At 53.2% G+C, this 140,885-nt stretch overlaps 2 protein-coding genes across 10 annotated transcripts; both read left to right on the top strand.

Annotated features, from left to right (window-relative positions):
• The first annotated feature begins 22,256 nt into the window (after positions 1-22,256).
• PGLYRP2 (peptidoglycan recognition protein 2) lies at positions 22,257-60,613 on the top strand. 4 transcript variants are annotated; one of them, XM_050925910.1, is made up of 7 exons: positions 22,257-22,336; positions 48,215-48,342; positions 48,772-48,843; positions 51,739-52,653; positions 55,334-55,544; positions 59,540-59,834; positions 60,387-60,613. In XM_050925910.1, exons 2-7 carry the CDS (start codon positions 48,273-48,275, stop codon positions 60,387-60,389), a joined length of 1,566 nt encoding a protein of 521 aa, XP_050781867.1. In that variant the 5' UTR covers positions 22,257-22,336; positions 48,215-48,272; the 3' UTR covers positions 60,390-60,613. The 4 variants fall into 4 exon arrangements, with proteins under 4 accessions (XP_050781867.1, XP_050781868.1, XP_050781865.1 ...); XM_050925911.1 differs by lacking the exon at positions 22,257-22,336 and adding an exon at positions 22,557-22,583; XM_050925908.1 differs by lacking the exon at positions 22,257-22,336 and adding an exon at positions 34,144-34,385.
• A 3,703-nt stretch (positions 60,614-64,316) lies between these two features.
• On the top strand, positions 64,317-138,880 carry RASAL3 (RAS protein activator like 3). Of its 6 annotated transcripts, XR_007769893.1 has the most exons (20): positions 66,941-68,700; positions 90,770-90,888; positions 92,279-92,363; positions 99,105-99,202; positions 99,633-99,721; positions 106,706-106,838; positions 107,216-107,314; positions 108,064-108,609; positions 109,207-109,351; positions 110,276-110,420; positions 112,903-113,139; positions 116,163-116,364; positions 120,060-120,160; positions 121,071-121,395; positions 122,163-122,285; positions 122,757-122,956; positions 126,630-126,705; positions 127,603-127,893; positions 136,250-136,395; positions 138,107-138,880. XR_007769893.1 is itself a non-coding variant. In XM_050925779.1 (18 exons), exons 2-18 carry the CDS (start codon positions 68,274-68,276, stop codon positions 126,910-126,912), a joined length of 3,357 nt encoding a protein of 1,118 aa, XP_050781736.1. In that variant the 5' UTR covers positions 64,317-64,358; the 3' UTR covers positions 126,913-127,694. The 6 variants fall into 6 exon arrangements, 5 of the variants coding, with proteins under 5 accessions (XP_050781736.1, XP_050781735.1, XP_050781733.1 ...); XM_050925779.1 differs by lacking the exons at positions 136,250-136,395; positions 138,107-138,880 and adding an exon at positions 64,317-64,358 and having other exon boundaries at positions 68,274-68,700; positions 126,630-127,694; XM_050925778.1 differs by lacking the exons at positions 136,250-136,395; positions 138,107-138,880 and adding an exon at positions 64,325-64,398 and having other exon boundaries at positions 68,274-68,700; positions 126,630-127,694.
• The last annotated feature ends 2,005 nt before the right edge of the window (positions 138,881-140,885 follow it).

The raw sequence follows: 140,885 nt of genomic DNA, 5'->3' as shown, positions 1-140,885 counted from the left end.
GACTTAAAGAGCTCTTAAAATCGACTTCTGTACTCCTTCCCTACTAGTGGATTAACCCTAAAATCGACCTTGCTGGGTCGAATTTGGGGTAGTGTGGATGCAAATTGACGGTACTGGCCTCCAGGAGCTATCCTGGAGTGCTCCAATGTGACCACTCTGTTCAGCACTTTGAACTCCAATGCACAAGTCAGGTACACAGGAAAAACTCCAGGAACTTTTGAATTTAATTTCCTGTTTGGTCAGAGTGGTGAACTCAGCAGCACAGGTGACCATGCAGTCCCCCCAGAATCATAGAACATAGAATGTTTCTACGCTCCCCTATCATCTCTGTCCCTGAGGTTATCGCAGATTAGAAGGCGAAAAAAACACACTCGTGATGATGTTTTCCGAGCTCATGCAGTCCTCCTGCACTGATAGGACACAGCTTAATGCATGGAAGCATTCAGTGGCAGAGGCCAGGAAAGAATTAAGTGAGCGCAAAGAGCGGAGGCAGAACGTGATGCTGAGGAAAGCTAGCAAGAGCACAGCCCCCCGCTGCATCCACTGTATAACTGCCTTCCCCCATCCCCATGTTCCATAGCCTCCTCACCCAGATGCCCAAGAACGTGGAGGGAGGCTCCGGGCACCCAGCCTGTAGCAGGGTGGATCCCTGCTCCTGCCCTGAAGGGGTTAAAAACAGCCCTGGGAAGGGGCTGTGGCTGGAGAAAGCAGCCTTTATGCTGGGGTAAGATGCCTGGGCTGATTGGGGAAAGTAGGCTCAGCTGTGGCCATGCTCCAATCAGGCCCAGCTGGCCCCTACAAGAGGCTGTGAGCCAGAAGCCCAAGACAGTCTCTTTCTGGCTGTAGAGGGAGATGGGCCTGGCTGCAGGGAGCTAGATGCAAGACACCTGAGTGAGGCAGGGCTGGGGAAAGGCAGAGGAGCTGGGGAGTTCTAGTCTGGAAAGCCCCAGGCTGTGGCCTAGCATTGGGCTAATAGGTACTGGGGGTTGCAGAGGGCAGCCCATGGGTAGGCCAAGGCAGCAGGCCCAAACCCTCCTTGCCAGTGATGAGTGGGCTGATACTGCAGTCTGCCCCAGGGTGTGGAGCTAGACAATGACTGGCAGTAGCCATATACTGAGGCAAGGTGGGGATAGAGGGTGGGGTTTCCCCGGGGAGGGGAAACCCTGAGGGAAAAGGGTTACTGCCAGGGGGCAGCACCCCATGTAAAAGGGCACTTGGTCCAGGGAGGGACACGGGGGCCAGAGGACAGGTGGATCACCAGCCTGCAGAGGGCGCTCCAGAGCTGAATCGAGCTAATTCCCAGAAGTCACCAGCAGGAGGCGCAGCAGGGGTGAGTCTGCTCATCTACACAGCCACTCCACTCCAGAGGATGGCCCACGCAACAGAAGGCTGTCATTTAAACAGTTTGATTTTTAGTGTGGCTACAATAAGCAGTGTGGCTATGTTCTTCCCTCCTCCCCCACCTCACCTGGGCTACCTTGTCCTTTATCTGATTTTTTTTTTAATTAATAAAGAGAGACTGCATGGTTTCAAACCGATATTTACTTTATTTTGAAGTGGGGAGGGTGGTTGGCTTACAGGAAATTACAATCAACAAAGGGGGCGGGTTTGCATCAAGGAGAAACATACACAACTGTCACACTGTAGCCTGATCAGGCATGAAGCTGATTTTCAGCCCCTCTCTGATGTGCAGTGCACCTTGCTGTGCTCTTCTAATTGCCTTGGTGTCTAGCTGCTCCAAACTGGACACCAGGCAATTTGCCTCAACCTCCCACCCTACCATAAACCTCTCCCTCTTACTCTCACAGATATTATGGAGCACACAGCAAGCAGCAATAACAATGGAAATGTTAGTTGCACTGAGGTCTGACCTAGTCAGCAAACAGCACCAGCGAGCTTTTAAAGTGTGTGACGGTGAGCTAACTGGGCTCCATGCTTGCTGTGTTCTGGCGTCTGCATGGGTAACCCAGGAAAAAAGTTGCACCAACATAAAAGCTTCACCTGCCAACTTGCGAGGTGAATTTTTTATGCCAATGAGAGAGCTTTCTCCCATTGGCATAGAGTGTCTTCACCAGATGTGCTACAGTGATGCAGCTGTATCGGTGCAGCTGTGTTGCTCCAGTGCCTTACACAGGGGCGGCTCCAGGCCCCAGCACGCCAAGCGCGTGCTTGGGGAGGCAAGCCGGGGGTCGCTCTGCCAGCACCGCAAGGGAGGCAGGCAGGCTGCCTTCGGGGGTTTGCCTGCGGAGGGTCCACTGGTCCTGTGGCTTCAGTGGACCCTCCACAGGCAAACTGCCAGAGGCAGCCTGCCTGCCATGCTTGGGGTGGCAAAATCCCTAGAGCCGCCCATGGCCATACATATAGACATGGCTTTAGTCAACTGGAACCAAGCATGAGAAGTCCTCAGGTTAGCACAGAGAAATGAAGGTTAAAGTTTAGTCCATTCTGGTTAACTCAGACCCCAGCCAAGCTGTAATAAAACCTTTGGTTCAACCCGTCTGTCTCGCTCTGACCTCCTTGGTCAAACTCGAGGTGAGATCCCCGAATCCTTCCAGCAGCCAGAACTGGTCCCCCCACTTCAGATTTCTGCAGTCATTTGATCTCCAGCTGGGGATTGTTGTTCAGCTTCCCTAAGCTCAAGTTAGTGTTTGACCCTCATACGTCTCCCATGACTTCCTGAAGAGATGGATTTGACTCCAGTGGTGCTTGCTTGTGGGGATGCGCGTTAGGCCAGACACACAGGATCTGAAGGACCTTTGGTTCTCCTGTTCTGGTTCTCTGGAACCACATGAAACAATGACAGGAGACAACTGAATCTAGTGCTCAGGAATGTACAGAAACAGATGATCAGGAACACACCATCCAACATGGACTAATTTGACCAGCCAGCTTTAAACAGAAGGACCCACTCCTGCACACCTGTTTGTCCTGCCCATCCTTAGGCTCTCCACTCACTCTTGGTTTCTGTCAGTCCCGGTTTCTTTCCATCCCTTTGGCTGCCCCCTCCCCTTCACTGTTTCTGAATAATAGATCCCGATACAGGGTTGAGTTCCTTCAGTATATTTACATGAGCATTCTCATTTCAACAGCGCATAGTTCTTCCCTTTTCCTCATTGGCCAGCATTCCAACCCTTATGTCGTGGCTGGCCTGTGTGTTGTTTTATACACTTTCCTCTTTAGTTTATTGGACATATTCCCATCAACTCCCTCCACTTGCACCAAGCACTTTTCATGAGACTCCTAACATCCTCATTCACATTCCCGTCATGGCTCAACACTGAACCAAGGTACCTGAATTGTTGCAGACTTTAACTCTATAGCATCTAGTTTTACTAGCGTCTCATTGTCTCCCTCAATGAAACATATATTCTGTCTTTGGTCACCTAAATTGTGAACCATTTGCTCCTAACGCAGCCCTCCACCCCTGGAGATCCCTTTCCAGTGCATGTTTGTCTTCATAACACAGCATAATGTTACTGGTGAAAAGCATGTTCCTTGGACCCTCTCTCATAATCCCTTCGTGTCAATACAAGCTCAAGTCAGAAAGGGCTTGACTCACACTGATGTAGACCCCTACTCTCACAGAGAGTGATTCGTTGTAGCCACAGATGCTTCTCACTATCATTGTGCTGCCCTTGTACATGCCCATGATAGTATGAACGTATGTCTCTGGCAGATTGAATAACTGTTGCAGACACCCCTATATTGGTTCTTTAAGAACTCTGTTGTAAGCCTTTTCTAAGTCCACAAACACTACCTACAATTCCTTGTGTTTCTCCCTGTACTTCTGCAATATTCAGACACTCATTACTGACCTTCCTAGCATAAACCCAAATTGGTTGTTGGTGGCTTGGTGCTCCAGTTCCTCACAAAGTCTTCTCAGTAATTCTTTCCAACCATTTCACTGTGATACTCATTAATGTGATGGGTTGGTAGCTACCTTCTGGAACAGCCCCTTTAAGCTTGAAGATAGAAACCAGTGTGCTCTTCTTCCACTTGTTGAGGATTTTTCCAGTTTGGCGTATTATATGGAAAAAGTTACTCATCACCACTCCGTCATGGCCTAATGCTTGAAATGCCTTGATTGCTTCATCATCTGGTCCCACTGTCTTCAGTGGGAGATCTGTGTGCAGAGGGTTTGCAGAATCAGACCCAAAAGCTGTGGACAAAATCTTTGAAACGAGGCCTGAAACTAGGTTGCAAACAAAATACAGCCCAGGTTTGACATAAGGTTCCCCTAGGTTCACACACCTGTGATGTGTTTTGAGAAAACGTTGGCCAAATTCTTGATTTTTGTTTTGAGACTTTCAGTCCCCTGGGGTTGCCTTTACCAAACTACCCCCTCCCTACACCATAAACTATTACAGCAAACATTCACAACCAATAGTCTGTAAAGGAGGGAATTTGGTAAAGAGGTGTGCCGTAAGGAAGCCTGGTGTGAGGAGCAGATTACATTTGTAATGCATAGTAGTTGTGGAAATGGGAAGGTATATGGAGGAGAAAAAGGTATGTAGTGTTAGGTAGCTTAGCGTTTCAGTGCCTTGCTTTGTGCGTTTGTGTCAAGTACATTACGTACGTTTAGCAACACTAATTGCTTGCAGCAAAGTTTTTTGAATATTATTAATATTAGTGTCTATCCTGCAGTTGCTCTATGCATGGAGCTCCTGTTGTAATCAATGGAAGTAGGGAGTGTTGATTTGGTCAACTGTTTCAGTAAAACTGTAATTTTACTATAAGAGATAATACAGAAACCAGTGAGATTAACACCTCTAGTATTCATAGCCAAGGACTTTTTGCAACGTCAACGTGAGACACAGTGGGAAGAAATCCTAGATCATATACTGAGTGTACTGCCAGTTTCAGGGTCAAAGTATTTATTATCCAGCATTTAGTATCTGAAGACCAAGTCACAATAAAAATAGTTATTGGAGAGACCACTTTTGTAACCTGGGTATTACAAGGTGACTAGCATTTTTGTGATCTTTCCTCTTATCTGTCAGATTTTCAAAAGTGCTCAATATTGGTCAAATTCTTCTTCTATCTATGTCAATGAGAATTTTACCATCAACTTCAATGGGAACAAAGTTAAGCCAATACTCACTGCTTGTGAAAAACCTTTCAATATCACTCGACTAAGTATAACTGGCTTTGAAACCCTGACATGTCAGATGATTAAGAAACAGCCCACAGAAAAATAAAGCAAACATGTTACTTGGTTTGAGTGTTATTTTTGCATTTGTAGTTCAAACACATCTTTTTAATACTTTGTAATTAGGAGAAGAAAAAAGTCCTCCTGAATTTTGTGAAATCTGGAAAGCGTGTGTGTGTGTGTGTGTGTGTGTGTGTGTGTGTGTGTGTGTGTGTGTGTGTGTGTGTGTGTGTGTGTGAAATTTCTGGATGAATTCGAAATTCTTGAGAATGTAGTGCAAGAAACACTTAAGTATCAGTTGAAGGAACACTATATATGCATCTGTTGTTATGGGTAGGTTGGGGTATGATATTTACCTGTCAAAAGATAGACTTTCCTTCTTCCTGGAATTTCAAAAGCACATCAATTTTTGTCTGAATCTTTGGGAAATAACTCGGAAGGAGTCCTTCCATAGTATCAGTCACCCAAATGCTTACTGAGTCACATGTACCTTGGTAGCTGCTGTTTTCAGGCAACCAGGAAGTAAACAAATGCATTGCTTATTGATTTCTGTGCAAAATGAGTTTTACTTCCCTTCCTAATTTCTTCTGCTTCCTGTTAATAGGAAAAAAGGTGGCTTTCAGGGGGAAAGCTCAGAGACCTCCACAGCCATCTATAGAAATGTTGAGATTTCAAGAGGCATTTCTCCAATACTGTTTCTTCCAGTTTTATTTTATTATTAGTAGTATATTTCTCTACCTCTAGAACATTTAGCAGGAAAGCACTGGATTTTTCCTTTAATTTTTTTTCAAGTGCAATTAGATATATGAAGAACTGGTCTATTGTGATAGTTACCTCAAGCCTGTACTCATTAAGGCTGTGATTCAGCAAAGCACTCACATGCTTAACTTTAAGCCCATGAGTAGCCCCACTGAAGTCATATGCTTAAAGTTACACAGCTAAGTGGTTTTTCTGCATTTGGGCCCAAGATCCTGATTCAGCAAAGCAAATAAGCTTGTGGAAGCCAAGGAGACTTGAATCTTTTGTTGAATAGGAATGGGACTATTCACATGCTTAAATGCTTTGTGGAATTGGGCCTACTTTGTTCAAATAAGCTTTTTAAAGTGCCAAGTATTAAAGGGACCCTCATAAAAATAAGTCATTTAATCAAGGTATAACCATATAAGGCCTGGGTTCAAACTAAGATACACTATTCGCATAGCTGAAGTAGAAGTTTCTTAGTTCGACTTACCTGGCCATCCTCTCGGCAGTGAGTCAACTGCCACAGCTCCCCTGTCGACACCACTTACTCCTCCTGACGAGGTGGAGTACGTGGGTCGATTCACGATCGATTTATCGCATCCAGACAAGATGCGATAAATCAATTCCCAATCCGGCGAGTAGTATAGACGTACCCTCGAATACCAAATTCAGAACAAACTGCAGAGAAATAGGGCAGAAAAACTGGTTGTTATTCTTTCATAAAATATACCAAACCAGCAACAAAAGTAAACTTCTGTTTCACCACACTGGCTAACAATAAGTTAGAAAAGCAGGTTCCTTAGGTATTCCAGTTCTTGTATCAGCACCAAAAACACTAGACTTCAAGATGAGTGTTTCTTTAAAATTAATTTTATCAAATAAAAGGTTCTTCTGATCCCAAAGGGCCAGCCACATACCTAGATCAATATACAACTTAGATCTTACCCAATAATCGTGCTATTGCCAATCCTTTAGTATCTAAGGAAAGAAAGAAAGAAAGTTAGTTAGTTCATTCCCTCTTTTGTTTTGAAAAGTCAGGCAGATGAATGCTAACAATGTAATCAGCATTTATGCAGGTTGAGATTAATTGGAGAAGTTGCAGTTGCAGCAGTCAATAACAAACCAATGTCACAAGTTCAAGCAGCATGTTCAACTGAAGCCTGCCTGAAGTGTTATCATTATCGGTTCTGCCATGGCAGAGCCAGAAAGAACTTTGGCAAGCGGTGATTGAAGCCCAAAACGAAATAAAAACTGTATTGGACCTGTGGTTGTAGTAATGAAAAAGCAACTCCTAACTCGCTTCTAGAAGTAGTAACTTCCACCTCTTCCCCACACAGTATTTTGTGCTTAAAATATTACATTATGCAAAGCACTATTAGTCTGAACCAAATTCCTAGAGAACACACGTTTTGCAGCATTAAGTATACTTTATACTCTTCATGTAAATAAGGACAAATAAATTTAAAAGATACTTGTAATCATGCACAGACTCACCGGGCGGCACTTCCTGCTGGCATCCTGGGAATTAGCTCTTTTTGCAGCCTTGGAGCACCTTCTGCAGGCCAAAGTCTCGCCACTCGCTGCTTTGTTCCCCGTGTCCCTCCCAGACCCAGTGCCTCTTTCCTCAGGGTGCTGCCATCCCACGCTGTACCCCCACTCTCTGAGTCTCCTCATCAGGGGAACCCCCACCCACTATCCCCACCTCAACTCAGTTGTAGGCTGCTGCCAGTCACCAACTAGCGTGCCCCTCACTGTGGCGGACTGCAGTATAAGCCACTCATAACAGGCAAGGTTGGGTTTGGACCCACTGCCTCTGCCTAGCCTTGGGCTGTCCCCTGCAACCCCAGCACCGGTTTGGCCTTGTACTCGGCCGCAGCCTAGCAGGGTTTCCAGGCTGGAGCTCCCCAGTTCCTGTGGTCTTCCGCCAGCCCTGCTCCACTCCAGGTACCTTCTCTAGCTCCCCAGGAGCCAGGCCCATTTCCCTCTACAGCTAGAGGAGACTGTGTGTCTGCTTCTGGATTTTTTAGGGCCAGTTGGGTCTGTTTAGGGCATGGCTACAGTTGAGGCTGCCTCCCCAATCAGCCCAGCCTAAGGCTCCCAGCCCCAGCCCTCTCCAAGGGCGGGCTTTTAATGCTTTCAGGCCAGGAGCAGGTGACCATCCCACTACAAAAATAAAATAATCTAATTAAAAGTAATTCAGTTACACATGTAGTGCACCTTCCCTCAATCAAATAGATGTTTAGCAACAGATCCTCTGCTAATGTTTCACCAGTTAGGTGCCAGTGTGAATGTGGTTACCTCCATGTAAATCTGGTGTAATGGCGTGGCATATCAGGCCTTTATTGTTCACACAGAAACCATTTCAGCACTGGCTGTACAAACACTGTATTGTTCTCAGATCATCATGTGAAAGTTGGAATCCTTTTGGTTCAAAAAAATGTATAGTTTGGGTGCATAAGTGCGTTTGGGTCTTTGGAATATGCCATTTCCGGAGAATGGACAAGCTCATGATCTTCAACATGGAACAAATCATAGCCTGACAATAAAACACCGATCAGGTTTAACATCAGAATAGAAAATATTGATTTCAGCTTACAGGAGACGTTCCTAATTCCTAGTTCGCCATGTCTCCTGTGATATACCATAATTAGCATCCCATATGGATGCATGTGATTCATAGATTTTTAAGTCAAAAGTCTGACCTGTAGAACACAAGCCTTAGAATTTCATCCAGCAAATCCATAACTTCTGCATAAACTAAAACATCTCTTTCAGAAAGATTTCCAGTTTTGATTTAAAGATGTCAAGGGATGAAGAATCCATCACGTCTCTAGATAAATTGTTCTAATGATTAATTAACCTCAGTTCAAAATTTGCACCTTATTTCAAGACTGAATTTGTCTAAGTTAATCTTCCATTCTTTGGATGCTGTTGTACCTCTGTATGTTACAGAGTTTTCTGGGCCACCTGCTAGCCTCCTGCAGGTATTTCCTGGGGAAAAGTCAAATTTGTCTCTAAATCAAGCATAATCCTGGAAAACAGGTTTTCAGGAGGGATGTGTGTCAGAGGTGACAACCACAAAGAAAGTGCATAGTCTTACTAAATAAATGAAGATGGACATGGAAGGAAATAATACAAATGACTTCTCATTAAAAGGCTGTGGATTGACTATTCTTCAAAAGCCTGGCACATGCCATAATACAAACCTCTGACAATTCTTTTGACAAACAGAATACACTTTAACTGGAGCTCATAAGTGAATAGAGAAAAAGTGTGCTACAATGCCTTCATGGTTTTGGTTTTCACCCTTTATGGTTTAGAGCATAATTATTTTGGGCTTGATCCCAAACCCACTGAAGTAATGAAAAGATTCCAATAGTTCTCAATAGTCTTTGGATTTTTCTGAGATAATAAGCCTAAACTTCTTTTTCTTGCAAAGGTTTTTCATCCTGTCATGCTCCAATAATTGTTATAGTGCAAAGATAATTGAAAGCAGCCTGTTTGCTGGAACATGCTACTCTTTCTATACAGCAAAACTGCTTCACATTCCCAGTGGACTTTGCTCAATAGTGTTTTTAAAAATGAGTACCTATTGGGAATTTCTTAGCACTCAGTGCTAGTACAAATCAAACCATTTATTTGGAGACCTAGATGTGAACTCAATAGCCTAACCTGAGGCAATCTTTTTTTTAATCAAACTTGGCTTGTAACCATGTGTTACCTATTTCCAGGGTGGCATCAACAAGAGGGACATATGCAATGAAATTCACTGTATAAAAAGTTGCCACAAGAGCCTGAAGCTAATGCTTGTTGCTTCACTGCACTTTGGGGGAGAGCTGATCAGTGAAACAGAACTCCTGCCTTTCCACGGGATATGGGAGGTGTCACGGAGTCCCTGGGCGATGCTCTGGAACTGCTCCCCACAAGCCAGGCAGGACTTTGGGGAGCCTCCTCTCCCTTGGAGCAGACTTGTTCAGGGGAAGAAGCTCACACGGCTTCACCTCCTGGGTCTCTCCTTGGAGCATTCAGCATCCTCTGCCCCTCCGTGTGCTTTCCACAGCGAGCCTGCCCCAGCGGCGTTCTGGGGGGGCCACAGGGTCCTGCACCCCCACTTCACAGTCAGACATGACTCTCAGCCAGCCAGTAAAACAGAGGTTTATTCGATGACAGGAACAGGGTCTAAAACAGAGCTTGTAGATACAGCGAACCGGACCCCTCGGCCAGGTCCATTCTGGGGGCAGTGAGCCAGACCCCCCCACCTCTGCACTTCACTCCTAGTCCCCAGCCAGCTCCAGACTAACAACCCCTCCCAGCCCCTCCTCTCTCCTCAGCTCCTTTCCCGGGCCAGGAGGTCACCTGATCCCTTTGTCTCCAACACTTCCAGCTGGCACCTTTGCAGAGGAGGGGCCCAGGCCATCAGTTGCTAGGAGACAGAGTGCCAGGCATTTAGGTGCACTGTCCCTTTGCTCTTCAGCAATCACATGCCCTTATCTCACTACCTAGATACTTAAGAACTGCATAGGGGACACTGAGGCACCAACACAGTATTCAGAGGAAACATCAAGAACATTCCCAGTTCGTCACAGGAGGGCTCAAGACTTGTCCTGTAGAGCAGGGGTATCAGGGTCCAGTGGGCCCTGGGCCCGCAGTTGAGAACTGTATAAAACCCTAGGATAGATGCAACCTGGGATCAATTCCTGGCTTAACTCCAGAATTCCAGTGTGTGACCTTGAATAAATCATTTAATCTACCCTGTGCCTCAGTTCCCATTCTGTGAAATAGGAATAATGTTTCTCTACCCCATGGGGCCCTGTGAGGACAAAGTCCATTTCTGACTGTAAGATGCTCAGATATTATGGGTATGAGGGCCAGATACTGTACATCAATAGGAGGCGTAGCCTGACTTGATATGAGACGATAGGCAGCATGAAATTCATGTTGTTTATTTTTCTCAAAAGGAAACCTTAGCACTTCAAAATGTCTTTTGGAAATACTCTTTAAGGAAGCACCACCAAGGAAACCAGGCAGCTTTTAGAAGCAAATGTAATCATGGTATTAGCATTGCCATTGTCTAGTGTCACAAAATTTAGTGGTGTGATATCACTCCAGACATTTACAGTCATCTCTACTGCTTGGTCCACTTCCTCATGCCTCAGTTTGTTGGTATAATTCACCATCCTACATGCAAGGAAAGTGCAGGACATAAATGTTAATATGCAGTGTTATCATAGCCGAGTTGGTCCCAGGAGATTAGAAAGATAAGGTGCGTAAGGTAATATTTTTTTATTTGACTAACTTTCAAGTTGCTTCCAACTTTCCACTTCCAAGTTGGTCCAATAAAAACGATGATCTCACCCACCTTGTCTCTTTAATAAATGTTAATAGACAGCTACTCAGAGTTGTGGCTTGTGAGCTCAGAGGGCTGTATTCTCTGGCCCACCAAGTTCATTCTGCACCATGTAATAGCACTCAGTGAACTTAAAACAGCTGCAGCTTGATGTTAGAGAATTCCTCCTGTCTAAGGGAATCACTGCAGGTATATGGCTGGTGATGGCACTATAGCTGCCTCCCATGCCAATGTAGATCCTGGAGCACTGTTGTAATCTACATTGTTTTATATGTAAATTGCAGCTAGTTACACCCACATTCAAACAAACTGTCTCTCTCTTTGGATTAATCGCTCTCTCTCGTTATTTTAGTGCTGTACTGTAAATCAGCCGTTCTCAACTGCGGGCCCACGGCCCACTGGACCCCGATCCCCCTGCTCTGCGGGGCAAGTCTTGAGCGCCGCACATCCCGTGGAGCTCCTGAGCCCCCCACTCCCAGCCCCATAGGGCAGAATCCTGTCCACTGCTGAAGCGCAGAGCCCACCCCTCCACCCGATCTGAATCCTAGAGGGCCCTCCCTCGCTGGGTCATGGAGTTTCTATAGCATGTACGGGGGGGGGGGGGGGCTTCAAAAGAAAAAGATTGAGAACCCTCATTGTAAACAACACTCTAAAACGTCCATCTGGGCACCACAAAATAGTTATTAGCCCTTCTGTGATGTGCAGCAGCCAATCTCAATCTGTAACATCAATCAACATCTTGCCCAAGTGAGGTTAGATTTGGGATTTAATTTAATAGCGTCTCTGATGAAATATGGCATTTCATGATCGCGTCAGTAGACATTGTCCAGTGTATGCCACCCCTGACACAAGACCAGTCCTCAGAGATTTATTACTACTGTGACTTACTCTCCTTTTTCCTCACAAAGCCACGTACTGCAGCTCTCTCTGGGCTCAGGCTGTTTCTGACACAACAAAATGCCAACCGGAGCCAGAACAAGCTTTGAGGATACTGTTGTACAGACAAAACTACACAGGATCTTTTCAGGGGGCAAGACAAAGATGCCACATTTATTATGATGATTTGATTTATGACCAATAACTAATATTTTAATCCTTATACACACATATTATACCTAATACCTATACCTACACACACACACATTTACACACACACATCCATCAGATGTTCTGCAGCTGCTGCATAGTCACCAGTCCTAAAGATAGCTTGAGTTCGTGGCTTGATTTTGCAGCTTGGGTTTGTAGCTTGTGGCGGCTAACTGTCTTTAGTTTGAATCCAGAGTCTATAGGTCTTGCTGTGTCATGCTGCCTCTGGGTTTGGTGATTGATCACCCATCAATTGCAGGCCTGACTTTCAGCCTCAGACCTTGCTTTGATCTTCCTTCTATTGTACCTTTTCTTTTTAGAGTGGACTCTTCTTACTTTGTTAGGGCTCTTGTCTGCATCTTCAGCGGGTGGGGTTTGAACTCTATTTCATTAGGACAGGCTGGGGGTGGAGGTTGAATCCATCACACTAAACTAAGGGCTTGTCTACATCAGAAAGTTGCAGCGCTGGTGAGGGAGTTACAGCCCTGCAACTTAGGAGGTGTACACATCTGCAGGGCACCACCAGCGCTGCAACTCCCTGTTTGCAGCGCTGGCCGTACTCCCGTTTTGTCTCGGGTGTAGAGGATCCAGCGCTGGTGATCCAGCGCTGGTAATCAAGTATAGACACTTACCAGCGCTTTTCTTGACCTCCGTGGAATAAGCAGGTATCCCAGCATACCTGAGGAAGCCTCTGGTAATCAAGCTGGTCTCCTTCCCCGGCTTGCTCTCGCGTTCCCCGAACCCCGAGCAAGCAGGTCTCCTTCCCTGAGGTTTGCTGGGTGGTTCCGGGAACGCGAGAGCAAACCGCGGCGAAGCTGGTCTCCTTTCCCGGTTTGCTCTCTCGTTCCCCGAACCCCCGAGCAAGCAGGTCTCCTTCCCTGCGGTTTGCAGGGTGGTTCGGGGAACGCGAGAGCAAACCGTGGCGAAGCTGGTCTCCTTTCCCGGTTTGCTCTCTCGTTCCCCGAACCCCCGAGCAAGCAGGTCTCCTTCCCTGCGGTTTGCAGGGTGGTTCGGGGAACGCGAGAGCAAACCGTGGCGAAGCTGGTCTCCTTTCCCGGTTTGCTCTCTCGTTCCCCGAACCCCCGAGCAAGCAGGTCTCCTTCCCTGCGGTTTGCAGGGTGGTTCGGGGAACGCGAGAGCAAACCGTGGCGAAGCTGGTCTCCTTTCCCGGTTTGCTCTCGCGTTCCCCGAACCCCCCTTGAAGCCGCCCAACAGCGCTGCAGTGTGGCCACATCTAACACCACTTGCAGCGCTGGTTGCTGTAAGTGTGGCCACTCTGCAGCGCTGGCCCTATACAGCTGTACTAATACAGCTGTAACAATCAGTGCTGCAAAATTTTAGATGTAGACATGGCCTAATAAGATTACAGCAGGGTTTGCAAAAATGAAGGTTGGAGGCAGCTTTTGCAAAATGGAGTGAGTGTTTTAAAATGGAGTTTGAATTACACTATGACAAACAATGAACAGAAGTTACAATATAGACAAGTGCAGTGGATGGCAAACAGTGAACAGAAGTTACAATGTAGGCAAGTGTAGTGAACGGTGACCAGAAGTTACATTAATAAAGTGAATAATTAAAAACAATTTCATTCATCAGTTCTACAACACCAAGAGGTGCATGGGATGCAGGACAGACCCTTCAATCCTCATTCAGGTAAATTCCTTCTGACCTGTTTTGCTTAACTAAGGGCTGCAGACATTAGTTCATAGGACTGGGTCCCTCTGCCCTAACTCACACTGAACAATAATTTACTCCATGAGTAGTCCCATTAACATGACTGGGACGAAAGTTTGTGCAGCTCGGTGAGAGTAATGGTATCAGAATATGACCCATAGTACAGGGCTAAAGTCACCTCAGCAGCTGACTGTGCTGAATGTGCTGAAAGATGTGTGTTATGGTGAAGACAAAGGAGAGAAACTGAGGCAAAGTGTCTGCAGGAGCATGTTTCACCACAAGGGGGAATGTTCAGAGCCTGCACCCTGCAACACTGGACGTTAAGAGCCTGATTCCAGAAAGTCCTGAGGAGGGGTGCCTTGAATGCATGCTCGACTGCTACAGAACTATGGCCAAAGTGAGATCAGAATCTAGTCAAATTTCAACCCATTTCATGAATGTGTTGTGCGCGTGTGCTCACACCACACATGGAAATTGCTCTCTAATTCCACTGACAATAATAGGATTGGGGAGCTTTTGTGATTTCTTCACCGCTTTGTGCAATGCTTTTACTTCTTCCACTTTCTCAGCAGTCTTAGCTTGTTTACATTTTTCCTGTAATATTCTTCTTTCACTGACTTGACCAGCTTCCCCTATTTGCTTACAATTTCCAGTTACTTCCTCCACTGCATTTTGTACTGCTTCCTGGAATATTTCCCATCCGTTCTGTAGTGAGATGTTTTCATTGCAGAGTAATGGCCTGAAACGCCCCCAAATGTTACTTTGTATGCCTCGCTCACAAATTTCAGAGTAGCAGCCGTGTTAGTCTGTATCCGCAAAAAGAACAGGAGTACTTGTGGCACCATAGAGACTAACAAATTTATTTGAGCATAAGCTTTCGTGGGCTACAGCCCACTTCTTTGGATGCGTAGAATGGAACATATATTGAGGAGATATATATACACATACAGAGAACATGAAAAGGTGGGAGCTCTTACCAACTCCGAGAAGCCAATTAAGTAAGAGAAAAAACTTTTGCCTGCGATGCTTGGGGCTGCAAAAAAGCTAGAGCCTCCCCTGCTCTCCTCTGGAAGGCGGCTCCTCCCTGCTGAGCCAGGGCACCGCTTTTTGGCGCCCCCAGGGCCGTCCTTAGGATTTATGGGGCTCTATACAGTATTATTAAACTGGTGCCCCTATGCCTGACGGCAGCTTGAGCTTGCAGCCCGGCGGGGGGCGGGGGGACAAGGCAGAAAGAATAACAAGGTGCCAGGCCCGCCTCACAGTGGCAGAGAGTCACAGTTCCCCGCAGAGACCCCTGTACCCTCTCCCTCAAACAGAATGGACATGCAGGAGGTACCTAATTAAAAGCACTAAACTTGAAAATAAAAAATGCCAGTCACAGGTTTTTTGATATGCCCTGAAGTTTGTCAGACATTTATTTGCAAAAACTTTGTAGGAAGGGCGAGTCAGCTGTCCTGCTGAATAGAACATTAAAAATTATGGAACACATGATGCAGCTTTTCTCCGTTTTACATTGTCTTAAGTATTTCTAAGCTTATTTTATATTTTAAATGTACTCTTAAACCTTCATAAAGTAATCACTCCAGATTACTACATATTTAACTCACGGAAACAAAGACATTATTTTAAATTAATCAGTCACAGTGGTTTAGTGTGTTCATAACAATTTTCAATGCTTTTAGAAAAAGGGAGCACTAATTTACTGTGTGTGATCTCCATAACAATACACGTTTATGAAATTCCACCAACTTTAAAAAATATGTTTCCAAAGATTTTAGGCCTAACAAATGATTTTATATCTTACTAAGGTACTGATTTTGCTTGAGGGTTCTCTTAAAACTAGTTCATCAGATAGTCAGAAGTAAAGAAAGGGAAACTCTTTGTCCAGCTATCTGGAAGCAAAAGGCTGTTGTCCCTTTAAGGGCTCTCTTCAATGGGGTAGGGGTAAGGGCAGGACCAGTGCCAGGGTTTCTGGCGCCCTAGGCGCGGGCCATTTCGCCTCCCCATACGCAGGTCTCGCGGCTCCAATGGAGCTGCCGCAGCCGTGCCTGCAGAGAGTCCGCTGGTCCTGCGGCTCCGGTAGAGCTGCCGCAGCCTTGCCTGTGGCAGGTCTACCAGAGCCATGGGACCAGCGAACCCTCCACAGGCACGGCTGCAGCAGCTCCACAGGAGCCGCGGGACCAGCGGACCCTCCGCAGGCACGGCTGCGGCAGCTCCACCAGAGCCTCCTGCCGTCCCCCGGCAAAATGCCGCCCCCTTCATAATCCTGGTGCCCTAGGCGACTGCCTAAGTCGCCTAAATGCAAATGCCAGCCCTGGGTAGGGGTGAAGGGAGAAATGGATGGACAGAAAGGACGGGAAGACTTTGGAAGTAAGTTTTTTTACTATAGTAACTAAAATGTGTATTTTAGCTAAGGGTGGTCTTTTGAAGAATTTATTTTAAAAAACCATATGTCTGAAGATCCCAGCATTTAAGGCTAAAGATGATTGTGCATCTAAAAATCTATGCAAGGATTTTTTAGAGATGTGATTTTTATAATCTTCACCAACTCACTAATGAAATATTTTTAAAGCAAATTTTAAACTAAAGGTCCTGTAGAGTAACATGTTCTGAGTAAATATTACAGTCATGCACAACTGTTTTTGTCAGTACATTCAGAAACTGACAGTAGATACCTGGGGGTTGGCAAATGCCTGTTAAATGTCTTCATTACCCCTTAAATGGCTCTTTAACAGTTTCAATGTTGTGCTAATAGGTCTGGCAGGATGGAGGCTTTTTCTCTATTAACTACTAGATCCCCTTCCCAGGAAGACTTGGAGCCTGCAAGAAAGGTCAGAACAGGACTAGGAAAAGCAGAAAGGTGGACACTAAGACCCGGTGGTGCCCCAAATTTTCAGGTGTCCTACCCAGCTGCCTATGCCTAAGGACGGCCCTGGGCGCCCCCAACCACTTGGCTCCCTAGGCGACCGCCTAGTGGTTGCACTGGCCCTGTTTGGTAGTTCCAACTAAGTACTGGATAAAGCTCTTGAGTTTAGCCCTCAATCATCCTAGTGGCCATGCTGGGGTGAACAGGACCAAAGACTGTTTGGAGGTAATGGGCAAAGATGTGTCTACCTATGTCTTGTGAGGTGTGCAAAAGAGTGGGAAAACCCCAAGACAGGTCAAAGCCCCACTCCAACCATGCCCCATAATTGAGGTTCCATTTCAGCAAGTAGCTGTGAATATTCTGGATCCTTTCCCAAAAAAGACACCCAGAGGAAAGCAGTGCATACTGACTTTCATGGATTTTGCCACCAGATGGCCAGAAACAGTAGATCTAAGCAGTGATGAGCTGCCAAAATATTAACAACAGTTTCCCTCCTCCTCACCCCATGAGGGTGTCGTGGCCGCCCCCTCCTGGGACTCCTGCCCCATCAACTCCTCATGTTCCTTGAAGCCCCTCCCAGGACCCCTGCCCCATCCACCCCCTTCCCTATCCTCTGACTGCCCCCTACCACCCCATCCAACCCCTCCTCTCATTCCTGATGCCCCCCCGGACCCCTGTCCCATCCAACCACCCCATCTCTCTGTCCCTGACTACCCCTGGAACCCCTTCCCCTGACTGCCCCCCACTGCGCCATCCAACCCCTGCTCCTTCCTGACTGCCCGTCGGAGACCCTTGCCCCCATTCAATCCGCCTGTTCCCTGCCCTCTGACCGCCCCACCCCTATCCACCTCCCACCCCCCAAACTCCCCTGACCTCTTCCAACACCCCCTCTCTGCTCCCTGCCCCATTACCACGCTGCCTGGAGATGCTCGGCAGGGACCGGGTTTGGACCCAGGCCGAGGGTGCTCGGCAGGGACCATGGGTGCTCGTCCAGGGCCGGGGTCAGGGGTGGGGGCATTGGGCTGGGCCCTGGCCGGGGGCATTCATCTGGGGGCGGGGGCACTAGGCCAGGGCCGCTCGACCAGGGGTGGGGCCAGGGCTGGGCCAGAGCCGCTCAACCCGGGGCAGGGCCAGCACTGCACTGGCGCCGCGGGGTCTGAGGCGGGCCAGGCCAGAGCCACGGGGCTGGGCCTGGCACCAGCACTGGCGCCGTGGGGCCGGAGCTGGGGGCCATCGGCTAGGGCCGGGACCGGGCTGGGGCTAGGGGCACTTGGCCAGGACCAGGAGCCAGGCTGGAGGGAGCCGCGGGGCCAGAGCCAGGGGACATCAGCTGGGACTGGGACTGGGCTGGGGCTGGGGTGCTCGGCCAGGGGTGCCAGGCCGGAGGGACCTGCTCGGCTGGGACCCTCCCTCCGCGCCCCAGCTTCCCTGCGTGCCTCCTGCTTGTTTCAGGCTTCCCACGAACATCTGATTCGCGAGAAGCAGGGGAGGGGGAGGAGAAGGGGGCGGAGCATTCAGGGGAGGAGGGGGCTGGGGCAGAGTGGACAGCTGCCAGAGCTTTTGTTAAATAAAGCCCTTATAGAACCGGTTGTCCCAGAACAACCAGTTCTAAAAGGGCTTCTAAATTTAACAACTGGTTCCTGTGAACCGGTGCGAACTGGCTCCAGCTCACCACTGGATCTAAGCAACACCAGGACTAAAAGTGTGTGCCAGACGGTAACAGACAATTTTGCCAGGGTAGGTTGGCCCTCTGACATCCTTACAGATTCGGGAGCTAATTTCCTGGCAGGGACCATGAAAAGCCTATGGGAAGCTCATGGGTTGAACCACTTGGTTGCCACCTCTTACCACCATCAAACAAATGGCCTGGTGGAGAAATTTAATGGAACATTGGGGGCTATGGTATGTAAATGAGTACTCCAGTGATTGGGACCTAGTGTTGCAGCAGTTACTTTTTGCCTACAGGGCTGTACCACATCCCAGCTTAGGGTTTTCACCATTTGAACTTGTGTATGGCCACGAGGCTAAGGGGCCATTACAGTTGGTGAAGCAGCAATGGGAGGGGTTTACGACTTCTCCAGGAACTAACATTCTGAACTTTGTAAACAACCTACAAATCACCCTCCAAGCCTCTTTAGCTCTTGCTAGAGAAAACCTAAAAGATGCTCAGGAGAAGCAAAAGACCTGGTATAATAAACATGCCAGACAGCATTCCTTCAAATCAGGGGACCAGGCCCATAAGACGGAAGCATTGTGGGAAGAGCCATTCACGTTCCAAGAGCACCTGGGAGCTGTTAACTATCTCATAGCATTCCCCACCTCAAACCTAAAGCCTAAAGTGTACCATGTTAATTATCTAATGCCCTTTTATTCCAGAGAGTCAAAGGTCTGTCAGTTTACAGCCCAGGGAGGAGATGATGCTGAGTAGCCTGAAGGTGTCTATACAAAGGAAAAAGTAACGGTGGCATGGAAGAGGTGAACCTCTCCATAACCCTTGGACGTTTGCAGAGACAGCAGATCAAGGAGCTGTGCACTAGCTTCACAATGATGTTCTCAGCCACCCCTGGATGGACCGAATGGGCATACCTCTCCAATGACACAGGTAATGCTCGCCCAATTAGAGCCCAACCTCACCGGGTTTCTCCTCAAGTCAAAACTGCTATCAAACAGAACATCCAGGATATGCTACAGATGGGTGTAATCCACCCCCTTAACAGCGCAGGGGCATCTCCAGTGGTTCTAGTTCCCAAACCAGATAGGGTGATACGCTTTTGCATGGACTACCATAAGCTAAATGCTGTAACTGGCCCAAACAACCATCCAATGTCATGCACAGATGAGCTATTGAAGAAACTGGGATGTGCCCAGTTCATCTCTACCTTAGACTTAACCAAGGGGTACTGGCAAGTACCGCTGAATGAATCCGCCAAGGAAAGGTCAGCCTTTATCACCCGTGTACGGCTGTATAAATTTAATGTGCATCCTTTCGGGCTGTGAAATGCACCTGCCACTTTCCGGAAACTTGTCGATAGTCTCCTAGCTGGATTGGGGGAATCTGCAGTAGCTTACCTTGATGATGTGGCCATCTTTTCTGATTCATGGGCAGAACACCTGGAGCATCTGCAAAAAGTCTTCGAGCACATAATGGAGGCAGGACTAACTGTTAAGGCTAAAAAGTGCCAAATAGGCCTAAAGAAAGTATCTTACCTTATACACCAGGTGGGTCAAGGAACTATCAACCCCCTACAGGCCAAAGTGAATGCTATCCAAAAGTGGCCTGTCCCAAAGTTAAAAAAACAGGTCCAATCCTTCTTAGGCTTGGCCGGATATTACTGGTGATTTGTACCGCACTACAAATTGCCTCCCCACTGACAGACCTGTCCAAAAAGAAACAGCCAAATGCAGTGCAGTGGACTGAAAAGTGTCAAAAGGCCTTAAAGCAACACTCAAGTCTGACCCTGTGCTAAGGGCCCCAGACTTTGACAAACCTTTCCTAGTCACCACAGATGCGTCCGAGCATGGTGTGAGAGCAGTTTAATACAGGAAGGACCGGATCAAGAATTCCATCCTGTCATGTTTCTCAGCAAAAAACTGTCTGAGAGGGAAAGCCACTGGTCCATCAGCGAAAAGGAATGTTACGCCATTTTATATGCTCTAGAAAAGCTACGCCCATACGTTTGGGGATGGCGTTTCCACCTGCAAACCAACCATGCTGCACTCAAATGTCTTCATACTGTCAAGGACAATAATAAAAAACTTCTGCGGTGGAGTTTAACTCTTCAAAATTTTAACAAAGTGGCTAATGCACTCTCCCATGACCGTTTCCCAAAATCAACTCATTAAAATCACCCTTGAAATGTGAAAAATATTGTTAGTTTTTATATAAGCAATAGTATATCTATAGGTGGATGTGTCTTATTAATTCAGTTTTCTCCTAAAGCTCTAGGAAGAAATCACAGCCAGCGTAGAGCAGGCTGTCCAGCACTGTCTATGATTGGGGTGGGGTGTCATAAACATACAGCTAAGGGTAGCATAAAAACCCTCCTTTACCTGTAAAGGGTTAAGAAGCTCAGATAACCTGGTTGACACCTGACCAGAAGGACCAATGGGGAAAAAAGATACTTTCAAATCTGGGTGAGGGGGAGGCTTTGCTTTGTGCTCTGTGAGTGTTCTCTCTGGAGACAAGAGAGGGAGAGACCAAGCAAGTAATCTAACTTCTACTGAATGATACATCTAAACTTACAAAAATAGTAAGTAATAGCAAGGAAATGCATTAGAGTGTCTTTTGTTTTAGCTTGTGAATTTTCCCTATGCTAAGAGGGAGGTTTATCCCTGTTTTTATAACTTTAAAGTTTTGCCTAGAGGGAATCCATTGTGTTTTGAATCTGACTGCCCTGTAAAATTACCTTCCATCCTGATTTTATAGAGGTGCTACTTTTATTTTTTTCTTTAAAATAAAGTTTTGTTTTTAAAAAAATCTGATTGAGTTTTTAGTGTCCTAAAAACCCAAGAGTCTGGTCTATGCTCACCTTGGTTACCTATTTGGTTGGTGTATTATTCTCAAGCCTCCCCAGGAAAGTGGGTGAAGGGGCTTGGGGGGATATTTTGGGGAAAGAGGAACTCCAAATGGTCCTTTTCCTAAATCTTTGTTTAACTCACTTGGTGGTGGCAGAGATACCACCACTTGGTGGCAGAGATACCAAGGGCAAGGAAGGATTTGTGCCTTGGTGAAGTTTTTAACCTAAGCTGGTAAAAATAAGCTTAGGGGGTCTTTCATGCGGGTCCCCACATCTCTACCCCGGAGTTCAGAGTGGGGAGGGAACCCTGACAGGGACCATGACCCAACTACTGTGGAGGCTGGAGCCAGTCAGGAGGCTGCAGCGAGGCCACTGAGGTAGGTGCAGGGGTTGAGTGTACGATCCCAAGGGAGGTGCTTCTAGGGCCCTGAGGGGTGGGGGGCGGCTGGATGCATGGGCAGGGGGCAACCCATGGGTTGGGAAAAGGGACGATGTGGGGCTGGCGGTGTGGACAGGGAGCAGTGTATGGGGTCAATGACTATCCATGGGGGAGGGGCTGTGGTGTGGTAAGGGTGGAGTGGGTATGTGGCTGGCAGCACAGGTGGGGGAAGTGCGTAGGGTGGGTGTGTGGGGAGGGGCTGTGGTGTGGTCAGGGTGGAGTGGGTATGTGGCTGGCAGCACAGGTGGGGGAAGTGCGTAGGGTGGGTGTGGGGGGGAGCGGCTGTGGGGGACTCAGGGTAGGGTGGGTATGTGGCTGGCAGTGCAGGTGGGGGCAGTGTGTAAGGTGGGTGTCTGGGAGGAGGGGCTGTGGTGGGGTCAGGGCGGGCTGGGTATTTATGTGGCTTGCAGAGTAGGCAGGGGCAGTGTGTAGGGTGAGGATGGTGGGGGAGGGGTTGTGGTGTGGTCAGGGTGAAGTGAGTATGTGGCTGACAGCGCAGATGGAGGCAGTGTGTAGGGTGAGTGTACAGGGAGGGGCTGTGGTGGGGTCAGGGTGGGCTGGGTATGTGGCTGGCAACACAGGCGAGGGCAGTGTGTAAGGTAGGTGTGGGGAGAGGAGCTGTGGGGGGGTCAGGGTGCGGTGGGTATGTGGCTGGCAGTGCAGGTGGGGTCAGTGCATAGGATGGGTGTCAGGGGGAGGGGCTGTGGTGTGGTCAGGGTGAAGTGAGTATGTGGCTGGCAGTGCACACGGCGGCAGTGTGTAGGGTGAGTGTGTGGGGAGGGGCTGTGGTGGGGTCAGGGTGGGGTGGGTATGTGGCTGGCAGCACAGGAGGGGGCAGTGTGTAGGGTGAGTGTGTGGGGAGGGGCTGTGGTGGGGTCAGGGTGGGGTGGGTATGTGGCTGGCAGCGCAGGAGGGGGCAGTGCATAGGATGAGTTTCTGGGCTTGGGGGAAAAGGCAGTTCGTGGGGTGTGGTGCTAGGTATTGGGGTGGAGGGGTGGTGTGAGGGAGTATGTTGTTGCCTAGGGGTGTTATAGCAGATAATGGTGGGTTGGTGGGGGTAGGTGTGTGGGGATGATGTAGTACTGGTTAGCAGTGATGGTGGAGGCAATGCGTGGCTGGCAGGGTGTGTGGGTACCTAGTTTGTTGGGGGCCAGTGGGGGAGGTATTAGTACCTGACTGGTTGGAGAGTTCATTGGGCTGAGTAGTGTGTGCACACATGGGGGGCGATAAGCAGATGTTTTGTCTGGGTCCATAGGGCTGGGTCACAGGCTCTGGGCAGGAGGCCAGGGTGCCTGCTTGTGCAATGAGGCAATGGCCACAGAGATTGGTTTGTGTTCCTGACGGCACTGGCTGGTTTGGGCACAGTGATGCTGGGTGACTGCTGGTGGGCCCATTGATGGGGTTGGTTGGCAGCTTGTGTACGTTGGGGGAATGGCCTGGGACATTGGCAGTGGCTGCCTCGGGGCAGGCCATAGTGTGGTAGAAAAATTTGCTCAGGCCTAAACTTTGGTCAAGTTAATCATATGGGTGGCCGGAGGGCAGAAAGAAAGGGAGGGAGGGGTTATTAGAGACAGGGTAAAGGAAAAATACAAAGCAGAACTATTTGTAATCACCAGGTTTGTGAAATATAACTGCCCACTGCTAGTGTTAGAAGAAGCTTGTAACCGCAAAGAGCAAACTGTGAATAACAGGAAAGCTGGCTAGCACCAGCGCCGGCACCAGGCACCAGTGCTCCAAGTGCATGCCTGGGGCAGCAAGCCGTGGGAGGCGCTCTGCCGGTCGTCCCTGCGAGGGTGGCAGTCAGGCAGCCTTCAGCGGCTTGCCTGCGGGAGGTCCACAGGTCCTGCGGATTTGGCGGCTTGTGCACAACATTGAAAGAGTTAAAAAGCCATTCAAGGGGGTAATGTAGCCATTTAACAGGCATTTGCAAAACCCCAGGTATATACTGACAGGTTTCAGAGTGGTAGCCCTGTTAGTCTGTATCAGCAAAAACAACAAGGAGTCCTTGTGGCACCTTAAAGACTGAGGCCTTGGCTACTTGAGAGTTACAGCGCAATAAAGCCGCCCACAGCGCTGTAACTCACTCCCTGTCCACACTGGCAAGGCACATACAGCACTGTATCTCCGTGGCTACAGCGCTGCAGGTACTCCACCTCCCCGAGAGGAATAACAGCTGCTGCGGAGTGGCTGAGACGCTGGTGCTCCAGTGTAAACGGGGAGTAACCTTATTATGCAGCGATTGACCTCTGGAAACGCCCCATAATCCTTTTAAGTGAAGGTTCCTCTCCTTGTTTTGTTGTGATGCCTCTCTTTGTTTTGTTGTGAACTCTGGGCTCCGGGAGTTGCTTATCAAAAGAACAAACACAGCTACTGTTTGCTGTGAATGAGTAGAGGCAGGCAGGGGGATCCCTTTGGAACGCCCACAGCTAATGTTTGCTTGAAGAGAGAGGCGGTGCACACGGGGAGGTGGGTCCCTTTCGGGGAGCAGCTGCTTAACTGGTCTGTGAGAAAAAAATAAACAGCTGCTGTTTGCTTTCAGTGAGTGGGAGAGGGGTGGAGGAGGGTTGGAACTTGCAAGGCAGGGTGCTGACACAGTGTCCACACTCCAAAAACCCACTCTCTCTCCCCCCACGATCCCTGTCACACTCCACCCCACCCTTTTGAAAAGCATGTTGCAGCCACTTGAACACTGAGATAGCTGCCCATAATGCACCGCTCCCAATGCCGCTGCAAATGTGCGCTGTCAGCTGTCAGTGTGAACGACAGCAGCACTTTCCCTACTCAGCTGTATGAAGACAGGTTTAATTCCCAGCGCTGTACAGCTGCAAGTGTAGCCATACCCTAACAAATTTATCTGAGCATAAGCTTTCGTGGACTAGAACGCACTTCATCAGATCCTCACGAAAGCTTATGCCCAAATAAATTTTTATACTGTCAGTTTCAGACTTTACTGACAAAAACAGTTGTGCATTAATGTAATATTAACTCAGAAAATGTCAGTCTACAGGATCTTAGTTTAAAATTTGCTTTAAAAATATTTCATTAGTGAGCCTGTGAAGATTATAAAATCACATCTCTAAAAAATCCTTGCATAGACTTTTAGATGCACAATCATCTTTAGCCTTAAATGTTTGGATCTTCAGACATACATTTTTTTAAATAAATCTTTCAAAAGACCTCCCTTATCTAAAATACACATTTTAATTACTATGGTTAAAAAAAAAACTTGCTTCCAAGTCTTCCTGTCCTTTCTGTCCATCCCTTCACCCCCTCTCCGCTCACCCCCCATTGAAGAGAGCCCTTGAAGGGACAACAGCCCTTCCCTTCTAGATAGCTGAACAAAGCGTTTCCTTTTCTTTACTTCTGACTATCCGATGAACTAGTTTTAAAAGAACCCTCAAGCAAAATCAGTACCATAGTAAGATATAAAATCATTTGTTATACCTAAAATCTTTGGAAACATGTTTTTTTAAAGTTGGTGAAATTTCATAAACATGTCTATTGTTATGGAGATCACACAAAGTAAATTAGTCTTCCCTTTTTCTAAAAGCAATGAACATTGTTGTGAACACACTAAACCACTGTGACTGATTAATTTAAAATAATGTCTTTGTTTCTGTGAGTTAAATATATAGTAATCTGGAATGATGGCTTAAGGCTTAAGAGTACATTTAAAATAGAAATTCAGCTTAGAAATACTGATTGAGAAAATATAAAACAGAGAAGAGCTGCATCATATATTCCATTATATGTAATGTTGTATTCAGCAGGACAGCTGACTCGCCCTTCCTACAAAGTTTTTGCAAATAAATGTCTGACAAACTTCAGGGCATATCAAAATACCTGTGACTGACATTTTTTATTCCCAAGTTTTAGTGCTTTTAATTAGGTACCTTCTTCATGTCCATTCTGCATGAGGGAGAGGGTCTCTGCAGGGAACTGTGACTCTCTGCTACTGTGAGACGGGCCGGGCGTCTCATATCCTTTGCTGTCTCGTCCCTCCTCCTTAGGGTGACCAGACAGCAAGTGTGAAAAATCGGGACGGGGGTGAGGGGGTAATAGGATCCTATATAAGAAAAAGACCCCAAAATCAGGACTGTCCCTATAAAATTGGGACATCTGGTCAGCCTACTCCTCCCCCTCCCTCACCGGGCTGTGAGCTCAAGCTGCCATCGGGCATAGAGGCACCAGCTTAATAATACTGCATAGGGCCCCATAAATCCTAAGGATGGCTCTGCAGGGAACCTAAATACCAAATTGTTGCCTCAGATTAAGAAGCGGGGGAATACCTACCTCACTGCCTTTGCAAAGGCTTGTGAGTTGAATCAGGCTGACCTTGCAGACCAGCTTTGCTATCTCACCCCCTTACTCCGCCCCTTATTCTCACCCCCTTACTCTGTCCGTACACCTTACTCTAGGTGTACGGAGCTGATACTGGGGACTACGAACAGTTCAAAATGCTGTGCTGCTTAAGTTAGAATTGATACCTGGGGCTTATAGGAAAAGGTTATGGGGTTTGCAAAAGACCAAGGGTGTGACCTAAATGGAAGCCCCCAGCCTGAGGGGAGAATATTTCCACAAAGGGTGTACGGGTGCAGGTGTCACCACGCTGGAGAATTTGTACAGTCTGGTTGATTGGAACAACTCGATGAGATCTGCCCTCAAAAGCTTAAAATGTGCTTAGTGGCCAGGAAGCCTTAAGATCTTTACAGTGCAGGCTGCTTGTCAGGTTAGTTTGGGAACAGCAGGACCATGAGTGACAAGAGACTGGCCTAAGCATGGCTCCTGGGAAAGGAAAGGTACCTACTTCAGAAGTGGTACTCAGGTTAACCAGAAGTGGGGGGAGCAGTGGCTGCAGGTATAGCTCCTCTAAGGGGGCTCAGGTTTGCAGGAAAACTGGGCATAAGTGGGCAAAATGCCCGAGGACTGATGAAATCAGGCCTACCCTGGGTAGAGGGGCTAGCAACTCATCCATCTGCGCAGCCAAGAAGGCAGCCTGAGCTTGGGCTCCAGGAGTGTGTCTGTATGTTTGGAGGAAAGCCATCAGCTGGGCAGACAGCTCCTCCGGGGCCCAGGGGGTGGTGAGAGACGGACTTCCACTCCAGGCACAGGTACACATATCCTGCTATCCTCTCCTGGACTCAGACATCTGAACCCTATAGAGAGCAGAAGGTTTTGGCTAATAGGAAGACAGTCATGAGGTAGAGAGATTCTGGGTCAAACCATGTGAGGTGCAACCCCATCAGATGCTGAAGGGCTGTGTAACCTGGGTGAAGGTCCCAAACGTGAAGCCATTTGCCCTGCCTGTGGCTTAGATCCCTGTGCAGACACAGGAAGGATCGGTGGGGCTGGTAGTTGGGGTTCTCCAGGATATCAGCTTGGACACCCTTTGGGGAATGACTGTATCACAAAATGCAGTTCCTGTGTCTGTACCAGCCCAGGAGTTGAACCTAAGCCAGATGGCTCAGAGTGCATGTTGTGAGTGAAAATGCAAATAGCTTTGCTACTAGGGACAAGGAGGGGTTTTTCTCCTTGCTTGCAACACTGGGGAAAAGCTGCTAAGCTCAGGACACCTTCCTGTCTGTAACCAGACACCTGGATCTGAGTGGGGTGAGGGACGACCCAGTGGAGATGTGAGTCACCCTGGCTCAGGAGTAACTTCCCTGAAACCTGATGCTGTGACCCAGGGAGCTAGCTCACAGCCTGGCCTCACTGGGAAAGCAAAGGCTGGGCTGAGCTTTGTGGTAGCTGAGACCCCAGTTGAGCTGGGGAGACAAGGGCAGGGCAGGGCAGGGCAGGGCAGGGCAGGGGCTGCCAAATGTGTTTGCCCTGTCCAGGGGTGCAAGAAGCACCAGAGAAATGTAAAACAGCTAGATGGCCACTGCTGGTAACAGAGACCCCTGCACAGAGTGTGGTCATGGCCAGGGTGGGTTTTCTTAACCCAGAGAACCCAGACATGTGTGTGAGGGGAGATGGGCTGCTTGCATTCACACAGCCCTGGGGTTGGGACACAGCTCCAGAAGGGGCCTGTCAGTGCATGGAAGCACTTTGCATCCCTGCCTAACCAGCCCCTGGGACATCAGAGCCCCAGAGATGTGACTGGGTTAAGTCCAACCTTGCAGAGGGACTAACATATGCTGAGCCTCCCAAATCCTCAAGGGGTCACTCAATAACCTAAGCATCAGGCCACCCCCTGCTGCAACCATGCGCTGACACATGGAGGAATGTGGGTGCTCTCCACTCCATGCACCCTGGCATAGGAGGTGGGAGGAAGTAGTGTCAGGACTGTGATGATGTGGGAGTGTTCTTGATGTGTTATGTGAATGCTGAGTGGGGAGTATTGAGTTGGGAAGGTTGCAGGGGAGTTGCGCTGGGAGATCCTGCCTTGGGGAAGGGAGCATACCTGAGCATGTAACATGAGAACCAGGAGGGGGGTTGGAGGCCAGGTAACACCTCTGCCCGGGACACTGGACAAAGGCTGGGGGAGGAGCCGGGGGGAGGCTGGAGGGAGTTTCAGTTTTGGAACTGGCTGGGAAATGGAGAAGGGTGCCCCAACGGGGTTTTGGCTTCCTAACGGGGCTGTGGCCTCCCTGGGGGCCCCAGATGGACCTAACTACAGGGGTCCTGTTGTCTGTACCAACAAGACCTGTTTTGGACTGTGTTCCTGTCATCTAAATAAACCTCTGTTTTACTGGCTGGCTAAGAGTCACACCTGACTGTGAAGAGGGAGTTCAGGACCCTCTGGCTTCCCCAGGACCCCGCCTGGGCAGACTTGCTGTGGGAAACGCATGGAGGGGCATATGCTGAATGCTCCAAGGAGAAATCCAGGAGGTGAAGCCATGTGAGCTTCTTGCCCTGAAGACAGTCTGCTCCAAGGGAGAGGAGGCTCCTCAAAGTCCTGACTGGCTTTGTGAGGAGCAGTTCCAGAGCATCGCCCGAGGACTCTGTGACAAGGACCCATCCCAGTTTGACACCAAAGGCTTCAGGGGGGCAAAAGACCACAGGGCTGTGTGAAAACTCCTGATGTGCACCCTGCTGGTGCCATCTAACAGACCATACCAAAGGGGATTGGACTAGATGATCGCCTGAGATCTCTTCCAACCCTTATTAGATCTATGATTCTATGAAACTGCTCTGACCTGTGTATTGGAAACTGTACGTTTGATTGATTAGAAACTGCTGTAGGAATCTTGGATGTGCCCGGCCAGGACTGGCTCCAGCTTTTTTGCCTTCCCAAGCGGCAGCGAAGGAAAAACAAAAAACGATTGAGCGGCTGCCAAACTGCCGCTGAAGAGGAAGCAAAGGGCTGACAGATCCGCCGCTGAATTGCTGACACAGTCCCGGACGTGCTGCCCCAACAACAGACAGAGTGCCGCCCCTTTCTATTGGCCGCCCCAGGCACCTGCTTCCTTCGCTGGTGCCTGGAGCCAGCCCTGCTGGTGACTGGGAGGCCCACCCCATCTTGGCAGTCACCCGGTTCTGGCCAATTGGAGGACAAAGGGCTAAGGAGAGAGGACCCTGGCAACCTGATGAGCCAGTTTCAGTCAGTGAGGAACAAAGAATGGAAGGGAGAGGGCCCAGGTGATCTGGATTTCTTGGGACCTAACACAAAGGATGGAGAAGGGGCTGTTGGGGAAGGTGCTCTAAAGTGGTCAGCTGGAAGGAGGGGGCTTCAGGACTGGAGACAAAGAGCAGCCTGACCCACCTGGATGCAGCATAGACCAAGATGGACAGTGCTGAGAGTTTCTAGGCCTGAGGGCCCCGAGAGCTTCCTGTGTTGTGTTCAGATGTTCTATAAACCTTCTGTTTTACACTGGCTAAGAGTCACTGCAGTCTGGAGATCGAGTACTAGTTCCCTCTGGGTGTGGAGGCCCTTGGGGTCCAGCGTAAGTGGACTCCCTGAAAGGGCCCACAGTGAGAGATAGGCATGCAGAAAGCTCAGAGATGAGGTCCCAGGAGGCGGCAGGGCCAAAGGGCCTAACCTCAAAGAGAGAGTGAAACCTTCATGAAGGGCTTTCACATTGAAGGGAGTTACTCCCAGGGACCATACAGAGCCAAGAGGGCATGGGTCTGTGAATTTGTGACAGGGGGTAGGTGTGTCCACACGTGTGTGCACTGTGTGTGTGGATACATGTGTGGACACTGTGTGTCTGTGCATGTGGGCCAGACGTGTGTGTGCACTGTGTGTGGGGAGGTACATGTGTGCACACACACTGGGGGGCAGTGTGTATGCACTGTAGTGGGGGTACGTGTGTGTGCACTGCACGGGGATACATACGTGTGTGCACTGAGAGTAGAATTTACTGAGGGTAAGCTGTCTCTCTTTGAGAAAGGAACCTTCGTGGGTGCAGAGAAAAGCTGGACAAGCCCACGAGACCCCCAAGGGAAGAACCAGCTCCTCAAGAGCAGTTCATTTTAAAATCAACTGGTGATCTTGGGGGTCTGGCTCCTGAGGGCGTAGGCTGGTGCTGCGGGAGGGACAGGTGGTAATGAGCTCTGGGTGCTGTGCGCCCCAGGGGCTCATCTCTCTTGTGGCACCGGATTCCCTAGCCCAGCCTCTGGCACTGCCCCCTACCCCCACACTGTGGTCGGCAGCAAGGCCACCCCACTCAGAGCAGAGCTCTGAATATTAACTCAGAGACTTTGAACTGGGCCCTCTGTCCCCTGAGGCTTGAGGGAGGGGTGGTGCCTGGCACCTGCTGCTGCTCAGATGGGCTGCTGCATGCCAGGGTGTTTGGCTGTGACCGATACCATGCCAGGGCAGATGCCCTCAGCCGCGGGATGGTCCAGTGGAGGGGTGTTCTCCCAGTGCTTCCCACTTCCCACCAGCAGTGCACGGGTCTGGCTGAGCTTCCCCTTAGCCAGCATCTCTGCAGGTACTGATGTCAACCAGGAACTGGGAGAAAGATGAGTGAGTGATGGCTCAGTTACAGGACTGAGTGATGTCTCCCCATGGCTTGATGCAGGGGGCTCAGTACTGTTGGGAGGGGGTGAACCCTTGGAGGCACCCTGCATGAGGACTGGGGCAAGGCTCCTGAGCCATTTCGGGGGGCTTCATTGCCCCAGTAGTAGCTGGGGCTTGCTAACACCACATGACCCTTGTCTACAGGGAGGGTTAGGGTTAGGATCCAGGGTATGCTCAGCTGGCAAGGGGAGGAGAAGGCTGCCCTTTGCCAGCTGGCTTAGAATCCTTCGGCCTTGGAGCATGTGACCACCTGGCAAGGGGAAACCAGGGCACATGGGGGTCACACAGCCACTTGCTTGTGAACGCACATTCTGAACCACTCACACCCACATGCAGTGCCACACCTGTGAAGGGCCCTGTTTGTTGGCCTGGGTACAGTGGTGGCATTTTCTGTATCAATCCTTTGGTTTAAGAGTTTCTCTTTCAGGGTCTCCCTGGTCCACATAGCTCTGCTTGAGTTCAGACAGCAATGCTGGGCTGTCCTGGGGCCAGGTACCCAGGTGGGCAGACTAGATTGCCTTGGAGTCTATGGCAGGAAAGAGGAGGCGACTCAACAGAGGCACCTGGCATCTGACACTGAAGCAGTTAGAGGACAAGGTCAGCACTAGCTGTGCAGTTGCTGCTGGCTCAGGCTCCTGGCAGTTTATCAAGCTGGTTTGACAAGGAAGGGCCAAATCCTGCCAGGGAAGGACACTGTGTGATTGAGTCAGGCTTAGGGGCACCTGATGGGGGCCTGGAGAAGAGAGGCCCAGCTAGATGGTCAATGGGGGGTGCATCTGCATTAGGAAAGAGATGTGGCCTTCACTTGCATTAGCCAACCCCCAGTGACACACTAGAGCAGCCCAGGTAGCTGCAGCTTCCACAGCACCTCAGGGTGAGGTGACGACGCTGGAGGGGCCTGGGCTCAGCTCAGCTTGCAACCTGGTGTGGAAACTGCAGCTGGCTGCTTAGCACTAGGATTTACCCCTCAGGCTCTGAACACTCCTATTCCCCAGGGATCGACAGACATCAGTACAGGACCTGGATAGGTTAAAACCCTCTATTCTCTGATACTTGGCCACAGAAGCAGGTGCTGGCTGAAGGGGCTCTTGGTCACAGGGAAGATACACCGGCATGCGGCTGGACCTGTAGAGTAATAAGAGGTACTGTGGCAGTGGCTTTGCTTGCTCAGAGAGCAACAGAATGGCAGGATTCCACCTGAAACAAGTGAAGACAAAAAGACTGAGATGGGGCAGCGATGCAGCTTGCCCTGAACCAGCAAATCTCCGATACAATGACACATACACACACCTACAAGTGTGTGCACGCCTATATATGCCTGCATGTGTGCACATACCTACACACTCCTGCTTGGGAGCATGCACCTGCATGTGAGCACACACCTACACACTCCTTCTGCCTGACTAACCTAATTGCCTTCTATGAGGAGATAACTGGGTCTATGGATGAGGGGAAAGCAGTGGACGTGTTATTCTTTGACTTTGGCAAAGCTTTTCATACGATCTCCCACAGTATTCTTGCCAGCAAGTTCAAGAAGTATGGGCTGGATGAATGGACTATAAGGTCGATAGAAAGCTGGCTAGATCGTCGGGCTCAACGGGTAATGATCAAAGGCTCCAGGTCTAGTTGGCAGCCAGTTTCAAGCAGAATGCCCCAGGGGTCGGTCCTGGGGTGGTTTTATTCAATATCTTCATTAATGATCTGGAGCATGGTGTGGACTGCACTCTCAGCAAGTTTGCAGATGACACTAAACTGGGAGGAATGGTAGATATGCTGGAGGGTAGGGATAGGATACAGAGGGACCTAGACAAATTAGAGGACCGGGCCAAAAGAAACCTGATGAGGTTCAACAAGGACAAGTGCAGAGTCCTGCACTTAGGACAGAAGAATCCCATTCACTGTTACAGACTAGGGACCGAGTGGCTAGGAAGCCGTTCTGCAGAAAAGGACCTAGGGGTTACAGTGGACAAGAAGCTGGATATGAGTCAACAGTGTGTCCCTTGTTGCCAAGAAGGCTAATGGCATTTATGGCTGTATAAGTAAAGGCATTGCCAGCAGATCGAGGGACATGATCATTCCCCTCTATTTGACATTGGTGAGGCCTCATCTGGAGTACTGTGTCCAGTTTTGGGCCACACACTACAAGAAGGATGTGGAAAAATTGGAAAGAGTCCAGCAGAGGGCAACAACAATGATTAAGGGGCTGGAGCACATGACTTATGAGGAGAGGCTGAGGGAACTGGGATTGTTTAGGCTGCAGAAGAGAAGAATGAGGGGGGATTTGATAGCTGCTTTCAACTACCTGAAAGGGGGTTCCAAAGAGGATGGATCTAGACTGTTTTTAGTGGTAGCAGATGACAGAACAAGGAGTAATGGTCTCAAGTTGCAGTGGGGGAGGTTTAGGTTGGATATTAGGAAAAACTTTTTCAGTAGGAAGGTTGTGAAGCACTGGAATGGGTTACCTAGGGAGGTGGTGGACTCTGCTTCCTTAGAGGTTTTTAAGGTCAGGCTTGACAAAGCCCTGGCTGAGATGATTTAGCTGGGGATTGGTCCTGCTTTGAGCAGGGGGTTGGACTAGATGACCTCCTGAGGACCCTTCCAACCCTGATATTCTATGATTCATGTGTGCACACACCTACACACCCCTGCATGTGACCATACACCTTCACACTTCTTCATGTGTGCACACACCTGCATGTGAGCACACACTCACACATGCCTGCATGTGTGCGCATTCCTACACACCTGAATGTGTGCACCTGTAATGCCAATGGACCCCGGTCGTCGGCGGGTGGGATTGACCACTGGAGCTTAAAGCATGATCTTCTTCCGCACGAGCTAAAAGCCATCTGGCTCTTAGTTAAAGCTGTAGAGCAGACTCATTAATCTCTCTTTTTAAGTGGTGCCACTCGATGGGACAGACCACCACACTCAGGAGGTGTGTGGGTTACATACACACCTACACACCCCTGCATGTGAACACACACCCACATATATTCATGTTCATACACACATGCTTGTACACACATTTGCCTGTGGTTGCCCACATATGCACACACACAGGCTCACACACTGCTTTAATTTTAATTTGCTCTGCTGGAACAAACCAGCCAAGCAAAGCCAGCTCTCTCCAGAGCCCCATGTGTGTCTGACGCTCCCTGCCTGGCCCTGGGCCTTTCACAGCCACAGGGAGGAGTGCCAGCTCCATGCCCAGGGCTGAGGTGATCGTCATTTCACAGGAGCAGGGCCAAGAAGGTTCCTACTACAGAGAGCAGCTGGAGTGCCCAGGGGAATTCCTGGGGCAGGAAGTGGAACTAGTGGGTGTAGGGGAGCTCTCTGGGCAGGTCAGAGAAGGCAGCAGTTCAGCAGTTCGGAATCCCTGGGGAATTCCCGACTGGGGCAGGGAGCCGGCTGAGATAACATTAGCTGTGCAGTGAACGGGAGACGTGCCACTGCAGTGAAGTCATCGCAGATTTCTCATGCAGTCCCAGCTAATCACAGGATATATAAGAGCCACTGGAGCCTCCTACTGCCCAAGAACCCCAGAGAGTGGGAAGTGTCTGGCTGCAGGGAAAAGGGGCCCGTGGGAGCTCAGCACCAGGTAAGCGCTGTTCATTAGAAGGGGATGATGAAGGTTGGATCAAGTCTCCTTTCTTCTCCTGCCCATCTTAAACTCTTTTCTGGGACGAAGTGGCGCTGGAGCAGTGATCCCTCCTGGAGGCTGGGCACCCAGGCCTGGGCAAAGTGCCACACACAGGGGGTCTCCATGGCTTGGTACAATGCGAGGACCTTCCCATGCCCATAACACCCTCGCTCACCACTGGACAGAGCGCTCCCCCTCCCCACAGCACGGTTTGGTTAGGATAGGCGCCTTCTGCAGTCCTGAGATTTCAGCTTTTCTCTGTCACTGCAGCCTGGGGTGACCCATTCCCCCATGTCTACCTCAGCTCCCCCATCTGGGCAATGCACAGTGACGCAGGACCTCAGACCAATGAGGAAGATCCTCTCCCCGGGCCATGCAGATTCCTTGGCTAATCCCCATGTGGTGCCGTGGCCATGCCAGGAGCTATGTGGATCCTAAGAATCATCACTGCCCAGGAGACCTGAGCTCCATTCCTGGCTCTGCCACCAACTCCTTGGGCAGCCTGGACGGAGTCATTTCCCCTCTCTGGGCTCAGCTGCCCCCTGCCCCGACCTGTTACTGGTAGTTGCCGGTACTGACCCAGGCCACCGAGCACCATGGAGTGAAGAGGCCAATTTTATCAGGAAGTCAGATCCCCTGGCCGCCCGCTGCCTGGGTCACCTCTCCCCCCAGGTGACGCGAGTCGCCCTCCAAAGCTATTGCTGGGCCTGAGGAGCAGCCACACAAGCCATGCGGATGGGCAGCTCCCAGGAATCTCACCTGGGGGTGGGTTTCCCCTAGTGCCTGCTTCACCCTCAGGGTCCATCGCCGCAGAAGTTTCCGCCCAAGCTAGGGCACTAACAGCAGCAGTGTGGTCATGGCAAAACACACACACACACACACACACACACTCTCTCTACCTCTTTGGCAAGTCATTGGTTTCTCTTCTCCAGGCAGGGAGGATGAACCCGTCTGACCAGGCTGGGTTGCTCCGGGGCTAAGGGAGCTGGGTGACAGAGGTGGGCGGTGGCTGTGGGTTGGGACTGTCACTTCCCCCTCTGCCCATCCAACAGAATCACAGCAAACAAAACCAGCTCAGCCCGCAGGGGAAGAGTTCAGTCCAGAGCCTGGTGCATTCTGGGAGCAGGGACGGTAGAGAGAAAGGGCAGACACAGAGCAGCTCTGAACACTCTGCACACAACCGCCTGCCCTGACCTGGAACCCCTGCTATCCCAGCCCTGAGCATCCCAGGCACCCCTCTGCTGGTGCCCCTCAATCCCACCCACAGCCTCTGCTATCCCAGCCCTGCCCCCAGCTCTCACGCCTGATCCGCAGCCCCTGCTATCCCAGCCATGAGCACCCCAGTCACATCTCTGCTGGCACCCCTCACTCCTGACCTGCAGCCCCCAGCTCTCTCATCCCTATCCTGTTTTCCTCCCTCTCACCTCTGTCCCTGCTGTGCTAAGGCTCCAGCGGCGAGGTCAGGCCCTGTTCATTTCCCTCCAGGAGCTGCCATACCAGCACACAGAACCTGGTGCGTGGTGAATGGGAAAGCACCCACCGAGCACACAGAACACTCAGCATGGCCTTCCAGCACAGCAAAGAGTCGCTGGGATGAAGGTGGAGGGGGACAGACCAGGGCAGGTTTTCTCCTGGGTAGGGTCTGCTGCCCCCCCCCCCCGAGGCCCCCATGGCAAATGTTGCACCTTGCCCACCCCCCTGACACCACTGGGAGCTGAGTGCTCAGAGCAGGAAATCAGGGTGAGCCCAGGACAAGGATGATGTGATTGTCCCAGGCCAGGAGATTCAGCTGGAGTTCAAGGTACAAGCTGGACAGGCTGACAATGTTCAGTCAGGGCCCCAAAGACCCTCAGCTCTCCTCCCACCCCTCCATTCCCCGCATGGTGCCATGAGCTGGGAATCTGAGAGAACTGCAGGTGTCCTTAGAAGTCAGGCCATTCTGGGGACCCCTGGAAAGTCCAGTCCTAGTGGCGTGGCAGGGGCAAACCAGTGCACCAGGGCAGGGAGCAGAGCTCTGCTGTTCAGGGGAGCCTGGCAAGGATAGCTCCACAGGCAGCCTGAGGGATGGGCCAGGGCAGGGCTGTTTGCGGGCTCGACTGCACTTCCACACCGGAGGGTGCTGTACTCACCAACCTGAGGAGCAGTGATTTATCCCTGGGCCCTTGAGTCCTGCTGAGAGGGGTCTAACAGCAGCCAGAGGCTGGGCATGGAAGCTAGACGGACCCAGACTGGCAATAAGATGCAAATTACTAACATTGACACAGCCTAGCCGGGCCACAGGGACTCCCCAGCACCAGGGATTTTCAATCCAGCCTGGATGATTTCCAAAGATCTGCTCTAGTCTCAGCTGGAATTGTCTGGGGAAAGGTCTCTGGCCTGTGCTGGGGGAGGGGGCAGGCTAGAGGATCTCTGCAGCCCCCTTCCACTGTGAGTGTCCCTGGCTGCACTCTGGAAATCCGCATCACCTGCCTCCCCTTAGCGAGGGCCTGGTCACTTTAGAATCTCCTCCCCCTCCACCCCCATCCGGCATATCAGTACCATGCCAGGATAGGTGCTGGGGAGCCCTACCAGCCCCAGGCAGCCAGCGCTGAGCCATTCATACCAGGCCAGAGGTCTTCTCAGGAGCCCTTCAGCCACCGAGATCCAGGGCTGACTCCCCAGGGAGCCACCCAGCCCCAGAGCCCACTTCCCATCCGGAGCCCACAGCCCAAGTCCCTCCCCTGCAATGCATGGGGGCTCAGCCCTTCATGGAGACATGTCTACACTAGATGTGAGCTGTGTCCTCTGGCTCCAAGGACACAGCAAACCCAACCGAGCCCACTGACTGCTGACCCTGGCAGCAGTGCACTGACGGGCACATGGCCAAGGCTTATGCAGGGAGACCTGGTGAGCAGCAGAGCCATTGGCAGCCCAGCCCTGCCGTGCCCGCTGCCCGCATGGGACCTGCTTCATAGGTGCCACCCAGGGCACAAGCTGGGGCAGCATCCCCATCTCTTGGTGTAGCCTTTCCAGGAGTCCCAGCTGCCCCTAACTGGCCCTCGTCTGTTTGCTTTCAATCAGATCCGTTCATGAACTCTCCCCTTGAATTGCGTCTATCACTCCTTCAACTGCCAGGGCTTGCAGTCCCTATCTGTCACACACACATGAACACACCCACACACATGCACACCCACACACAGGCACTTGTGCATGCTCATGCACACATGTGCACAGGCACGTTCATGCATGTGTACACAAATGTACACATGGATGCACACACGCGCACACACACACCCTTTCTGCTTCTCTTCCCCCTCTGCTCTTGCCTGTTTAGAGCAGGTCTGGGTTTCTCTCTTGGTCATACCTGTGGGTGCCTTTCTCCATGGCTGGCAGGTCAGGCAGTTGTCCTGGGTGTGATCAGCCTGCTCGCATGCACACAGGGGACTCTCCTCACCCATCTGCCTGTGCTCCATGGGGTTTGTAAATCCCAAACAGCCGGGTTCTCCCTCTCTACCCACCATGTCCTCTGTGGGCCACACTGGGGTTGAACTGGGGAGCCAGAACTGAAAGCAGAGCTGCTCTGACTGGAGCTCATGAGCCAGGGCTCCCTGGCTGGGGCTGGACAGCACTTGCCCCCAATCCCCTGCCATGGCCACTTGGTGGCCAGGGGTAGATATTTCCCTGAAGCCCCAGGTAAGATGCCCCATCTTGCTCCGGCTTGCCTCCATTGCTCGCTCCGCAGAGAGTAACAGTCACCACCCTGAGGTGACACTCAGGTTCAGCTGGGTACTGCCCCCTCTGGCCTCCTGCCTAATCCCCTGTGGGGGCTCACTGCATCCCATGCTTCCCTCCTGCCTTCTGAGTTACTCCGGGTGTGCAGGCAGCAGGCCTGGGGCCTCCAGAGCAACAGAAAGTGATGGGATGGGAGGAAGTAGGGAGCTCCGTGGAAGAGGGACAGGAGGGGACAGAGCAGGCTATGGCAGAAGGACAGGGGGAGCAGGAAGCTTTGAGGCAGGGGGACAGGAGCAGGCAGGGAGTGCAGGGATGGAAAGACAGAGGGAGCAGGGAGCTCTCGGACAGGAGGGGGCAGGGAGCCCTCAGGCAGGGGGACAGGAGGGGGCAGGGAGGGCTGGGGCGGAAGGACACTGTGGGACACATGACATATGAGGAGAGCATGTAGTTTGCATCTGTGGAGGCTGGTAGGGGCAGTATGCTGGGAGAGAAGCTGAGCCCTGCTTAGGGGGCAGGGCTTCTCTCCTTTGGGGATCCTATAAAGGTAGCCAGCCAGTCAGGCAGCGACATAGACAGCTGCAGCGGCACTGGAGCCAGCAAACAGAGCTGTAAACAGGGGAGTTTACAGGGGGAGACTTAGGCCTGGTCTACACTACGCGTTTAAACCGAATTTAGCAGCATTAACCGATTTTACCCTGCACCCATCCACACAACGAGGCCCTTTATATCGATATAAAGGGCCCTTTAAAGCAGTTTCTGTACTTCTCCCCGACGAGAGGAGTAGCGCTGAAATCGGTATTGCTATGTCAGATTAGGGTTAGTGTGTCCGCAAATCGACGGTATTGGCCTCTGGGCGGTATCCCACAGTGCACCATTGTGACCGCTCTGGAAAGCAATCTAAACTTGGATGCACTGGCCAGGTAGACAGGAAAAGACCTGCGAACTTTTGAATTTCATTTCCTATTTGCCCAGCGTGGAGCTCTGATGAGCACAGGTGGCGATGCAGTCCCAAATCCAAAAAGAGCTCCAGCATGGACCGTATGGGAGATACTGGATCTGATCGCTGTATGGGGAGACAAATCTGTTCTATCAGAGCTCCGTTACAGAAGACGAAATGACAAAGCATTTGAAAAAATCTCCAGGCTATGATAGACAGAGGCCACAGCACAGTGCTGTGTGACAAGCATAACAGAAAGCCAAAGAATCAAATGGACGCTCATGGAGGGAGGGAGGGGGTACTGAGGACTCCAGCTATCCCACTGTCCCTGCAGTCTCCTAAAGGCATTTGCATTCTTGGTTGAGCTCCCAATGCCTGAAGTGTCAAAAACATTTTCCCAGGTGTTTCAGGGTATATGTCGTCAATTTACACCCTTCCCCTCCTCCCGAAAGAAAAGGGAAAAAAAACGTTTCTTGCCTTTTTTCAATGTCACCCTATGTCTACTGCATGCTGCAGCGCTGAACACCAGCATCCCCTTCCCGGTGGCAGACGGTACAATATGACTGCTATCCCTCATCATCAGCAGCCCATGAGTGCTCCTGGCTGGCTGGCCTCAGCAAGGTCTGCCGGGGGCGCCTGGATAAAAATGGGAATGGTCTGCCGGTCACTCCCGGCAGATGGTACAGAATGGCTGGTAACCATCCTCATCATAGCAACTGGAGGCTGAGCTCCATCACCCCTCCCCACCCCTTTCATGTCTAAAGAAAAGATTCTGTACTGCCTGGACTATCATAGCAGCGGGAGGTTGGGCTCCTCTCCCCTGCCACCCTTTAATGTCCTGCCTGGACTATCATAGCAGCTGGAGGCTTCCTCCCCCTCATTTTATCTCACTAAAAAGTCAGTGTTTCTTATTCCTGCATTCTTTATTACTTCATCACACAAATGGGGGGACACTGCCACGGTAGCCCAGGAGGGTTGGGGGAGAAGGGAAGCAACGGGTGATGTTGTTGCAGGGGTACCCCCTAGAATGGCATGCAACTCATCATTTCTGTGGGAACTCTGGGGCTCTGACACGGAGCGGCTGTGCTTTCTGGTTCTCTAGTACACTTGCCCCATATTCTAGGCAGGACTGATTCTATTTTTAGACAAAACATAAAGAAGGGAATGACCCAGGGAGTCATTCCCATTTTTGTCCATGCGCCCCTGGCCGACCTCAGCGAGGCCAGCCAGGAGCACCCATGACAGCAGCAGATGATACAGAGCGACTGATAACCTTCATCTCATCGCCAGTTTACAGTCCATGGCAGACGGTGCAATAAGGATGGTAACTGTCTCTGCTACCTTACAAAGGCAAATGAATGCTGCTGTGTAGCACTGCAGTACCGCCTCTGTCAGCAGCATCCAGTACACATACGGTGACAGTGACAAAAGGCAAAACAGGCTCCATGGTTGCCATGCTATGGCATCTGCCAGGGCAATCCAGGGAAAAAGGGCGCAAAATGATTGTCTGCCGTTGCTTTCATGGAGGAACGATTGAGTGACGACATTTACCTAGAATCGCCCGCGACACTGTTTTTGCACTGGGATCTCAACCCAGAATTCCAATGGGCAGGGGAGACTGCGGGAACTATGGGATAGCTACGGGATAGCTACCTCCAGTGCAACGCTCCGGAAATCGACGCTAGCCTCGGTACATGGACGCACACCGCCGAATTAATGCACTTAGTGTGGCCGCGTGCACTCGACTTTATACAATCTGTTTTACAAAACTGGTTTATGTACAATCGGAATAATCCTGTAGTGTCGACATACCCTTAGAGACCTAGGCTGAGGAACTGACAGCCTATTGAAGGGAGTGGGCGGTGTTCTGCCGGTGTTCTGGTGCCTGTTGGGGGTTTGTTTTGGTTTGTGTTTCCTGGACTAACAGGTTTTAGGTGGGAAGGCTATGACTGATACAGAGGCAGCAGTGAAAGACACATTGAGGATGACTGGATGTGGAAGCTGCGGCATGTACATGATCCTGGAGGGGGTACCTGAAAAGAGTTTCGTCTGCATGAAGTGCCGTCTGATAAAGCTGATGGAAGAAAAGATCTGAGGACTGGAGATGCAGGTGGAAACTCTGGTAGAGTGTAGAAGGGGGTTCGAGCGGATGATGGAGCAAAGACATGAGGAGGCTGAAGGGATAAGCTCAGACTTGCAGATGGAAACAGGACCAAAGAATTCTGAGGGGAGACGGCTGGGTGAGGAAAGTGGACAGTGGAAGCGTGTGACTAAGAGAACCAGGCAGAGGAAAAGACAGGCCAGTGAAGGACAAATAGAGCTCAGGAACAGGTTTGCAGAGTTGGAAAATGAAGAAGGGGCACAGCAGGGGCTCGCTGAAGGTGAGAGGGCAAGGAAAAAGAGAAGAGCAGCTAGTTCTATAGGAAGAGGGGAAGAGTCAATGGAGACAACACCAAATATGAGCCCCAGGAGGATACGGGATAGGTTGCGGAGGATTGCAAGGAACAATGGAAATTGAGAGGACTTGCAGCCAGAGGGAACAGGTGATAGACCGGAGAATCACACTGTCACCAGGAAAAGGCAGGTCTACGTGATTGGGGACTCCTTACTGAGAAGAATAGACAGGTCTGTAACTAGAGCTGATGCGGAGAACAGAAGGGTGTGCTGTCTGCTGGGTGCTAAGATACGAGATGTGGACCTGAAGCTGCAAAGGATCCTAATGGGAGAGGGAAAGAATCCGCTGATTGTCCTTCATGTGGGAACAAATGATACGGCTAGATTCTCGCTGGAACATATCAAGGGAGACTATGCCCGACTGGGGAAGATGCTTAAGGAAATCCAGGCTCAGGTGATCTTCAGTGAGATTCTGCCTGTTCCTAGAGAAGGGCAACAAAGGTGTGACAAGATTATGGTGATCAACAGATGGCTCAGGCAGTGGTGCTATAAGGAGGGCTTTGGGATGTACGGCCACTGGGAAGCAATCACGGACAGAGGACTGTTCTCTCGGGATGGACTTCACCTGACTAAGGAGGGAAATAGACTTCTAGGATGGAGGCTGGCACAACTGATTAAGAGAGCTTTAAACTAGGAATTTGGGGAGATGGTTGGGAGATATCCAGGTAATCTCCATGCCGGAATTCAACATTGAGAGGGAGGAAAACAAAGTAAGAGAGGATGCAGCCTTGGGCAGGAGAATGGACATAAGCAGGAACAGTAGTATAGATACCAGTCTAATTGGTGATACTGGTGGTAGAATGTCTGTGCCTAATTGGGTAAAGAATGTCAGTGAAACCAAACGGCAAAAATTAAGATGTTTGTACACTAATGTGAGGAGCCCAGGTAACAAAATGGAGGAACTAGAGCTACTGGTGCAGGAAGTGAAACCGGATATTATACAGATAACAGAAACATGGTGGAATAGTAGTCATGACTGGAGTACAGATATTGAAGGCTATGTGCTGTTTAGGAAAGACAGAGATAAAGGCAAAGGTGGTGGAATAGCATTGTATGTCAATGATGAGGTAGATTGTAAAGAAATAAGAAGGGATGGAATGGACAAGACAGAGTCTGTCTGGGCAAAAATCACACTGGGAAAGAAAGCTACTAGAGCCGCCGCTGAGATAGTGTTTGGGGTGTGCTACAGACCACCTGTCTGATTTGGGATATGGACAGAGACCTCTTTAATGTTTTTAATTAAGTAAACACTAATGAGAATTGCGTGATCATGGGAGACTTAAACTTCCCAGATATAGACTGGAGGACAAGTGCTAGTAACAATAATAGGGCTCACATTTTTCTGGATGTGGTAGCTGATGGATTTCTTCACCAAGTAGTTGAAGAACCAACAAGATGGGATGCCATTTTAGAGTTGGTTTTGGTGAGTAGTGAGGACCTCATAGAAGAAATGGTTGTAGGGGACAACCTTGGTTCGAGCGATCATGAGCTAATTCAGTTCAAACTAGATGGAAGGATAAACAAAAATAGATATGTGACTAAGGTTTTTTATTTCAAAAGGGCTAACCTTAAAGAATTAAGGAAATTAGTTAGGGAAGTGGATTGGACTGAAGAACTTGTAGATCTAAAGGCAGAGGAGGCCTGGAATTACTTCAAGTCAAAGTTGCAGAAACTGTCAGAAGCCTGCATTCCAAGAAAGGGGAAAAAAATCATAGGCGGTAATTGTAGACCAAGCTGGATGAACAAGCATCTCAGAGAGGTGATTAAGAAAAAGCAGAAAACCAACAAGGAGTGGAAGATGGGAGGGATTAGAAAGGAAAGCTACCTTAGGAAGGTCAGAACATGTAGGGATAAAGTGAGAAAGGCCAAAAGCCATGTAGAGTTGGACCTTGCAAAGGGAATTAAAACCAATAGTAAAAGGTTCTATACAAATAAGAAGAAAACAAAGAAAGAAGAAGTGGGACCGCTAAACACTGAGGATGGAGTGGACATTAAGGATAACACTGCTCTACAGCCAAAATGCCTCTGAAATAAATGTAGTCCAACTTTACTAATTCTAGGTCACTGAGAACGAAAATGATGCTTAAAATTGTTGATTGGCTCTAGTTTTCAAGATATGCTATTGGGTCAGTATATACGACCCTTGACTTGGGAATGGCGGAGGATAAGTGAGTTATAAAGGGAAGGGATCTCAATTTAAACCAGAAATGACTAAAATACATCTTTGACTGGATCTATGAATAAATCTATGACTGGGTTTGGACAGTACTTGCTTTTTAGGCAAAACAATGAATGATGCAATCTGAAGCTGGTATTGCATCATACATGATAAGAATTGCATCATGTTATTCCTAGACGTCATGGATGATGCAATCATAACGAAGCTTACATCACTCTGCTGAACAAATTGCCCTATATCAGCTCTAGAAATCATACAGTGCCGTGCTCTCTTATTTGTCAGTGTTTGATTTTGCAAAGGGACACATTTCTGTTTAGCCAACGTGAGCAGAGATGCCTCGTACTTGTGTGAACAGTGCAGATAACTTCTGCTGTGTTTGTGGTGAAGTGACTTTTGCATCACAAAAGCGCAGTCTAACCACTATGGTTAAGAAAGCCTATCACCTTTCTTTTGGCTGCAAAATTGGAGATCAGGACAAGAGGTGGGCCCCACACATATGCTGCAACCCTTGTGCAACAAATCTGCGCCAGTGGTTGAACAGGAAAAGGAAATCTATGCTTTTTGCAGTGCCAATGATTTGGAGAGAGCCAACAGATCATACCAGCAATTGTTACTTCTGCATGGTGCCTCCAGTTGGGAAAGGTGTGTCAAAGAAGAAAAAGTGGACTGTGCGTTATCCAAACATTTCATCAGCTATACGCCCAGTACCCCACGGAGAAGGACTGCCGGTTCCTGATGCACCAGAATCATTCTCACTTGAGTCAGACGAGGAAGAGGAAGAGGACGAAACTTCTAGTCCTGAACCATCAATGTCACAGGACCCACATTTTCTCCCATCCTCCTCCTCTGAAGCACACCTCATAACACAAGGTGAACTGAATGACCTTGTCAGGGATTTGGAACTACCCAAGAGTAAGGCAGAGCTGTTGGGCTCCAGACTACAGCAGTGGAATCTCCTGGCAGGCTATCAGGGCAAATGGAGCCCATCAATGCTTGCAGACTATTGCTGGACAGTGACAAGAGATGCTCCATTTAATGAATACAAGAGACAAGCCAAGAAGCGCCGAGTAGACACTGAATAGGACTAAACTATGTACATAATAGTTTTTTTGCCTTTTGTTTCATAATAAATTTTATTTATATAACCCTTTTGCTGATTTCTAAAGTGTTACATAAACAGGACAGGTGAAATATTATCATGTAAAGCAACCATAAACACATGAAAAGACCTAGGTTTACAATTTATGATTAAAACTCTACTATCTACACAATATACATAGACATAAAATGTAAAAACGTAAATATCTTAGAAACAGTAGCCAATCAGTTGTTTTAATTGTCATATTTGAATTCAGCACATCAAAATACATAATAAATAGCACATTTTATCTCTGAAGCAGACGACTTCTCAAAAATTGTAGACCAGTGTAATCTAGGCATGGCCCGATATCTAAACAAATACTTTGCCTCAGTCTTTAATGAGGTTAATGAGGAGCTTAGGGATAATGGTAGGATGACAAATGGGAATGAGGCTATGGAGGTAGATATTACCACATCCGAGGTAGAAGCCAAACTCAAACAGCTTAATGGGACTAAATAGGAGGGCCCAGATAATCTTCATCCAAGAATTTTAAAGGAACTGCCACATGAAATTGCAAGCCCATTAGCAAGAATTTTTAAGGAATCAGTAAACTCAGGGGTTGTACCGTACGACTGGAGAATTGCTAACATAGTTCCTATTTTTAAGAAAGGGAAAAAACGTGATCAGAGTAACTATAAGCCTGTTAGTTTGACATCTGGTAGTATGTAAGGTCTTGGAAAAAAATTTGAAGGAGAAAGTAGTTAAGGACATTGAGATCAATGGTAATTGGGACAAAATACAACATGGTTTTACAAAAGGTAAATCGTGCAAAACCAACCTGATCTCATTCTTTGAGAAGGTAACAGATTTTTTAGACAAAGGAAAAGCAGTGGATCTAATTTACCTCGATTTCAGTAAGGCATTTGATATGGTTCCACATGGGGAATTATTAGTTTAATTGGAAAAGATGGGGATCAATAGGAAAATTGAAAGGTGGATAAGGAACTGGAGACTACTGGAGGAGACTACAATGGGTCATACTGAGAGGTGAACTGTTAGGATGGAGGGAGGTTACTAGTGGAGTTCCTCAGGGATCGGTTTTGGGACCAATCTTATTTAATCTTTTTATTACTGACCTTGGCACAAAAAGTGGGAATGTGCTAATAAAGTTTGCGGATGACACAAAACTGGGAGGTATTGCTAACACAGAGAAGGACCAGGATATCATACAGGAAGATCTGGATGACCTTGTAAACTGGAGTAATGGTAACAGGATGAAATTTAATAGTGAAAATTGCAAGGTCATGCATTTAGGGAGTAATAACAAGAATTTTAGTTATTAATTGAGGACACATCAGTTGGAAATAACAGAGGAGGAGGAGAAAGCTAATGCGGTTTTAGGATGCATCAGACGAGGTATTTCCAGAAAAGATAAGGAGGTGTTAGTACCGTTATATAAGGCACTGGTGAGACCTCATCTGGAATACTATGTGCAGTTCTGGTCTCCCAAGTTTAAGAAGGATGAATTCAAACTGGAACAGGTACAGAGAAGGGCTACTAGGATGATCCGAGGAATGGAAAACCTGTCTTATGAAAGGAGCCTCAAAGAGCTTGGGTTGTTTAGCAAAAGAAGGTTGAGGGGGGATATGATTGCTCTTTATAAATATATCAGAGGGATAAACATTAGGGAGAGAGAGGAATTATTTAAGCTTTGTACCAATGTGGACACAAGAACAAATGGAAATAAACTGGACACTAGGAAGTTTAGACTTGAAATTAGATGGTTTCTAACCGTTAGAGGAGTAAAATTCTGGAACAGCCTTCCAAGGGGAGTAGTGGGGGCAAAAGACATATCTGGCTTTAAGACTAAGCTTGATAAGTTTATGGAGGGGATGGTATGATGGGATAGCCTAATTTTGGCAATTAATTTGGCAACTGATCTTTGATTATCATCAGGTAAGTATCCCCAGTGGTCTGTGATGGGATGTTTGATGGGGTGGAGTCTGAGTTACTACAGAGAATTCTTTCCTGGGTGCTGGCTGGTGAATCTTGCCCACATGCTCAGGGTTTAACTGATCGCCATATTTGGGATCGGGAAGGAATTTTCCTCCAAGGCAGAATGGCAGAGGCTGTGGAGGTTTTTTGCCTTCCTCTGCAGCATGGGGCCCGGGTCACTTGCTGGAGGATTCTCTGCAGCTTGAGGTCTTCAAACCACAATTTGAGGACTTCAATAACTCAGACATAGGTTAGGGGTTTGTTACAGGAGTGGGTGGGTGAGATTCTGTGGTCTGCATTGTGCAGGAGGTAAGACTAGATGATCATAATGGTCCCTTCTGACCTTAAAGTCTATGAGAGGCTGAGGGAATTGGGCTTGTTTAGTCTGAAGAAGAGAAGAGAGGGGGAATTTAATAACAGCCTTTAACTACCTGAAGGCGAGGTCCAAAGAGGATGGATTTAGGCTGCTCTCAGTGGTGGCAGATGGCAGAACAAGGAGCAATGGTCTCAAGCTGCAGTGAGGGAGGTCTAGGTTGGATATTAGGAAACACTATTTCACTAGGAGGGTGGTGAAGCACTGGAATGGGTTACCTAGGGAGGTGGTGGAATCTCCATCCATAGAGGTTTTTAAGGCCTGGCTTGACAAAGCCCTGGCTGGGATGATTTAGGTGGTGTTGGCCCTGCTTTGAGCAGGGGGTTGAACTAGATGGTCTCTTCTATGATTCTATGACAGAAGGGGCAGGGAGCCCTGGGGCAGAGGGACAGGAGGGGGCATGGAGAGCTGGAATGGAAGGACCGGAGGGGGCAGGTAGTGCTGGGGCAGATGGACAGGAGGGGGCAGGGAGGGATGGGATGGAAGGACAGGAGGGGGTAGGGGTGGGGTGGAAGTACAGGAGGGGATAGGGAGCACTGGGGCAGAGGTACGGGGGGCAGGGTTCCCTGGCGGCAGAGGGACAGGACAGGGCAGGGAGGGCTGGGATGGAGGGACAGGAGGGGGTAGGGAGCCCTGGGGTGGAGGGATGGACTGGAGGATTGCCGGGAGACAGGGGCAGTTGACTCTGGACAGGATGAACAAGCCTGTGGACAGCCAGGAGGGGGCGCTGCAGTGACTTTGCTGCAGGCTGGCTGTGTTCTGGGGCCTGTGCCATCCCTAAGGGGAATGCTCTAGGGGTAGGGGGAATCTCTGTGTTTGTGGAGGGCTGTGGGGCTGCAGATTCTCATGTGGGCTCAGCAGCGAGGCTGAGCCATCCTGCCCCATGTGTCACCCACTCCCCAACCAGCCCCTGAAGGCTGACGCGCAAGCTCAGCTCCAAGGTGAAGGGGCAAAGTCTGGGAGTGCACAGCACTGCCCTTCACCCACCCACGGGTGCAGCAGCCCTGGGGACGGAGACTTTGACACCCGTCTATTGATTTTTGCTGTGTCCCTGTAGGGAGCCATGCTGTTAGCTCCTTCCTAAGACCAGGAGACTGGCGCTGTCCTTGGAGAAGATGGGCCAGACAAAGCTGTGGTTCCTCGCTGTGCTGCTGAGTCTCTGCACCTGGCTGGAGCCTGGCAAAGGTAGGTGCATAGGCGGAGATGCTCTGCAGTGGGGAGACCTGTGTGGTTGCTAGAACAGCTTAGGTGAGGTGAGAGGCTGAAAGGGATGGGAATAAAACCACAGCTTTCCTTTCTGATACCAGCCCAGGTCACGGGGAAGAGGTGGGGAATATCACCCTGATGGTTCTTTGCCTCCTGCGTTTCATTCAGCTCCTGCACTGGAGCCAGAGGGGTCGGTTTCATGCTAGCTTAGCGCTGCCCTGACAAATACCACCAGCCCCAGGGAGTGTTTGTGTGACTGGAGAGTGAAATTGCATCCGTCCTTTCCTGATCATCCCTAGAGGCTCAGGATGAGCGAGGGGGCTGGGGGCCAGGAGGTTCGAGGCCTGGGACAGGCTTCTGCAAGTTTCACTTTGCTTCTAATCCACTTCTAGCCAATTTCTCTCCTAGGCTCTCATGTACCCCCAGATGCAATGTCTGGACTAGGAAAGCTGCAGGGGATCGCAAAGCCACCCCCACGTGGTAAGAAATCGTGAGTCTGACCCCTTGAATCATGAAATTTAGAAGAAACAATACATTCTGAGAGCTGATTCTTTGTGTTCTGGTTTTGGAGCCATTGGGGTCACACTGGGGTCACCTCTGCTGGCAGGAGAGCTAGAAACTCACCTTTTTTATAATGACAGCTGAGATTCTGACCTATCCCAGGACTGCAGAAGCTGGGTCTTTAGGTAAAAGCTCCGCTCTCAGCAGGCTCTCATTAGCACCCCAAGCATGGGAGTGCTCACTGGGGGATGTCTGACCAACATGAAATCTAGTGCATTTAAACCTAGTTTGTGAAGATCTAGCTACCTCGCTTGCTGAGGTACTTGGGGACCCCATTACCAGAGTGTCTGAGCACCTCTCCATCTTTAACACGTCAACGCTCACGCAACATGGGGCAGAGCTACTGCCCAGTTTGAGAGATGGAAACTGAGGCTAAATAAGGGTACGTCTACACTGGGACTGGAGGAGCAGACCTCCTGTTTTGTCCGCAAATACCCAACCAACCAGCAAGGGGAAAGTGACTGTATGGGGCACAGAATGAAAGTGACTCGTTGCAACCTGCTGCCTAATGATCAAAGGAGCTAGCTGGGAAAGTGTGGTGGGGGTGGCTGGGGTGGGATTTATTCCCTCCAGTCGCTCTCAGTGAGTGGGATCTCAGGGATCACCTGGGACGATAGCAGGGGATGCCAGGCATACAGGAGTGGAGGGTTCACATTGTCCCGTCTCTCTTAAGTGTTATGTTTCTTCAAACTATTTTACAAAACAACCCGAAATCTTCAGCCTGAGAGTTGGGCAGAGACCGTGTTTGTGCTCTCTACACAGCATTAGCAATACAGGGACCCTACACTGGCAGAGCGGGATCCCAAACAGCCATGCGTGTTAATGATGTACAAACACCCGGCCCTTGGGCAGGGGTCTGGCTGGCTTCTGCAACAGAAAGACAGGGATGCCACTAGAGGGCTCCAAACTATTAAAGGGACATTACCCAATTCCTGTACACTACATACTCTTCCTCCTTTAGTGCGAAAGGGTAGGCCAGAAAGAATTACCAATGTATTACTATCAGTAATACACACCATGCTACAAATTACTGCCAACTGCAAAGGAATCCAAATAACACTTCAGGTTGTCTTCTAAGCCCCTGGGGAGGTACACCAGCATCCTCGGTGCACTCCACATTGCCATCAGCAAGCTGAATGAAATCATCTGATGCTGCTCTTGCCACCTGGGGGCAACATAGACTCATAGACTCATAGACTCATAGGTCAGAAGGGACCAATCTGATCATCTAGTCTGACCTCCTGCACAAGGCAGGCCACAGAACCCCACCCATCCAATTTTATACAACCCCTATCCCAGGACCAAGTTATTGAAATCCTCAAAAATGGTTTGAAGACCTCAAGCTGCAGAGACACCACCAGCAAGCGACCCGTGCCCCACGCTGCAGGGGAAGGCGAAAAACCTCCAGGGCACCTGCCAATCCGCCCTGGAGGAAAATTCCTTCCCGACCCCAAATATGGCGATCAGCTAAACCCTGAGCATGTGGGCAAGAGTCACCAGCCAGCACCCAAGAAGGAGTTCTCCGCAGCAACTCAGTACCCATCGCATGCAACATCTCCCCACAGACCATTGAGCAGACCTGTCTGGTGGTAATTCAAGATCAATTGCCCAAATTAACGATCCTATCATAACATCCCCTCCATATACTTATCAAGCTTTGTCTTAAAGCCAGGAAAGTCTTTTGCCCCTACTACTTCCCTCGGAAGGCTATTCCAGAACTTCACTCCCCTAATGGTGAATGTTTTGCCCTGACCATCCCATCTTCTGTGTATGCCCCAATATCTTGCAATTCCAGCAGAGTGTGTCCTTGAGCCAATCACTTGTATTGCAAGACAGTTTGTGACAGCAAAAGCAAACAGCTTTCCAGCAGGCTCTGAGTTGTGTTCTCTGCTTGACCCCCAGTGTATCTGTGGCACAGATCACCTGATGCTGTTGAAACTCTGTAGCATCTTTAGTAGCCACCTCCATTGATGCAGCAATTTCTTGGGCACACCCTACAGCCAAATCAGCCTGTCAATATCCGGGTTTGGATTGCTTCATTTTGCAGACCACACACTGATCAGTCCTGTGTTGCCTCATTTCAACTGTCTCTAAACTAGCAGCGCTCTGTTAATTTCCTTAATCCAGCCGCACAGTCAGGAACAGTTTCAATTGCTTTTGGACTCCATCTCGAAATGTGGAGATGCCCTGGCTGCAGCCACCAGCAGCCTGGGGGAGAGATGGTTTGGTAGGATTCCCACAGTCTCTGCCAGTGGGGTGTCTGATGGTTTGTAGGGGCTGTTAGGCCACACAGCTTGAACCCCCAGTACACCCAGGGCTTGTTTTCATGATGCTGCAGTCCGGACTCCAGGGGTATAACCTGCAGAGTACTCTGCTGTGTATTGCTCTCAGTGCCCCATGTAGACGCTGCTGGCATGAACGAAAGGGCACCGAGTGCACATTAGTGTAGCCCTGTTTAAACAGGTCTAGATCAGCATGAGCTTCCCTTTAGAGCATGCCAGCAGGTCACATGGGGCAGTCTGAACACAGCACATTAGAGCAGTTCACACCCCTCAGTCTGGACCACAGCGCCATGTAGACAAGACCTCAGTAAACTGCCACATCGGCAACAGTTCTGTGCTGTTCCAGTCCCTCAGCCCAGGTGGCCCAGAGCACCACTGAGCTCTCAGACTAGCCTGTTTTCCCCAGTAGCACCCATCCCTGGGAGTGCAAAACTTCCTGACTTGGGCTGCCCGTTGCTTAGCCCAGTGAGCAGTGCAGGGGCCAGGCAGCCAGGCAGAAATCTGACAGCCTCTCCTGCTCCTCCCCTCCCAGGCTCCCTCCCGTTTCACATGAACTCCGTGATCCACGTCGTAGAAGTGCTGGAATCTCACCACCTGGATGGACACCTCAACCTGACCATGACGGAGCTCGCCCGGGGCCTGGGCTGCTGTGACAGCGAGTTCTACCAGCTCCTGCTGGGGGAGGCACCCGCCGTGCCCCCGGACCTGCCCTTCCTGAGCCAGGAGCAGAGAGCCTTCCTCATGCGCCTCGTGAAGCACGAAGTCCAGGCCTCTTCGACTGAGCAGGGGGTGGTGTTGCTCCCTGATGGCACCACAGTGGCCGTGAGCCCCTTGGTGGCTGGGATTGAAGCAGGGCTGAAGGGGAGGCGGGAGGTGCCACTGCCCCCTGAGGCTTTAGAGCTTTTGCTAGTTACAACTGAGCCTTTGAACCAGACACATCTGGAGCTGCCCCTGACTATAGACGCCCTCTACGCAGTGACCATTGCCAAGGCCCTGGGCGTGGCCTTTCTCCTGGCCCAGGCCAACGAGAGCCAGGTGCCCATGGGGCCAAATGGCTGCTGGGACAGTGTGTCCGAGCCCCAGAACTTCACCCTCCTGGGCCGCCCGTCACCCCTCACTGATGCCTTCGTCAATGGGGCACTGGATGGGGTGATCCTGGGGGCACACCTGGCAGGGCAAGGTGAGCCTGCAGCCCCGCTGAGCACCCTGCTGAGAGAGTACTACGCTGGGGACGGCCTGGCCGGGGAGAGCCAGGCCAGAAGCAACTTCAGGCGCCAGAACTTTGTGCAGCTCACCGAGGCCGGGCAGCTGGAGGAGCAGGTGGTGCGTTCCCTCCAGCTGCTCCGAGCGCTGCCTCGGATGGCGCCGCTGCTTAGCGGGGTTGGGGACGAGGAGCTGCTGGCTGCTGCGAGCCGGGCGGTGCAGGAGTTCACGGAGGCCTACCTGGGTAGGTGCTTATTTCTCTCCCCTCACCAGCCAGGGCGATGCTACACTAACAGGACTACATGGTTCTAGAGATGAGCCTGGAGCAAATGCCACCCCCTGGACCATGTGGGGCTTACGGCGCCACCTGCTGAATCCCAGCTCCCGGGCTGTGAGGAGTCCCATTCAGATCTGAACTCTAGAACCCCAGATCCACACTTTGGGGACTGCCCATTGCAGGAGACAGTGCAGCTCTGGGGCCTCGGGTCTGGTTCTGCCCCTTGCAGGTCACGGTGTGGCTCTGGGGCCTCGGGTCTGGTTCTGCCCCTTGCAGGTCACGGTGTGGCTCTGGGGCCTCAGGTCTGGTTCTGCCCCTTGCAGGTCACGGTGCGGCTCTGGGCCTCGGGTCCGGTTTGCCCCTTGCAGGTCACGGTGTGGCTCTGGGCCTTGGGTCCGGTTTGCCCCTTGCAGGTCACAGTGCGGCTCTGGGCCTCAGGTCCAGTTCTGCCCCTTCCAGGTCATGGTGCAGCTCTGGGCCTCGGGTCCAGTTCTGCCCCTTGCAGGTCACCGTGTGGCTCTGGGCCTCAGGTCCGGTTCTGCCCACTGCAAGTCATGGTCTGGCTCTGGGGCCTCGGGTCCGGTTCTGCCCCTTGCAGGTCACGGTGCGGCTCTGGGGCCTCAGGTCCGGTTCTGCCCCTTGCAGGTCACGGTGTGGCTCTGGGGCCTCGGGTCTGGTTCTGCCCCTTGCAGGTCACGGTGCGGCTCTGGGGCCTCGGGTCTGGTTTGCCCCTTGCAGGTTACAGTGCGGCTCTGGGGCTCAGGTCCGGTTCTGCCCGTTGCAGGGAGATAGTGTGGCTCTGGGGCTCAGATCCGGTTCTGCCCATTGCAGGGAGATGGTGTGGCTCTGGGACTTGGGTCCGGTTCTGCCCCTTGCAGGTCACAGTGTGGCTCTGAGGCTCGGGTCCGGTTCTGCCCATTGCAGGTCACGGTGCATCTCTGGGCCTCGGGTCCGGTTCTGCCTGTTGCAAGTCACAGTGTGGCTCTGGGGCTTGGGTCTGGTTCTGCCCATTGCAGGTCACGGTGTGTCTCTGGAACTCGGGTCCGGTTCTGCCCATTGCAGGTCACGGTGCATCTCTGGGGCTCGGGTCCGGTTCTGCCTGTTGCAGGTCACGGTGTGGCTCTGGGGCTCAGGTCCGGTTCTGCCCATTGCAGGGAGACCATGTGGCTCTGGGCCTCAGGTCCAGTTCTGCCCAGTGCAGGTCACGGTGTGTCTCTGGAACTGGGGTCTGGTTCTGTCCATTGCAGGTCACGGTGTGTCTCTGGAACTCGGGTCTGGTTCTGCCTGTTGCAGGTCACAGTGTGGCTCTGGGGCTCGGGTCCAGTTCTGCCCGTTGCAGGGAGACAGTGCAGCTCTGGGCCTTGGGTCCGGTTCTGACCATTGCAGGTCACGGTGTGTCTCTGGAACTCGGGTCCGGTTCTGCCCATTGCAAGGAGATAGTGTGGCTCTGTGGCTCAGGTCTGGTTCTGCCCATTGCAGGGAGACGGTGTGGATCTGGGGCTTGGATCTGGTTCTGCCCATTGCAGGTCACGGTGTGTCTCTGTAACTCGGGTCCAGTTCTGCCCATTGCAGGTCACGGTGCATCTCTGGGCCTCGGGTCCGGTTCTGCCTGTTGCAGGTCACAGTGTGGCTCTGGGCCTTGGGTCCGGTTCTGCCTGTTGCAGGTCACAGTGTGGCTCTGGGCCTTGGGTCCGGTTCTGCCTGTTGCAGGTCACAGTGTGGCTCTGGGCCTTGGGTCCGGTTCTGCCTGTTGCAGGTCATAGTGTGGCTCTGAGGCTCGGGTCCGGTTCTGCCCATTGCAGGTCACTGTGTGGCTCTGGGGCCTCGGGTCTGGTTCTGCCCCTTGCAGGTCACGGTGCGGCTCTGGGCCTCGGGTTCGGTTTGCCCCTTGCAGGTCACAGTGTGGCTCTGGGCCTTGGGTCCGGTTCTGCCCATTGCAGGGAGACCATGTGGCTCTGAGGCTCGAGTCCAGTTCTGCCCGTTGCAGGGCACGGTGCATCTCTGGGCCTCGGGTCCGGTTCTGCTTGTTGCAGGTCACGGTGTGGCTCTGAGGCTCGAGTCCGGTTCTGCCCATTGCAGGGAGACCATGTGGCTCTGAGGCTCGGGTCCAGTTCTGCCCGTTGCTGTGAGACGGTGAGGTTCAGGTCCAGTTCTGTGTTTGGGCCCCTCTTTCATCTGAAACACACCCCTTTGGGAGTGGGTTCCCCACATTGTCCCTTCTCCTAAAGTGGGAGGGGAACCTGCCAGTAAACTTTTTTTTTTAAGCATTTTTTTGAAAACATGTGGAAGAAAACCCCCCAAATGGCTGGAAGGGATTGAACATTTCTCATTTAGAAACTGCTCGTTTCTTGTTTAGAAGCAGCCTGGCTAGCCCTCCGCTCCTGGCAGCGTGTTCCCTACCTCGGCCCCACAGTGTCCTGGGGATGGTAGGGGGCAGCATTACACAACTGTATCAAGAGGAAAACTGAGGCACGCTGGGGTGGGGACTTGTGGGATACAGAGGGAACTGTGGTCGGAACCAGAGCTCCCAGCATTCAGCTATTCCTCTCGCTCTGGCAAATAGACTGCAATGCCAGGCAACCTCTTTGGCAGCATGAGGGGCTTGGGTTCAGGGGGCGTGTGTCTCATCCTGTGCGTTTGCCTCCAGAATGCCCAGCCGTCATCCCCCGCTGCATGTGGGGGGCTAGGCCCTACAAGGGGACTCCCACGCAGCTCAAACTGCCCCTGAGCTTCGTGTACATCCACCACACCAGCTCACCCAGCCAGCCCTGCCGGACCTTCCCCGAGTGCGCTGCTGACATGAGGGCCATGCAGCGCTTCCACCAGGACGACCGTGGCTGGGACGACATAGGCTACAGGTGAGCAGGGGCATGGCCTTCCCAGAATGCACTGGGCTCGGCTAGTGCCCATCAGATGGTTTGGGACTGGGCAGCCCATGAGAAAGCCTAGAGGGAGGGCCCTTGCCGCCTGGAGCCTTGCATCCCTGAAACATAGCACTGATGACCTGCAGTGTCTGCTGTGTCCTGACTCTGCTTCAGGCCTCCCACCAAGCCCTGCAGCAGATCCTCGGCCAGCTTGAGCCTTCACAGTCCTGGCTACAGTGTACACTGATCACTGGGGGCCTCAGTGCGGGCTGTGACTCCTTGACATAAAAGCAACTCTCCTTTGCCTGCTGGAGGAATTGGGGCTATGACACATAGGTGAGCCACTTTCATTCCACCCTGACAAGAGCAGTGGGTGCCATACCTCCCCAACTCACTTCTCCTTTCCCATTCCCTCCCTGGTTCTGAGCATCCTTCCCCCTAGTCTGGATGCCCATCCCCACCTTAGAGCCACCCTCTGCTCCACAGAGGTCACTAGCCTCCTATGGCTCAAACGCAGCCCCCCACATGAGAGTACAGGACAGGCCCTGAGGCAGGATTCTGACCCCAGCAGCTGCCCCCTGCCACATTGCAATATACAGTCTTGATGATGCAACAGGAGTAGCTTCCCCAAGCTGAGGGAGAGGATGAGCCAAACTGATGGGGAGGAAACATTTGGACAGAAAAAAAAATGTGAATGAAAATTGGGAGTTTCAGAAAGAGGGTGATTGTGGCTAAAAGCCCATCCTAGCAAAATTAGAAATAAAAAAGCAATATATAAAAAACAGAAAAAAAGAAATGGATGGCAATCAATATAAATTAGAAATGGTGAAAGGTAGGAAATTGATGAGAAGCTACAGACACCAGAGAAAAATACATGGCTGGCAGGGCTAAGGACAATAAGGAGTTTTTAAAGTATATTAGAAATAAAAAAATATTCCCAACAATAACATAGGCCCTTCACTAGACGGAGATGGTAAAATTGTTCATAAGAATGCAAATAAGGCAGAAGTATTAAATAAATATTTCTGTCTGTATTTGGAAAGAAACAGGATGATCTTGATTCACATGGGGATGATGAGGAAGGATTTTAGGCAACAGCTACTAGGGTAAACATTTTAAATTAGTAAACCCTGATAATTTGCACCCAAGAATCCTAAAAGAGTTGACTGAGATCTCCAGCCCAAAGATGTTCATTTTTAATAAATGATGGGATACTGAGGAAATTCCAGAAGACTGGAAGTGTGCTAATATTGTGCCAATATTCACAAAGGGTAAGCAGTGTGATCTGGGTAACTGTGGGCCTGTTAGCCCAACATCATCCTCAGGCAAACTAAGGAAACACCTGATACAGGATTTATTTGATAAAGAATTAAACAATAGGAATATAATTAATGCCAGTTAATGTTAGGGAGCTTATTCCTTCACCCTCTCACTTCCCTGGTCCTTCTCGCATGAACAGAGAGCAACAATACCCAAAGTCCAAAGGTGCAAACAATTCGATGTTTATTGGGGTGAACTTCCAGCAACCATGATTCCAGTTTCCTTCCTTACTGTCCCCCTTCCCAGCTCTGACACCACAGAGCCTTGCCTGTGTCCCTGTTCCGGTTCCCATCCCCTGTTCCCATTTCCCCCTTTAGCAAAACATGATCCCAATTTCCTTACCCCTATCCCCAGTCCCTGTTCCCATCCCCGCCTTACTTCCTGATTGACTGCAGACTATATAGTAAAACTTGAGTTCAGCTTAGCTATTCCTTAACCAATCATTTTACTGAAATTTAACTAACCAATCCTAACATGTAACATGGTTATTTAACCAATTATATCCCACCACCCTAATTGGTTTACATCCAACAAAATTAATTATGCAGCAGACAGAAACAAACACAAAACCAGACAGAGATTATACAGACAAACCATAGGGAAGTGGAGACTACAGTGATAGAACAATACAGAAATGAGGATTTCACATCCCAGCTATTGATAAGTGAGTTCTCACCAGACAGGATGCTATCAAACTAAGTTTCCTTTTACATCTTCTAGGCTCTTCCCTTTCTCTGGAGGTGATAGGAATGTCAGGACAGGATTGTATTCCTAATAGCCCAATAGCACCTTATTTCACTGTGACTAGTTTGGAATGTGAGGATGCGACCATACACTTCCCAGTTTATGGCTGGTCTCTTCTGCTTAGCTGAAGAACCAGGCCTCAGACTGTCACAGTAAGAGAAGGCCATTACACAGACAGACAGTGATTTTGATTCTTTCTTTTATATCTCTATAACTAGCTAAGTGATAAGAATACACCTAAATTCTTTAAGTATAGGCCTTTGCAAACAGACCTGAATATCTATATCCTAACAGTCAACACGATTATATTGAAAATAGGTCTTGCCAAACAAACCGGATTTCATCCTTTGAGAATATTACAAGTTCAGTTGACAAAGGTAACTTTGTAGATGTAATAGATTTTTGAAAGGCATTTTGCTTAGTACCACATGGTATTCTGATTACAAAATCAGCACTATACACTGTCAATAGAGCATATATTAAATAGATAAGGCACTGGCTAAATGACAGAACTCAAAAACTAGTTGTCAATGGGGAACCATCATCAAATGGAAATGTTTCGAGGGACACTTCACAGGGATTGGTTCTGGGCCTGGCACTGTTCAACGCTTTTATCAATGTTCCGGAATTAAATAAAAAATCGCTGCTGATAAAAGATTAGCAGGGTGGGAAGTAATCATGAAGACAGAGCAGTCATACAAAATGATCAGGTTTGCTTGGAAACCTGGGTCCATTCAAAAAAATGCATTGTAATACAGTTGCATGCAAAGGTCTCCAGTCTAGTACCAAGGTCACACCTACAGTGTGGGGGCCTATATCCTGGAAAGCAGGGGCCAAAAAGCCTTTTGAGGTCATAGGGGGACAAACAACTCAACATGAGCTCCCCCATGGAATGTTGCGGCACAAAAAGATGTGCGGAGGGTGATTTTCCCTCTGTCTACGGCACTGGGGGGGACCAACACTGGCATACAGTGCCTCCTTCAGGTGTCCACGGTTTTAAAAGGATGTGGGAAAATTGGAGAAGGTGCAGGAAAGAGCCACAGAAATGACATGTGGGCTGGAGAATGTGCCTGACAGCAAGACACTTGAAGAGCTCAATCATTTTAGTTTATCACAAAGATAGAGCAGTGACTTGCTGAGCCACTTGCAGAAATCACTGGGTACTGCCGGGCTGTAGCAGAGAATGGCACAACCAGACACAGTGGCTGGACGTTAAAGCCAGACAAATTCAAACTAGAAATCAGGCACAAGTGTTTACCAGGGAGGGGGATGAACCACTGGCACAAACTCCCATGGAAAGTGGTGGATTCTCCAGCTCTTGATGGCTCCAAAGTCAGGCTGGGGGCCTGGCTGGCAGATGCTTTAGCCAAACACAAGTTACTGGGCTTCAGGCGGGAGTAAGTGGTGAAATTCTCTGGCCTAGCTTATACAGGTCCCCTATGGTCTTAAATGCTGTGAAACCTGAATCCCCAAGGGCAGGGACGTGCCTGGTACAGGGCTTTGTCCCCAAGGACTGCCAAGCTCATGCAGACAGCCAGACCTGCTCTGGTCTCATGGGCACCACCCCAGAGAGCCATTCAGTTCCAAATGCTGGGAGAACCTGCTGAAGGGAGTGAGGTAGGTGAGATTTGCAGGGCAGCAGGCCAGTGCCACTCAAAAAAGGGCCAGGAGGGAGCACAGCTTGGTAAAATGAATCCATGCAAACCCCTATAAAGGCCTGGCTGCAAATTAAAGCTTCCTTCCTCTATCCCTGTGGACACCCAGGAGGGCATGGGGAACCCCATCCACCCTCCCTGGGTTGGACTGGCATCCCTGTTTGACAGCCAACCCACATCTCTCTAGTGGGCTGAAAGCCCAGATCCAAACTGCAAGGGAAACAGGATCTGTCTCCTTCTCAGCTTCTGTCTGCTCTTGCCCTGCTGCAGCTTCGTGGTCGGATCAGATGGGTACATGTACCAGGGCCGGGGTTGGCACTGGGTTGGCGCTCACACCCGTGGCTACAACAGTAAAGGCTACGGCGTGAGTTTCATTGGAGACTACATGGATACGCTGCCGGAAGCATTTGCCCTCACACTGGTGCGTGACAATTTCCTGCCGTGCGCGGTGAAGGGCGCCAAGATCCGGGCCAACTACACAGTGCATGGGCACCGGCAGATGGTGCACACTGCGTGCCCGGGGAACCTACTCTACCGGGAGATCCAAACATGGCAGGGCTTCAAGGTGAGACCTCTCCTGCATGCTCGCCAGCACTCCCTCTCCACTAGGGGGCACTCTGCTAATGGGGCTGTGGGAGTGTGAAGATGCTTTGAAGGTTTCCAAGCCAGTGGCCCGTCTTGTAATCCCTCCACCCCAGCAGCAAGGGCTCCCATCAGGGATTGCTCCCCTGCAGTCTACAGGGGAGTCCAGCCCCCAAAGTCATGAGACTGGCTCAGACAGCATGAGATGTCTCCAGCTGATCACTGCTGGGTTCTGGCTCCTTGCCTTATGGTTCCTGAGCTGTTCGGACTCACAGTTTCCAACTTTTCTCTCCAACTCCCAGGGCTTTCTAACTGGAAGCTGAGATTTGTTCATCGCCACCTGCCCCTGGGGATGGTGAAATGGCATGCTCCGGCTGCCCTGGGCAGTTCCAGGGAGCTGGCTCTTTTGGCCTTGCTCCTGCCCTGTGCAGGCTCTCTGGAGCTCAGTGTGTTGGAGTGCGGGAGGCTAGAAGGAATCGGGCATTTCCTGGACACACTAAGATCAAACCCATGTTTTCTCTCTTTGCTTTTGCAGTGAGAACTCCCGGCCATGGGTCATGATCCAGGTAATGACCCAGTTCAGGACACATCCCACCAGGACCATGCTTTCAGACTGCCATGGGAGCAGGCTGCAGCATCCTATTCCCAAGACGGTGGCTCAAGGGAGGCCAGGGGGGCTTCGCTAGCCCCAGTAGTTACAATGTGCTGCTCTGCTCCTGTACTGAAAATCCCCCTCCAATAAAGCAGGTCATGGGAACATGATTCAGTGTCACTGCAGCCTGGCTTCCATTTGAGAGTCCCAATGCCATCACCTGGCTAAGCAGAGCAAAGTGCTCCTCAAGGGCCCCCTCATTACCCTTCCATCCCCACTGTGACTGAGGCGGGAAACTGAGGGACAGAGGGGGGATGTGACTTGCCTATGGTCACCCATCCGGGCAGGGTGGATTAAATAATGAACTGAACCCAGAAGTCCTGGCTCAGACTCTTTTCCTCATCCCTTCAGGATTGCAATCCCTCAGACAGGGGACTCGATAGTCTCTGGGTCACTAGCTTGAATGTGACCCCAGCTCAGCAGGCACCAGGAACCCTGACAATCTGATGCCAAGTCACTGGCTGGGATGACGTGTGCCATTCCCCATCAGGATCATTAAGTGCTCATCTCCCCGACAGGGTTGATGGCTTTCCCTCCTTATATATAAATGTATTTCCCGTGTTTGTGGCACTGTGGCCCCCCAGGACAGCAAGGTTGGGGAGGTAGCACATCACAAAGAGAACAAGAGGGGGCTCTCCTCTGGCAAGGAGCAGTGGGTGTGCAACATGTGTGCGTGTGCTTGTGTTTTCAGTGTGCAGTGTGTGTACCTGTGCACACACATTTTCAGTGTGTTGTAAGTGTGCATGCATGTGTATGTATGTGTGCTTGTGTGACAGCTTGCTTAGGTCACCCATAGCTGCAAGCCACTGTGTTACCACACTGCTAAGCTGTGCGTCATACCAGCCCGTCGGCCTTGCCAGCAAACTCTCCAGGACTCTGCCAGTTCAAGCCTTGCCTTGCAGGTACCAGTCATTGAGCCCCAGCTCCCATGTTCCCCAGAGATGGCTCCCTGCAGTGTGCAGTGCCTCTCACTGTGACATTCACAGAAGTTGTTACGTTCACTACCTTCCCAGAGCCCATGCCAGCAGTCAGGTTAGCTGAAGACTCACACTTCGCTTTAACGCACAGCACTGAGATTGTTTGTAATAAAACAGGAATTAATTTATGACCAAAGAACAGAAGCTTAAGTGATTTCAAATCAGAGTGAAAGTGACAGGAAAGGTTACAAACCAAACATGCTGTCTAGTGCCTAAAACTTAACTTCAGCAAGTTATGCTCTGTCTAAGCAGCTTTCTCATCTCAAGTCAGTTCCCAGAGATGTCAGCCCCTCGGCTGACGGATCCACCTGTCTCAAATTTCAAGAGCTCTGGCCTTTCATGGTCTCCGCATGCTGGATGCCCAAATGACTTTCTGTTCCTGCTTCTATTTCCCAAAGGCTGTTCTCTCTGTTCCAAGAGCCAGGAAGGCTTCCCGAGGTGCAGCCTCCGCCCCCTCATGACTGTTAAGTGTACAGCTCCCCAGCTGGCTAGGGTGATCGCTTTTTTACCTTATATGTAAATATATTTCCATTGTTTCTGGCCTTCCCTTGCTCAGTCTACACTGAAGTCCAAGCCAAGGGGTGAAGCCCCCTTCCTTTGGCTAGGACAGGCTGGGCTGCTTGCCAAACACATTTTCAGAACATATTTTCAGCACCATCTGTATTTCTTCGTACATGGCCCGTACACATATCACGCAATGACATTAATGCCAGCATGTTTCCGGTTTGCATATGACTCCTCACATGGCACCTTTCAGATGCTAACAGTGTGTTGGGGCAATGCGTGGGAGTTATGCCATGGTGTGCCCTCGGCCAGTTGGCACTGAGGGGCTTATACTCTCCCTGCCCCATGGATAGGCCGATGACTTGAGTCTCCAGCAATAAAGCTCTTGTTGCAATTTACCAGCCACAGAATAGGCTGGCTTTGCGGCAGGCAGCTGTCCCTAGCATCAGCCCCAGGGCAGGGATCACTTCCCTCTCCTTTATAGAAATGAACTCCTGCTGGCACAGCACCGCTCCCTCCAGGGCATCCCTCCAGGATGTCAATGCCCTCAGTAGGTGCCTGGCATTCGTGCTGTCAGTGTCTGGGTGTGCTCGGTCAGGGTGAGGCAGCCCAACTCAGGTCCCAGCCCCCATGAGAGCCCGCAATGAGCCAAACCCAGAGCCTCAGCCCTTGGGATTCTAGGGAGAGGGGGGCTGATCCAGGCTCTGGGTCTGAGTCACACTGGAAGGATCCTTCTGCAGATTCATCCGAGGTGGAAAAACCTCACAAGAATGGGGCGTTTCACAGACTGCACCTGCTTTCCACGGAAATGTTCGGAAAATAGCCCATGACATCCACGTCCATCGAATCTTAACCCAGCCACTGACCCTGCTCCCCAGCTCCACACCCCTGCTTTTTGCCACGCCATACCCAAATCCCATAGGAGCTCAGTGCTTTAGCTTCTTCCAGTGCAACTCCGCAGCTGGGAACATGCAGGAGCTGGCACTCCAGGCTAGCCAGTGCCCCAGGCGAGCCAGTGCCCCAATCCAACCCAACACCTAGATACCACTCGGGGATCTCTGCACTAAATATATCTTGTGTCGGGGTGTGGTGCCAAGCAGGGGGAGTCCTGGGTCCAGGTGCTGCTGCCGTTCCAGGAGGCAAGTTTGAGTTCCCTGGGAACTCACCAGGGGGCGCTGTGGTGCCGCTATCAGGAGCTCAATGAAGGGCAGTCCCTGGCCAAACACAGTTCGGAGCTCCCGTCCCTGCCACCGTGCCCCACTGGGGTGCCACACTCCACATCCCAGTCTCCTGCTCCCTGACATATCAGCAATTCAGGTGATGCTGTGGACAGAATGCCTATTCCAGAACCAGCCGTGCCAGTGGGATACCAACGGACTGACCATGCCAGTACCAGCCATGCCAGTGGGAATGCCAATGGACTGACCGTGCCAGCACCAGCCATGCCAGTGGAATACCAACAGACTGGCCTTGCCAGCACCATCTGTGCCACTGGAAATGCTGACAGACTGACCATGCCAGCACCAACCGAGCCACTGGAAATGCTGACAGGTTGTCTGTGCCAGCACCAGCCATACCAGTGTCACTGGCAGAGGACAGCAGCAAGTTCTCAGAGGTGGTGCAAAAGGGCCAGCTGCCCCAGCAATACCAGGCTGTCTGTGCCAATGGTTCATTGAAGAGCTAATGGTTTGCAAAGTCCCTCTGGTGCCAATTCCCCAGTGGCTGCATCTTGTGCCGAAGGATCTCAACTTCCATTTAAAATAACCTAGTCTGGGTCCTTCTAGCTGCAAAGATCCCTTGCCAGTGTGGCGTGTGACCCATGCTTCACTTTCCTGCAGTCTGCAAAGCACTGTACAGAAGCTCAGAGAGACCTGGTCCTGTTAACTCTGAAACCTAACGAGGGTGTCCATTGTTAACTGCTTCATGGCTGTTCAAGGCCTTCAGAGGAAGAGAGGGGCAATGGGGTTGGGCTCTGCCGAGCCTGCCATGGGGCCAGGCATGGGTGTAGCTTGGCATAGTCCCAACCTGGTCCACGTACCTGAGACCACCTGGCCTGATGGGCCTGGGCCCAGCCAGAACCATGCCCTCACCCCATCGCCAATGCCCCCTCCTACCACCTCTCCTGCTGCCCCATCCCATCGCCCATCCCCAATGCCCCCTCCCACACTCTCTCCTGCTCCTTCATCCCATCCCCTCTGCCCCCATCCCACCCCCTCGCTGCTGGGAGCGGAGATGCCATCGGGACGCTCAGCCACAGGCGGAGGTGAGGGCGAGATTAGCATCTGCTGCCTGATCACATGTGCCTCGCCACAGCTCAGCGCTGCCGGGACGGACCAGCCGGAGAGCGAGCGAGCGACTGCAGCAGGGAGCTAAGGTACCTCTCCGGCAGCGCGGGCTGCTGCTGCTGCTGCTGGGTGAGAGCCGCTCGGCACGGGGGGCCGGAGGGGGAAGCAGGGCGCCTGGGAGGGTGAGGGATGGGGGAGACCAGGGGTCCCGCGGGGAGGAGGGGACTGGAGGGAGGAGGAGACATGGGGAGATGCGGGGAGCAGGAGACCAGTGGGAGGATGGAACTGGAGGGGGTGGGAGGAGGGAACTGGGGGGAGGAGGGGTCCCAGGGAGAGGAGGAGACATGGGGGAGCAGGGGTCCCGCGGGGAGGAGGGGACTGGAGGGAGGAGACATGGGGAGATGCGGGGAGCAGGAGACCAGTGGGAGGATGGAATGGAGGGGGTGGGAGGAGGGGACATGTGGGGACTGGAGGGAGCAGAGGACTGAGGAGGGTAGAAGGGGACTGGAGGGAGCAGGGGACATGGGCAGATCGGGGGAGAGAAGGGGAAATGGGATATGAGGAAGCTGGGGAGAGGAGAAGGGGCCACGGGGGAGGGGAGGGGGAGGAAAAGATTCGGACGGGCAGTCGTCAGGGAAAGCTGTCAGCCCCATGCCCGCAGTGCTGCTGAGGAAACCCAGCCCCATTTGCCCGCGTGCTCACAAAAACCCACCACCACCTGCGCATTTGTCAGCAGCACTTGAGGGGGTGCTGCTTCCTGCCTGCCCCAGGAACTCCAGGCCAGGCACAAGGGGCTCTGGTCCTCACCCCTCACTACCACCAGCAAGGGCGGCTCCAGGCCCCAGCACACCAAGCGCGTGCTTGGGGCGGCATGCCGCGGGGGGCGCTCTGCCGGTCGCCGGGAGGGCGGCAGGCGGGGTGCCTTATGCAGCACGCCTGTGGGAGGTCCACCGGAGCCGCGGGACCAGCGACCGGCAGAGCGCCCCCCGCAGCATGTCACCGTGCTTGGGATGGCAAAATGTCTAGAGCTGCCCCTGCCCACCAGCACAGTCAGACACTGGGCCCATGTGGGCAGAACCACCTGGGATCTGGGGGCATGTAAGGTGTCTGGGCTCCAGAACCCTGGGTGCGGTGGTGGCCAGGTGGCCCAAGTAGGGGTGTTGTGTCCCTTCCCCCATTGGCTGGTATGGCTCACGTGTGGAGCCACGGGTTTTTCAGGGGGCTGGTACCCAGTGAGCAGCCTCTGGGCTGTGCCCAGCCCTGCCCCTCCTTGCACTCCAGTCTGGCCCCCAGGAGCTCTGGCATTAGGGGAAAAGGCCCCCAGGGACTGCCCCCTCCCCCCTGCAGCCACAGGAACCTGGGGACCTTTTATTTACACCAGAAACTGTCTGAGCACAGGGCCAGGTGCAGAGGGAGGAAATGGCTCAGTGGGGTGGGGGGGGAGGGGCAGCAGCACCACAACAGCCAGAGGAAGCGGAAGTGCTGCTGTCTGCACCTCATGGCAAGGGCTGCTCAGCCCAGGCCTGAGCATCGTACCTGTCCCAGCCTGGCATCTCTGCCCAGCCAGGGAAGCAGAAGGACTGGTTCTGTGCAGGGCAGGGAGGAGCTGTGCTGCCGCCCACAAGGTGCACCTTGCCTGGGTGCCAGAGGGAGACTCAGAGCACCAGGCCCTTCCCCTAGCCCTGGTGCCACAGGGATACCTGGAGCACCGGGACCCCTCTCCCAGCCAGTACTCATCCTGGCCAGGTGCCACAGGGAGACCTAGAGCACTGGGGGCCCCTCCCCCAGCCAGCACTCATCCTGGCCAGATGCCACAGGGAGACCCAGAGCAGCAAGCCCCTCGCCTAGCCCTGGTGCCATAAGGAGACCCAGAGCATCAGGGAGACCCAGACTCATCCTGGTCAGGTGCCACGGGGAGACATGGAACACCAGATCCCTCTGGTCTGGCTACCCTGCCCCAGCCTTCCTGCATCCCCTACTGTTCCCACCAGGCCCCTCTCCCATTCTTGAGCAGCCAGGCTGTAGCTGGCCTAGACCTAATGCCGGGCGCCCACCACCCAAAGCTACAAACCTCAGGTTTCTCACAGGCTGCAACACTAGGCCAGCGACCTCCACTCCAGCATTCCAAGTCTCAGCTGCTTGGGCTTCAGGTGACCAGACAGCAAGTGTGAAAAATCAGGACACTTTAGTTTGTTCGAGGAGAGTGTGCGTGTATAGTTGTGCATATCAGACAAAGCCCATAATATTGGGATGTCTGGTCACCCTACATCCCATATTGGGCTACAGGAGTACTCCCTTCACCGCCACTAACAGTACGGCCTTTATCTTCTCTTTGGGTCCAGCCCTGAGAGACAGCCTGATTCACATGCGCAAAACCAGCCTGCTTGGACCTGCCTCTGGATGCTGGTGAGACCAGCCAGGCCTGCACCACCAAAGTAGAGGAAGGAAAGAACCTGTCCCCGGCCACCCACTGCAGGCCACCATGCTCCAGAGCTCATGGCACAGCATGCATAGCCCTGGGAGCCAGCAGGGCAGCACACAGCCCAGGGAAACCACAGGAAGCAGGGGAACCATCGGCTTCCATTTGTGACACCCCAGACCTTTCCTACTAGGCCCTGCACCATGCCCAGCTCAGCCCATCCAAGCTGCACTGTTGTTGCGTGAGGCACATGCATGCCCCCAAGGTCTTGGCAGTGCAGTCTCTCCATTCCCCCAGTGCCTGGTTTGCCCTGGGAACTCATGAGTATCTGACTCATGTCCACTGCCTGTGCACCAGAGGTGCCTGCCTGTGCACCAGAGGCTGGTGGGCAGTCAGAAGCACCATGGGCACATCGAAATCTCAGAGGCTCCAATTACTAGCCCCACTCCCCTGCTGACCTATGCCTTCTGCCCCATGCCACCCACTTCTTCTGCTGCTCCATCCCATTCCCTCTGCCTCCATCCCACCCTCTCTCTGCTGCCCCATAGAATCATAGAATACCAGTGTTGGAAGGGACTTCAGAAGGTCATCTAATCCAACCCCCTGCTCAAAGCAGGACCAATCCCCAACTAAATCATCCCAGACAGGGCTTTGTCAAGCCTGACTTTAAAAACCTCTAAGGAAGGAGATTCCACCACCTCCCTAGGTAACCCATTCCAGTGCTTCACCACCCTCCTAGTGAAATAATGTTTCCTAATATCCAACTTAAACCTCCCCCACTGCAACTTGAGACCATTATTACTCATTCTGTCATCTGCTACCACTGAGAAAAGACTAGATCCATCCTCTTTGGAACCCCCTTTCAGGTAGTTGAAAGCAGCTATCAAATCCCCCGCTCATTCTTCTCTTCTTCAGACTAAACAATCCCAGTTCCCTCAGCCTCTCCTCATAGGTCCTGTGCTCCAGCCCCCTAATTATTTTTGTTGCCCTCCACTGGACTCTTTCCAATTTTTCCACATCCTTCTTGTAGTGTGGGGCCCAAAACTGGACACAGTACTCCAGATGAGGTCTCACCAATGTCGAATAGAGGGGAATGATCACGTCCCTCAATCTGCTGGCAATGCCCCTATTTATACAGCCCAAAATGTCGTTAGCCTTCTTGGCACCAAGGGCACACTGTCAACTCATATCCAGCTTCTCATCCACTGTAACCCCTAGGTCCTTTTCTGCAGAACTGCTGCCTAGCCACTCAGTCCCTAGTCTGTAGCAGTGCATGGGATTCTTCCGTCCTAAGCACAGGACTCTGTACTTGTCCTTGTTGAACCTCATCAGATTTATTTTGGCCCAATCTTCTAATTTGTCTAGGTCCCTCTGTATCCTATCCCTACCCTCCAGTGTATCTACCACTCCATCCCATCTCCAATGCCCTCTTCCACCCTCTCTGTGCTGCCCAATCCCATCCCCATCCCCTGCTGTCTCCATTCCCATGGGAAGTGGTGGCTCTGGTGCCAAGGTGCCATTTCCAAGCCAGACTATGTGTCACTGTCATGGCACAGTCCCATGCCACCTTTCTCTTGCTCTGCAGATGGAGGAGATGACACCACCACCCGCACCTGAGGCACCGTCCCCGCTGAAGTCCTACAAATGGCGGATAGGCCCCCAGGGTGGGGAGAGGGAGCCCGAGCGGCACCCCATGCCCCCTGCCAGCAGCCGCTGGGCCAAACTGCACAACTGGAGGCGTGCTCATAGCCAGCCTGAGACTGATGCCCCCGAGGTGCGCATGGCCAGGAGCAGCCCAGGCACCGAGCCCCCAGAGCCTGTGGGGAGCAAAGCAGCAGCCCGGAGGTCTGTGTTCCAGAGGGCGTTTTCTGCCCCGGACAAGGTGCCCAAGGAGCCCAAGGGCCAAGAGGGCATTAAGCTGAACCTGCGAAAATACCTGCTTTCCAAGTCCCACCGCAGGAGCCAGGAGAGTGGGCCCAAGGCAGAGCAGGCACCTCAACAGGCAGCTAAAGGTAAGGTGGGTCCAGCGTGGGGCTGAACGCTCTGGCAGTGAGCTGTATCCAGCAGGGGAATGGGCATCCAGGGCAGTGGGGCAATTGGAACTAGACTGGCCAAAGCTGGGCCGTATGGGGTGGGTCTGGGTCAGGGATCCCAGCTGTGGCACAGCTGGGCCATGCAAGGTTTGTGTGAGTCGGGGAATCTCAGCCGTGGCACAGCTGGGCTGTGCAATGTCTGTGGTCAGTCTGTGGGATCCCAGCTGTGGCACATCTGGTCCATGTGAGGTCTGTATGGGTCGAGGATCTGAGATGTGGCATAGCTGGGCCGTGTGAGGTGTGTGTGGGTTGGGGATCCCAGCCGCAGTGCAGCTGGTCCATGTGTGCTGTGTGTGGGTCGAGGATCCCGGTCATGGAACAGCTGGCCTGTATGTGGTGTGTTAGGGTCGGGGATCCCAGATGTGCACAGCTGGACCCTGTGTATTGTGTGTTGGTTGGGGATCCCAGTTGTGGCACAGATGGGCCGTGTACAGTGTGTGTTGGTCGAGAATCCCAGTTGTGGCACAGATGGGCTGTGTGTGTTGTGGATCCAGCTGTGGTATAGCTGTGCCATGTGCAGTGTGTGTCGGTTGGGGATCCCAGCTGTGGCACAGCTTGGCCGTGTGCAGTGTGTGTGGGTCGGGAATCCGAATTGTAGCACAGCTGGGCCATGTGCAATGTGTGTGGGTCGGGAATCCCAGTTGTGGCACAGATGAGCTGTGTGTGGTGTGTGTCAGGAATCCCAGCCATGATACAGTTGGGCCATGTGTGGGTTGGGTATCCCAGTTGTGGCACAGCTGGGCTGTGTGTGGTGTGTGTCTGCACTTGTCTTTGTTGAACCTCATCTGGTTTCTTTTGGCCCAATCCTCTAATTTATCTAGGTCCCTCTGTATCCTACCCCTACCCTCCAGTGTATCTACCACTCCTCCCAGTTTAGTGTCATCTGCAGACTTGCTGAGGGTGCAGTCCACGCCATCCTCCAGATCATTAATGAAGATATTGAATAAAACCAGCCCCAGGACTGACCCTTTGGGCACTCTGCTTGATACCGGCTGCCAACTAGACATGGAGCCATTAATCACTACCTGTTGAGCCCGATGATCTAGCCAGCTTTCTATCGACCTTATAATCCATTCATCCAGCCCATTCTTCTTTAACTTGCTGGCAAGAATACTGTGGGAGACCGTATCAAAAGCTTTGCTAAAGTCAAGGAATAACACATCCACTGCTTTCCCCTCATCCACAGAGCCAGTTATCTCCTCATAGAAGGCAATTAGGTTAGTCAGGCATGACTTGCTCTTGGTGAATCCATGCTGACTGTTCCTGATCACTTTCCTTTCCTCTAAGTGCTTCAGAATTGATTCCTTGAGGCCCTGCACCATGATTTTTCCAGGGACTGAGGTGAGGCTGACTGGCCTGTAGTTCCCCAGATCCTCCTTCTTCCCTTTTTAAAAGAAGGGCACTACATGAGCCTTTTTCCAGTCATCTGGGACCTCCTCCGTTCACCATGAGTTTTCAAAGATAATGGCCAACGGCTCTGCAATCACATCCGCCAACTCCTTTATCACCCTCGGATGCAGCGTATGTGGCCCCATGGACTTGTGCTCGTCCATTTGGGAGCTGACCTTGTGTGATGTTATGAGTCTGATCTAATATCTCATTGAAGGATGACAGGGCCAGAAAGAGTTAATTAACTAACAGACTGACTTGTCCCATGGATGAACTTTAGAGACTTGTTAGGGAAATATGTAAATGAACAGAGCTTTGAAATGCAAGTCTGCATTATTAAAGATAGAAGGGGAGATGTTTGCTCAGATCTTGTGATGTAAGCAAACAAGTCTTGACTATTGCTATAGCTTTGATTCAAAGATCAAAAAAGGAATATTAACATTTAGGAAGATACTTGAGTGAAATAGTATTATTGTCTCTGAAGGTTGTGGTAACCGGTATCTGAACTGTTTAATGGATAAATTACCCTGTACTAATTGGGATGTTTGGGAGAAGGAGTTAAGCCTATTGTTTTCTCAGGCAGAAAGGCTGCTGGAAATGTATAAGAACCCTGAGACACGATCCTGCTTCATCTCAGATCTGTTTTGGGTTTCAAGAAGGGGAAACCCTAAGCCATAAGGATTGAGATCCCCAGTCATTGATTGGAGTAACCCTGAACATGGACATTGGACTATAACCTATGAACTCTTTCTAAAAGGACTTTTGGCAACTACAAGCTCATCTCTACTATGTATCTGAACCTCAAGAATTGAATTCAAGTCTGTATGTATATTGATCTTTTAACCAACCCTCTCTCTCTTTTCTTTTTTAATAACTTTTATCTTAGTTAATAAGAACTGGCTAATCGCGTGTATCTTGGGTAAGATCTAATTTATAATTGGACCTGGGTATGTGGTTGACCTTTTGGGGTTGGAAGAACCTTTTCTATGATGAGATAAGATTTTCAATAATCATCATCATATCTGACGTGTGTGTCTGGACGGGCGCCTGAGGCTGGGTACTTTAAGGGAACTGCATCGTTTGGACTTCTGAATAACCTGTATGGTAATATAGAAGTTGTTTTGTGCTGGCTTGCACCAGCTTTTGGGGTTTGTCTGCCCCGTTCTGTTTGCAGTTCACCCTAATTGAGTGACCTCAGCTGGCTCCCACAGGCAGCACCATCACATCTTGTTTGTGAAGACAGAGGCAAAAAAAGCATTGGTAGATTGTCTTTTTCCACATCCTCTGTCACTAGGTTGCCTCCCTCATTCAGTAAGGGGCCTACAATTTCCTTGACCTTCTTCTTGTTGCTAACATACCTGAAGAAACCCTTAACATCCCTGCTAGCTGCAACTCCAAGTGTGGTTTCACTTCTGCGTGCCTGAGCAATATTTTTATACTCCTCCCTGGTCATTTGTTCAATCTTCCACTTCTTGTAAGCTTCTTTTTTGCATTTAAGATCAGCAAGGATTTCACTGTTAAGCCAAGCTGGTCGCCTGCCATATTTACTATTCTTTCTACACATCGGGAAGGTTTGTTCCTGCAACCTCAATAAGGATTCTTTAAAATACAGTAAAAAGCGACAAAGAGCCACAGGACTCTTTGTCGCTTTTTACAGATCCAGACTAACATGGCTACTCTTCTGATATTTAAAATACAGGTGATTCCAGTTGTGGCACAGTTGGGCCGTGTGTGATGCGTGTGGGTCGGGGATCCGAGTTGTGGCACAGCTGGGCTGTGTACGATGTGTGTGGGTCAGGAATGCCGGTTGTGGCATAGATGGGCAGTGTGTGGCGCGTGTGGGTCGAGGATCCCAATTTTGGCAAATCTTTTCTATGTGCAGTTTGTGTGGATCAGGGATCCCAGTTGTCGTGTAGCTGGGCCCTGTGCGGTGTGTGTGGGTTGAGGATCCCAGCTGTGGCATAGCTTGGCTATGTAATGTGTGTGTGGGGCGGGAAACACAGTTGGGACACAGATGGGCTGTGTGTGTGTGTGTGTGTGTGTGTGTGTGTGTGTGTGTGTGTGTGTGTGTGAGGGATCCCAGACGTGGTACAGCTGGGCCTGTGCGGTGTGTGTGGATCGAGAATCCCAGTCGTGGCACAGATGGGCCATGTGTAGTGCGTGTGGGTTGGGGATCACAGCTGTGACATAGCTGGGCTGTGTGTCGTGCACGTGGGTTGGGGATCACAGATATGACGTAGCTGGGCTGTGTGTGGTGCATGTGGGTCAGGGATCTCAATTTTGGCAAAACTGGGACATGTACGGTATGTGTGGGTCGGGAAACAGTTAGGGCACAGATGGGCTATGTGTGTTGCGAATCGCAGACATCATACAGCTGGGCCGGGTGCGGCGCATGTGTGTCGAGGATCCCAGTTGTGCCACAGCTTGGCCATGTATAATGTGTGTGGGTAGGGAATTCAAATTGTGGCACAGCTGGGCCGTGTGTGGTGTGTGTCAGGGATACCAGCTGTGGTACAGCTTGGCTGTGTGCAGTGTGTGTGGATTGGGAATCCTTGTCGTGAGACAGCTGGGCCGTGTGTGGTGCTTGTGGGTCAAGGATCAGAGCCATGACATAGATGGGCTGTGTGTGGTGCATGTGGGTCGGGGATCCCAATTTTTGCAAAGCTGGGCTGTGTGCAGTACGTGTGGGTCAGGGATCCCAGTTGTCGCCTAGCTGGGCCCTGTGCGGTGTGTGTGGGTTGGGGATCACAGCTGTGGCACAGCGGGGCCCTGTATTGTGCGTGTGGGTCAGAGATCACAGTTGTGACATAGCTGGGCTGTGTTTGGTGCATGTGGGTCAGGGATCCCACTTTTGGCAAAGTTAGAGCGTGTGCAGTATGTGTGGGTCGAGAATCCCAGGCTCAGCACAGCTGGTCCATGTACGGTGTATGTGGACTGGGGATCCGAGCTGTGGCACAACTGGGCTGTGTGAGCTGTGTCTTGGTTGGGGATCCCCGTTGTGATGCAGCTGGGCCATGTGTGGTGCGTGTAGGTCAGGGATCGCAGCTGTGACATAGCTGGGCTGTGTGTGGTGTGTGTGGTAGGGGATCCCAGTTGTGGCACAGTTAGGCCATATGCGGTTTGTGTGGGTCATGGCACCTCTGGGCCATGTGAAGTGTGTGTGGGCCAGGGATCCCAGTTGTGGCACAGCTTAGTTCTGTGTGGTGTGTGTGGGTCGGGAAACCCAGTTATGGTACAGCTAGGCCATGTGAGCTGTGTCTCGGTCAGGGATCCCAGTTGTGATGCAGCTGGGTCATGTGTGGTGCATGTGGGTCGGGGATTGCAACTGTGACATAGCTGGGTTATATGTATTGCGTGTGGATTGGGGATCCCATTTTTGACAAAGCAGGGCCATGTGCAGTATGTGTGGGTCCAGGATACCAGTCGTGGCACAGCTGGGCTTTGTGCAGTGTCTGTGGGTCAGGGATCCCAGCCATGGTATAGCTTGGCCGTGTGAGCTGTGTCTGAGTCGGCAATCCCAGCTGTGGTGCAGCTGAGCTGTGTGCGGTGTGTAGGGGTTGGGGATCCCAGCCGTGGTACAGCTGGCCCTTGCACAATGTGTGTGGGGCAGAAATGTCAGTTTTGGCATAGATGGGCCATGTGTGGTGTGTGTCAGGGATCCCAGCCGTAATACAGCGGGGCGGTGTGAGGTCTGTGTGGGTCAGGGATACCAGTTGTGGCACATGTGGGCCGTGTGCAGTATGTGTGAGACGGGATCCCAGTTATGGCACAGCGTGGCCCTGTCCATTTGTGTGGGTCAGGGATCCCAGTTGTGGCACAGCTGGGCCAACTGAGGTCTGTGTGGGTCAGGAATCCCAGTTGTGGTGCAGCTGGGCTGTGTATGGTGTGTGTGGTCTGAGATCCAAGATGTGGCACAGTTAGGTTGTGTATGGTGTGTGTGGATCCAGAATAGCAGCTGTAACATAGCTTGGCTCAGGCTGTGTCTGGTGCGTGTGGGTTGGGGATCCCAGTTGTGGCACAGATCGACCGTGTGTGTGTGTGTCATGGATCCCAGCTGTGGTACAGCTGGGATGTGTGCAGAGTGTGTGGGTTGGGAATCCCAGTCATGTCACAGATGGGCTGTGTGAGGTCTGTATGTGGGCTGCGGAACCCAGCAGTGACACAGCTGGGCTCTTTAGGGTCTGTGTGTGTTGGGGATCCCAGCTGTGGCACAGATGGTCCATGTGAGCTCTGTCTCAGTCAGGGATCCCAGCTGTCGTGCAGCTGGGGCCTGTGCTGTTTGTGTGTGTGTCGGGGATACCACAGGTGACACAGCTGGGCCATGTGTGATGGTGTGTGTCAGGGATCCCAGGCATGGTACAGCTGGGCTGTGTGCAGTGTTTGGGTTGGGAATCCTAGTCATGGCCCAGTTGGCCCAGTGTGTGTGTGTGGGTTGGCAGTCCCAGCCATGGTACAGCAGATCCGTGTGCAGTGTGTGTGTGTGTGTTGGGGATCCCAGTTGTGGCACAGCTTGGCAGTATGTGTGGATTGGGGATCCCAGATGTACAGCAGGGCTGTGTGTGGTGTGTGTGGGTCGGGAATCCCAGAGCTGGGCCATTTGAGGCAGAGCTGGGCCATGTGAGGTATGTGTGTGGGTTGGGGAACCCAGCCGTGGCACAGCTGGGCTCTTTGAGGTCTGTGTGTGTCGGGGATCCCAGCTGTGGCACAGATGGGCCCTGTGATCTGTGTCTCGGTCGGGGATTCCAGTTGTGGCACAGCTGGGGCCTGTGTTGTGTGTGTGTGTCGGGGATCACAGAGGTGACACAGCTCGGCCATGTGTGGTGTGTGAGCTTGGGCATCCCAGTTGTGGCACAGCTTGGCAGTGTATGGTGTGTGTGGGTAGGGAATCCCAATAGTAGCACAGCTGGGCCGTGTGTGGTGTGTGTCGGGGATCCCAGCCCCGGTACAGCTGGACTGTGTTTGGGTTGGGTATCCCAGTCATGGCACAGCTCGGCTGTGTGTGGTGTGTGTGGGTTGGGAATCCCATCCATGGCACAGCTGGACTGTGTGAGGTCCGTGTTTGTCGGGGATACCAGTTGTGGTACAGCTGGGCCGTGTGCAGTATGTGTGGGCTGGGGATCCCAGGTGTCATACAGCGAGACCGCATGCAGTCTGTGTGGGTCAGGAATCCCAATTGTGGCAGAGCTGGGCCGTGTGAGATTTGTGTGTGGATTTGGAATCCCAGCCATGGTGGGCTGTGGGAGGTCTGTGTGGGTGAGGGATCACAGTTGTGGCACAGCTGGGCCATGTGTGATACGTGTGGGTCGGGGATTTCAGCTGTGACATAGCTGTGCTGTGTGTGATGTGTGTGGGTCAGGGATCCCAGCTGTGGCACAGATGAGTCGTGTGTGGTGTGTGTGGGTTGGGGATCGCAGCTGTGACATAGCTGCACTGTGTGTGGTGCTTGTGGGTAGGGGATCCCAGTTGCTGCACAGCTTGGCTGTGTGTGGTGTGTATGAGTCGGGGATCCTAGTTGTGGCACAGCTTGGCCATGTATAGTGTGTGTTGCGGATCCCAACCATGGTACAGCTGGGCCTTGTGTGGTGTGTGTGGATCGGGGATCTCAGCCATCTCACAGAGGGGCCATGTGTGCTCGGTTGACCACTCCCTGGGTTATAGCCCCTTTGCTGTTCCGTGCCTCCTCCTGTTTCACTCATTCCAATTCGTCCACAGAATGACTGGCAGCTCTCCTCACAGGGGAACTTGTTGCTAGTGATCAGCCCATTACAACATCACAGGCATTCTGTTTCTGGCTGTGCCGAGGCCTCTTCCCCCTGTTACTAGCAGGTATCAGAGGGTAGCCGTGTTAGTCTGGATCTGTAAAAGCAGCAAAGAATCCTGCCCCTGGATATTTCCATTACATGCATCTGAGGAAGTGGGTATTCACCCACGAAAGCTCATGCTCCAAAACGTCTGTTAGTCTATAAGGTACCACAGGATTCTTTGCTGCTGTTACTAGCAGCTACCTCCCAAGCTGTGATCCCACAAGCTGAGTTCTAGTCTTGCAGCTAAGAGTCTTCCAGCAGATCACGGTGGCAGCAGGGAGAGAATGGAGATGCCCTGCTCCAGAGGCTCAGGGTCCTGTGGCTTGAGTAAAGAGGATTCTGTTAGTGACAGCGGGACTGTGACACACATTTGAAGTTCTAACTATAACCAGCAGGCAGCAGTGGGGCACACAGACAGCCTCCTGGGGTCAATAAAGTGCCTTGCAATCTACAAGGGGAGGTAGCTCCAAGTTGGATTTGGGGCTAGGCCAGGCAGTGGGCTGTGGCGGGATGGGGCTCAATTAAACCTTTCCGAGCCCCTCTTGCTGGCAGGCTCAGCAGAGAAGCCAGAGACTGAAGAAGCGAACCTCGCAGGGCTGTGTGGTGGGGCCAGCTCTGTGCAGGCAGGACCCTATCTCCAGGGCTGGGCTATGCCAGCCCATGTCAGCACGTTAAGCTCACCACGACAGAGCAAAGCAAAGGCTCCTGCCCGGGCAGGGAAGAGACTGCTCTCAGGATGTTTTCTAAGGCCTGGTCTACACTACGCTGTTAAACCGATTTTAACAGCGTTAAATTGATTTAACGCTGCACCCATCCACACTACACTGCTCTTTATATCGATTTAAAGGGCTCTTTAAATCGATTTCTGTACTCCTACAAAACGAGAGGAGTAACGCTAAAATCGATATTACTATATTGGATTAGGGTTAGTGTGGATGCAAATCGACGTTATTGGCCTCATTATTTTACAGTAGCTACCCACAGTGCACTGCTCCAGAAATCGACGCTAGCCTCAGACCATGGACGCACACCACCGAATTAATGTGCCTAGTGTGGATGCGCACAATCAACTTTATAATATCTGTTTTATAAAATCGGTTTAAGCTAATTCAAATTTATCCTGTAGTGTAGACGTAGCCTCAGATTTGCAGGCGGGAGATGCTACCATTGCTACTCTGACATGGGCTGCCTGTGATTTGAGCCGTGTCTCAGATGTGGTTGCTGGGCGCTGCTCTGAGCACTGGCCATTGGCCAAGGCAGGATCAGGCTTTCAGCCACAGCTCAGGGGTTCATCTCTGCTGGGAAACTCAGGTTGTCACAAGTGTGGGGGAGTCAGGGCCCTGTACCCCTCTTCCTGGGACTCACAGTGACTCTCAGCCAGCCAGTAAAACAGAAGGTTTATTGGACAACAGGAACGCAGGCTACAGCAGAGCTTGTGGGCACAACCAGGACCCCTCAATCAAGTCCTTCTGGGGTTCAGGAAGCTTAGTTCCCAGCTTGGGATTCCCTGAATTCCAGCCACCCAGCCCAAAACCGAAACTGAACTAACTCTCTCCAGCCGGCCCCTTCCTTTGTCCGGCTTCCGGGCAAAGGTGCTGACACACCTCCCCCCTCCCTGGCTCAGGTTACAGGCTCAGGTCCTGTCCCTCACCTAAAGTCATCCCGGCTCTCTCATCCACTACACAGACAGTCCCTGCTGCATCACACAGGCTGATTCTCGTTTGCTTTGCTCCAGTTCAGGGGCAGTGAGAATCCATGAGCAGAAACCATCATGCTAAACCAGAAAGGCAGTTAGACCCAGTCCCTGTGGAGTCCATACAGGCATGTTAGCCCAATCACTACGGAATCCACAGGCAGGCAGGCCCCAGGCCAGTCCCTGTGGAATCCATATGGGTAGGCAGGCCATTCCTGGTTCCTCTGGAGTCCACACAGGTGGGCAAGAGGGCCCCGGACCATACCAGTGGAGTCAGGATAGATAAAAATCCATTAAAAAATTTAAAAAAAAAACAGATTTTTTTTATTTAAATCAGATTTTTTTTAATAAAATGCTTTTTGAGGGAAAAAACCTATCTAAAAATAGTTTTAATTAAGATACGTTATATCAAAGATATCTCATAGTGGAATAAGGATTATAAATTCTAAATCTATAGTATGAGACAATTTATTAATGTAATGTTTTAGAAAAGTTTTGTAAATGAGTTCCAATAGTGAATGGATTAAGGACCCAAGCTTATAGGTTCCAGGAGCTTCTGTGTGTATTTAGGTTCATCTTTCTAGCTACCCAATGGGACTCAGTGCTCAGGCTAGAAGATACCATCAGAGAGTTAGTTTTGCAATTCTCAAACCTTGGATTTGTGTCTCCAGACATAACATGCTTATTAACAGCAAAAATGTTTTTAAATTAAATAAATAAATAATATGTAGAGAAGAGAAACAACAGACCTCAACCCTATTGTCCCCCTGCAAATTTGTGTACACAGAGTCAATCCCTTACCTCTCTCTAAAATGCAAAGTTTCAGAAAGTTCAATGAATAGAAGATTGTTGGGGGCGGAATAGATCTGGACATGGAGAATAAATCTGGAGATAATTTTGAGAAGGGGAGGGACAGGCAGTAGAAACAAAAGTGAAACTGTTTGAGCAGCATATTCCAGAAGTCTTGAGGTCTTTCTGAGTGTAGCCTTCATTGATGTGAGATCTACCATACTATTCTCTCACTAGAAAGGAAAACCTATGATGGTAGCAGGCCATAAAAAAGACCCAGTTTGGGAATATTTTAATGAAGTTCCTCTACCTGTGAAGAATATGTATTAAGGCAGAGGTGGGCAAACTATGGGCCATGGGCCACATCTGGCCTGCGGGACCCTCCTGCCTGGCCCCTGAGCCCTCGGCCCCTCCCCTGCTGTTCCCTCTCCCCCGTAGCCTCAGCTCACTGTGCCGCGAGCACAACGCTCTGGGTGGTGGGGCTGGAAGCTCCTGGGGCAGTGCAGCTGCAGATCTGCATGCTCTGTGCTGCCCCGGTGCTCTGTGTTGCACGGTGGCGTGGCTGCTTGTCCTGGTGGTCCAGGCAGCGCAGCTGTAGCACCACCAGCCACCGGTGCTCCAGGCAGCTCAGTAAGACGGCAGGGGAGTTCAGAGTGGTAGTCAGGGGGCAGCAGTGTGCAGGGCCGGCGCTACCATTTAGGCGACCTAGGCAATGGCCTATGGCACCAGAATTGGGGGGGGGGGCGCTATTTTGCCGGGGGAGGCGGCACGTGGGTCCGGTGGACCTACCGCAGTCATGCCGGCAGACGGTCCGCTGCTGGAAAAGCTCCAGTGGAGCTGCCGCAGTCATTTCAGCGGACGGTGCGCTGGTCTAAAGGCTCCGGCGGACCTACCACAGTAATGCGGAGCCTTTAGACCAGCGGACCGCCCGCTGGCATCACTGCAGCAGCTCCACCGGAGCCTTTCCAGCAGCGGACCATCCGCCGGCATGACTGCGGTAGGTCCACTGGACCCGCGGGGGGCGGCGAAATGGCCGTCCGCCTAGGGCGTCAGAAACCCTGGCGCCGCTCCTGGCGGTGTGGATGGGGTCGGGGTGGTCAGAGGGCGGGGAACATGGGGGCAGGGCTCTGGGGGGGGCAGTCATGAAGGAGAGGGGGTTGGATGGGGTGGTGGGGGACAGTCAGGGGCAGGGGTTCCGGGGTGGTTAGGGAGAAGGAGTGGTTGGATGGGGCAGAGGTCCCGGGGGGGTAGTCAGGAATGAGATGAGGTGTTGGATGGGGCAGTGGGGGACAGTCAGGGGACAGGGAGGTCCGGGAGCGGTCAAGGGACAGGGAGCGGAGTGTGTGTGTGAATGGGGCAGGATTCCAAGGGGGGGTGTCAGGGGACAGGGAACAGGGGGTTGGATGGGGGAGGAGTCCCAGGGGGGCCATGAGAGGTTGAGAAATAAGGGAGTCAGATAGGGGGCGTTGGCCATAAGAAAAAGAAAATACGCCTCCCCTAAGCAACACTCCATACAATTTTGGAAACCCAATGTGGCCCTTAGGCCAAAAAGTTTGCCAGCCCCTGTATTAAGGTTACAACAATCAACAAGAATGCACTTTTATGTAGAAATCCATGATTAAATCGAGTCTTCCTGACTAGTGATTTAAATCATGATTTAATTCAATTTAATTCAGTTTGATTTAATTCAAATCCATCAAGTGGAGTCCATGTCAGCAGGCAGTCCCGGTCCACATACGGGCAGATGGGCCTGGTCCCGGTCCCCATGGAGTCCATACAGGGGGATGAGCGGGCCCCAGCCCAGTCCCTGTGGAGTCCATATCGGCAGGCAGTCCCAGTCCCCATGGAGTCCATACAGGCAGGTAGTCCCACTCCCTGTGGACAGACTTGCAAAGTAAGATAGCTATGAAATCAGCGCTGCCATCCCCGCATAGCATCTCACAACGTACAGCACGATGGCACAGCAGCCCCCCTAGCTGAAGGGCATAGTGGTGTCACAGCAGCCCCACCCCTACCCCCTACCAGGGCCGGCTCTTGGTGTTTTCCCACCTTAAGCAAAAAAAAAAACAAAAAAAAAACCCAAGAGTGCAACTGCCAAAGCAAAAAAAAAAAAAAAATCTCCCAGAATGCTGCCCTGTAATTGTGCCGCCCCGTAATTGTGCTGCCCCAAGCTCGTGCTTGGTTTGCTGGTGCCTAGAGCTGGTCCTGTCCCCTGCCACAGTCACCACCTGGCAGCAGTTCCCCCTCATGTCCCCCCAGCACTCCTGGGAGCTCTTGCCCTTCCTCCCAGCATGAGGCCGGCAGCATGCCTGGCAGGGGGCATGCCCCCCCACTGCTTGCCCAGCCCCTTCTCCTCCAGCAAATCTCCCCTCCCACCCCTGCATCAGTGGAATTGAGCTGTTCTTCCTATGGAACAAGGGTTCTATGGAAGAAGAGCCCGACCCTGCATGTGTCGCTTGTGCCCTGCCCCTGCCCCCAATGAGTGAGAGCCCTTTAGGGCTGCTCCCACCTGCCCTGCTGACATCTCTTCAGGCACCCTCAGCCCCAACTCAGGCCATGAACTCGCATTCCCTGGGATCAGCCTGTGGTGTTGGGGACATTTCGCTGCACAGCCCTTGAGGGAGGGGAGGGTTCAGGTGGGCAGCAGGGATTTGCAGAGAAGGGAGGATGCTGAATACTGTGTGGGCTGCAGCCCCTAGAGCTGCTTTCCTGGGGCCCCTGCACAGTTCAGACAGGATTGGAGATCCACTGTCCTGGTGCCCAGTGAGGCTCAGAGAGGGCTGGGGATTTGCTCTCCTAGGGCCTGGCGAGGCTCAGACAGGACTGAAGAGCTGCTCTCCTGGGGCCCGCAGGGACTCAGACAAGGCCGTGACCTATTTGCATGGCACTTCAGGACTCTGCTGGTGCTCCAGAAAAGGCTGATTTGAAGGTTAGGAGCCATTTGTGTCTTGTGTGAATCATCTCACAACCGAGAGACAGCGAGGACTGACTAATTCTGAGACCTGGGCAGCTAAAAACGGCAGACATACAATTCCTTTTAGTCAGGGGGCCTCACAGTATCAAACACCTCCATCCTCCGGATACACCTAGCAAATGTTTCTAGAGCGCTATCCGCTAGAGCACATCCCCAAGTGCTAAACACATCAAGAGAACTCACTGCCCCCACCATTGAAATGCAGCCATCTCGGGGGTGGGATGCAGCAGCTGCTTAACACCACTCAGCCACACTACACAACAGCTTTGGTTGGGACATGGAGCTGAATCCTGGTTTTGGAACACTGGGGCAACACCACAGCTAGGCCCCTGGGGATTGGGAAATGGGCGGCAGGGTCTTTGGGGAGAACTGTAGCTCTGGGGATGGACACTCAGCAAGTCCTGGTCACGGAAAGGCCAAGGCTGACTCTCCAGGGCTGCACACGCATAGAGTGGGTGATGGGAGTCCTGCCAGCTCAGCCAGCTAAACCAATGTCAGGATTCCTGGACTGGCTGGGCTGAGCTCAAGGTCTGTAGTACAAGATGGCAGGTTCCATGTTGTGTTGGGGCCATTCTGCCTAGCTTTGTCATGTCCCCTTGTATGGATGGTAGTGATGGGCATGGACCCATGCTGCTCCCCTTTGACCTGAGCAATTTGCAGATAGCTGGGACTTTGCAAGGCTGCTTCCATTAGGGGGAGTAGTCGTTGTTCCTAGTCAGCATATTCTCAGTGGGATCTTTTTATTTATACATAGTCCAGTTTCCCTGACCACAGCAGAACAAATAGCAGCCAGCAGTTTTCTTGCACAGAAATCTCCAGGCCCGGCCCTCCAGCAATTTCTGTGCCCTAGAAGTTCTGTCCCTGCTTCCTCTGAGTCCTGCTCTCTCTGCCTCCCACATCCACAGCAGGGAGAGGCCAGCTGGGAACTCACAGGGAGCATGGCCTTGGTGGCTGTCCTTGGTTGGCCGGGGGGAGTACTGGGGCCAGCACTCAGTCTTGCATGTTTTGAGACTCCTTCTGCCAGAGGCCTGAGCCAGAAGCCCAGAAAGGGGCCCGGCCTGGCTAGTGTGGTGGGGAAGGGCATCTCCACGGTGCACTGCACTGCGATTTCTCAAGCTTTGTTCCTCTTTGTGGCCAGGCCAGGACTGAGGTGAGGGTGAGGCCTCCTCTGGCCAGTCATGTGCCTCCTCATCTGTGTGGGGAGAGGGGATCGCTCTGTCAGTGTGTGTGGAAGCTGCTGGGGGTGGGGCCGTTTGGAAATTCCACCCCTTGCTGGGTGCCCTGCGCCTTGTGGGGCTCGGGCTGCTGATGTGCAGGAAGGCATGTAACATGTTTGGCTCACGGCCCTTGTGGCTTTGTTGGTGAGGCCGTCTCACTATGCATTGAGAGCTGTCCTAGCACAGGCGGCACTGTGCCCCCAGCTCAAAGGAAACCTTCCCTAGGACAGGATCAGGAGAGGTCCAGGTCCCAGCAGGGAGGCCCCGAGCTCTCCCCTGCCACAAGGTTCTCCTAGTAAGGGCAGGCACATTGCACCTGCAGTGAGGATGGACCTCACTGCTCCTTGCCTGCTGTGGCAAAGCCACCATGTGCACCATTGTACATTGGTTTGGCTGGCAACAGGGCACCCTCCTCACTCCTTCCCACAGCCGCATCCTCCACTGCCAGGAGGCTGTCCTGACAGTCAGCACACATCTGCCCTGATTTTATTTCAGGCCAGTTTTGGCACTCATGGTTAATCTCCTCCCTCCCTCCACAATGACCAGGCACAAAGAGGAGTTGTAACACTCTGTGGGGAATGGAACACATTTACACCCCCAGGGGTTTGTAGGCTCTTTGCTTTATGTGTTTGCTGGGAGATAGTGTGGCCTAGTGGATAGCGCACAGGGCTGGGACTCAAGAGACCTGGCCTCTATTCCCAGTCCTGCCACTGGGCTGTTGAGTGGTTTGGGGCAAGTATCTTTGCCTTCTTCTGTGCCTGTTAAATGGGGATAGGAATACTGATCACTGAGATCTACAGATGAAATGCACTAGATAAGAGCTAGGTTATAGTTATTATTATTTATTTTCACCAGCCCCCCTCCCACCCCCCAAAAAAAAACTTTGGCAGGAGCCTCAGGAGGGGGAATCAGGCCTAATCAAGTCTCAGTGAGGGCAGATCTTGCCTGGAACTGTGCTCTGTGGACCACTGCCTGCCTGTGAGAAAGTGGGAATCGTAACATTTTGTATGAAGCCTGTGTGCCTCAGTTTCCCCTATATGTTGGGGACCCATTGCTACCCAGAGGTGGGAAAAAGGCTATGTTTACATTAAACAGTTTTGTCAGCAAAAGGTAGCTTTTGCCGACAAAACAGTGGAGCTGTACGCACTAGAAAGCTACTTTTGGCGGCAAAACTCTGCTGTTTTGATGACAAAATAAAACAACCTTGATGAGAGGCACAGAACTTATTCAGGCAAAAGCATCAGTGTAGACCAGTGGTCTCCAACCTTTTTACGCATGTCAAGGTTTTTTCCCCACTTTGAACTTTAGAGTACAAATGTGGGGACCTGCATGGACCCTTCTAAGCTTAATTACTAGCTTAGATCTGGTAATGCTGCCACGAGCCAGAATTTAGTGTCTGGCACACTCTGTCCCCCCTGCCCCCCAACTTCCCCCTCCCTGGGCTGCCCTGAGAGGCTTCACCAGTTCCCTGGTGAACACAGATTTAAACTCCTTGGATCTTAAAACAGGGAGGAATTAACCATCCCCCCGCCTTTCCCCCCACCAATCCTTGGTGAGTTCAGATCCAATCTCCTTGGATCTTAAAACAAGGAAAATCAATCAGATTCTTATAAAGAAAGATTTTAATTAAAAGAAAGAAAGGTAAAAATCATCTCTGTAAAATCAGGATGGAAAATACTTTACATGGTACTCAGATTCATATAGACCAGAGGGACACCCCCTAGCCTAAGATTCAAAGTTACAGCAAACAGAGGTAAAAATCCTTCCAGCAAAAAGAAATATTCACAAGTTGAGAAAACAAACATAAGACTAATCTGCCTTGCCTGGCTATTACTTACAATTTTGAAACACGAAAGACTGATTCAGAAAGATTTGGAGAGCCTGGATGTACGTCTGGTCCCTCTTAGTCCCAAGAGCGAACAACCACCAAAACAAAGAGCACAAACAAAGACTTCCCTCCACCAAGATTGAAAAGTATCTTGTCCCCCTATTGGTCCTCTGGTCAGGAGTCAGCCAGGTTTACTGAGCTTCTTAACCCTTTAAAGGTAAAAGAGACATTAACCCTTAACCATCTGTTTATGACAATGCACAAGATCACTTTCTGAATTTAAGTTCAACCCAGAATCTACCATGCCCCTTCCCAGAGGTGCCACCCCACTCACTCCATCCTCCCTCTGTCGCTTGCTCTCCCCCATCCTCATTCACTTTCATCGGGCTGGGGCAGAGGGTTGGGGTATGGGAGGGAGTGCGGGCTCTGGGCTAGGGCTGAGGGGTTTGGAGCATGGGAGCAGGTTCCAGGCTGGGACTGGGGCAGGGAGGTGGAGTGCAGAAAGGGGCTCCAGGCTGGGGCAGAGTGTTGGGGTGTAGAAGGGGGTATGGGGTGCTGGCTCTGGCAGGGGGCTCAGAGCTGGGGTTTGGGATGTGTGAGGGGTGCGAGCTCCCACTGGGTGGCACTTACCTCGGGCAGCTCCTGGTTTGCAGCACAGCAGTTCTAAGTTAGGCTCCCTGCCTGTCCTGGCCCCATACCACTCCTGGAAGCAGCCAGCATGCCCCTGCCACCCCTGGGGGGACACATGGCTCCGCACGCTGCCCATCCCTGCAGGCACCGCCCCTGCAGCTCCCATTGGCAGCACTGCAGTTACCCATTCCTGGCCAATGGGAGCTGTGGGGGTGTGCTTACAGGCAGGAGCAGTGTGCAGAGATCCCTGCCCGCCACAGGAGCATGCTGGATGCTTCTGGGAGTGGTGCGGGGCCAGGGCAGGCAAGGGGCCTGCCTTAGCCCCTCTGTGCTGCTGGACTTTTAGCAGCTGGAGATTGCGATCGACTGTCAGTTGCGATCTACAGGTTGGTGACCACTGGTGTAGCTATAACTGGCCTCCCCCAGTATCCCACGATGCCTATCATGACCGCTCTGCTGACTGTTTTGATCTCAGCCACTGGGCAGGCAGGCGTGCGCCCCTCCCCTTTCAAAGCTCCCAGAAGGTTTGACATTCCTCGGCCTGGAGAGCTCACAGCGCTGCTTGAGGAGGCTGTGGGCAGGGGCGGCAGGTTATATGGGCTCAAGGCGCTGGAGCACCAGGAATATTCAAGGCTGAGGGCCGTGCTCCACCAATATTTGGAGCTGGGTTTCTCCCCTGGCCCTGCATGGAGCAGGCCATCCCAAGAAAACAGCCGGTGCCTCTCCCTTGCTTGTGCTGCTCCTGGCTAAGGCTATAGAGATCAGCCGCCAGCAGCCTCTTGGAGCACCAGGGGAGGGGAAGAGGGAGAGAGGACGGCGGGGGAGGGAGGCACACACCTGTGTGGGAGCTCTCCCCCCGGCACCCACATGGAGGAGACGCCAAGGAGATGGACATCTGGGGTGGACCTCACTTACCTGAGCAGCTGCTGGGGCTTTGGTGAGGTTTGACCCTGTGATCCACCCCCTCCCCCCACAGCCCCCACTCCTGCCCAATGCTGAGCAAGGGGCAGCCCCACCCCCAGTGAGACAAGGGTGAGGGGCAGCAGGCTGCAGCAGGGGAGGAAGGAAGCCACATGTGCTGGCAGTTTCACCCCGCCGCTCCCCAGCACCCACCCACCACAGGGGAGATGGAGGAGGGGAGCTTCCCAGACCTGAGCAGCTGGGGCTTGGGTGAATTTTGTGACATCCTACCCCCCACCCCAGCCACCACCCTGCAGTCCCCACTCCTGCCCCATGCTGTGCAAGGGGCAGTCCCATCCCCCATCCCCAGTGAGGCTATGGTGAGGGGCAGCAGCAGGGGAGGCCACACATGATGGCAAAGCCCCCCCCCCCGCCCCCCAGTACTCACCATAGGGGAGGTGAGTGGGCTTTCTGGACCTGAGAGAGTCCCTAGGAGCGTGTGCAGTGACCGTGGTTCAGAGTGAGTGTGCTGCGGGGGGGGTGGGGAAGAGGAGGGGACCCTCCCCTGGAGCTTGCTGCTGCCAGTAAGGGGGAGGAGTCCTCTCTGGTCCTAGCCCTGGGGAAGCCTGTCTGCATCCTAAGTTCCTTATCCCCAGCCCTGCCCCACCCCAGAGGCTGTGCCCCCAGCACCCCAACCCTGAGCACCCTGCTGCAGTGCAAACCCCTCATCCCCAGCCCCACCCCAGAGTCCTCACTTGAGGGGAAAAACGTGCAACTTAAATTTGGTGGTCAGTTTGGAGTATCATTGCGTTTAGCACAATACTTGATTATTTTACATCCTTTAAGGTATACAGGTGTTACAAAGTGGGAATGTTCTTAATGTTTTCTCTGACTACTGAGTGGGTGCCTCAGTTTCCCCTATGCATTTCTCAAGGATCTAGATGGTGAGATAAGGGTGTGTGATTGTTGTAGAGCCCTAGAGTGCCAGTGTGATGCCATCTGCACAGAGAATGGCCGAAACCCTGTCTCCGGGCAACTGATGGCCTGGGCTGCTCTCCTGCAAGGTGCCAACTGAAGGTGTTGGAGAACAAAGAGATCAGGTGGCCTCCTAATTCCTGGAAAAGGGACAAAGGCCAGGGGAGAGAGTGTCAGTGCCTGTGCGGACTTCCAGGAAGCGCATGGGGTGGAAGAGGATGCTGGGATGCTTTGGAACTACTCCATACAAAGCCAGTCAGGACTCTGGGGGAACCTCCTCTCTCTGAGCATACTGTCTCCAGAGCAAGACGCTTACACCTTCCTGGGTCTGACCTCAGAGCATTCAGCATGCCCTTCCACACTGTGCACTTTCCACAGCGAGTGTGCCCAGGCAGGTCCTGGGGCAACCAGAGGTCCCTGCACCCCAACTCTGCAGTCAGACACGTGACTCTCAACCAGCCTGTAAAACAGAAGGTTTATTAGACGACAGGATCACAGTCTAAAACAGAGCTTGTAGGTACAGAAAACAGGACCCCTCAGTCAGGTCCATCTTGGAGGGTGGGGAGCCTAGACTCAAGTTCTGGGCCTCTCCCCATTTCCCCAGCCAGCTCCAAACTGACACTCCCTCCTCTAGCCTTTGTGTCTCTTCTGGACAAGGAGGCCACCTGATCTCTTTGTCCCCAACACCTTCAGCTGGCATCTTGCAGGGGAAACTGAGGCACCCACACAGTATTCAGAAAAACATTAAGAACATTCCCACTTTGTCACAACAGGTGCAACAAAATATTATATCGTATATTGAAGCAGGCAAGTGCTGCTTCTGACTTTCCACTTTTAATTGACCCTTGTAATCTTGTGGTGCTGACGTGTTGTAGCTTCATTTTATATCAGCTTACAGGGTGGGAGCAGGGGGCGGGGGCACCACCATTTTGGGCACTACCAAAAATTATACAAACCTGCGGGAGAACTCAAAGGGAGTCACAGAACCATTAATGTGGAATCAGGAGGCAGGCTGAGCAGGCTGCCACTGCTGGTTGGGGTGGGGAGATTGCTGTGCTGTGCAGAGCCAGGGACTGATGTGAGAGGGTGTCCCCTCCCCCAGGATTGGTTGCTCAGGCTGCTGTCTGAACTTAAAGAGACAGCATGCCTAGATGCTCTTCCCTGACACACACACTGTTTCTGTCTTCCCCCTCCCCACTCACTCTCTATAACACATTCTCCCCTCCTCCCCTACACATACACTTCAGTTGAAAAGCCCACTGGCAATCCAGTAGGATGCCTATGGAAGGATGGGATTGAGAAACCTGCATCATGTGACACCACACACCTGCCCCATGAGGCATTGCAAACCTTTCTGAAAGCACCTTGCGGCCAGTTGCACAGTGGGATAGCTACTGCTCTCTGTGTTGATGCAAGAGCTGCTAATGTGGATGCGCTCTGCAGACACAAGGACTAATGTGGACATGCAACAGCAGTTTATTTTAAGTGGTATAACTTTTTTCGACAAAACTTCATAGTGTAGACATGGCCTAAGTTTGCTCTCAGGGAAGGCTAAGAGACATAGGTGTGTGTGTTACCTCCCTGTCTGGGTGGAATGAATGGCATAATTAAGGAACCAGTTGAATCTGACCCAGATCAACAGGGTGTCCCAGAGAGGCAATGCCAGCTTCAATGATCCACACTCTCAGCAGGGAAGGTGAGCACAGACCAGACTGCCCTCCTTCCCCCACCTGAGAACAGAGGACTGGGGAGGTCTGAGGTGGGGGATAAATACGAGGCCGCCCAGAGGCCCCCCGCCGCCAAATTGTTGCCGAAGACCCAGCACTTCAGCAGCGGGTCCCCGGGCAGAAGGACCCCCCTCTGCGGGTCTTCGGGGCACTTCGGCGGCGGGTCTCGGAGTGGAAGGACTTCCCACTGCCGAACTGCCACCAAAGACCCAGAGCAGAAGAAGCTCCGGGGGCCTGGGCCCCACGAGAGTTTTCTGGGGCCCCCAGAGCGAGTGAAGGACCCCACTCCAGGGGCCTTGAAAAACTCTCATGGGGGCCCCTGTGGGACCCGGTGCAAATTGTCCCACTTGGCCCCCCCCCCAGGCGGTCCTGGATAAATGTTGGCTTGTGGTGGAAGCTGGACTCTCACCTGGGAACTGACCAAGGAGGTCAGACTAAGGCTATGTCTACACTGCGTACCGTACAGCAGCACAAAGGTCTCCCACATAGCCACTCTCTGCTGGCAGGAAAGAGCTCTCCTGCTGGCAAAATAAAACCACCTCCAACAAGAGGCGGCAGCTTAGTTGGTGGAAGATACCGGTGCTTTTCGTTGATAAAACTTTTGTCGGTCAGGGGTGTGTTTTTTCAGACCCCTGACCGATAAAAGTTTCATCGACAAAAGTGCAGTGTAGACAGCCTGAGAGACAATCAGAGGCTGTTCACTTCAGCTTGGCTAGGAACTGGGCTAACCAGAATGGTCTGTGCTTTAACCATCACTGCTCTGTGCTGACCTAAGGACTTCCCATGCTGAGTTCTAGGTGACTAATAAACCTGACTGTTTTGACAGCGCTGTGTCACTGTAACTATGGGGTGAGGGGCATTAATTCCTGAAGCGTGTACAAGTCTCTATCAGCGTCTCTCTCAGCTGGAGCACAGAGCAGTGTTCCTGGGGAGAAGGAGAGCTGAAGCCCTGCAGTTCAGTCTCAGGAGTCAGTGAGGCTGAGTGGCCTGCCCTGGAGAAGGAGGGTCTGGCACCGGTATGGAGTTCCTCCAAGAGACTGGCTCACAGCTGAGGGCCTAGCATAGACCCTGTGGGTCCACGCTTGGCATTAGGGATCCCCTTCGAGCAGGCTGCAGTGGTATTTTAAATGTGCAGCGTGGCTGGTTCTGCCGGGCACCACCCTGTGTGAAGAAACAAGAGTGGGTGTGTTCCAGGCAGTGAGCTGGGCTCGGCAGGTGCCCAGCAACCTGCAGCTGCCCATCCCCATCCCCCACCACCAATTCCAGTGTAACCGGCTCCATGCCCTGGCAGCCCACGCCTGCAATACACAAGTGCAGGCAGGAGCCCCTCCAGGGGACAGGAGGGGCCTGGTCCCCACCCCCTCTATTCCATCCCAGCCCAGACTTGGGCTGCTTGCTCCTGACGCTGATGCTGGGAGCTGGGGCAGCCCAGCCAGCTGGGAGCATGAATGCAGAGGGAGGTGCCCAGGAAAGCTCCGACTCCCAGGACCTGGGCAGCACCTGCCACAGTGCCACCCAAAGGCCCTAACTGCTGGTGAACACTGGGCTTGCCTGACCCGCCAATAACCTGGCTTACCAATTGCCACAAGTCCCCCTGGAGCTGAACTGTGAGGCTGATCTATAGAGAGAATGCCACTGCCAGAGCATGCATGCAGCTCAAAGGGGATGGACACAGACCCACAACTCACCAGGGGCAGAGAGGCAGACCCAGAGTGTGGCATGGTGTGATGGGGTCCATGGGCCCACAGCCAGGCCAGCCTCTTATATCAGGGGCAGCCGCTCACACATAGTGCAACATAGCTGGGATCCAGGCCCAGAGCCTGACTGCAGCACTGTCCAGATCCCACGGTGATGGGCATGGTATAAAAACCTGAACAGCAGAAGGGAGGTGGAAGAGTGGAACAGTGGAAAAGTAAAGAGAGGGGGAAAGGAAAGGATGGACAGGAGCGGGGAGATGGACAGAGGCGGAGGTGTGGAGAGGAGTCGGGAGATGTGGGGGGATCTGATCCCTGAGGCCAGGTGTCACCCTGACCCTCCTGACGAGCTGCCTCTCTCCCCCCAGATGGCGTGCGCCCCGTGCAGCAGATTCCGCTGGCTCCGTCCCCCGACGTCCCTGTCTGGGATGTCTCGAACTTCTCCCTGGTGGATGGACAGCTGGTGCTGATGGCCAGGGATGAGGAGGTGAGGGGCCTGGGGGGAATAAAGGGGAGGTTGGGGAAAGGAGGGGTGGGGCTTGAGGGGTGGGATGAGAGGATGCAAATGAGGAGATGAAGGGCCTGGAAGATGATGGGGAAAGGAGGTGAGGGGCTGGGGTGGGGGGGAATAGGGACAAGGAGGTGACGGGCCTGGGTGGGGGAAGGGGACAAGGAGGTGAGGGGTCTGTGGTAGGGGCAGGGATGTCGCTCCCAGCATTGCACCCCATTAGTCACCGTGCCCCCAACTGGACTCTGGATCTGTTGAGGGCTCCTCACCCCCTGCTCCAGCCCCAGGGGTCCCTACTGAGCAGCTTTAGAGTCTACCAAGGGCTCCCTTGGAGGCTGAACTTGCTGCCCTTGGGCTGAGCCGGTTCCTGAACCCCCTGCTGGAGACTAGGGTAGCTTCTTGGGCCTGTGTATTGTCAGGGTGGAATTGGCACCAGGGGTCGGGGCGGGGCGGATCCAATGCCTGAAGCTGCCCCACAGCAGCCACTGCCCAGGAGGGTTGGTGGGGGGAGACTCTGCTCTGCTGGAGAGGCACCACTGGGAGAGGGCCCAGCCTTGCAGACCCTCTGGGCTTGGGCAGGGATAGGTGTGGGGAATGGAGGGGTGAGCAATGGAGGGGTGAGCGAGGCATGGGGAACAGAGAGACTGGGCAGGTGGCAGAGAGGGAGGCTGGGCGGAGGGGATGGAGGTGTCAGGGAGGGATGGAGACTGGGTGGAGGGATGGAGGCATGGGGAGGGAGAGAGGCCAGGTGAAGGGATGGAGACTGCGGGGAGGGAGGCCAGGCAGAGGGGCTGGGATTGCCAAGGTTGGAGGGAGGCCTATGGAGGCCATGGGGAGGGAGGCCAGGTGCAGGGGATAGGACTGGTAGGGAGGGAGGCCCAGCAGAAGGGATGGGGGCTGTGGGGAGGGAGGAAGGGAGGCTGGACGGAGGGGATGGGGGCTGTGGGGAGGGAGGCCAGGTGCAGGGGATGGGAGCAGTAGGGAGGGAGGCCCAACAGAAGGGATGGGGGTCATGGGGAGGGACAGAGGTCCAGTGGAGGGATGGAGGCCATGGGGTTGGCAGAGAAAGCTCAGTGGTTTGAGCATTTGTCTCCTAAACTCAGGGTTGTGAGTTCAATCCTTGAGGGGGCCACTTAGAAATTGGGGTAAAAATCAGTACTTAATCCTGCTAGTGAAGGCAGGGGGCTGGACTCAATGACCTTTCAAGTCCCTTCCAGTTCTAGGAGATTGGTATGTCTCCTATTATTATTATAGAAGGAGAGGGGCCGGCAGAGGGAGGGAGTGACAGGGAGGGGGAGAAGGAGGGAGGCCCAGTGGAGGAATGGGTCAGTCAGTTGCTGATGTTCTAGGCTCTGTTCCTTACTCCCAGGTTTTGTACAAGAGCCGGAACAGAACTGGCAGCTCCATTTCGGAGACCAACGCTCATCCATCCCTGAGCAGCAGGAGGGACACCGGTGAGTGAGCCCTGACACAGTGCCATGCACACTGACACACATGTACACACACACAAGTGCATGCATGCATTCATATGCACACACTTCTATATGCACACTCATACTCATACACGGGTACAATCACATACTCACACGTGTACACTTACACATGCACTCTCACATACATGCACACACACATGCCACCCGTAGCCCGCTACCCAGTGCTGTGTGTGAGCCATGCTGCTGTGGGCTGTGCGGATGCAGCTCTGGGGAGGAAGCGCTCTGAGCAGAGATGTCTCGAGTGTGTCATGGCTTCCTCTGTGCTGTGCGTGCTGATCCTGAGAGATAGGGCCAGGCTCTTTCCTTCCCCCTCCCCACCCCCCAGGGCTCCCAGCTACCAGGGCGCTGATGGGGGAGACGCCCCAGCCCAGGGATCAGCTGGAGTGATGGGTTCGTGGTGCTGGCTGCTCTGTGCCACGCGGAGAGGTGAGTCAGGGCAGCCTCAGCCAGCTTGCCCTCTATGGGCACCCCAGCACCTCCAGGCACCTGCCCCATGGCGCTAGGAGCAGGAGCACTAGGAGCCTCCCCCTGCCAGCCACAGATGCTCCTGCTGGGGCTGAGTTTGGCCTGAAGGGGAGCACGCCAGCTGGGTGGGGATGCAGAGGAAGGGAGGGGATCCACTCCAGTGGTTCAGTTTGGGAATTGGTCCTTTGTCCCTCCACTGAGCTCAGAACAGCCTGTTGGAGAGACATCATGGGGGCAAAAGATGCTGTTTGGCAGTTGCTGGGCTCTACCCCAAAGGTAGCTGCATTACAGGGGCAAGGATAGCTCCACTGTATCCACAGGCAGGAAACAGGTGTGGGACTGGGGGCACATGGGGTTTTTTTATTACTAATGGGAGCAGAGATTGGTTTTATTGGTTTTGCAGCTGTCATGATTGCATTGCGACCAGAAGGCGGCATAGTCTAGGAGTCAGGCAGGCCCGGATGAATCTTTTGTGGGCCCGGTGCCCAGGGCCATCCTTAGGCATATGCAGCTGCATAGGGCACCATGTCCTGGCAGCAGCACCAGTCCTGGCAACTAGCACTAGCCCTTGGCCGCATGCCCCAAGGGGAAGGGCTGTCCCTAGGGGTGTGTGGGGCTCCCGAACAACTCCCTCGGCCCTGCCTCTTACCCTTCCCCCCTGCTCTGCCCCTGGCCCACCCCCACTTCCCCCAGCAACCCCGCACTCACCAGCAGCGGTGGGAAGCGGAGCAACCCGACCCCAGCCCTCTCTACTCCACCAGCTCCCAGGCGCGGCGCTCCGCTTCCCGCCACCGGTGAGTGCGGGGAAAGGATCTCCCTCCACACTCACCGGTGGCGGGAAGCGGAGAGACACGGCTCCAGCCTGCTCCGCTTCCCTTGCCCCGGCCCCAGCCATGTCGCTCAGGTTAGGGAAAGGACCGTCCCCGACTCTCACTGGCAGCGGGAAGCGGAGTGCTGTGACTTCGAGCTGGTGGAGTAGAGTGGGCTGGGGCTGGGCTGCTCCCCATCTCACTGCTGCTGGTGAGTAGGGGGGGGATCCCTTCGCCCAAGCCTCCTCCCCCCCGAGTGACACAACTGGGACTGGGCTGCTCCGCTTCTCGCTGCTGCTGATGAGTGTGTGGGGGGGATCCCTTCGCCCAAGCCTCCTCCCCGCAAGTGACATGGCTGGGGCTGGGGCAAGGGAAGTGGAGCAGGCTGCTCCCGGCCCCCACTAATCCCTTGGGCCACTCTGGGCCTGTGGGGCCCCCCAAAGTGGCCCCTCACAGCTCCTGCCTCACAGAGCACTGGCGGCACGGCGAGCTGAGGCTGCGGGGAAGGAGGACAGCAGGGGAGGGGCCAGGGACTAGCCTCGAGCTCAAGGGCTGGGCAGAACAGTCCCGCGGACCACTGTAGTTTGCCCACCTCTGGTCTTGGTGCCTCTGTGGTTAGTGCCTGTGTGAACCCCCTTCCCTGGAGCACACACAGCCCAGATATTGCAGCACAGGGCTAGTACCTGAGAGCTGGGCAGTGACACCACCCACCAGTGGATGGCACTGCTGTCCAAAGGGGCCGCGTGACAGAATAGGACACATGATTGTTCCCAGGGTCCTACCAAGTGCTGGGAACTCAGATGACTTTTAAATTTGGTGCTGACCCTTTAAGAACCCCCATCCCTTGCTCTGAGAAGGGGCTGGGTACCATCTGCTGCCCCCACCGTCCTGTCTTGCCTCTTGGGTGCCAGCTCCACCACACCCCGCCCTGCCCAGCCCCCAGTGGGGTCAGCTCCCCCGCCCCCTGTCCTGCCCAACCCCCTCCAGGGGGTCAGCTCCCCAACCCTCTGCCCTGCCCAACCTCCCCAGGAGGTCAGCTCCCCCACCCCCTGTCCTGCCCAACCCCCCACCCCTGGGGCTCAGCTCCCCTACCCCTTGCCCTGCCAAGCCCCGCCCCAGGGGATCAGCTCCCCCACACCCTGCCCTGTCCAGGCCCCTGTGGGGTCAGCTCCCCCACCCCCTGCCCAGCCCAGCTCTGCCCCGGGGGTCAGCTCCCACACACCCTGCCCTTTATAACAACCCCCACCCAACCCCTGGGGGTCAGCTCCCCCACTCGTTGCCTTGCCCAGCTCCCCCTAGTGATTAACTTCCCCACACTCTGCCTTCCCCCCTCCCTGGGCTCCTCTTCCCACATCACACCCTCCCCATTCCAGGGGCCCAATCCCCTCCTCAGCACTGCCCCCAGTGCCTGCTCTCCCTCTGCTCCCCCCAAAGACATCCAGATCTGGGATGGGGCCATCTGCAGAGGGTGGCTGAGCCCCAGGTGACACTTTCTGAGCACTCAGGGGCTGGTGCTTTGTGCTGAGCCTCTTCCTGTCCCTGCGGCTGGCTCTGCACCTCCCACTTCCTCCCAGAGCAGCTTGACTAATGGGGGTGGGGGCAGGAACTGGGACTGATGAAGGTTTGAGCCCCTCCAGGGGGAGCGGTAACCCCATCCCTGCTCCCCTATGGGAGGCTCCAGCCCTGGATCAGACACGCCTAGGGTGACCAGACAGCAAATGTTAAAAATTGGGACAGAAGTTGGGGGGTAATAGGAGCCTATAAGAAAAACACCCAAAAATCGGGACTGTCCCTATAAAATCAGGACATCTGGTCACCCTGTGCCAGGGGTCTCAAACACGCGGCCTGAGGAGTTACTTTCTGCTGCCCGTAAGCTCCTCGCACCCCCTCCCCCCCAGCCTTTACCTAGAGCGGCTCTGGCTCTACACACACCGGGGGAAGGGCAGACTCCCTGCCTGGCCTGCCCCCGCGCCGCTCGAGGAAGGGCTGGAACGTGGGGAAGAGGGGACACAGGGATCTGTGTGTTGCTCTTGCTTCAGGCCCTGCCCTCAGCAGCTCCCATTGGCCGCGGTTCCGCATTCCCAGCCAACGAGGGCTGCTGGGGGCAGTGCCTGAAGCAACAGCAACACACACACCCCTGTGCCCCCTTTCCCCCAGGTTCCGTCCACTTCCTGGGGCGGCACAGGGGCAGGGCAGGCAGGAGCCTGCCCTTCCCCTTGTGCACGCCAGGCCAGAGTCCCCCTCCTGCACCCGAACCCCCTGCCCTGAGCCCCCTGCATAGCAAGGGCCTCACCATGTCCCCAGGGCAGGAACTGCATGTCCCCTAAGGGGATACAGGTCCCATTGCTGGGGTAGGGTGGGCTGCATCCTGGAGAGCAGCAACTGGAAAGGACTTAGGGGGTCACAAGTGCCCAGGAGCTGCCCATGCAATACTGGGACTGAAAGGGCTAATGCCAGGGTATAGACCAGGGGTGGGCAAACTTTGGCCCACGGGCCGGATCCATTTTAAGCCGGCCCCCAAGCTCCTGCTGGGGAGCAGAGTATGGGACTTCCCCAGCTCCGGCGCTCTAGATGAGGTGTCAGGTTGGGGGCCGCACAGTGTGGCTTGGACCTGCTCCAGCCGGGGCACTGGGTCAGAGGCCACACCACTCAGCTCCCAGAAAATGTAGTATGGCCCTGCTCCAGGGCGCAGGGTCAGGGGCTGCACCACGCGGCTCCCAGAAGCAGCCTCATGGTCCTGCTCCAGCACTAGCAGAGTTGGGAGCCGCTCCATTTGTAGGAGCCAGAGAAGGGACATGCCACTGCTTCCAGGAGCCTGCACCCCTGAGCCTCTCCCCACGCCCCAACCCCCTGCCCCAAGCCCTCATCCTCCTCCAACTCTCCAAACCCCTTGATCACAGCCTGGAGCATCCTCCTGCACCCCAAATCTCTCATCCCCAGCCCCACCCCAGAGCCAGCACCCCCAACCAGAACTGCACCCCTTCCTGCACCCCTGCCCCAGCCCTCATCCTCCTCCTACTCTCCAAACCCCTTGCTTGCAGCCCAGAGCAAACTCCTACACCCCAAACTCCTCATCCCCAGCCCCACCCCAGAGCCTGCACCCCAACCAGAGTTTTCAACCCCTCCTGAACCCCAGCACCAATTTTGTGAGCATTCATGGCCTGCCATACAATTTCTATTCCCTGGTGTGGCCCTCAAGCCAAAAAGTTTGCCCACCCCTGGTATAGACAGAGCTATCGAGGAGCAGCAGGGAGTCTTACTGCTGGATCCGGCACCGAGGAGCCCATCACTGGAGACTGGGTCCAGTTCCTGGCCTGCTGCTCCTCGACTGCTCTGTCTATACACTGGCATTAGCCTTCTCAGTCTCAGCATCGCACAGGCAGCTCCAGGGATCCTGGGAATCAATTCTGCATGAGAGGGGAGCAGTGCAGGCTAGGGCTGCTGGGGTAGGTGCCAAGCCAAGCAGGGACCAGAGGAAGCTCAGAGCCAGAACAGTCATCGAGAAAGGCAGAAGAGATCAAACCCTCCTGTCCTGGTCCCCTGAGCTGCCCCATAAGGGCTGGTGTTGGGACAAATGCCCCCTACAGGCCAGTTATTCCAGAGTTGGCCACGAAGGGGAACTCTGTACCTTCCTCGGGAACATCTGGTGCTGGCCAAGGTCAGTGGTGGGAGAATTCCATCCTCTCTGATCCAGCATGACAATTGAGAGCTCAAGACAGAGGGGCACAAGAAGAGCTGTAGCGAGGGTGGGAGGGGGAGAGGGCAGGGCTGAGATAGCAGGGGTCTATGCATTGGGCCCAAGGGGCATTAGCAGAGCTGCAGGGAAGCCCTCAGCTGGGATGGCAGGGGCTGTGGGTTGGGATTGAGGGGCACTGGCTGAGCTGTGGAGAGAGCCACAGTGGGATACCAGGGGACTGCGAACCAGGACAGAGGGGCACTGGAAGAGCTGGGGGGAGTCCTGCACAATGACATTCCCAAGCCCAGTGGCCATTCAGGTTCCCAGGGCCCCTGTCCCAGGTACCCAGTTGGTTCAGTTGACTCCCTTCTGCCTCTCTGACTCCCCAGCACTGTCCTGGGTATGACGGGTTGGATCACAGAAACCCTCTTGTGAGCTTCCACCCAATGTGCCAAGATTACCTCTGCTCCTGCTTTCCCTGCCAGCTCAGGACTCCAGCACCTTGTCTTGCTGAGCCAGACATGCCCGTCTCCTCCAACACAGACCCAGGGTCTGAATGACTTGCCCCAAAGCTGCAGATTTACCTGAAAGCAGCTAACAGAAGTGTTCCTGTCTTTAACACAGAGGGTACGTCTTCACTACCCGCCGTATCGGCGGGTAGCAATCGATTGCTCGGGGATCGATATATCGTGTCTCATCTAGACGCGATATATCGATCCCCGAACGCGCTTATATCGATTCCGTAACTCCACCAACCCCAACGGAGCTGCGGAATCAACAGGGGGAGCCGCGGACATCAATCCCGCGCTGTGAGGACGGTGAGTAATTCGATCTTAGATACTTCAACTTCAGCTACGTTATTCACGTAGCTGAAGTTGCGTATCTAAGATCGATTTTCCCCCGTAGTGTAGACCAGCCCTCAGATACCCAACTCCCAGTGGAGTCTAAACACAAATAAATTCGTTTTACCCTGTATAAAGTTTATACAGCAACTCATAAATTGTTCACCCTGTATAACACTGATAGAGAGACATGCACAGTTGTTTGCTCCCCCAGGTATTAATACATACTCTGGGTTAATTAATAAGTAAAAAGTGATTTTATTAAATACAGAAAGTAGGATTTAAGTGGTTCCAAGTAGTAACAGACAGAACAAAGTAAGTAACCAATCAAAATAAAATAAAACACACAAATCTATGTCTAATCAAACTGAATACAGATAAGATCCTCACCGGTTCCAGAATGCTCTCTTTTACAGACTAATCTCCTTTTAGCCTGGGTCCAGCAATCACTCACGCCTTTGCAGTCACTGCCCTTTGTTCCAGTTTTCTCTCAGATATCCTGGTGGTGGGGTGAGGGTGGAGAGGCTCTCTCTTTAGCCAGCTGAAGACAATTGTCCTGGTTAATGGGAGACATCAAGATTCCAAACCACCATTAATGCCCCACATTTTGCATAATTACAATAGGCCCTCAGAGTTATATTTCATATTTCTAGTTTCAGATACAGGAGTGATACATTTATACAAATAGGATGATCACACTCAGTAGATTATAAGCTTTGGAATGATGCCTTACAAGAGACCTTTTGCATGAAGCATATTCCAGTTACATTATATCCACTCATTAGCATATTTTTATAAAACCATATAGACTGCAACGTCACGCTGGGCTCGCAGCCCTTCTCCAGTTCCCTCCCCGAGCTAACCTCCCAGAGGGCTGGGATCTCTTGCTGAGTGTGGTTGATTCTTGTAGATCTCTCCTCTGAGGGGAAGAGCTCACCCAGCCCTCGGGCCCCAGGAAGAGGCACTGAGAGCGACGTGTCAACCGGCTCCCAGTTCAGTAACGTGAAGGTAAGAAAATCCCAACTGCTGAGCTAGGACGAGAATCTTGCCCTGACCCAGGGAGCTGGGAATGGGAGACGGGACAGGCCCCAGGTGTCATACCCCAGGGACATAACTCCAGAGAGGGACACAGATCCCAGAGATGCTCACACATCTCCCTGGGGACACCGAAGAATGCTCACACATGCCCATAGGGCTATGTAGGAGCACACAGAGACCTGCACCTTGAGCCCAGTGGCCATGCAGACTACCAGGTGCCCAGCTGGTCTGGTTGACTGTCTTCTGCCTCTCTGGCCCCCAGCATTGTCTTGGGCTCACAGCCCTTGTCCAGTCCCCTCCCCTAGCTATCAGGGTAGCTCTTCTCCCTCCCACCTCCGCACCCCTAGCGCTGGCTGAGTGGCACGAGAGCCTTGTTACTGTTGGCAATTCCTCATCTTAGGGGCTGATATGGAAGAGGTTAAGAGAACGCAAAGGCCGGACTGCATCCAAGCCCGATTCCCAAACAGCGCCCCTTACGGACGGCGACAGGTACACCGCCACTGCTCTTGGCATGAGAGCAAGAAGCCTCAGTCCCATATTCCCCTGCTCAGCCAAGGCCCTAGGATCTGAGGAGTTTGGGGACTATGCCTCCTCTGAGCAAAGCCCGTGAGCACCCCTACAAGGAGGCCAGTGAGGGTGATCAGATGCCCTGGTTGTGAGGGCAGTGTAACAACCCATATAGGGTTCAGTAGAACAGCAGCCCCTGGTGTGCAGGGTGCTGGGAGTTCCCCCCCAGACAGGACTGAAAGTGTGGATGCCCCTGGGAAGATCTCCCACCCTGCAGCCTCCTCCCTTCCTAGGACTAGGGCAGGCCATCCCTGTGTCCCCTAGGGCCCCTGCTGCAAGTGTGTGCCCCCCTGCCCTCGAGGCCGGGGCCTAGGCAGATGGGTGGAATCACTCCCCACAGCAAGGAGCTGGGTACAGCCGTGCCAAAGGATCCTGTGTAGCATTTATCCACGGCATCAGAACCCCCTTGCCCCTAGGCCACCCCAATGCTCTGGGCACCAGGAAGCTGGTATCTCCAGCAGGGAAGCAGCGGGCATGGGCAAATGCTTATCACTGTTTGTGACGCAGTAGGGAGCGGGGTGGATTGACCTGGGAATGTCATTTAGTTTTACTGGGACTGTCTGTATGGGGGATGGGAGAGCAGGGGATGACTTTACGTGAGGAACAGTGCCTGCGCCTGTAACCTGAGCCAGGACAGGGAGTGGGGCGAGTCGACACCTTTGCCTGGGAAAATGGACAAAGGGAGAGGGGGAGAGAAGGAGGGGGAGAGAGCCTGCTGTAGGGGTTTTGGTTTCAGTTTCGGGCTGACTGGGAAGAGGCAGAGAACCCCAAATCTGGGGTCTAAGATCCTTGCCCCCCAAAGGGACCTGGCTGAGGGATTCTGGTTGTACCTACAAGCCCTGCTTGGGACTGTGTTCCTGTCGTCTAATAAACCTTCTGTTTTACTGGCTGGCTGAGAGTCACGGTGAATCACAGGAAGTGGGGGGTGCAGGGCCCTGACTCCCCCACATTCTGTGACAACTGGTGAGATCTACTGCACCCCGTGGACAGCGCTTCCTGCAGTAAGTGGCTGGGGAGCAGTAAAATGAAGGGGGATTGACAGGAACCAGGCGTGCTGAAGAGTCAGCGAGGGACGGTTTCAGGGGGCAGTTAACCCCTGGGAGTGTGTGACCAGCAAGAAGGACTTTTGCCGTAACAGGGTCCCCCAGGGGATCGCAGCGAGCAATCCCGGGGCGGACGAGTCTGCCGCTCGACCCTGACAGAGAGGTGGTGACCTCGAAAGTTCTGGCACACTAGGGGTCTCCCTGGAAACTGTGGAGAGCGGCGAGCACCCAGGCCTGTGAGTGGCCAGCAGGAAGGTGTATGCCAAATGGCTTAAGAGCAACCTGGTGGAGCTATGCAAGCAGAGGGGGCTGCACAGTGGGAGGCTCATCAAAGAACAGCTGATTGCCCAGCGGGAGAAGAGAGACCGCTTGAATGAACTGATCCCTGTCTCTGAGGGAAGCAGCCTGGCAGATGCAGCGCAGGCACCAGTGTCTGTCCCAGCTGGGAGTGGTCAGCTGGCTGCTGAGGGCTTCCCAAGACCCCTCCTTCCTATGCCTAGGGGAAGGGCAGGGAGGAGCCCAGTGAATACCGAGGGCACCATGACACCCCCAGCCAGCAGGGGATCCTCCCAGTGAAGCTCGCTGGCCATCAGGAGATCCTCCCGGCGAAGCTCAGCAACTGGAATGGGAAAAAGATTTAAAACTGAGAGAGCTGGAAGATCACAAAAAACAGAGACAGCATGAGCTGGAGGAGAAAGAGACAGAGACAACATGATGAGAGACAGAGGCAGCATGAACTGGAGGAGAAAGAGAGACAGAGACAGCATGAACTGGAGCTGGCGAGGCTGAGGGGCAGTGAGCCCCCGGCTGCAGTGATTGAGGGGGGACCCAGGACTGCGTGAAGCTTTGATAAGAGCATGCTGGCCCAGCATAAGGAGAGGGAGGATGTGGATGACTTCCTGGATGCCTTTGAGACGGCCTGTAAGCTGCACCAGGTTGATCCTGTGGACAGGCTCCGGGTTCTTACCCCCTTACTGGACCTCAAAGCCGTGGCACTGTACCGCTAACTGGAAGGGGTGGAGAAAGGGGACTACAAACTATTCAAAAAGGCCCTCCTATGCGAGTTTGGGCTGATTCCTGAGATGTACCGGGAAAGGTTCTGGAGCCAGCATAAAACCCCTGAGGTCTCATATCTGCAACTAGTCAGCCGCATGGAGGGATACGCCAGCAAGTGGGCTGTTGGGGCCCAGACAAAGGTGGACCTGGTTTAACTGATCATACTAAAGCAACTGTATGGGCGGTGCCCATCCGACCTGAGGCTGAGGTTGATGGACAAAAAGCCAGAGAACCCGCGACATGCAGGGCGGCTGACCAATGAGTTTGTGAAGACCCAGTCAGGGAGTGGCAGGGAGGAGTCCCAAAGGAACAGGCCCACCGCAATGCAGAGAGTCACCCTGGGACCTCCCAAAAGGGGAGTATGAAGAACCCCCTCTCAAGGGGAATACCTGGTGTCAGGGCCAAGCGACCGGCTCGAGGGGACCAGCGAGACGTGGGCTGCTATTACTGTGGCCAGAGAGGCCACATATGGTCCCAGTGCCCCAAACTCAAGGACAGACTGAGTAGACCGAACCCACACCGGGTTAACTGCGTAGAGACCAAGCTGGACGAGGGACAGGCTTCCCAGGCAAGGGGAGCTGGCAGCTTATCAACTGGTTAGGAGGGAGGCGGCCCCCAGGCCAGCTACTCTGGGGGACTGGATGCCTCGGACTCAATGGTCTCCGTTAACAGGGTGGGCGCGGGGCTGTCCCTGTGGAATGAGTGGCTTGTTCCCCTGGAGATGGATGGGAAGAAGGTCGCTGAGGTGACGCTGGTCTGGACCGAGGTGGTAGCTTCAGATCGGGTGATGCCCAACACCTACCTGACCCTGACAGGGTTGGGCAGGACTCCATTCAAGGTGCCTGTGGTGAGGGTACACCTGAAATGGGGAGCTAAGGAGGGCCCCAAGGAAGTAGGGGTGCACCACCATTTGCCCACTGAGGTATTAATGGTGGGGGACCTGGAGGACTGGCCAAGCAACCCCTAGGGTGCCTTGGTCATTACCCGTAGCCAGAGCCGGTGAGAAGCACTACGCCCTGACTTCAGGGAGGGTATCTAGCCCGAGATGCAGGATCCTATCCCGGAGGGGAGGGGTGCCCAGGGACACAGCTCAGGGAGGCTGCAGCTTCAGACCCAGTCAGCGAAAGGGAGCCAGTCCACATCCCTTCCCCAGTTGCTGAGTTTCAGGCCGAGTTGCAGAAAGATCCCTCCTTGCAGAAGCTAAGGGATCTGGTCAACCTCAGTGTGGTACATACCATGGGGAGAGGTTGCCAGGAGAGGCTCCTGTGGGAAAGAGTGTTCCTATACCGAGAATGGGCTCCCCCAGGGGAAGTGGAGTCATGGGGGAGCAGGAGGCAGCTGGTGGTCCCCCAGAAGTTTCACCGCAAGTTACTGTACCTGGCCCATGACATCCCTCTCGCAGGGCACCAGGGAATCCGTGGCACCAGGCAGAGGCTGCTACAGAACTTTTACTGGCCAGGGGTCTTTACTATGGTCCAACAGTATTGCCGATCTTGTGAACCCTGTCAGTGGGTGGGGAAGGCCCGGGACAAGGGGAAAGCAGCTTTGAGACCTTTGCCCATCAAAGGGGAACCTTTCCAGAAGGTGGCTATGGACATAGTGGGACTTCTCAGTAAGACGACCCGGTCGGGGAAGAAATACATTTTGGTGGTGGTAGATTTTGCCACCCACTACCCCAGGCAGTGCCCTTAGCTTCTATTGAAGCAAACACTGTGGCGGATGCACTGCTGACCATTTTCAGCCGAGTGGGGTTCCCCAAGGAAGTCTTGACCAACCTAGGGTCCAACTTCATGTCAGCCCTGCTCCGGAGCTTGTGGGAGAAATGTGGGGTCCGGCACACCTAGGCCTCAGCATACCACCCCCAATCCAAGGGGCTGATGGCGAAGTTCAATGGAACGCTAAAGATGATGCTGAAAATCTTTATGAACCAGCACCCGTAGGACTGGGACAAGTACTTACCTCACCTGCTGTTCGTGTACAGGGAAGTACCCCAGGAGTCTACTGGGTTCTCACCTTTCGAACTGTTATATGGCAGGAGGGTAAGGGGGCCCCTGGACCCGATGAGAGATGAATAGGAGGGGAAGGCCACTCCCGATAGAGAATCCGTGGTGGAGTATGACCTGACCTTCTGAGAATGACTGGCTGAGCTCATGGGCCTGGCCAGGGAGAGTCTGATATGACCGCACGGCACAGGCCCGCGCCTACACCACCGGGGATCAGTTGATGGTTCCCATCCCCATGAGAAAAATAAACTACAGGCTTTCTGGGAAGGTCCCTTCAAGCAGCTCAATGAGGTAAACTATGTGGTGGAGCTGTCTAACCAGGCACATCACCGCCGGGTGTACCATGTCAATATGATGAAACCATATTATGACAGGGGGAATGTGGTGTTGGCCGTGTGTGGATATTGGGAGGAGCAGGGAGCTGACCCTTTAGTAGATCTATTCCCTGATACAGGAGCTGGCTCCCCCCTGGAAAGAATTCTCCTCTCTGATCAGCTAACCCAGTGGTCCCCAACCTTTCCGTCTGGCAGGCGCCAGATGAAGGACTGTGGCGGCAGTGGAGCATCCGCCGAAATGCTGCTGTATTTCTGCGGCATTTCAGTGGCAACGCTTCTCGATGATGTCACTTGGTGGCGGCAAGCAGCGTCATCGAGAGGCATTTCCGCCGAAATGCCGCAGAAATTCGGCTGCATTTCGGCGGATGCTCCACCGCCGGCCAGGACACGGGTGCATTTATATGCCCTCACAGGCACCATGGTGCCCGCGGGCACCACGTTGGAAACCTCTGAGCTAACCCCTGCCCAGCAAGCTGAGATCAGAGGTGTGCTCCATCTGTATGGACAGCTGTTTTCCAACCAGCCTGGACGCACTAATTTGACTCTCCACCGGGTGGAGACCAGATCACATCCTCCTATAAGATGCTCCCCCTTCCGTGTCACAGGAAAAACTGCTCAGGACCTGGAAAGAGAGGTCAGGGAGATGCTGGCTTTGGCGGTGATTCAGCCATCTTCCAGCCCTTGGGCCTCGCCGATGATGCTGGTCCCCAAAAAGGACGGGTCTATCCGGTTCTGTGTGGACTATCGGAAGCTTAATGCCATCACCATTTCTGATGCCTACCTCATGCCCAGGCCTGAAGAGCTCCTAGACAAGCTCGGAGGCGCTTGGTACCTTACCACCATGGATCTTACAAAGGGCTACTGGCAAGTGCTGCTGGATGCTGATGCCAGGCTGAAATCAGCCTTTATCACCCCTCTGGGGCTCTATGAGTTTCTGATTCTGCCTTTCGGCCTCAAGGGAGCGCTGGCCACCTTCCAGCGCCTGGTGGATCAGCTACTGAGGGGGATGGAGAGTTTTGCCGTGGCGTATATTGACAACATCTGGGTCTTTAGCCAGACCTGGGAGGACCATGTGTCCCAGGCTAAACAAGTGCTGGACCGGCTCCAGGAGGCAGAGCTGACCGTAAAAGCTGAGAAGTGCAAGGTGGGGATGCTGAAGTACCTTACCTGGGCCATCAGGTGGGGAGCAGCTGCCTAAAGCCGGAACCAGCCAAGGTGGAGGTGATCAAAGACTAGCCCACTCCACAAACCAAAAAGCAGGTCCAAGCCTTTATTGGGATGGCGGGGTACTATCGAATGTTTGTGCCCCACTTTAGCACCATAGCTGCCCCCATCACTGGACTATGCAAGAAGGGGAAGCCAGACAAGGTGGTCTGGACCAAAGAGTGCCAAGAGGCTCTCCGGGTGCTGAAGGAGGCTCTGGTCAGTGGCCCAGTTCTGGCAAACCCAGACTTTGATGAGTCCTTTATGGTGTTCACTGACGCCTCAGACACGGGACTGGGGGTGGTGTTAATGCAGGATGATGAAAAGGGGGAGAGACATCCCATCATGTACCTGAGCAAAAAGTTGCTACCCCGGGAGCAGAACTACGCGACCATTGAGAAGGAATGCCTGGCCATGGTATGAGCCCTTAAGAAACTACAGCCATATCTGTTTGGGTGACACTTCACCGTGTACACCGACCACTCTCCCCTGACCAGGCTACACCTGATGAAAGGAGTCAACTCCAAGCTCCTGAGGTGGAGCCTGCTCCTGCAGGATTATGATATGGAGGTGGTCCATGTGAAGGGAAGTGCCAACATGATAGCAGATGCGTTGTCCTGGAGATGGGGCCTTGAACTTCCCCAGGTCACTGGTCAGAGTGACCCCGCTCAGTTCAGTCTCGAAGCAGGGAGAGATGTGACACAGTAGAGAGCAGGGTGGATTGACCTGGGAATATCATTTAGTTTTACTGGGGCTATCTACATGGGGTATGGGACAGCAGGGGATGACTTTAGGTGAGGGACAGTACCTGTGCCTGTAACCTGAGCCAGGAAGGTGGGAGGGGCAAGTCAACACCTTTGCCCAGGAAAATGGACAAAGGGAGCAGGGGGTGGGGAGAGAAGGAAGGGGAGAGAGCCTGCTGGAGGGTTTTGGTTTCAGCTTTGGGCTGGCTGGGAAGAGGCAGGGAACCCCAAGTCTGGGGTCTAAAATCTTTGCCCCCCTGAGGGACCTGGCCGAGGGGTCCTGGTTGTACCTACAAGCCCTGCTTGGGACTGTGTTCCTGTCGTCTAATAAACCTTCTGTTTTACTGGCTGGCTGAGTCACGGTGAATCACAGGAAGTGGGGGGTGCAGGGCCCTGACTCCCCCACACTCCGTGACACTGCTCCAGAAGAGGCTCTGAACTCGGCCCCCTTGCTGTGGGCAGAGACTGGGTTGGGACCGGCAGGAGGACTGGGCAGGACATGACCAGCTCCTTCTCCCCCCAGGCTGCCAAGCCGGCATGGCTCCCGTGAGTCCCTGCTGCCTGCACCAAGTGCAGCTGAGCTGGATCTGAGTGGTGAGGACGTAGTGATCCGCCCGCTGCACAGCAGCATCCTTGGCGAGAAGTTCTGCTTCCAGGTAATGGTGCTGCTGGTCCAGGGACTCTGGGCAGGTCTCCCTGCCTCCTCCATGGTCCCAGGGCACCTCACGATGCAGCACACCCTAGGGACCAGCCCCTCCAGGGCCAGAGCGCATTGTTGCCCTGGGGCACCAAGGGCGAGGATTGAATGGGGGTTACCCATGGAGCAGCACAAGCCCTAGTTCCAAGGCACCAGCCCCAACCCATGAGCACCAGTCCTGTCCTGGGCACACAGGACGAGCCTGAGCAGATTCTTGTCCCCTCCTCCCCTCCATGGCAATGCTGGCCACTGACCCAGCATGACCCCGCACCAGGTCCCCTCTGCTTTACTGCAGCTGTGCTCCCCGCACTGATGACCTCCCCCCGCATCCCACAGATAATCAACGCTGAGGGGAGCCGCTGTTTTGGCTGCACATCAGTGGCTGAGCGGGACCGGTGGATTGAGAACTTACGCAGAACCGTGCAGCCCAACAAGGTGAGATGGCCCCAAAATGCCAGCTGCGGAGCGGCTATCCCCCACCATGTCAGCTGGAGAGCAACAGCGCCCCCCCCCCAAACATTAGCTGGGGAACGGCTATGTCCCCCCGAAATGCCAGCTGGGGAATGGCTATCTCCCCCCACAATATCAGATGGGGAGCTGTGCCCCCTCAAAACACCAGCTGGGGAGTGGCTATGCCCCCCAAAATTCCAGTTGGGGAATGGCTATTCTCTCTGCAATGTCAGCTGGAGAGCAGCTGCGCCCCCCCAAAGACTAGCTGGGGAATGCCTATATCCCCCCGAAATGCCAGCTGGGGAATGGCTATCCCTCCCGCAATGTCAGTTGGGAAGCAGCTGCACCCTCCCGAAATGCCAGCTGGGGAATGGCTATGTCCCCCAGTCCTCGAAATACCATCTACACCCCCCAACATTCCAGCTGGGAAGTAGCTGCGTTCCCCTGCACCCCGACACGTCAGCTGGGGAGCGGCTGTGTCCCCCCCGACTCACCAGCTGGGGCAGGGGAGTGCAGCCATTCCCATCTGCACCGGGCACAAGGAATTCATCCTCTGCCAGTTGTCCTTCACATCACCTGGCCCCTCAGCGCCCCCCCACCTTTGCCCTGCCCCACAGCATCCTGGCTTTCTCCCTCCCCATGAACTGCTCCCCTTCCATGTGAGCAGGGGAGCTCTCCCTTCTCCTGCATTGCTGTGGCGTGTCCACACCCCTCATGTTGTGCCGTTCCCCCAGGACAACTGCGAGCGTGTGGAGAACAGCCTGAGTCTCTGGGTGTACGAGGCCCGAGACCTGCCCCCCAAGAAGCGCTACTTCTGCCAGGTGCACCTGGATGGCGCCCTGTACGCCCGCACTACAGCCAAATCAGCGGGTGCGGATGGGGCACTCTTTTGGGGCGAGCTCTTCGAGCTGGCCACACTGCCAGCAGTGCGGGAGCTGCACATCAGCGTGCTGCGGGAGGAGGAGGGGCGGCGGCGGGAGACCAGCCCCCTGGGCACCGTGATCATCCAACTGAGGGAGCTGGCTGCCTCGCGCCAGCCCTTGGAGAAATGGTACCCTCTGTGTGGAGCTGCCCCCAATCGGGCACCTTCTCTGCGGCTGCGCGGACGCTACCAGGAGATCCAGGTGCTGCCCATTGTGAGCTACAAGGAGTTCGCCGAGTACATCACCTTCCACTACCGAGAGCTGTGTGCCAGGCTGGAGCCGGCTATTGCTGTGCGCCACAAAGAAGAACTTGCCAGTGCCCTGGTGCATGTGCTGCAGAGCACAGGCAAAGCTAAGGTATGGCCGAGCCACCACGGAGCGCTCCCAGCCCCAGGACATCTGAACTGTACTGGAGAGCCTGAGCTAGAACCGGCTCAGCAGCCCCCATGTGGGCCAGAGAGCCCTGCTGTGCTCCTAGGGGCAGGAGCCAGGGCATGACCCACTGCAGGGGGCAGGGAGCTGTTCTGCAGGCCTATGGGGGGGAATCCCCCCTTCTGTCCCAGGATGTGGGTGGTGGGCTGCCTAGCATCACCTCCTGGGGTATAATTGGAGGGCTCAGCCCAGAAAGGAAGGGCTGTCCTGCCTGGCAGGGGGAGGGGGAGGGCTGGGGGTGGCACTGTGAGTAGTTCACAGGCCCCTGGGCAGTGAGTCGTTCACAGGCCCCTGGGCAAGGGTAGTCAGGGTCTTTCCCCAGCTCCTTTCCTCGGTGCCTGGAGGAGCAAAAAGCCATTAGCAGCACCCCCTCCCTGACCCCACAGCCAAACCCAGCATGGCAGTGCTGCAGCACCCCTGAGCTGGGTGTGTGTTGCAGGGATGGGGCCAGGTGGGCCCAGGGCTGGGGGCTGGGGATGGAAAGTCTGGTTCCCAGTGACCCCACTCCCTCTGGCCCCATAGGCATTTCTCATCGACCTGGGGGTGGCAGAGTTGGACCGCTTCGACGACAGAGAGGCACTGATCTTCCGCGAGAACACACTGGCAACCAAGGCCATTGACGAATACATGAAGCTGGTCGGGGGGCAGTACCTGTTGGACACACTGGGTACGGGCCAGCCAGCAAACACACTGGGGGTGGGGGTGGTAACGGTGTGTGTGTGAGAGAGAGGGAGATAGATCATTTGGCTAACGGGCTGGGAGGGAAATGGATTGACAGCTAGCCCACAGAGTGTGTGTGTTTGTGTGTGTAATAGGCCAGTTGGCTAACACGTGGAGGGGGGTGTGTAATGGGCCAGCCAATTTACTGGTGAGTTTGTAGTGGCAGGCTGATGCCCTGGGGGGCAATACACATTGCGGTGGGGGGGGAGTGCAGAGAGAGGATGCTGGCTTTGGAGCGAGATGGGCCTCCAGGGCCTGTTCCTTGCAGCACTTTGCTTTCTCCTTTCTGCCAGTGACGTCCGGATCCTGCTCCCTCAGCCCCTATGGCCAAGTGCATTTGCATCAGGCTGAGCTTCAGCCCTTCAGCTCTGATCAGAGAGTCCTGACTCTGGCCACACAGTGCCCAAGATGGGGCGGGGCAGCCAATGCTATTCTTAGCCAGGCTCAGACCTCACCTAGTAGAGGGCAGCGGTAGAGTGCAGCTGTTAACACACGTACACACTCATGCATGTACACACAGGTACATGTGCATACATGCACACCCTTGTACACATCCACACATGCACACTTGTATGTGCACATACATGCACACACACACTTGTACAAACATACACATGCACTTGTGCACACACATCCTTGTACATGTACACATGCACACACATGAGCCCACTTGTACACGTATGTACACACATGTGCATGCACACTCTCATATACTCACACACAAGTGGGCACATTCTTTGGGCATCTCCAAATGGCCAGCCGGATTGTACTATGCCTGTTGTGTCCTGCCTGGCCACAGCCCTGGCACCTCATCTCTGGACCCCCGCCCCGAGGCTCCGTGTCAGTCTGTGCTCTTCCATGTGTGTTGCAGGGGAGGCTATTGCCCAGTTGTATGAGTCAGAGGATAGCTGTGAAGTTGACCCCAGCAAGTGTGCAGCCAATGACCTGTCTGACAACCAGAACAATCTGCGGCAGGCGTGTGAGGAGGTCTTCCAGAGAATCACCAACTCCTGCGAGTGAGGGAGAACCCTCGGGGGACGGGGGGCTGGGCTTACCTGAGGGAGAAGGGACAGGACTTGGCTTGCAGGAAGGGAGGGGCAAAAGCAGGGCCAGGCTTTCCTGGGGGGGCAACACAGGGCTGGGCTTGCCTGAGGAGGGGGAAGGAAAGGGATAAGCACCATAGACACTGACTTCATGGGTGCTTCAGGGCTCGAGCACTCACAGAAAAAAATTGGTGGGTGCTCAGCACCCTCCGGTAGCTCCCCACCCCAACCCCCAGCTCCAGCTTACCTCCGCCTCCTCCGCAAGCATGCGCTGCTGCGTCCTGCTTCTCCCCCTACCCTCCCAGTCCTTGCGCCGTGAAACAGCTGATTCACTGGGCAGGGAGGGGGCGGAGTTAGGGCAGGGACTTTGGGGATGGGGTTGGAATGGGGCAGGGGCAGAAAAAGGGTGGAGTCAGGGCAGGGCCAGGGTGGAGGGGCGTGGGCACCCACCAGCGCTGGAGAAAGTTGGCACCTATGGTAAGCAGAGGCTTAGTGTCCTCCCACATGGACAAGTCCCAGCAGCCCTGTGATGCTTTCTTGCCACTCTGTTGCCTCCAGTATGAAGGAGTCTTTCTTGTGGTAGCTGGGAGTCAGCTCCCTGGCACCACCAGCCTTCCAGCTGCTCATGCCCTCTTCTCAGGACTTTACCAGTCCTACTGTGCTTGTAGGTTAACAGTCAGTGCTCCCCATCCCCAAGCTCCCTTCAAAGAGCATAGCCCTGTAATATCCAGCCACTGTTACTGGGCACTTGCTGGTGTTACTAGGCTCGCTGTCCCCCAAAGGGAACAGTGCACACACCAGCTGGTTTGGTTCAGCTGAGGATTCGCACTGCCTAATACCACAGCACTGAGCTATGTTTATGATAAAAGAAGAATACATTTATTTACAGTGAGTCAAAGACTCAGATGAGTCGTAAGAATATTGGAGACAGAACTGGGTACACAGATAAAACAAAGCATGAACTGCAGTCGCAGGCCCACACTCACGCATGGTGGCCTTTCCAGTTTAATAGAGTAGATTCTCTCCCGTGGATACAGCCTTTGACAGAGCTGCTAGTTTTCAGCCACAACCAGGATCCAGGGTTTCATGACTCCCCACTCCCTTCAAGGGGTTTCCTCAGAAAATGGATGCTCATATGTCCTTTTGCTTCTCTTTAGCTTTCCCTAAACTCTCTGTTTTTTCCCCTGAAACCAGGCTGACCCATGTGGTTCCCTTCCTGGGGTGCTGGTCCCAGGGAGTGCTCCCACATTCCTATTTGTTGCATAGCCCCCTGTCAACCTGTTTTTCATGTTGAATTTCACACATAAATGGGGTCCCCGTTGTGTTGGCTTTACAGTGCATCATCTACATCAGGGGTAGGAGAAGAAACATACTGTGTCTGGAAGAAAACTTGTTTGTCAGTTCTGCCGAGTTCAGAACGTATTGTAGTAGATATGCATAACTTCTTATGTGCCAACTGTACGTCGATCTCACAGTGCTTACTATGACCAGTGTGCTATAAGCTTTCATTTGACACCCCACACTCTCTGCAGATAAATAGAATCATAGAATATTAGGATTGGAAGGGACCTCAGCAGATCATCTAATCCAACCCCCTGCTAAAACCAGGATCAATCCCCAGATTTTTATCCCAGTTCCCCAAATGGCCCCCTCAAGGATTGAACTCACAACTCTGAGCTTAGCAAGCCAATGCTCAAACCAGTGAGCTATCCCTCCCCTATGACAGCAAAGTGTTAGGTGCAGTGAGTTTGTCAGGCCTGGTAGGCATTGCTGTTACAGACCAGGGAACCCTTTGCCAGTTGACACTAAGGGGTTGTTAGGGTCCCAAGCCCCACAAGGGGTTCCCCAAACCTCCCACTGAACTAACGTCTCTCCTTCCCTGGCTCCAGTGGCTGGGTTGGCCACAGGAAGGATTCCCCCCTCCTCAGCTCCTGTGGGCACTGTGGGGTCTCCTGGTGGATGGCCATGGGGCCTGTTTCTCCCCGGCTGAGGCCATTGCAGGGGCAGCGGCACTCCCACCAGCCTCCGTCAGGGCTGCCCATTCGCAGGGAGCCTGTGTTCCATGGGGCAGCCCTGAGGGGAGGGAGCCACTACTGGAAGTCACGGCCCTAGAGTTGGAGGGGGGTCTGGAGGATCGCCCACTATGCTCCCATCACCCCAAATCTGGGTGGGAGCTGGGCCAACACAATAATGGGTAGCCAGGCCTGACCTCAGGGGGAATGAGGGACATGGAAGCATGAGCAGAACATTGGGGTGAGGCCTGGCTCTGGGACCCCAGGGGCAGCGCTGGCCCCTGCGGATATGGGGAGGTTAACCCCTTCTTTCCCGGGCTGTTTTCTCAGGGAGGCATCGTGAGGACCTCTGGTCCCATTGGCTGCCAGGGATTGTCTGAGAGATGCTGGTGTTTAACTGGCACTGGCCTCCTCCCCCTCACCATCTGTGCCTGTCTCCTCAGCGCCTTTCCAGTGGAGCTCAGCGAAATCTTTGCAGCGTGGCAGGGGGATTGTCTGGAACGGAAAAAGGAGAACATTGGGCAGCGGCTCATCTCGGCCTCGCTCTTCCTGCGCTTCCTATGCCCAGCCATCATGTCCCCCAGCCTGTTTGGCCTCACCCAGGAGTACCCAGATGATGCCACCTCCCGCACCCTCACCCTGGTGGCAAAAGTCATCCAGAACCTGGCCAATTTTGCTACGTATGTATCATGGCTTGTCTCTGCCCAGGGGCCTGCCCCTCTGCAGGGTGATCCTGTCTGTATCACGGCTTGGCTCTGCCCAGGCCTCTGCCCCTCTGCGGGACAATCCTGTCTGTATCACAGCTCAGCTCTGCCCCTCTGCGGGACAATCCTGTCTGTATCACAGCTCAGCTCTGCCCCTCTGCGAGGCAATTCTGTCTATATTGCAGCTCGGCTCTGCCCAGGGTTCTGCCCCTCTGTGGGGTGATCCTGTCTGTATCATGGCTCAGCTCTGCCCAGGGCTCTGCCCCTCTGCGGGGTGATCCTTTCTGTATCATGGCTCAGCTCTGCCCAGGGCTCTGCCCCTCTGCGGGACAATCCTGTCTGTATCACAGCTCAGCTCTGCCCCTCTGCAGGACAATCCTGTCTGTATCACGGCTCAGCTCTGCCTCTCTGTGGGGCAATTCTGTCTATATTGCAGCTCGGCTCTCCCCCTCTGCGAGGCAATCCTGTCTGTATCACGGCTTGGCTCTGCCCAGGGCTCTGGCCCTCCTTGGGGCAATCCTGTCTGTATCATGGCTCAACTCTGCCCAGGGCTCTGCCCCTCTGCGGGGCGATCCTGTCTGTATCATGCTCAGCTCTGCCCCCCTGCAAGACAATTCTGTCTGTATCACGGCTCAACTCTGCCCCTCTGCAGGGCAATCCTGTCTGTATCACGGTTCGGCTCTGCCCAGGGCTTTGACCCTCTGCGGGACAATCCTGTCTGTATCACGGCTCGGCTCTGCCCCTCTGTGGAGTGATGCTGTCTGTATCATGGCTCGGCTCTGCCCAAGTCTCTGCCCCTGTGCAGAACAATCCTTTCTGTATCACGGCTCGGCTCTGCCCAGGGCTCTGACCCTCTGCGGGACAATCCTGTCTGTATCACGGCTCGGCTGTGCCCCTCTGTGGGGTGATCCTGTCTGTATCATGGCTCGGCTCTGCTCAAGGCTCTGCCCCTCTGCAGGATAATCCTTTCTGTATCACGGCTCAGCTCTGCCCCTCTGCGGGGCAATTCTGTCTATATTGCAGCTCGGCTCTGCCCCTCTGCGGAGCAATCCTGTCTGTATCACAGCTTGGCTTTGCCCAGGGCTCTCACCCTCCGTGGGGCAATCCTGTCTGTATCATGGCTCAGCTCTGCCCAGGGCTCTGCCCCTCTGCGGGGTGATCCTGTCTGTATCACGGCTCGGCTCTGCCCAGGGCTCTGACCCTCTGCGGGACAATCCTGTCTGTATCACGGCTCGGCTCTGCCCCTCCGTGGGGTGATCCTGTCTGTATCATGGTTCGGCTCTGCCCAAGGCTCTGCCCCTCTGTGGGGTGTTCCTTTCTGTATCATGGCTCAGCTCTGCCCAGGGATCTGCCCCTCTGTGGGGTGATCCTTTCTGTATCACAGCTCGGCTCTGCCCAGGGATCTGCCCCTCTGCAGGACAATCCTGTCTGTATCTTGCACACAGCTCTGGCCCCTATCGTGTGGACCCAGCTCTGGGCAAGCGAGCCAGGCTGTGCCGCAGTGTCAGTCTGAGTCCCTTACCTCAGTCTGCCTGGGTCTTCCCCTTCCTACTAGCATTTCAAGGGCCTCTGGCCAGAAAAGGAATTGTGGAAAGGGGCTGGGTTTGCATCTCCCTGGGGGATGAAGAAACTTTGGGGGTTCCTGTAGAAATGTTGGACGGTCCCAGCTGGATCCTAGCCCTGAGCTTGGTGCTTGGCCTGATAGAGATGTGGGCTGGGAGGTTCCCAGCAGGCAGGAGCTGAATCCAGGTCACTCTGAGCTCTAGTCCAAGTTGAAGAGCTCTAACCAAGCCCCAAAGAGCTTTAAGAGCCTGAACAACACCCAGCCCCCATCTCCGTCACTCAGGCCTTGGAGTTGTGATGCTGGGCTCCAGCCCTGGGGCCCATGGTGTTAGGATCTGGTTATTTGCCAGGGACCCAAAGTCACATTATTAGAAGAAGCAGGAAAAACCCTTCCAGCCTCCTCAACTAGAAAGGGCCGTGCAGGAACCCCAGGTAGGTTACCTCAAAATGCATGTGCACTCCAGAGCAATTCGAAAGGCCAGTGCTGTGTAACCCCCAGGCTTCCCCTCACACTTATTTGCCCTCCATTATCATAGTACCTGAGCACTTCACAATCACCAGTACCCTTCTCCTGGGCTACTGTCCCCATGGGGCTGAAGGGACCTAAGGCCCAGAGTGACTTGGACACAATGAGTCTGTGTCAGATCAAGGGCTTGATCGCAGGTTTCCTGACTCCCAGGCTAGTGCGCAAACCAAAGGGCCATCCTTCAGCTACCAGCAGCTTCTTGGCTATGGTTACCAGTAGCCCTGAGGGCCCAAGCGCTAGCCAGGCATTACAGTGCCCATCACTTTAGCAGCATGTGGGGTGGGGTGGGCTCAGTTTCCCTTGCAGAGTCAGCTTTTCACTTTCTCCTACGGTTTGTGTGGCCCATTCACCCAGCAGCCAGGCAGAGACACTGGGCAGAAGGCAGGGAGACGTGGCTGTGATGCCCCCATGTGCAGGGGCACTTGAGCAGTGTGATTACCTGAATCTGTGGTTCCCCCACCAGGAGAGGGCAGCATAAGGCTGTGGCATTCACATCTCCAGCAATGCTAGTTACAACCCCTCACCAGCTACGTGCTGTCCCCTGAAGAGCCACTGCTCAATATGAGACTGTTGAGCATGGACCAACTCACCTGACCCTGGCTCCTAGAGCTCACGTGTATGAATGTGTGGGAATGTGCTTGCCCCGCCATGTACATGACCCCGTGCTGTGTGTGTGACACCCACGCCGTGTGTGTGACACCCGTACCATGCACATGCTGACCGTGCCATATGTGTGATGCCCATGCTGTGTGCATGACGCCCACACAGCACCACCGTGTGCATGACATCCATGCCGTATGCATGATGCCTGTGCCATGTGCGTGACACCCATGCTGTGTGCGTGACGTCCGCGCTGCGTGCATGCCCGTGTTGTGTGCATGACACCCACGTGACATTATGGCTCCTGCAGGTTTGGTGAGAAGGAGGCGTACATGGGGTTCATGAACGAATTCCTGGAGCACAACTGGAGCCGCATGAAGTCGTTCCTGCAGAGTGTGGCCAACCCTGACAGCAGTGCCCACCTGGTGGCTTATGATGGCTATGTGGACCTGGCACTGGAGCTCTCCACCCTGCACGCACTGCTCTGCGACATATTCACTGGCCTGGACCAGGTACTGCGGGCTGGGGGTGGAGTGCAAAAGAGCCAGTTAGGTAGGCAGAAGGGGGCTGACCGTTCCCCCCTTCTCCCCCGCCCCCAGTTTCATACAGGAGGTGTGCTCCCAGGCAGAGTTCTTAACTGCTCAGCATTAGTGTGAAATGTGAGTTCTGCAGAGAGGTGCTTCTACCAGCTTGTGTCCCTGGGGCAGGAAGTCAGTGTTTTGTTTACAGACAGAGGCAGGGTGATTAAGAAAAGGCTGGTAATTAAATTAAGGATCTGGAAGTCGTCAGATGGCCAAAATGGGGTGGGGGGTGAATACAGCCAAGTCTTCTGAGCCAAAGTTACAATCAGAAAAGAGGAAGATGCAAGGGGCATAAGTGAAAAGAAGGGGCCAAAACTCAGGAAAGGGCTAGCAATGGTATAGAGAAGTTCCCACTCTACCTCTGGTATTTATGTGGCCCCATCACTGTAGTATCTGCGTGCGTCACATCCCAGCCCCTTGGTGAGGTAGAGCCGTGCTGTTATCCCCATGGTACAGATGGGGCACTGAGGCACAGAGACACTAACAGCCAGGTTTTTATATGTATTTAGGCACCTAGTGGGATTTTCAAAAGTGCCTGCATCTTTGGGTGCCTGAAAACCTTTGAAACTCTGTCCCTAAGGCACAGACCTGAGGTCATACAGGAAGTCGGGGGAGAAGAGGCCAGAGTAGAACCCAGGTCTCTTAGGGCTATCTGCTGGATCAGCCTTTCTCTCTGCTGTATGCTGTAAAAAAGAGGCCTTTGATGCATGGGAGCAAAATCAAGAAGGCCAGTTCTCTGAGACTCCAGCACACGGTCCCAGATGATTGGGAACAATGGCATGGTTGACAGTATCAAAAGCAGCACAGAGGTCAGGAAGGCTGAAGAAAGAAAGAGAATGAGACACGATCATTTAACAGCCAATGGGTGGCAGGTTCTGCCCTAGGCTAAGTTGTACAGCAATGCCTGCTGTGCAATTTTAGATTTTAACTGAAAACCATTTGTTTTGTCATTTTTTTGTTCTGAGTTTGAGAAAAGGAAGGAATGAGAAAGTGTCATATGAGTATCAAATGTGATTATATATCAAATTCTTAGGGTTTCAGCTGTATTCAGACCAATTCCAGAACAAAGAACAGAAATTAATCCACAGAGTCCATAAAGTCAACCATTATTGTCATGATTTGTATTATTCATTGGGCACAATCTGTGTGTGCAGCACTGTTCAGAATATGCCAGAAAATGTAATCCCTGAGCCAGTGAATATAAGATGTGTAACCCTGGATAAGATATTTAAGTATGAAGTGTATAGTTATTGACCCCACATGTTATCACGTGTTCACCGTGATGTTTATATCTATGAGTGGAGGTGCTGATGGCAATAGAAGTTTTACTTTATTAAGCACTAGAAGATTTGACCCTCCAACTTTCTTTCAGGAGGAAGAGCTGCCCAGAGCTCCTGTGTCTATTTTCCTTTCCTACCTGCAGTGGCCCTGATATACCTCAGAAGTCTCAATTTCCCCCCAACTTTAAAATGTTGACTTTTCTTGGTGTTTGATTTAAAATATTCTCCCGTGAAAACTGCAACTCAAGCATTATAGTATTTAGGAGCCTTCTGGAAAATAATTAGCTTTTAAACAGAAGTGAAAGCAGTGTTGCCAACTCTTATGATTTTGTCATGAGTCTCATGATAATTATTGTTTTCCTTAAAGCCCCAGATCCTGGAGTCAAGTGATGTGTGATGATGTCAGCCTTCATTCTTAAAGAAAAGTAAAGTTTCTAGCCCTTGTGGCTGTGGAGAAAGCCTCAAAATGTGGCCCCAGTGCACCCTAAAGACTCAAAAAGCAGAATGTAAATTAAAAAAACCTCAACATCTATTCTTTTTACATAATCTCATTATTTTAAAGCCAATCTCATGATTTTTGGTGAGCCTGATTCTTGATTTTTGAACATTTGGAGTTGGCAATACTATGAAAGTGACTTGAAAGTGTCAGTTTCACTCCTGTTCAAAGTCATTTTCTAGTCTATCATTTGTAGTGGGGTAACACCTCTACAGCCCCAGGCAGGTGCAATATAAACTCACAGGGCCTTACCCTAATAAGATGTTTCCAAAAGTTCAATGATCTATTCCAAGCTTGATGAACTGCAAAAAAGTGATAGAAAGTCATCTAGGTTTTTCTACAATTGTTTCAATTGTTGTATTCAAGGATTAGTAACAGAGTAAGACTATACATTAATTTTTAAACCTAACCAGTGTCCCTTAAGTGAATCGACACAAGATGTCAGAACAAGTATTAGAGCTGAGTGGGTCTAATATTTAATTTAATTTTCTTTCTTTATATAGGAATTAGAAATTATTATCTGATAGGAGAACTGTATCTAAGCTATTAACTGCAAAAAAAAATAATTTTTTTTTCAGGTGCCCAAGTAGCCTTTGGAATCACGGTTAAAGATGCCCCCCACCCACCCCCCTGCCAAATCTGAAATGGCGCCATGATGGGATGGAAGTGCATTGACAGAGCACATCTGCCCTCTTGTGGCCAGAAGATAGAAAGGGCTTATCCACTGCAGGGTTCCACAGCCAGCAGCTGGTGTTGCTGTGTATGTCTGGAACCTGCTAGCATCCTCGAGCAGCTCCATCAGCGGAGACCATAGGACCTGCATGGGCCACGCTGCGTTGGTCTGAGCTGGAAACTGTCTCTGCATGGCTGTTCCTGTTGGAACCATGCTGAGCTGGACCCAGCTGGGCATCGCCCCTTGGATGTGCTGATGGGAGCTGCGTTGAGCCAACCCAGCTGGGCGTTGCCCCTGTGAAACTTTCCACTGGTAACCAGGGTTAGGTAGCATCCTGCCAGGTTCAGGTCCCGACTCCATCAGCCACGGGCAACACAAGCCCTGCCCTCTAGGCCTCTGCAGGCCCTGCTCTCTCTGCCGGTTAGCCGTTGGCATACCCCAGACCCCAAGGCCCTTGAATGTGTCCCTGGAGTGTCCAGCCTCTGGTCCACTGGACGCCGCAGTATTCAGATTCACTGCTTCCAAAGGAACAATCCACCCCCGCCTACCAGTCCCAACTGAGATCAGTGCTCTGTTTAACACACAGCACAGATATGGCTATAGTGAAATCCACAATAGGTTCACTTAATAAAGCAGAGATTTGAGTAATAGCAAGGAGAAGGATTGGAAACAAATGGCTTCATAGCAAATGAAATCATAACACATTCTAGAACCCAGACTTAGTTAGCGAGCTACTCTCCTGGCTAATAAAGTATTGCTCACTAGAGCTTCACAGCCAGGCAGGTTGTGACCTTTTTTTCATGAAGCAAACCACACTGCCACCTCAGTGAAGGATCAATGGCGTCTTTGGTTCCCCTAGATACATCAGACCAGTCCTTCATCCTTATTCCTAAACAGAACGGCCTTGCTGATTGAGTCGTCTATGGCTTTCCTCTCACCTTGATTTTGCAATCTTGATTATCATCCAGTTAAGTGTGCAAACAGACCTCCACTGGGAAGCAGACAATACGCCAGACAGGAAGAAAAGCATCTGTTACCGCTGCCCCTGGCTGTGCTGGTCAGAGCTCCTCCAACAGATCTGGCAGGGCCAAGCTGGGTTTGTCTCACACGAGACTGAGGGACACCGCTGTTGGCAAACCCACAGCGGTGAATCTTCTCCCTTTGTGTTTCCCGGCAGCGAACAAGGGAGCAGTTAGAGCCCCTGCCGACCATCCTCTATGCCATCAAAGAGGGGACGCCAGTGCCTGTCTCCATCAAACTTGGCCCCGGCATGGACAGGTACTTCCCCTTCCCCTCCCCTCTCCATGAGCGGTGATCCAGGCGGTGCAGGGCTCAAAGGGCCTGGGGGGATTCTGTCATTGACAGCAGCAGGAGCAGGACAGGGCTGTTGGTGTTGCCAGACGAGCTTGGCACTGTGCGGTGATGTTGGGAAATGAGTCTTGGGAAATCCACTCCCCGCAAGATGTGCTCCAGACTGGGCTGATCCTGCCAGTGGGGCTCAGACAAGTGATGGTGCTCTGGCTTATGGGAGTGGGGCCTGGCCATCATAAGGCCCGGGGGAGGGTTTGAGCTTATGTGTGGGGTTAGGAGGCAGCTCAAGTGTGGGGCCTGAAGAGAGTTTGGGTCTGGAGCCTCAGGACCAAAGCTAGGCTGTGGCTTTGGGTTCCCGGGCCAGGTGGATGGGGAAGAGGGACAGCAGGGAGCAGAGACTCAGACAATGGGCTGGGTTGGAGATTAACATGATGGCTCCAGTCCAAGGGTTTGCTTGAAGTGCTGGTGTCAGGCTGGGTTTGAATTTGGGGTGACTAGCTGGCAGTTTGGTTCTGATTCAGGCTGGTTCAGGGGATGGTTCTGGTTCAATTTGAGATTTGGGCTTGGGTGACGGTTTGGGTTCAGGAAATGGTTCTGACTGGGTTTGGTTGATGGTTTTGGGAAATGGTTCTGGTTCTGGTGATGACTCCAGTTCAGTTTGGGTGTGGTTGATGGTTTTGGTTCAGGTGACGATTGCAGTTCTGTTCGCTTTGGGGTTCAGGGGATAGTTCAGTTTGAGGGATGTTTCTGGTTCTAGGTTGCGGTTCGGGATAGTTCCCATTCTAGGGTCTGGTTCATGGGATGGTTCTGGATTCTGGTCCAGCACAGTGCTCCTAGCTCTCTCCAATGACACTCAGCCCCAACCGTTGTGTTTCAGCCCTGGTGAGAAGCCAGGATTCCTGCCCCCGAGAGAGCTGAGCAAGTACAGCCCCCTGATCAAGAGTCACTCCATGACCAACATCCAGAAGGGCCGGGGGAAGGAGGATGAGCAGCATCTCCAGCAACTGCCTGCCTCCCCACGCCAGGCCTGGGAAAGGAGGAAGGTGCAGCGCACCCAGAGTGTGCCAGCCCAGAGCAAGGCAGGACGCAGACTGCAGAAGCAGAGCAGCATGGAGCACGTGGTTGAGTCCCAGGGAGAAGAGAGTCACGATGGGAGCCCTCGCCCCTCTACCTTCCGCCCACGGGATGGTCGAGCCCACCCGGTAAGGGGCTCTGGGCAGCTCCCACCCTGGGGGACGGCCAAGTCCACCTGGAAAGGGGGTCTTGGCACCCAGCTGCCCGCCCCTTCTCTGACCCATGCAGGCTGCTCAAGCTGCAAAGCGATCACTGCCAGAGCCACCCCCACAGAGGCCATGCTCCGCCTGATGCCTGCTGGGACTGAGGACAGGGGGAATGGAGCTGAGCACACTCACCCCTTGTGCCCTGCTCCCCAGTGGCCAGCCACAGCCTGCTCTCCGGAGAACAAGGTCTGCCCTTCCTGGGGCACTATCAGTGCCAGGGCCCCACCCCAGCCCCAGAGAGCGGGCACTGGAGCCCGGAGTCCATTCTGGTTCCAGTTTGGGAAATGGTTCTGGTTCTGGTGATGACTCCAGTTCAGTTTGGGTGTGGTTGATGGTTTTAGTTCAGGTGACGATTGCAGTTTTGTTCGCTTTGGGGTTCAGGGGATAGTTCAGTTTGGGGGACGTTTCTGGTTCTAGGCTGCCGTTCGGGGGATAGTTCTGATTCTAGGGTCTGGTTCAGAGAGGAGCAGGGCAGTTCAGGGCTGGGCCTGGAGCTGTTCTTGTCCCCATTCCCTTGCCACCGGGTAGGGTCGGGTGATGGGCTCCAGCAGGAATCACCAGTTGTTCCAGCCTATCCCGAGAGGAACCGGGAGGCGTCTGGCCCCATGTCACTGACAGGCAGAACCATGGCCCCCTGCTAGCCTGTGCTGCCTGCAGCGCCCTGAAGGGCTCTGTGCTGTGTGTCCTAGGGGCGATCCAATCTCCGCCAGTCTGCCTCGCTGCCCCGGAAATCCACGGTTCCCTGGCAGCGCCACGCTGAGGAAGCAGCCAAGGCACAGACTGAGCTGTACGCCATGCGGCCGCTGGAGAAGGTAACACTCTGCACCCCCAGAGACCCCAGGCTCCAGAGCAGGCCCTATGGGACCATGCCAGGGTCTTTCTCTCCACCTCAATGCCCAGGCTCTGCCAGGGTGCTGATGCATCACTGCTACCCACCCCAGTCCACAGAACCAGCCCCCATGCTTGCAATGGGAAGGACAGTGCCATCCCCCAAACCTCACCATGTTAGCCTGGTAGGGGCTGGTAGATGTGTCACCATCCTTTCCCCAACCCTATGGCCTCCAGGCAAGGATCGTAGAGCTCCTCACACACACAGCCACGAGTCCTGACTCCCAGCCACTAGTGCTCTAACCACTAGGCCCCTCTCCTGCTGCCAGCCTATACTGGGCTCTCAGCCTTTCTGCAGCTGGGTAAGGAGCCCACGTGGCAGAACGGTGCCCTCTCTGTGCCCGTGGAGTGCTGCATGGCCCATGACGAGCTGATCTTGTCTTGGGCTCCCCTAGCATGGGAAGCAAATTGAAGAGCTGAGGAAGGAGTTGGCAGAGTCCAGGGAGAAGCAGAGGCTCTTTGAGAGCCAGCTGGAAATGCTGGTCACCCAGAACCAGACACTGCTGGAGGAGCAGGCCAAAAGCCAGGGGCAGGAGGAGAGACTCCGGAGGCAGCTGGAGAAGCTGGAAACCCACCTGGCAAACCTCAGCACCAGGTAAGGGAGCCCATCAGGGAGAAAGGCAGCGCCGGGGCACCATGGTCCTGCTGAGCCTCTGGGTGATGTTGGGTGCTGGCTCAGCAGAGAGCCATGGGTGCCCCTCCATGGCCCAGGCATATGCTGGGCAGCCAGGCCGCAAGGAGAGCCAAGTGCTTCTAGTGGGTCCCCAGGGGCACCTCAGGTCCCTCCCCGGCTTGAGTCCTGGCTGATTCAGATGCCAGCCAAGGTGGGCTGGGCACTTGCTGACGGCTCTCAGGGGACTCAGGAACTTGCTGTCCAGGTGGATCTGGGGCAAACTGAGGGCCATGGCAGCTGGCCCACATGTTCCCACCAGGGCCTGGCCCTGCTGACAGTGGCTAGGAAGGGGCAGGAAGGCTGGCACAACCTGCCCCCAGGATGGTCCCTCCCACCCCTGCACAGTTCACGATAGGTTCAGCAGCTGTCAGGGCCCTTGGATAAGCTGATTCCATTTGGTGCAGCGAGGCAGGGGGAGGTGCCCCATGATGGAATGGGGGCAGGTTTCCAGAGGATGTGGGGAGGTACCCCAGGAACAGTGCGGAGTGAGGTGGAGTGAGGTTTTCCAGGAGCAGGGGGAGGTGTGCAAAGGCAGTGCATTGAGGTGCTCAGGGGCGTGGCAGGGGGAGGTGCCCAGGGGCAGGATAGTGAGGTGCCGGGGGGTGGGTCAGTGAGGTGCTCAGGGGCATGGCAGGGGGAGGTGCCCAGGGGCAGGATAGTGAGGTGCCAAGGGGGTGGGTTGATGAGGTGTCCAGGGGTGGGATGGTGAGGTGCCCGTGGGCTGGGCATGAGGAGATGCCCAGTGGCCAGGGGTATATTGACACGTGTGACAGTGAGGTGCCTAGGGGTGGGGTGATGAGGTGCTTAGGGGCAGAGTGATGAGGTGTTGGGGGCAGGGCAGGGGGAGGTGCCATGGGGCAAAGCAGGGGGAGATGCCAGGAGGCAGGGCCATGAGGTGCCCAGGGTTGAAGGAGTGAGGTGTCCAAGGGTAGGGCGATGAGGTGCCTGAGGGTAGGACAATGAGGTGCTTTGGGGCAGAGCAATGAGGTGTCCGGAGTTAAAGTGATGAGGTGCCCAGTGGCGGGCCGATGAGGTGCCTGGGCACAGGGCAGGGGGAGGTGTCCAGGGACGGGGAGGTGCCCAGGGGTGGAGAGGTGCCTGGGGGTGGGGCAGTGAGCTGTCCAGGGGCAGGGAGGTGCCCAGGGGTGGGGAGGTGTCCAGGGGTGGAGAGGTGCCTGGGGGTGGGGCAGTGAGGTGTCCAGGGGTGGGGAGGTGCCTGGGGGTGGGGCAGTGAGCTGTCCAGGGGCAGGGAGGTGCCCAGGGGTGGGGAGGTGTCCAGGGGTGGAGAGGTGCCTGTGGGTGGGGCAGTGAGGTGTCCAGGGGCAGGGAGGTGCCTGGAGGCAGGGTAGTGAGGTGTCCAGGGGCAGGGAGGTGCCTGGAGGCAGGGCCGTGAGGTGTCCAGGGGCAGGGGGGTGCCTAGGGGCGGTGAGGTGCCTGGGGGTGGGGCAGTGAGGTGTCCAGGGGTGGGGAGGTGCCTGGGGGCGGGGCAGTGATGTGTCCAGAGGCGAGGAGGTGCCTAGGGGCGGGGCACTGAGGTGTCCAGGGGCAGGGAGGTGCCTGGAGGCGGGCAGGGAGGTGTCCAGGGGTGAAGAGGTGCCTGGGGGTGGGGCAGTGAGGTGTCCAGAGGCAGGGAGGTGCGTAGGAGTGGGGCAGGGAGGTGTCCAGAGGTGGGGAGGTGCCTAGGGGCAGGGCACTGAGGTGTCCAGGGATGGGGAGGTGCCTGGAGGTGGGGCATTGAAGTGCCCAGGGGTGGAGCAGTGAGGTGTCCAGGGGCGGGAAGGTGCCCAGGGGTGAGGTAGTGAGGTGTCCAGGGATGGGGAGGTGTCTGGAGGTGGAGCAGTGAGGTGCCCAGGGGTGGGGCAGTGAGGTGTCCAGGAGCAGGGAGGTGCCTAGGGGCAGGGCAGTGAGGTGTCCAGGGGCAGGGAAGTGCCTGGAGGCGGGGCAGTGAGGTGCCCAGGAGTGGGGCAGTGAGGTGTCATGGGGCAGGGAGGTGCCTGGGGGTGGGGCAGTGAGGTGTCCAGGGGTGGGGCGGTGCCTGGGACGGGGCAGAGAGGTGTTCAGGGATGGGGAGGTGCCTGAAGGTGGGGCAGTGAGGTGCCCAGGGGTGGGGCAGTGAGGTGTCATGGGGTGGGGAGGTGCCTGGGGTTGGGGCAGTGAGGTGTCCAGGAGCGGTGAGTGCCCAGGAGTGGGGCAGTGAGGTGTCCAGGGGCGGGGAGGTGCCTGGGGCGGGACAGAGAGGTGTTCAGGGATGGGGAGGGGTCTGGAGGTGGGGCAGTGAGGTGCCCAGGGGTGCGGCAGTGAGGTGTCCAGGGGCGGGGAGGTGCCTGGAGGTGGGGTAGTGAGGTGCCCAGGGGTGGGGCAGTGAGGTGTCATGGGGCGGGGAGGTGCCTGGGGGTGGGGCAGTGAGGTGTCCGGGGTGGTGAGGTGCCCAGGAGTGGGGCACTGAGGTGTCCAGGGGCGGGGAGGTGCCTGGGGCGGGGCAGAGAGGTGTTCAGGGATGGGGAAGTGTCTGGAGGTGGGGCAGTGAGGTGCCCAGGGGTGCAGCAGTGAGGTGTCCAGGGGCGGGGAGGTGCCTGGAGGTGCCCAGGGGTGGGGCAGTGAGGTGTCATGGGGCGAGGAGGTGCCTGGGGGTGGGGCAGTGAGGTGTCCAGGGGCGGCGAGGTGCCCAGGAGTGGGGCACTGAGGTGTTCAGGGGCGGGGAAGTGCCTGGAGGTGGGGCAGTGAGGTGCCCAGGGGTGCAGCAGTGAGGTGTCCAGGGGTGGGGAGGTGTCTGGAGGTGCTCAGGGGTGGGGCAGTGAGGTGTCATGGGGCGGGGAGGTGCCTGGGGGTGGGGCAGTGAGGTGTCCAGGAGTGGGGCACTGAGGTGTTCAGGGGCGGGGAAGTGCCTGGAGGTGGGGCAGTGAGGTGCCCAGGGGTGGGGCAGTGAGGTGTTCAGGGATGGGGAGGTGTCTGGAGGTGGGGCACTGAGGTGTTCAGGGGCAGGGAAGTGCCTGGAGGTGGGGCAGTGAGGTGTCCAGGGGTGGGGCAGTGAGGTGTTCAGGGATGGGGAGGTGTCTGGAGGTGGGGCAGTGAGGTGTCCAGGGGTGGGGCAGTGAGGTGTTCAGGGATGGGGAGGTGTCTGGTGGTGGGGCAGTGAGGTGCCCAGGGGTGGGGCAGTGAGGTGTTCAGGGATGGGGAGGTGTCTGGAGGTGGGGCACTGAGGTGTTCAGGGGCAGGGAAGTGCCTGGAGGTGGGGCAGTGAGGTGTCCAGGGGTGGGGCAGTGAGGTGTTCAGGGATGGGGAGGTGTCTGGAGGTGGGGCAGTGAGGTGTCCAGGGGTGGGGCAGTGAGGTGTTCAGGGATGGGGAGGTGTCTGGAGGTGGGGCAGTGAGGTGCCCAGGGGTGGGGCAGTGAGGTGTTCAGGGATGGGGAGGTGTCTGGAGGTGGGGCAGTGAGGTGTCCAGGGGTGGGGCAGTGAGGTGTCCAGAGGTTAGGAGGTGCCTGGGGAGCAATGCGGTGAAGTGCCTGGGGCCAGGGCAGAGGGAAGTGTCCAGTGCTTGGGCTCTCGCAGCCGGGCAGAGCAAGCTGCGGATCCACTGACACCCTCCCTCCTGCAGGGTGGCGGCAGCAGAAGGCAGCCGGAGGAAGGACCAGGAGAAGCTGAAGGCCAGCGAGGAGAGGACGAAGCGTCTGGTAAGATCCACGCCCCCTGGGGCTGACGAGCCCAGCAGCTCCGCCCAATTGGTCTATCAGGGAGTAACCGAGGGGATTCTGGGAGCCACCCTGCACAGTGTATTATGGGGCATGCTGGATCTCAGCTCCAGCCTGTGCAGCCCCATTGCTTTCACTGCATGGGGAGGAGGAGGGGAGGTAGGGGGAGTTAGCCCCAGGAGTGTGTGATGTCCGTTCCTCTCCCGCCCAGTCAGATGGGGCTCAAGGTTGCCCATGGGTGACCCTCAGTACCTGCGTCCAGCAGAGCTGGGGACCCCTGGACCCTTAGGTGGAAGGACCAGGACCCCAGCACCTGAGTTCCTCCTACACCCACAGTGAGTTAAACAAGAGGGACCAGTGTCCTCCACCCTTATGGCTGATCCCTGCTTAGCGCTCAGAGAGCGGGAAAATTCCTAGAGCCATTGAGCTGGGAGGGCCGATATTAGTGGGATGAAGTAGTCCTTGCTCTGCCCACCAGCCCGCACTCCCCTGCCAGCATTGGGAATAGAACCCAGAAGTCCTGACTCCCAGCCCCCCTGCTCTGACCCACCTGATACTCTTTGTCTCCTAGACCTCATGGGAGTGGGGTAAGTTCAGCCACAGCTCCTGTGGGGCAGAGTGGAAGGGTGGCTAAGAAGGCAGCACTGAAGGGGATGGGGAGGGTTCCTTAGGGCAGTCTCTCCTGGGGTGGAGCATGGAAGAGGGAGATCCTGAGAATGAAGGGAGCTGCCCCACACCTTGCCCAGGAGTGGAGGGTGATGGTGCTAGTTGTCTTTGGCGTCAGATATCTGTGCAGCGTGGCGTGTGCTGCCGGCTATGGGCATCTGACTAGGGGAGCAGGGCAGCAGGCTGGGGTTATTGAGCCCTTTGTCCCTGTAGGAGCGCCGCCTGTCGGCCCTGGAGCGGGAACACGCCGAGCTGCTCTGTGCCATCAGTCAGCGGCAGGGATTCCAGGACAAGCCACCCAACTCGCTGCTGATGCCAGCGCCACAGGACGGGGCCGAGGACTGGCAGGAGGTTTAGCCAGCTTGGTGGGCCCAGACGGCCAGCCCCTGGGCCCTGCGTGGGACGCACCCCACCCCAGCAGCTGCCACCCGCTTTGGATACCCTGCCAGCCAGACCTTGTCTCTAGAAATTTGTCACAGACCCAAGCCCAGCAGCCCTTTCCTGGTATGAGTCCAGCCTGGGAGGTCCTGAGTCTGCCAGGGATGTTGTTCCAGATAATGGAGTCCCAGAGAGCTGCAGGCTGCTGCTGTGAATCCCCTGCAGCTCTCCACTCCCCAGGAGTGGTGGAGAGCGATCAGATTTGTGAGAGGCCCATTCAGCCCCTCTCTCATCCCAACCGGGGTTCCCTTCCCTATTCCTGCATCCAAAGGGTCCCCAGGTGCTTCCTTCTGACCTCCTCCCACACACTCCCGATGCCTTGCTGCCCCCTCCGTCATACCCATGCTGCCACCCCCATAATGGATCATTGCCCCAACATGCCCAAGCTTCCTTGGGGCTCGGGCTGCTGCATAGCACCAGTTGCCCAGGGCCACTGCCCAGTAACTGCCAACAGGCCCAGCCCTGGGCCAGGGGCTGACTAGAAGGGATGCCCTCGGACCAGTATTCAGGCCTCATTTGGCTCTTGGGGGATTCAGGGATGAGCTGCCACAGTGAGCTTGTCTCTGGGTTCATGCTTGGGCCATGACTCCCTGCAGAGCCAGAAATGCAGTGGCTGCTTTGTCAAAAACCTTCCTTGTCTCTGAGGGTCCCCTGCAGCCAGGCAGTAAACATAGTGCCTTTTGTGACGAGCATGTGGGTTGGAGCCTGGAGCACTCGCCACATGGGACCAGACAGGCCAGGGCCCAAGGATTCAGAGGGAAGCATGGCAGGCACCAAGCTCCGAGAGTCTCTTGCCACAGGGCCAGGTTTTAGAAAAGCCCAGCTCCTACTGAGAAGCTCCCAGCCCTGCTGTTCATGCACACACACATACACACGTGCACAGGCACATACAGGAACAACACACATGCATGTATGCGCACACACATGGCACATGTGCACACACATGTGCGCCTCACATTGTTCTCAGTGGGTGCTGCTGGGGGCTGAGCACTTCTGCAAGTCTCTCCCTGCATCCCAGAGCGCTCACACAGACGCCTTCCAAGGCTTGCAGGGCTGAGGCCCCGTCACAGCTGGCACTCAGCATGTGTGCAGTGCACACCTGGGAGGGCATATCAGGGCTGGCTGTCACCTGCAAAGGTTTATCATTTGCTGAATTCCAAACCAGCTTCTCCCAGGTCCCCATGTCCCCTGCTCACTGGGGCCATTCCGAGCTCTGTCCCCTACCTCTGGGACCCTGGAACTGGGCAAAACGAGAATAATGGGGATATTCGGGATGGGAGTGAGCTCTTCTCGTCCTCCAAATGACTTGGCCCAAACTCCGGACTGATTCCCCGTCCCCTGCAGGCTGGGCCTGGGCAGGCCAGCTGGGAAGGGTCATCAAATTCAGGGCGTTAGGCTATGTCTACACTACGCACCTTTTAGCAACATAGCTTTTGCAGCTAAAAGGCACACAGCGTAGCTGTTCTTTGTTGGCAAGAGAGAGCTCTCCCACCGACAAAAAACTCCCACCCCAACGAGTGGCAGTAGTTTTGTCGGCAGGAGAGCACTCTCCCACTGACAAAAAACTCCCACCCCCAATAAGCGGCAGTAGCTTTGTCGGCAGGAGAGAGAGCGCCCTCTGATAAAATGCTGTTCACATCAGCTCTTTTTGTCTGTAAAATTTGTGTCGTTTGGGGGAGGAGAGTGTTTTTTTCACGCACACTCCGAACGACAAAGGTTTTACTGACGAAAGTCCAGTGCAGACAAAGCCTTAGAGTGGAAACCACTCCATTTCAGAGCTACAGCTGGCTTCTGCTCCCATGATAGTCCAGCAATGCACAGAGCCAGCTCGCCCCTCAGCCCCTAGGAGCAGTCCTGTCTGCAGAGGCTGGCCTGTGCATTTGCAGTGGGATGATAGTCAGGGTCTTGGGGTGACTCCTGATGCAGCCTGTCTCTCCAATGTTTCCTAGCACCTGTAGGAGTTGCCTTCCTGAGGACAGGTGCATTCTGGTCCTGGAGAGGCTCTGCCCGGCTCATGACTGCAGGGAGGGGAAGCCGCAGTATGGAGCCAGGTGCGGGAGGGAGGGGTGAGCAGTTGGGAGGGAGGATCTAAGAGGGAGGGAGTGTGTCCCCACTGCTCTGAGGGCAAGTGACTAGGACCCAGTTTAGTAGTGTAGATCAGGGCTCACTTCCATTGGCTTCAACAGGAGCGAGGCGCCTGAATTGCATTGAGGAGCTAGACCTAGATGCCTCTGGGCTTTTGGGTTAACAGAAGGGGCTGGAGTAGCACCACTTAGGGACACACACACACACACATACATTCCCTAGGATGACCAGACAGCGAATGTAAAAAAGCGGGACAGGGGATGGGGGAGTAATAGGAGCCTATATAAGAAAAAGACCCAAAAATCAGGACTGTCCCTATGAAATCAGGATATTTGGTCACCCTACACTCGTCCCCTGCTCCCCCGTGTGATACAGTTCAGCTGCTGTGACACCAACACAAACTCTTGTGAGATCGCAGCAGCTGTCACCTTGCAAGGGAAGGTCCATGGCACACAGATGTGAGGAACACCCCCCCCCCCAGCTGTGTTAGGTGAATAATGCCAGCCCAGCATGGATCCTGAGGAAAGGGACCCAAGAACTTGAGGTTCTGGTTTGGCCCCATCACCCAGGGATCCAGGCCTTTCTGGGGCAGGGCAGGGCTAGGCTGGCATCCCTGATGCATAGAGCGGAGTCATCCTTCCTCTGTCTCTCCTACCCGCCATGTTCTGCCTCAAAGGCCAGCTTAGTCGAGCAAATTCCCTGGTGGTTCAGTGGAGGGCAGCCCCTGCAGGGAACTAAGGGGGGTGGGTGGGGATGATGCAGAGACCTGCAGCCCCAGGATGTCCGTCTGGTTGGATTTCAGGAGAATCTCTGGCAGGCAGAGAGTTTCACTGAGCCCTGAACATTGTAATGAGAAGCCGGGGCCCGCAGTGCTCCCACAGTCTGCAAGGGCTCAGCCAGAGCATCTCTTGATAAATGGCAGAACAAGAGAATGAAGCCTGGCTGGGAGCTCCATGCTCCAGCCCAGCAACCTCAGGGGGGCTGCCTGCCTCCAGGGGCCAGGCAGGCTGTCTAGGAGCAGCGAGCACTGGCGCACTGCAGTCTCCAGACACTGGCTCCCCTGTCCCACTCTCAGGGCGGTCGCTGCTGTGAAGGCACAAAGGGCTCCTCCTGTGCTCTTCTACATGGCACCCACCAGCCAGCAGCCCTGGTGTCCGTGTGCCAGCATGTCCATGTGGTGGGAGGGAGGGGAAGGGGAGAGGCCTGCAGGCATATTTCCATTCGAATCCCCCTAGCTCTGACCTGCCTGCACTTCCTAGCCTTGGGCCAAGACGTTCCCAAGTGCCTTGTGGGGCTGGCTGGCTCCCCAGCTTGGGCCTGATTTTCAGGACTCAGGCAGCATCTGCTGGAGCAGCCGGACTGGCTAAGCACAGCAGCCATTGGGGATGTGCCCAGAAGGAGGTTGTTTTGTTTTACAGTGTGAGACTGGAGAATGAGGAGGGTGGGGGTGGGGACACCTTGTAGGCCTCAGCCCCCTGCTGCCTTGGGCTTGATCCAGCCCCACACTGGGGCAGGGGTTGGTCTCTGGCTGGAAAGAGGCCTTCAGAGCCCTGGAGCACCTATTGGTTTGATTTGAGAGCAGGGCATCGTTGTGCCCAATTGCTATGCGCCAGGCTGGGGGTGCCAAGTACCAGCCTTTGGCTGAGGCAAGGGCTCCACAATCCGAGTGCAGGGAAGTTTGAGGCACTGATGTGTACCAAGGGGCAGGCAGGGGGGTGCCCCGTACTGAGGCACCCCAGAGGATCCATGGCTGGGGATTCTCATCCCCCCTTGGGCTGCTTCCCCGTCTCCCTCATGAAGGGGCTCTTCCACACACCCCCACACTCACAGAGAGTTCCCTCCTCCTGGGAAGGGCCCTTCCAACAATCCCCCATCACAGAGGGTGGCAAAGTCAGAATTGTCTGGAATATTTTTATGCCTGTGTGTGCCTCAATTTCCCTCTGCACTTTATGTTGCTACCCAGTGGGTGCAAAAGGGTTAAAAGGCTGCTCTTGGGGCAGAGCAGGAGCCATGAGGTGTTAGGTCATGTGACTGTCTAGGGTGGAGTGAAGGGGTCCTTTCAGGCCAAACCATGTCAATGGAGGGTCTGGAAAGACAAAGGGAGCCCCAACAATTGACACCTACCCATGAGCGTCTTGTGGGCAGAACGTGAACTCAGCAGGGATCTGTGGCGGGGGAGAAGATCTGGCTTTGGGAGAGACACCAAGCTCTCATCAGAGACTGCCAGGGGGCGAGGACCAAAAGTGGAGTCCACGGCTGGGTGGCTGGCTGGCTTGACCAGGATGGATGGTGTCTTAGCCTTTGCTTTGCTGCGCTAACCTGGGGACTTCCCGGCCTGGTTTCAGCCAACTAATAAACCCGACTCTGTTTGAAAATGTTGCCTGGTGTTGCTGTACATCCTTGCCAGGGTGTGCTGGGCCCTGAGGAGTTGGCAAGTCTCTGGACAGGCATCTTTCTCCGGTGGATGCACTGGGCGGAGCTCACAGAGTGCAGCAGGAGGGCTGGAGCCCAGGGGCTCAGTCTCAGAGGTGGAAGGCCATGTGGGCTAATCTGAAGGAAGAGCAGGACCCCTCAAGGGTCTGGCCCACTGACGTGTTCCTGAGTGTGGAACCACAGGCAGGCTGGCTGGCCCCTGCAGCTAGGGCCTGCAGGATGCAAGGTGCTTCAGGGGAACCAGCTTGGGGCCAGAGCGGGGAAAGACTCCAAAGTAACCCAGGGAACAGGCCCCTGCAAGTGAGCTGAAGAGACGCCCTGACGCCCTGAAGAACCTCTTTCTTTGTTGAGATTTTTAGTTGAACTTTGGTTACCCCGGGAGCAGGGCTGGTGCAATCACTAGGTGAATCAGGCGGTCACCTAGGGTCCCAAGTGGCTGGGGATGCCAAAAAGCGGTGCCCTAGCTTGGCAGGGAGTAGCCGCCTTCCAGAGGACGGGAGAGCCAGAGCCTCTGCTTGCGGTGGCTGCGAGCCCCAGCCATGGAGGAGCCGGCGCGGTGCAGGGGAGGGGGGAGGCAGCAGCCCTGCAAAGGTGGCAGTGCTGCTAGTGGGGAGTAGCTGATGCATATGGGCAGTGGACCCTGTGCGCCCCCTCCCCCCCCGCCTCTCCCTTGCCGCACTCAGGTTCTGCGGCTCCTGGGCATAGGAGAAGGATGGCTCTAGGCAGGAAACAGCAGCAGCAGCAGTGTGGCCTGTCCTGCCCCAGGGCAGGCTACGCTCCATGCCTGCCCCTGCTGCTGCAGAGGCTGCCACTGCCCTGGGCTCCAGCCGCCCGTCTCCCCTGGAGCAGTGCCCAGTTCCTGCTGCTCTTGGCTGGCAAGTGCAGGGCCCCAGTTGAGTTCAACCCCTTGCTTCTCCTCCGCGACACACCCCTGCCTGCATCCTCCTGGGTGGCCGCGGCAGCAGCAGCAGCCAGGCAGCCTGAGAGGAGAAGCTGTCCCTGGGCAAGCAGGGGAGACTCTGAGGTGAAGAGGCTGCTGGCACGGCCTGAGCGCTGGAGACCGACAAGTAACTGCCCCTGTTGGTGTCACTAAGCATAACCCTAAGTAACTCGGGAGGGTGGAAGGCCACAAGCGTATGGAGCCTTCCTGGTTTTAGGCCTCAGCAGACAAGAGTCCCTCCATGTTTGAACTTTAATCGACCTAAAAGGCCAGGTGTAACAGCCGTTATCAGTTGCAACAGTTCTAACTGGTCTAAAGCAGAAATAATGAGGCCTGTGCACCTTTAGCAGAAGGACAAGATAACTTGCAGAAGGAAAACTTACTAACGAGCTGCGGTGGCCAAGATTACTTAATGCATCTGCGCTTACGTAACTGCTACAGGGGGAGGAAGAACAGGGGGGACTTTTAAAAAGGGAAAAGCCGCTTGTGTAGGTGTGCTGGATCTGAGGCATGCTAAGTCTCCCAGCACCACTTTAAGATCTCAAATAAACTTTGCTTACTTCTCCACCCTGGTGTGTGTTCATTGGCGCTAAGCACTCCGGGCACGAACCACTGTTGCTTGCCTCGGGCACCCTCTGTGCCTGCAACAATTTTGGCATCCCTGGGTGGGCCTCGAGGCTAAAATCAGCCTTGCCCGGACCCCTCTCAGCGGCCGGCGGATCGTGGTGACAACCGACGCCCAGCGCGCACCAGTGACTTCACCGGGGGCCTCGGCGGAGACGCAGTTCGACTGACCCCAGAGGGCACAACGGTGCAACGCGCTCGAGTAGTGGAGAAGCAGTTGAGGGCAACGGTGAGGAACCGGTCCCTTGGATAAGGTAGGAACAGTCCAGTGGTCTAGATTTTTGCCTGTTAGGATCTGGGGACGCCCAGTGTCACCCTAGGATATGGGGCAGGGACAGAGTACAGGCAGGGCACAGTGTACACCCTTAGAATGCATTCTAGTGAATTGGGAAGTGTTTGGATCAGATCCACTAACTAAAAGCAAACTATAAAGTTCTGTATAGTAGACTGGCCTCAATATTAACTAGAGGACCAGAAAAGGTGGCCACCGGAAGGATCAATTAATTATAACACAATCCTCCAATTACTCCTGTTTTGGCAGCGAACGGGTAGCTTCTGAAGCTGTTTGTATGGAGAGCTCTTGTAAAAATCCCCCACCATAGCTCCTGTTCTTCCCCCTGTCTGGCAGAGTGCAAGGATTCAAAAGCAGGTTAGGGATAGTGCAGGGACAAAGGAGGGACCTGTTTAGAAAGGGGAGACCCTATGTTCTAGTGCACTCTCTCCCTGTTGTAGCTAAAAAGCAAGATCAGATGCAGAATGGTACTGGGGGCCAGTGTGAGTGACTGTTACCGGAAGACGCCCAGAGTACCCTGTGAAGCAAAAGCTCGTGACTAGGACTACTCTAACGCAAGCCCGGTAACTAGTGGATCTTTAGGAGGTCCGACTCATGGTGGGCTGACTCAGCCTGGCATCGTCCGGTGAGGAAGCTACCTGGGTCTAGGAGTGTGTGTACCCATCTTCCCTCCCCCTTTCCTTTCCTTGTGGGCTACTGACAGTCTGATCATCTCACTGGATGCAATCAGAGTAAGCAGCGCCATCTCCCAGAGACTAGCCGACGCTCTTTGCTGAAGGGAGGTGTAGGAGGGTCGTGGCCATCCTCGTTAGCCTCTCCTGTGTGAGTACCCTGTAGGGAAAATTCCTTAGTTTATGAGCCGCTAGTGCGGACAGGGCACCCTCCCTGTGTGTGTAAGTGGAAAATGGGTGGGGGGCAGTCTAAACATTCCACCTCACCCCCTAAGGCTACCCCACATATTACATGTACGTACATTATGGTTCAACAACCTGCAGGTATTTAGAGAATTGGAATATTTACACACGTGAAAATCCATCTAAACAATGCCCACTAGAAGGTACTTCAATCTAGATAAGATCATACATCTAAGAGGAGAGTTTAATCACCAAAAACCCTTGACACAATGTGAACAAATTTGTCTATTGAGGAAAGGAACGGGTTAATTTGAAATTCAGCTTTGCTCAGGGACAAAAAGAAAGTTGCTCTGCGTTCAAGGTCAAGAATCAATGCAGACTATGCTAAGTACAAAGAAAAACTGCTTTCGGCCCCAGCTGGCTGTGGAAAAAGAACAGAGGCGAACCAAAGGCAATATAAATTACAGAACTGAGATTACGTTTGCAAAGCTTAACTGTCCAGTAAGATCCAACAGTGTGCCTTTGTGACCCCGGAGCCAGTGTGGCTTGGTGACACCAAAGAAGCCACAGGCAGCTGACCTGGACTGGAATCTCTGAAAGAGACGCTGCAGGAGATTCCAGGGTGTAAAAGAACAGCCCTCCCAAGAGTGGAAGCATGTTGGAAATTCTGGACAAGCTGTATACAGGATAATCTCCCGTCCACCTCTCCCCCTTCTCTGAACATTATACACAGAAGTGGCCAGTCTGGACGTACGTGTGTGAGTATGAAAGGTGCTTCGGGCTTGGGGCATTAATGTTTTCCTGAGTGATGTGGGAGCATTCCCAACACTCTCCATTGTTGTTTTATTATTTTATTAATGGAGCTTTAAAAATTCAGTTATATGGTGTGTTTTCTTTATCTTCCCCCAATGATCCTGTAGTGTCAGCCTGATCACCTGACATGAGGAATAGATTGGTAACAGAAATTTGTCACAGTTTGGTGAGCAATTAAGAAGGGGGGAGCCCTGCAGAATTTACACCATCTATTTGTTTTACCCTTGTTATTTTATGTTTGCTTTGCTTGGTACTGTTGATGTTATATGTTGAAAACTGCATAAGTAAAAGTGAGCCCTAACAGGATAAGGAAACGCTAACTGGTTCTGTTCTGTTTAACCGGTTACTGTTGTTTTTCTGCTCTGTTCATTTGGGTGTTAGGAGTGTGGGCGGAACTGAACCTCTCGTTCATAATTCCTCGGAGTGGAAGCCATGCCTGCGAGGAAGCTTTGAAGTCGAATTGAGATCATTCTGTCCCGTCCCCTGTAGCGGTCAGTGTATAGAAGTGGGAAAGCCCGGCTTAAACTGTAAGTTCCTCTGCTCTGTGTAATTCTCTTTTCTGTTTAAGTGTCAGCAGACAGATGGATGGGTCTCTGGGTAAACCCTCTAAAGGGGTTTGGATTATATGGGCCATTTGTTTTTGTCCAGGTGACAAGCCTCATGAGGGAGGACTCGGGTAGTCTTGTGAGTTAGAATGTTTAAGGGAAGAGACCAGGAGGGGTGGGGGCTAGATGAGAAGCCCACCCTCCTAGCTAAACTGGTAGTGGAACAAGTTGGTGCCCATGGAAGGGACGGTTCAGCAAGAAAAGCAGGATCAGTCCCTGGCGGGCAGGCAACAGACAAAGAGATTGAAAAACGGGTTGGAAAACCTTTGAGGGTGTAGTGGAAGGAAGAAGTCAGTAAGTGTAAGCATAAAAATTTCAAATACCCAGAACTTACTTGAAATGGTGAGTTAAGTTAATAAAAGTGGCTGTTGAAAGACAAGCAAGTAATTTAAGAAAAAGTAAGAAGTTAACTGTGTAGTTGCTAAAAAAAACAGCAGTTAAACTTTGTAAAAAAGCTAAAAAAAAAAGTTCTTGGTGTCTATAAAATGTTTGTAAATAAATTCAGGCAAAGAAATTATTGAATTGCAATCATTTAATTTGGCTATGAACAATTTAGTTAAATTAGCTAAAAAATGTATACAGTGTCATGTAATTAAAAACCTGGGCTGCCTATAAAACAAATACAAAAAATATGGGGTAATTCCTCTGTTTTGCCTGAAGTCAACAAGAGTATTTGTATATTTTAAGCAATAACTGTCTGCCCAGAAGGGATAAACCTCTGTTTTTTTTGTCTTTCAAATAACCAGAGAAAACTGAGGCCAGCTGAACAGCATTCAACGTACCATGCATTTACTGGCACAATAGAAATTATGTTTTGTGTTCTATGTTCTGTCCTGTGGTGTTTGTCTTGTGGCCGAAATTGTTGTGTTTAATATTTTTATAAAATAGTCTAGTTTAAAATCAAACAAAAAGATTAAAATAAAATGCAAATACTTGTTTTATTCAACTTGAAATACAAAGTGTTTAAATAAATCAAAAAATGTAATATACTAAAGTCTAATGCATTTCCTTAAGTAAAAAAAAAAATTAATGGGCCAAATTGTTAATTGCAAAAATTGTTGTTAAAATTTGCATACCAACAGTCTTTAAAAGCAAGGACATAAAAAGTTAACCCACTCCCCATATTGTACCTGGGATCTTTCTGGCTACCTCAGATTTCTAGCCAGGGGGCTGGGAATGGTGGAAAGCTATTGAACTAAAGGTTAAATTAAATGAACTCCTCAAAGTGGGTGTGCGTGTTCTAGCTTGTTGCTCCAAAGTTCTGTAATAAGGTTATTTTAGTAAAAGTGTATGTGTGGCATACATTGACTAATAAAACTAATGTACTGTATAATAACAATGTTTACGTGTTCATTTAAAAAAAATGTATAAGTAAAAAATAAAAGTTTCCTTTGCAGGTTAAAAAAAGCCAAAAAAACCCAAAAAAAACAAAAAAACAAAATAAGTTAACTGAAAAAAAAAATTAGCAAGCTCAGGCTATAGATAAGACACTGACTCCACTCAAGGACACTGCTCACAGTCAAGACTTGGCTAACAACCAGGAAAAGGAGGGCTTGAATTTGCCCACGCAGCTATAAGGTTTGCAAAACACTGCCAGGCACGAATGAAATGTGTTAGGTTTCTTTTCTCATAGGTAAGGAAGCGCTACCCGAAGACCCTAGCAGCCCTGCCACTCCTTGGAACCAGGAAACTGGACTGATGTAAAGGTCCACCAATGAAAGACTGCTTTGGCTCCATGCTGAAAAGGCCCTTATTAAGTCCTGCTGACTATCAACACCGCTGTGAAGTGCCAGCGACTGACTGCCTGTACCCAAGAGTCTCACTGCAAAAAGACCCCTCCACTGCAGGAGAATTCTCCTACTGATGATTAGCCATTTCTCCTTCTAGCTCCACTATGCCTTCTGGACAGCAGGGGAAAAGTACAAGGTGAAGTACTAGTAACCTCTCCCTTGTCCACTGACAGATCTACTGTGCCTTTGAATTTTTCTAGAAGAATCAAAACCATTACAGGGTGATGTGCTGGTAACCTCTCCCCTGTAGGATGCTGAACCACGACTGTTTTGAAAAAAAAGAAGGAACACTCACTCCACTGACATTGCCAAAGTCCAGGAATTCCTGACTAGAAAGAACATTAACAACTGACCCTAGTGAAGAAACAAAGAATTATACACTGGCGGGAGGACATTTGTGGGACCCATGCCTGGGAATGTGGTATTGATTGGAGTTTGGGGTTTATTCTACAAGCTGCGCCCTGTCTCCTGGAAAGTGACTAATAATGTAAACCCCCCCTATGCTATTAATGTTGATGCCTTTTAAAAGTACCTAAAAATAGTTAAATAACAAATGTAATACAGTACTACACCAAGGAAAGATGGTATTGAATATCACTGAGGCTGGGAAGGCATTGCAGTGGAATCTAGTATGTTTAGGAATTCAGGATTTCCTATATGACCAGCTGATGGCCATTCGGAGTGATCTTGAGGACCAGACTTGGCCCACTGCCCTTACAGACGCATCAGAAATACCATCTGATCTGTGATCATGAAGACATACGTGGACACTTCCTGGGTGGAAGTGTGGCTTCACAGGGCGGAGTGTGTGCCCTTATAGGGGATGAATGCTGTACTTATGTCTCAGAAAACACACAGGATATTAACAAGCACATCCTGTCAGCCGAACAGGCTTCCAAACATCGGAAGGCCCAGAAAAGGGAACCCACTATTTCTGATTCCCTCTGGGGCTGGTTACCCAACCCGGGGGGACTAGGGGAAGGCATTGTTTGCCTCCTGCTCACTGGTGTGGTGTTGTGTATCGTTACTCTCCTCTTGCTTGCTTGTTGTAAAGCACTCCAGCTCCCTAGAGCTTAATCGCTTTTTGTCCTCAAAGTATGAGAAAACTCAGCCAAAAGTTTGTTAAGTCTTCTCAAAGGAGGGAATTGTTGGTGTCACTAAGCATAACCCTAGGTAACTCGGGAGGGTGGAAGGCCACAAGGGTATGAAGCCTTCCTGGTTTTAGGTCTCAGCAGACAAAAGTCCCTCCATGTTTGAACTTTAATCGACCTAAAAGGCCAGGTGTAACAGCCGTTATCAGTTGCAACAGTTCTAAATGGTCTAAAGCAAAAATAATGAGGCCTGTGCACCTTTAGCAAAAGGACAAAATAACTTGCAGAAGGAAAACTTACTAACGAGCTGCTGCAGCCAAGATTACTTAATGCACCTGCGCTTACGTAACTGCTACAGGGAGAGGAAGGACGAGGGGGGGAAAAAAACTTTTGAAAAGGAAAAAGCCACCTGTGTAGGGGTGCTGAATCTAAGGCATGATAAGTCTTCCAGCACCACTTTAAAATCTCAGATAAACTTTGCTTGCTTCTCCACCCTGGTGTGTGTTCATTGGCGCTAAGCACTCTGGGCACGAACCACTGCTGCTTGCCTCGGGCACCCTCTGTGCCTGCAACACCCCTGCCCCATCCCGGCATCGCCTGCCCCCTAGGCCACTGAGTGTTACCTGCTCCAACAGCCTCAGTGCCCTGCCCCATTCTGTCAGCCACTCCAAGCTCACTGTGACACCAGCACCCCTTGGCAAAGGATTCCTGAGGGGGGGGTTCAACCCCCAACCCTGCTGTGGTCATCTGGGACAGGGGTTAGAGTGTCCCCACTCCGGAGTACTCTCTCTGCACTGGGCACTTCCCTGACCCACTGATCATTTCATACAATTTAAGGCAAATACAAGTTGTTTAATTAACAATTTATTTTAAAAAAGAATAAGGAAAAATGGGACAGGTTAAAGGAAAACCCAGGGCACTTCAGTCTCTTCCTTGTAGGTCCCAGAACTCTTTCTCATGCCCTAGCTGTGCTGCAGGGATACTGCGGGTTGGACACTTGTTCTGGTGGTGGCCACACACCTCCAGGCTTTGGGTGGTGGGACCATTCTTCCTAGCATCAGCCCCCCCCATCGGGTTAAGATCCTCCTCCCAGTCTGGCCTGCAAGGACCCTTGGCTAGGGGGTATCTTTCAGCACTGGGCCCTTTACCCAAGGTCCCCCCTTGGCTGGCCCCAGTTGCTCACCACACCTGAAAACTCACCCCAAGATCATAAGACGTGATAAAATTGTGAGAGCTTAGCTAGCAACTCTGAAGCGCAGCTCCCTCTGAGACGCAGCTTCTCCCCAGGAAATTCTACACACACGTGCCCACAAACTCCACATTCATGCACACAGTGTACAGATTCACATGGTGCACACACACATACTATACCAAACATATAGTGCACACAAGTACCCTCCCTCCCCCCCACCCACAGCACACACACACACACAATTATTATTTATTAGGTGTATTATGGTGGCCCTTTGGAGGCTCGGTCTTTGACCAGGACCTCATTGTGATAGGTGCTGTAATAACACAGAACAAAAAG

Source organism: Gopherus flavomarginatus, chromosome 16 (assembly GCF_025201925.1).
Source record: "Gopherus flavomarginatus isolate rGopFla2 chromosome 16, rGopFla2.mat.asm, whole genome shotgun sequence".
NCBI lineage: Eukaryota > Metazoa > Chordata > Testudines > Testudinidae > Gopherus > Gopherus flavomarginatus.
The sequence above is the reverse complement of the archived record's forward strand: the minus strand, read 5'-3'. Positions and strand labels throughout refer to the sequence as shown.

What these genes read in the sequence shown, in the direction of transcription:
- RASAL3 (XM_050925776.1), top strand. Translation starts at nt 67,962, where the DNA reads ATGGGATTCTTCCGTCCTAAGCACAGGACTCTGTACTTGTCCTTGTTG. An exon ending in AGAGCACAGGCAAAGCTAAG is followed by an intron (nt 108,610 to 109,206) that starts GTATGGCCGAGC and finishes CTGGCCCCATAG; the next exon opens with GCATTTCTCATCGACCTGGG. An exon ending in AGAATCACCAACTCCTGCGA is followed by an intron (nt 110,421 to 112,902) that starts GTGAGGGAGAAC and finishes CTGTCTCCTCAG; the next exon opens with CGCCTTTCCAGTGGAGCTCA.
- PGLYRP2 (XM_050925910.1), top strand. Translation starts at nt 48,273, where the DNA reads ATGGGCCAGACAAAGCTGTGGTTCCTCGCTGTGCTGCTGAGTCTCTGC. An exon ending in CGCAAAGCCACCCCCACGTG is followed by an intron (nt 48,844 to 51,738) that starts GTAAGAAATCGT and finishes CTCCCCTCCCAG; the next exon opens with GCTCCCTCCCGTTTCACATG. An exon ending in TGGGACGACATAGGCTACAG is followed by an intron (nt 55,545 to 59,539) that starts GTGAGCAGGGGC and finishes GCCCTGCTGCAG; the next exon opens with CTTCGTGGTCGGATCAGATG.